Below are 144,179 nucleotides of genomic sequence, written 5' to 3' on the forward strand. Positions count from 1 at the left end.
CTTCCTTTGTTGAATTTTGATTGTACTGGAATCTGTTGAGACCTAGGGCTAATGATTGATGAAGCCCTAGTGAAGTTTATATTTAACTTGTGCTTTAGCCATACTGGCAACTTGGTATACAATGAGCAAATGAAATGGACTCGTGAAGATCGTTCTAGTCTTTTGAATTCAAGTATTTCTAAATCAAATCTTGTGAGAATATTTTGCCCTAACATTAAGTTATATATATTGAGTTGGGACTTTTAAAACCTTGCCGACTAATTATGCTTTTCTTTGCTTAAACCAGTTTTATTACCTTTAGGAAGTAATTGCAACAACTACTAAACTTTAAGTTTTTTTTTTTTTGTAAAATTACCCTTGACAAGTTGTTTCAAAGAAACTTTGTTAAAAACACTAGATTTGAATAATTAGAAAACTTGTTCGGCAAGAAAACTGGTTTAAACTAATTTGGTTCTAGCATGCCTTTAGAAAGGAAATATTTTTAAAGAAACCTCACGAAACATTTTATTCTTTTTCTAGCCTTAACTTTAAGAGAGTTACTGATTTGTTTCGAGGAATTAAACTAGTTTATACAAGATAATCTTTTATTTATAAACCTAGGGTTTGTTTAGTAAAACTTATAGTTTTTAAAACTTTAATTTTCTAGGGTTTAGCGAGGACGTGGAATTTTGAATTCCAGCTTGACTTCTGAGCTTCACTCCTAGGTGAGTGTCCCTGCTTGTTCTACGCCTACTTGATTAAAGTGCTTTCTTGACTTGAGTGCCTCTTATCCTATCTCAAGTGCTAAAACCTTGGAATACTTGCTAAGTACTGAGTAGGGGAATGTACCACACCTGAGGGTGGGAGGGCCTCTTATCCTATCTCAAGTGCTAAAACCTTGGAATACTTGCTAAGTACTGAGTAGGGGAATGTACCACACCTGAGGGTGGGAGGGCCTCTTATCCTATCTCAAGTACTAAATCACCAGGCAGGGGAATGTACCACACCTTAAGGGTGGGAGGGCCTCTTATCCTGACCTGGTAACCACGTGTTGGACATAACGTCGCTGGATGAATTCCTCGACCAGTCCCTAGGGTATACTCGACTATTACCACTCTCGTGTTTGGTGTTCGGGCCCGGTAAAAGGGTATGATTGGTGGCCGGAGTTAAGAAAAATAAGAAGATCTACATGGACCTTAGGTAGTGAAAGTTGACGGAGGGTTGGCTACGGAAAATTTTGATCAAGTTCGTGAAGAATGGCTCCTGAGAGCCCATGTATCCTATCTTGTGCTGTTATACGCTTTCCTAATTGTCCAATTTGTGAAATTGTTACTCGCTGTTTGATTTACGTGATTGCATGTTTTGGGGCACCACTGAGCTTTAGCTTACCCCACGTTCATTTGTTTTCCTTGACAGGTCCTGGCACTTGAGCAAGACTTGAAATCTAATTTCACTTTTATGCATGTAGTTTGAGTTAAACATTGTATCTTTTATTTTGGATTGCCGCTTGAAGCTGGAAAAGTGTAAACCCTGGAATTGTAATTTGGCTTGCACTAACGTATTTGAATTGTATGTTTTTGTTGCCTGGTTTGTAACGCGTAAGGTATTTAAGAGTCGACGATTGGCTATCTTAAAAATGCTGTTATCTCTGAAGTTAATGTAGTTTTAGTCTTCCACCTATTTGGAAGGAAACGGTGTTGTAATAGTTTAGGTTATTCTTCGGAAGGAGTTGGATAGTTTGCTTGTGTGAGTCCTAGCGAGAGCTAGGCAGACGGCCCGCCAACCCTCTGGTTCGCCTTAGGGGGAAGTGGGGTCGCCACAAAGGGTATCCGCGGGACGCCTGCCCAGCTCTCACCAGGACTCAAGCAATTCCATACAAGCTTGTTACCAGTCTACACGACACAAGTAAATAACTTAAATACAGTAAATGCGGAAGCATTCAAGCTTAACAATTGTCATCCATTATCCAACCCGCACGTCGGGTGGTCAAAGTACATCTTAAGTCCCAAATATACATCACGCCCCAAATGTTACATTTCAATTCCAAAAGTATAACCCAAAACCAAGGGCATAACCAAAATATAATAGAAACCCTAAACAAAAGTGCATCAGGAGGGTTTCTCCAATACATCTCCGAGTTCAATCCTGTTAAGGAAAACAAATCTACAGGGTGAGCAAAACGCTCGTGAGGCCAAGAACACACATGCAGGCACGTAGTCCAAATAACAGTCCCAAATAACAGTTCAAGAGATAATTACAAGTAATTAATAAAGCCAGTGAAAGTAAACGGAAACAATTCAAGGATATAGTAGCTCTCAGGAGCTAAGTTCCACCTGCTGTGTCGATGACATCCGTATACCTCCCCGCGATGACACTCCGTCAACCGGGTCGGTATTTCCAATCCGTAGAACTCCACTAACTTCCATCCATCCACCATACACCGCTCCGGGCCCGCACGACATTTATAAGGCGATACTCCACGAGTATGCCAAGCAAGATCTCTCAATAGATTCTCATGGCTCACCGAGGTTCCCGACCAAGCCCATGCCGACTCGAGTTCGAAGGTCGGCCTATGAGTTTGGGAGTCCCCCATGTACATGTAAATGTTGAGGAGATTCACTCCAACGACGTATGCACTCATAGCATACCAAGTCATGTACATAAGCATTTGATAGGTACAAGCATGTAATTCAGGATATGTAAGTCCAGCAAGCCAGGCCAAACATGAATCATTTGTTTCAAATGAGTACGAGTGCGATAAAGTACACACTCGACTCCATTTTATCAAAACCAGGTAGATTAGGCAAGACAAGCATGTATCAAGTTCACAGGAGTTCAAGTAAACATGCACTTGACACTCACCAAGTAACAAGTAGCCTCAACCGAAGTTTAAGCGTTCACCGTGGGATCCTCTTGAGGGTCCTTGTGTGCGCCTGAGCAAATAATAGTGAAGTATCACTCGTATATCCCCAATTATCAAGGAAGATTGTACACTAGTATGGTCTAGAAAATATCTAGAAAATCGAGATTGGGTCCCTCTTTAAGGTTGGGACTCAGAAGTGTTACGGAATTCAAGTAAAAATGGTTTATTATCCTTAAAATAATTGGACGAGAACAAGTACGTGCGAATAGATTTCCAAACGAACGACCGAAGTCGGAAGAGGGCTGGCCACGTCACAATCCGGCCGGGTTCTGGCCGGATTCGAGGCAGTGAGCAACCATAATTTTTTTCAAATTCCAACACCAATCCGGCCGACTATCTAGCCAAGAACTGGCCGGATTCAAGGCCGGATTCTGGTGAATAGTTTCCCGCGCGGATTTCTTTTCAAATGGTCACAATTTTTTATTTATGGTGCAATCTTTGAAAAATCATAACTTACTCCCTAGTTCTCCGAAATTGGAAAATTTGGTACCATTGGAAACGTCTTTCAAAGTACTAAAAATTCCTAGAATACACTTTTCTAAGATTCTGTGACAGTTCTCAGGGTCACATCACGGGGTACCTATCAGCTTGCCACCCGCACGCGGGCATCCCCTACGGAGAGTTTCGCTTCGTGACTCTTCACGAACGAGAGGCTCGGGGCTTTTCCAGACGAAGGACATAAAGTCCCAACTGTCGGCATATGGCTCTGATACCAACTGTGACAGCCCCACCTCACCCTAAGGCGAACCAAAGGGTTCAGCGGACCGCCTGCCCAGCTCTCGCCAGGACTACGGAGTCGAATCACACAAATCCGATATTACGCGAGAGGACCCAAAAGAAATGAGCGATTGAAGACCGCCAAGCTTAAACATGGGGAAAACGCTTTCATATATACATGTCACTAGGTTTACAATTCAAATGGAACCAGTGAAACGAAATACATTTAGGGTTTGCTCATTCTCGAGGAGGTATACAAAAGAACAAAAGATTTTCTAACTAGCTCAACTCGCTTCTCAAAATCATGATTTCCAAAAGAGGTTCCTGTAAGGAAAACAAAGATAACGAGGAGGGGGTGAGCTTACGCCCAATGAGGTACCAAACATGTAGCAGAAAAATCAGGTATTTCACGTTATACAAACCAGATACACATGCTCGCTATAAAGTAAGACAGGTAAACACAAGAACTCAAATAGGAAGGATACAGGTGGCTCTCAGGAGCCAGCTTTCCAGCGCAGTACTTGATCCAAGCCGGTTGACTCTCCGTCAACGTATATAGAACCAACACGTCCGTAGACCCCACTTTACACCAAATTTCGTCCACCAAACACCCCTTTACCGGGCCCGCTCACCTCAACAGAAACAGAAATGGTAATACTCGAGTATACCGGAATCAAGAGTCTCAATACCCAAAGATCCCAAAACAGACTACCGTGGTTCGTTATCTAATCGTCCAGGCCCTTGCCGACCCGACTCGAATAACTTAGCCACAGGATTTGAGCTCAAAAGTCACAGAAAGGTCGTTGGTTACAAGTTTCCAAACGACGTCCGAACAGATACAGATACAGATACAGATACAGATATCAGATACAGATACAGATTCAGATTGACACCAAAATTGGCATATGAACAGACAAGAGAACGAGTGTGATAAAGTACACCCTCGTCTCAAACAAATTAAACAGATTGCAGAGCAGAAATCAAGTTAAACAGCAATGGAGGGGAGTGGTACACTCACCGGTTCAAGTACAGATACCTCAAAAGTTTTCACTTCGGATTGGCTTTAATCGCCAAGAAACCCTAAAATAATCAAAGTAAACCAATTGAAGGTTTCACATCCAGAATCGAGTAAACAAAATACACATGTGAGGCTCGACTACTAGTCGTATGCCTCGCCAAATAATTACTAATGCAAGGGTACAAAACATGATTTTTGGGAATAAAAAAGTAACATGAAGACCTAGGTTCAACAACCCAAAAGCCCTTCATTTCTATCACAAGCCAATTCAAACTTAAAGGAACCAATTGGCCTAGAAAAATTGGACAGCACTTCCCCTAAATTTCTTACTTTTCCAGCCATCATGGCTTCATTATTTTCCTCAATCAACTCCCAAAGTCATACTCAATATACATTCATCACCACAGCCGTTCAATAGGCTCAAGGTTATCCAAGTACAAAAGTTAGCTAGGAAAATAACCGGAAATAAAAGTCAAGCCCTAGAATATTCCAATAAGCACAAGAAGACTCGATTACAAGTCATAAACCGATGCCAACACGATCACAATAGGGTTCCATAAGCATATATAAGCATTAGAGGAAACCAGAAATTTCGGAAATGTAACTAGCTTTGGCCCTGAAAAAACAGTTTTTGTCCTCATTTTGCGGTAATGGCACAAATTTCACTACGCTTATCGGATGAGGGTGCAAGACCCACCATCTCGAAGCTAAAATACAGGGATACAACATCACAGAAGGTTACTCAACCCATTTTTGAGTGAAAACAGGTCAAAAATGCAAGATACTACATCAACAACGTAAAACAGATTCACCAAAACGTATTCTAGCGGAAACATCATAACTCAGGCTCTACAAGTCCAAATCCAGAAATTCCAAAACCAGCTGAAAGCTAAGAAACAGGACTAAATTTCATCAGAAGGCCTCAACAACCAATTCGGAAGAAAGTCCAGGCAAAACAACCAATTACAGGCGCAGTTCTCAATTTCGGGTAAAACCAGAACAGCAATACTAATTTCGACTTATCTCATTCTACACTACTCCGATTGACCTGAAATTTTGTAGGCACCTCTAAAATGTTATTCCCTAGAACTTTCATGTTTTGAGGTAAGGCCAATTCGTCCTCTATCTAGGATCTAAAAATTCGGACAGAATGCTCCCTTAAGAACCCTAGGTTTTTCAATTTTCTTCCAAAACAGAAATTGGTTGCAATTAATCACTTTTCCCACCTCCTTAAGTCATTATAGACCATTTCCAATCATCATAGATAGCCACACAATCATACTTATATTAAAACAGAAAAATCCCCAAAAATAATAAAACTTCATCATTTCAACCACAAATCAAAAATTAATCCATAAACTTGCATCTTATACTACCACTAAGCATGATTTAAGCATCAATTAAAGGAGGAGAGGGGTTCATCCACTACTCACCTTAGTAAAACAAGAGGGAGAGCAACTTGTCACCTTAGCTTCCCAAACAACTCCACCAAACAACTTACAAACACTAAGTGAAGAGGTTTTATGGAAGGAATTCAAGATTAAACGGTTAGTTTGTGAGATTGGGCAAGATTGGAGCAAGAAACTTGGAAGCTTTTCTCTCTTTTCTTGGAGCAAGAGGTTCGGCCATATGAAGCTTGAAGATGAAGAGTTTTTGGTCAAATTTTGGGTTTATTTAGTAAAATGGTAAAAAGATGAATAGTAAGTCAAATGTAGGATTTAATCTCTAAGTGACACATGTCAAGACACTTGTCCCTCTCATTAATGTCATGCCTAACCTTTTTGTCTTTCTCACACCTATGCACTTGGCACCTCTAAATATCTAATAACACCCGGTAAATTAAACCCAGTATCCAAAACTTAACCGAACTGGCCGAATTTTTCCGAACTTTCCGCACTAGCGGTTCCCACGTCCGTTATACGTTCTTAATTCCTCAAAAACTAACCGATACTAGAAAAATCATTTAAAAGCTATATTTACTCATAAAATTTATTTGCACAATTTTTCGAATAAAGAAAAGGTGGAAAAACGTATAATTAAAAGAAATTAAAACCTAGAAATTAAGAAAATTACGGGTCCTCACAGATTCCAAATGGAAAACATTCAAAAATTAACTCAAAGACGCTGCTTTGGTTCATAAGACAGATTCAAGTTGGTTTTTGGCCAACTTTGGAAATTCGGCAAAATTCGCACGTTGCGAACTAGCCTCTGAAATTTGTAACTCAATTAGTGTTGTAATCCAAGTTTACAACAAAATAAACGGAATGAGAAATGAAGTTTTGAGCACCGAGATATGGTAGCTCAAAGTTACCCAATTTTCCTTGTTAAACAAGGGTTTTCCAAAATCAAGTCTTGAACTTTGGTAATTTAATCGGGCAGCGAAATGAACTTGGATTGGTACCAAATTTGGTAGTATAACACTCCTATATAAAGGGTATCCCTCTATCAAATTTCATGGAAAAATAACTTCGGGAAGGTAGTCAACTAACCAACTAAAGTTTCGAAAAATTCCTAAGGCAAAACTGCCTTGAGCTTTTTGTTCTTCATTTCCAAACATTTGTCCCAGAAAATCCATCAAACATGGTTCATTTGTATAGGCAAAGCCTAAGTAACATTCATGGTACATTTGGTAAGTGTTTAACTCCAAGAAATCCAATTGACATGTTCACATCAAGTCAATATTGAATCTGCCCAGAATTTTAGGGTTTCCAAGAACAGGGAAGGTTTCGTATTTTGATCATAAACCACTCAATTCAACTCAGAATTGAGAATAGTTGGTGGCGTTGGAAATCTCTTTCATAAGTTTAGAATTCCTCAGAAGAAACCATTTTCAAATTCCATTCACAAATAGCTCGTTTTTGAGCATCAAGATACAAGTTCTGTCCTGTCTCCTGGAGAGAAACGAAACAGGACAGTGATTTTCAATCGAATGGTGTGGCTCACTCAAGTGGAACCAGAACATGCATTTGGTACCAATGGAAATCTGAGAATGTCTAGTTTTAAACACCACCGACGGCACTTAATTTCGACGTCGGGGCACCGAGTTATGAAGCAAACAAGCATGCTGTCTGAGCATTACGGGAACAGTTTCCAGGTCTGCTAACTTCACGAAAATAATTCATTTGACCAACCAAACCTCAATATTTTTCAATGAAATTTTGAACACCATCTATACAACATATAAACATCATATACAAGCCATTAAACCCTCAAAATTCTGCAGAAAAGGGTATGTCCAAAGCAGGGGCAGAATCGGAACTTTTTACTCCATGCACTCCTCGATGTTTCTTCTAATTATACACCATTAATCTACCATTTTGAGCACTAAACCAAGATTAAATCCATCATCAAGCATGAGATCAGCCCTCAAGACAAAGGTGGGAGTTCATAGAGCCCACCCATTTCATTTTACACCATAAACAAGCTAACCAAAGGCATAAATGAACTTAACTAGGTAAGATAACCTCCAAATGACAAGATTCTATGAGTTGATCATCACTTACCTCTTTGGTGTGCAAAAACCAGAAATTTCGGTCTCCCCTTTGGCCAAGAAAAACCGTGAAAGCTTCCCCTTTTTATAGCTCAAGATGATCCTCTAGTGTAGAGCTAAGTGCTGTGAAAATTTGGTAGGATTTAGTTGAGGATTGTGCAAGAATTTGGAGATGGAAAAATTTGAGAAGCCTTGGTTGTTTTTGCTGCTTGGGTGCCGGCTGAAATGAGCATGAGAGAGGGTAAGTTTGGTTCAAATTTGGCTTCCTAAGGAAGCTTCATCTGTGTGGCTAGAAATGGTGCAAAAGTCAACTCTTCTACCGCGCACACTCGCGCGCGTTTCGTGCTCGATTCCTCTCGCGTTTGTTTCACTAGTGCACTAAACCTCTATTGCACTTATGTACATATAAATATTAGTCACTCTTAATTGTCCCAAAATAAGAGTCTAAAGTCCCTCAATTAAAATCGCGCGTGTGAAAACGCGTAACACCAATTTAAGCGCGATAACGCGAAACCTTCGAGAAATTCCTATAACGATTGTACTACTAACTATCACTTGAGTACTTAGACATAAAATTACCTATTTTAGGACTTATGTACAGTCTCCAATTTTCCAACCTCATTGTCCTCGATTCAATCATGTACTCCAATCGCGTATTTACTATTTTCACTTAACGAGCTTTCGAAAATTAAATTTTGAAACGAGTCATTTTAAGAATATAACAAAGCCATAGACCCCTTTAATTAGGTCTAAAAAGGTTAGAAAATAATAATCGGAGCAAATGGCCAAGTAAATAATTAAATGAGCTAAAATTTGGAGTTAAAATAGATAAATTTTTGTGAGTCTTTACATGAGTCGAGTATTAATTCCTCAATTAACCTTTCTTAATCTACCATTGATCATTCTTAACTCTCCAATATTAATACACTTCTGATTCAAGTATAGTCTCGAAAGACGTGCACTCGTTGTTCCGAACTAAACGAATTTTTGAAAAGTGAATTTTCCAACAAAACGCTTTAAAAATATAAAAGAGGCGTTGTTCCATATAAATGGATTTTAAATGGTCAAAATAAATAATTCGGAGAAAATGAGTAAATAAATATTTAAGTAAACTTGTAATATTCGATAAACAAGAAAATTTTCGGGTCCTCACAACACTAGATACTCATGGTTCGTTATCTAATCCTTGACTCGATTAACTAGCCAGTGGGGTTTGGGTTCCCAAGAATTCGATGAGATAACATCTCCAATCGACTGAATCAAGATAAAAGTATGGAGACAGGAATGAGAGGCACCTCCCACTCGGATTGAGTGTGGTACATGCTGCCGCTCCAGCACTTACAAATCAAGCACAAGTATATCAAGTCAATTGCACAAATAAACATGTACATATCACATTAGGGCAAGTGCGATAAAGTACACTCTTGCCCGACCATACTAATCAAATATCATTCGATCACATTAGTCAACTATTGAAAACAAGTGTCAAGTTTAATCAGGTATTTGGAAGCACTCACCAAAAGATGTAGTGCCTTTGCGGGGCACGTTCGGGTATTACTCCGTGTTTGGAGTCCAAATCTGCGATAAAACATTGTTTAAAAGCTTTTACAAGTAACTAAGGTTCGAAACTTGAATGTTTCATTTAACGAGAATCACATAATTGAAACTTATTTAGAGAATCTTTATAAACTCATGCTCGCTCTTAAAATGGTGAAACTTTAAAGTGATTAACCTTTGAAATTTCCATTTGAGTCGAAGTGACGAGAAAAATGTATTTCGAGTAGTCGTTACTTTCATGTTTTCCAAGGGTACAAGTTTTGGCCGAATTCTAACTTATATACCTCTATGAAAGAAAACTTGAATACGCTAGACGATTCAAGTAAGATTCGTTCCCGAATTCGTACTCAAGTCGTGAGTACCTCAACCTAACTCTCGAGTGTAAATTTGAGCAGCACAACCTTTGTGTTTACGTATTTTTCAGCCATTTATGGCTTCATTATTTTTCTCATTTCAGCCCCAAAACACGCACAAGTAATGTTACTAACACAGCCCTTCAATTAGTCTCCAAAATCATCCACTTACAACACAAGTGTAATAATACAATCGGAAATCAGTTTTGAAGACAAAAACTAAACAGCAGATTTGACATCCCTTAGCGTTTCGGTCACAAACAATGCTACACTTATCGGATTGGGGTGAATTTTATACCGCTTCGAAGCTAAGACAAAGGGTCACAACTTTCATGAAGACAACCTTACCCAGTTCACAATTGATCTAGGTCGAATTTGCAAAATACAGAACCAGAATGTCCTTGTCAGTATGGCTGTCTATACTGAATTCAAATGGCAATAACTCAAGCTACACAATTCCGTTTGAGGCGTTTTCAGATGCGTTGGAAATCTGAAATAGAGGGTTAAACTTTCATGTTTTAGCCAAATGCTGATTTGATACGAATCAAAGTGAAAAATGAAGCCAAACATGTGAAATCTCAAAACTGTCTGCAAAATGAGGCTTTTGGTAGTCAGGGGTATTTCGGTCATTTCACATGATACAGTGTTCGGATCGAGCTGAAATTATACATACAACTATAAAACACCATTTCCTACAACTTTCATGTTTTAACCTAAGCCTAATTCGGCCTCTAACATACACAAATAAAGCTGGTCAGAACAGGGCAGTTTCACTCCTTAAATCTGAAATTTAGTGCATTCAAGGTCTAACCGTCACATTTCTAGCTTGAACCACTACTACAACTTCCTATACAAGATTATAGACATCATATGTGTCGCGCCCCACTTTTTGATGGTGTGAGTAGTGTGTGGAATATGTATGTGAATGTGTGTGAAAATGAAAATAAAAGGCCGTGGGACTTGAAAATGCGACGATTTGGCCAAACAGAGTTCAAAAAGGGTTTTTTGCATGGAAAATGGAGTCGCCACTTGGTATAGAGTTAGGGTGTACCAAGTCACCCAAAAAATGATTTTTTGGAAAGAAAAGTAAACAAACCCTTTTTAAAGAACTTTTAGGTCTACGTAACCAAAGAAAGGGATCGGGGGTCACGTTTGATAAGGGAGAAGGCAAAGGCAAAGCCTAAGGCACTCCCTTACCCTAGCCAAAGATAGTTGCGTGACTTAGCCCTTCTTTTCCTAATTTTTCTACCCAAAGTATGTGTTGCATGTTGGATATGACTAATGGATATGAAAAGGAAAGAAAAATGCAATCCTAAATCTAAAATGTCTCTTATGAGGCTTTTTGGTCCCAATCACATGAGTTGTGGTGGCCAATAAGGAAAGTCCTCATAGAGGTCGCGAATGATGCAAATGAAGACTCAAATATGAGTGCAAGTGTGAAAATGTAAGAAAACGTGCATGTGTGCAAATGTAAGACAAGTGCATGTGTGCAAATTGAGAAAATAAAGGTGTTTGTGTGCAAATGGATGAAAATATGATAGTAGATACATATAAGTGCAATTGGGTGCGATTTGTGAGATAGAAAATAAATAAGTGATAGGAAAAAAAGAAGTGTGTGAACATGGCATGCGGGGTGAGAAAAATATAAGTAGTGAAAAAATGTAGATAAAAAATGAAAAAGTGATATGGTAAAATGGAGGTGCATGAACCTAGAGGAATGCATCAAGTCGGGTACGGGAATGACTCCTAATTTCACGACTTTAATTTTCCCTTTGACTAGAAGGAAGAACTAGCGTGCTAAGGCTATTTTTGTAGCCACACTCGCTCGTTTCCCTTATCGAAAGGGGACCCCTCAAGCAAATGTACCCTATAACTAGCATGAAGATGCAAAAGCCTAAAATGAAGGGGAAAGGGTTGGAGGGGCATGCCGAATGCTAGAAAACTAAGAAAAATGCATGAAATGTGGTGAAACATGCAAGTATGTACTAGCGAGAGAAATCCCTAAGGGTCTAGCGTTGGACTAGCCCATATCTATGAATTCCTACTAGCGTTGGACTAGTGGAAAACGGGACAAAGAGCCACAACTAGCGTTGGACTAGTGTGGTGACGTGGATTCATCCAATACATTCATTTATGCCTATAGAAAACAAGTAGACATGCCAATCACTTATAAACACGTAGCACATAACACTTAGCATGCTCGACTAAATGCAAGAGCCTAATAAAGCAAATTAACACGTAGCAACAAAAGCAAGCAATCAATCTAATGAACCTATTACACTTGCTAACTAAAACAAAAGGGGAAGGGGATAAATGGACAAAATGCTCTCCAAGCCCTATCTATTACAAGCCAAGAGGTGTACACATACCCCATAAAAGAATAACTTACTAAAAGCAAAAGGAAAATGAAATAAATGAAAGGAATTAAGGAAAGGCAAGGAAAGCAAAGTAGACATGCAATTGTCACTTAGCACGTTGGATCACATAGAGGAGAGACAAAAAAGAAAGCGAAATCATACCTCCCCATTCATGATGTTAGTAAAGTAAACAAGACTCAACTGGGGCTAGAGTCACCAAAGAAAGGGATAACTTGGGCTAAAACCATCAAAGCAAAGAATTAATGCACCAATTTAGTGGTGAAATATAAATAAGCCAATTTGAGTCCACCAAATCGTCGAATCCTTCTTCAATTGCAACTTAAAAATGATCAAATAATGCATAATTTCCAAGCAAAAGTGAAGCATTGATCAAATTTCTGAAGTAGAAAAATGACTAAGGACCCAATAGCAACCATTAATCAATCAATCAGGGCCAATTGAAACACTTCAGGAACTTCAAGGGTCAAAAAAATAATGAAAAGGTCAAGTAATAGCTCAGATTGCAAGAGATTGGAATGTAATTGGGCCTTAGTAACATGAGAAGGAACATGTGGGACTGATTTGCAACTTTTGAAACTCTTTTCATGCAAATTTCATGCAACAAGGAAACACGTAAACAAGTTTCTGCAATAAAAAACTTTCGGCAGCTTAATGAAACTTCCTTCGAAAAAACCAACTAATAACACTAACTCTCAAACACCCCTTGACAGTTAAACATTTTTATTAACACAACCCCTTCATAAACAATAAACCATTAAAATGAAATGAATGACCAAATGATAAGCAAATATTGCGGCAGAAAATAAAACTTGCTGGAAATTTCATTTCCAAACACAGATTCCCATCCAAATGCACAACTTTGATCTAAACTTTATCCACCAGACATCAAAATGAAAAACTAAGCAACCAAATCAAGAACTTTCGCATCTAAATAGGCTAAAAAACTTAGCAAGATATTATGCACAATTCTGGAAAAACATGCAAACATTTGATGTTCAAAAGCTGCTGCAACTGAAAGAGAGGTCTGCTGCATTTCCGTTTACAAATGGACTCTAGACAGCTTTGAGTATAGCCATTTCACCTGTCCAACTTTCAATTTAACCAGCAAAGCAAATAAACTCCTCACCCAACAAACCAAACATTGAAGGAAATCATGCAAATTCTGAACAAACTTTCAGGCAGACTTTATGTAAATGCTAGGAAAAAACTTTGCTGCCACAACCCGAGAGGACTTGTTTCTGGGTTATTCGAATGCAATCCCTTCCATCTAAACATTGCTAACAACTCAACCAACAACAGCTTGGGCCAAAATAACAAGCTCACCGAGCATTCTCTCTACTTTGTGACTCCAAAAACTGAAAATTTCATAGAAGGGAAAAAAGACATGCGAAATCTGGAAATTTCTGCAACTTTCAACCATGGCATTCTTCCATTTCATCACGCAAACAAGTCCAACGAATATCAAAATTTTTCGAGTCAAAGCGAACGAACAAAACAAGTCTCAATCATCATCTAAACCAAATAGTACGTTTTGTTGCAGGATTAAAGCAGAAAGTTTGAATTGACCGACAGGAAAAAAAAACGCAGCAAGGTTCCTCTGCAATTTTCTTATCCACCAAACCCCAAAGCCAAGACATTATTAACGCTGCCCATATGCAACAGCCTCTACCCAAAAGACCCAGACCGAAATCATATGAGTAAACAGGATGCCCAGGACGACACTTGCAACCTACGGGCCACCCTCATTCAGTTTTCACAGAAAAATACGAAAGCTAACAGCTTTTTGGTTGCAAAACTTCCAATCAAACACTTCAAAGCGCCACTACTGGAGTTGTAATCCACTCCCTAAGTTATGACCAAACAAACAGCAGATTCTAACTCACAAAACGAGAGGACAGATTCTTGATGAACATGGAAAAGGAGGGGGGAAAGATAAACAATGAAGAACAGTAAAATTTCCACAAGCAGAGTCACGGAATACATGCTTTGAAAGCTTAAAGGATCTACAGCTACAACGGAACTGGAACTTAAAGGAAAGAATAGCTTACAATGCTCGTGTTTTCTCTTGATGAAGACCCGCGACTGTTGACGGCGTGGAGGTTAGCAGTTTCAGGGGCTCTCTTCAAACTGCTGGCTTCCTTTTCCACTCTCAGCTCTCGGTTTTGCTCTGCTTCCTTTCGGCCCTTTTTCCCTCAAACTCAGCCGTCAGTCCTCAGCCCTCTCTTTCTGTTCCCAGACTTTTCCTTTCTCCCAGCTCTCCCCGATGAAATCCCGTAGCTTTCTGCTTTTCCTACGCCGTCCACCAAAAAATCCTCCTAGCCTTTTGTTTCTTTCTACAGCCGTCAACTGCCTTCCTCTAGATCCCTTCCGTCCTCCCTCAAAAACCTCACGGCTGAAACCCTTTCTTTCTACTCTCTCTTTTCCAGTTCTCCACACCGAAACCCCCAGCCTTTCTTTTCCCTTTGATGTTTTTCTATCTCCCCCCGATCCCCCCCCTCTTTTAGATTTTCAGCCGTCATATCTCTCCGTATGCTCCCCTCTGTTGCGGCTGCTATTCTTCTTGTATTTATACCAGACAAACCCTCACCTCAAGGGTGAGGATGGAAGAGGAGATTTCTCTCCAACCCAGGCCATCCGATGGCCATCAAAATGGTATCGTTTTCACGCTGCTGCATGCGGCTATATTTCCCCTTTTTTTTTTAAGTAATTTAACAAAATGATAATAAAATAAAAAAATAAGTAAAAAAAAACAACAATTTAAGTAAATCATTTAACAACAATTTAAATCATTTTTCATTTTCATCATTTTTCTTTTTTTTTTCAAGAAAACATTGAATTAAAAAAAAACGACTAAATCATATTTTTTGAATGCTTTTCCTTTTTTCTTTTTCTTTTTCCTCTTTTTTTTCCTTTTTCGAGAAATTCTATGCTAAAAACTTACAAATAAAAAACTAAAAAAAACTAAAAGTAAATAAAAACTAACACGACAAATAAAAATAAAAAATAAATAGTAAATGAAATTACTCTAAAAATTTGGTGTCTACAATATGCTCTCTAAACAACAAGGAATACAACTGAACCATGCAAACCCTAACTCAAAATCCACCAAAAATCATCAAAACTACTTAGATAACTATCATTAGCCAAGAATTTAAGTTGCTATACAAACTTAAACAAGCTTAAGGGAAAGCAAAATGGAAAAACCAGCCTTAGTACCTTGCCAAAGATGCTTTCAAGAGCAAAATCAATTAGAATGTTTCTCACATTTGCATGTTTCAAGGACTTCAAATTATTCCAAATGGATGTTAAAAGTGCTTTCTTAAATGGATTTATTGATCAAGAGGTTTATGTTGACCAACCTCCCGATTTTGAAAATGAGACATATCCAAATCATGCTTTTAAACTTTCAAAAGTTTTGTATGGGTTAAAGCAAGTTCCAAGAGTTTGGTATGAACGTTTAATTGGTTTTTTGGTTGAGAATGGTTTTAAAAAAGGTATTGTGGATACCACTCTTTTCACTAAACAAAGCTTCAATGATCTTCTAATTGTGCAAATATATGTGGATGATATTATTTTCGGTGCTACTAATGAGTGTATATGCAAGAATTTTTCCACTACTACGCAAAATGAGTTTGAGATGAGTATGATGGGAGAGTTAAATTTCTTCCTTGAGCTCCAAGTGGTTCAAACTCAAGAGTGTACATTCATTAATCAAGCAAAGTATAAAAAAGAATTTCTCAAAAGATTCGGAATGGAGGATTCGAAGCAAGTTGGAATGCATATGTGTACATCCACCAAACTTGACAAAGACAAATAAGGTATGAAGGTTGATGAGAAGAAATATAGAGGTATGATTGGAAGCTTACTTTATTTAACCGCAAGTATGTGACAGCCCCACCTTCCCCTAAGGCGAACCAAAGGGGTTAGCGGACTACCTGCCCAACTCTCGCCAGGACTAACGGTTCAGTTCAAAGCGATCTAATACGTTCCAGAACTTACAAACGCGCGTAAACAAATCAAAATCACAAAAATAAAAAAAATGAAACCGGAGTCGGCCATGAATAGTAACCGACACGTCAAAATCCAACCAAACATCAAACAAATATTTACATGTTGAAATTAAGCATATACAATCCCAAGTGGCATACAAAAGTTATTCAAAAGTGGATACATGTACGGTTTGCCAAATCAAAAGAGAAACGGACCCAAAAGTACATTTAGGGTTTCAATCAAGGAGCTATACAAAAGATATGTCCATCTAGCTCAATTCGGCAACCAACTATCAAATCCAGTCCAAAAGTATTTATTTTCCTGTAAGGAAAACAAAAGGGAATAGAGTGAGCTTACGCCCAGTGAGATAATACCACTCAAGCAGCAAAGTTCACATAAGCATCAAGCTTTTCATTTCAATTCATCAAAAGTAAGCAAAGGCACACATCAATAGTGGTGATAAAAGGATACGGGCGGCTCTCAAGACCCCTTTTCCTCGTTTGCATTCTTGATCGGATCTCATTGACCCTCCGTCAATGTTTAAGAGTAACCAACCGTAGGCTCCACTTTACTTCCATTCCTTCCACCCAACATACCCCTACCGGGCCCGAACTCCAAACAGTAGAAATTTGGTAATACTCGAGTATACCGGAATCAAGAGTCTCACTACTACAAGATTCCATATAACAGTCCCCACGGCTCATCAATTTTCACGACCAAGCCCTCGCCGGCTCGATCCAATCGACTACCAATGGGGTTGAGCTCAGTCGTATCAGTAATGGTCGTTGGATACTCGTCCAAGCGACACCAAATTCATGAACCAATTCAGTATTTCATGTATCATTCAATCATTGCAGTAAAACAGTAGACAGTCATATGAGGTACTGTGCCGGGCAGAATGTAGGACATGAAACCCTAGTTTTCCAATTTTCCTTCCAAAACAGAAATTTCCTGCAATTAACTACTTTTTCCGCCTTCTAGCTTCCTTAAATATCATTTCCAATCATCATACATGACCACATAATAATAATCATATGAAAACAGAAAAATCACCAATAATTATAAAACTTCACCAATTCAACCAATATCAAGATATAATCCATAAAATTACATCTTAAACTATCACCAATCATGAATTAAACATCATTAGATGGAGGAGAGGGGTTCCTTCGCAACTCACCTTAGCAACACAAGAGAGAGAGCAACTAGTCACCTTAGCTTTCCAAACAACTTCACCAATCACCTCACCAACACTAAGTGAAGAGGTTTTATGGAACAAAAGCAAGTTTAAGTGGTTGTTTTGATGGATTTGAGCTAAATGGAAGCAAGAACTTGGTGAGTTTTCTTTCTTTCTTTCTTGGAGAGGGCCGGCTTCAAGGAGCTAATTTTTGAGTGATTTTTTGTCAATTTTTGAGTTATTTTAACCAAATGGTAAAAGGGTGAATAGTGTTCAAAAAGTGAAAACTAATCATATGGTGACACTTGTCACCCTAGTTAATGCATCCATATCTCTTTGTTCCCTCTCACATCAATCCACTTGGTAACTTCTAATTATCTCTTAGCACCCGATAATTTAAACCCAGTATCCGAAACTTAACCTAGTTGGCCGAATTTTTCCGAACTTTTCGCCTTAGTGGGTCCCACGTCCGGTATACGCTCTTAATTTCTTAAAACCTAACTAATACTAGAAAACTCACCTAAAAACTATATTTACTCATAAAAATTATCTAGACTTTTTGAATAAAGAAAATGCAGAAAACATGCCAGTAACCCGAATAAAACCTAGAAACTGGGAAAAATTACGGGTTCTCACACTCTCTCCCCCTTAAAAGAATTTCGCCCTCGAAATTTCTCACCTTAACTCACGAAAAGTTCAGGGTATTTCTTTCGCATTTCTTCTTCCACTTCCCAGGTAGCTTCCTCTACCCCATGGTTTCTCCACAGTATCTTAACCAACGGAATCTGCTTGTTTCTTAGCTCTTTGACTTTTCGGTCAAGCACTTGGACAGGTTTCTCTTCGTAAGCTAGCGATTCGTCTACGTCGATCTCCTCTGGTTGTAAGATATGGGATGGGTCGGGATAGTACTTCTTGAACATCGAGACGTGGAAAACGTCGTGAATTCTCGAGAGACTTGACGGCAGCTCTAGCCTATATGCTACCGCACCTATCCTCTGCAGGATCTTGTAAGGTCTGACGAACCTCGGTTGCAGCTTCTTTCCTTTGCCTGCTGTGACACTCCGTAAGGGTGTGATCTTGAGAAACACATGGTCTCCAACTTCAAATTCCAAGTCTTTTCTTCGATTATCTGCGTAGCTCTTTTGTCGGCTTTGAGCTGTTTGGAGTCGTTGCCGTATCAACTTGACCTTTTCTCGAGCCTCTTCCATCCATGGAATAGTGGTTGGATCTAAGGCCTTTCTCTCACCAACTTCGTCCCAGTAGATTGGTGATCGGCATTTTCGTCCATATAGTGCCTCGTATGGAGCCATTTGAATCGGTGAATGGTAGCTGTTGTTGTACGCAAACTCTACTAAGGTCATGTGTTAACCCCAGTTGCCTCCAAAATCCAGAATGCAAGTTCGTAGCATGTCCTCGAGAGTTTGGATGGTTCGCTCTGATTGTCCATCCGTCTGAGGGTGATAGGTCGTGCTCAAGTTGAGTTTCGTCCATAGCGTTTCCTGGAATTTCTGCCAAAACCTAGATACGAAACGTGGATCTCGATCGGAGACGATACTGACTGGAATGCCGTGTAGCCTTACAATCTCGTCCATGTACAGTTGGGCCAACTTGTCCATGGAATACTTCATGTTTACCGGCAGGAAGTGAGCCGATTTGGTTAACCGGTCGACGATTACCCAAACGGCATCGTGTCCTCATTGCGTTCGTGGTAAACCTGAAACAAAGTCCATTGTGATGTTCTCCCACTTCCATTCGGGTATCTCAAGGGGTTGTAACAAGCCCGATGGTTTTTGATGCTCTGCTTTAACCTGTTGGCAAACGAGACATTTTTGCACGTACAGAGCGATTTTCTTCTTCATATTATCCCACCAATAGGTTCCTTTCAGGTCCTGATACATCTTACTACTACCCGGATGGATTGTATACTTGGATCGATGGGCTTCCTCTAGAATCTCCGTTTTCAACGCTTCATCCTTCGGCACCACTATTCGGTTTCGGTATTTTAAAATACCCTCAGGACTGAAATTGAAATCAGTCGTTTCCCCTTTTTCCACTTTCTCTCCCCACTTCCGTACCATAGCATCCTCTTTTTGCGCTTCTTTAATCCGCTCCAAGAGGGTAGAGGTTACCTTAATGTTACCAAAAATCACTTTATGACTCCCAAGGTAGGGTTTCCACTCGCAAACCGACTCGAGCAAATTCCACTCTTTAATCATTAACCCTGCTACTTGCGCCTTGCGACTCAAAGCATCGGCCACTACGTTCGCCTTTCCTGGATGGTAGTTGATGGTACAGTCGTAATCCTCCAAAAATTCCATCCACCGTCGCTGCCTCATGTTTAATTCCTTCTGTGAGAAGAGGTACCTAAGGCTTTTGTGATCGGAGTAAACCTCGAAGGTTACCCCATATAAGTAGTGTCTCCACTTTTTAAGAGCGAAAACTACAGCAGCTAGCTCCAGATCATGCGTTGGGTAATTCTGCTCGTGAAGTTTCAACTTCCTAGAGGCAAAGGAGATCACATTACGGTTCTGCATTAACACGCAACCCAGGCCTTCTCGTGACGCGTCAGTATACACAGCAAATCCGTCCACTCCGTTTGGCAAGACGAGCACTGGAGCCATGGTCAACCTTTTCTTTAGTTCTTGAAAACTCGTCTCACATCGGGCATTCCATACGAACCGACCATGTTTCTTCGTCAGGTCAGTTAAAGGTCCTGCTAGTTTGGAGAAGTCTTTAATAAAACGTCGGTAATACCCAGCCAGCCCTAGAAAGCTGCGGACCTCGGTGGGATTTTCTGGCCTCTTCCAATTAGTCACAGCCTCTACTTTCGCCGGGTCAACTGAAATACCCTCTCGAGAAATTACGTGTCCCAGAAAAGAAATTTTCTCCAGCCAAAATTCACACTTGCTGAACTTAGCGTACAGTTGATGGTCTCTTAGGGTTTGTAAGACAACCCTCAAGTGCTGCTCATGCTCTTCACGTGTCTTGGAATAGACCAGAATGTCGTCGATGAAGACTACGACAAATCGATCCAGGTAGGGCTTAAAAATCCTATGCATTAAATCCATGAAGGCGGCAGGAGCATTGGTTAATCCCAAGGGCATAACTGCGAACTCGTAATGCACATATCTCGAGTTGAAGGCGGTTTTCGGAATATCTTCCTTCCTGATTAATAACTGGTAATACCCTTGGCGGAGATCCAGTTTCGAGAAGACCACCGCTCCCTGCAACTGGTCAAACAACTCATCTATGTGGGGCAGTGGATACTTATTCTTAACCGTAATATTATTCAGGCCCCGATAATCGATACACATCCTCAAACCACCGTCATTTTTCTTCACAAACAGTACAGGAGCTCCCCAAGGAGACCCACTCTCTTGAATGAATCCCCGCTCCAGAAGGTCCTGTAATTGCAACTTTAGCTCCTTGAGCTCTGCAGGGGCCATTCGGTATGGTGTTTTTGAGATGGGTGAAGTTCCAGGTAGCAGGTCTATCTTGAATTCTATCTCTCTTTCCGGAGGTAGGGCTACTAACTCATCAGGAAATACATCCGAAAATTCCTTTACTATGGCCAGGTCCTCCACTTTTAACTTCTCCGAGGGGGTGTTAATCAGAAAGGCTAAAAATCCTTATTCCCCTCTATTTAGCAGTTTCCTAGCCCGAATGCCCGAAATCAAAGCAGATGAGGCTAACCTACCCCTTATATCCAACCTTAAGGTTGCCTCACCCGGAATACGGAATTCTACCACTTTCGTTTTACAATCCAGTTGGGCATTATACTTGGCTAGCCAGTCCATACCCAAAATCACATCATACCCCTTAATGACCAAGCTTATCAAGTCCCCTAACAATCTCTTCTCTCCTACCCACACTTCACAATCCCTATAAACCATACTAGTAACCAAACGTTGATTCCCCGTAGGTGTACTAACTTCTAGGTCGTATGGTAAACTAGCAGGTTTTATATCGATGCCACACATGAAATCAGGGTTAACAAAGGAATGAGTGGCACCAGAATCAATTAAAACTTTGGCAAAACGGTGAAAAATAGGGATCGTACCTTCTACGACCTCTGAGGAATCTGGGACCTGTTGGGGCTCTAACGAATACACTCTAGCTGGCACCTTAGGTTTGGACCCATCTCCCTTAGCTGGTCCAGCATTGGTCCTCGACGGTGGTTGACTCCCTTTTCCGTCTTGTTTTAGGACTGGGCAAGTAGCCAACTGGTGGTTTGCGCTTCCACATCGCAGACATTTGCCCTCCTTCCTCCAGCAGTTATCTTCCATGTGGTTTGGCTTCCCACAATACCCACAGGGACCGCGAGGTGCAGAAGCTGAGCCTCCCTGAAAATTTCCTCTTTGGCCTCGCCCAGCTTGGCCACCCCTAGACGGAGTCCCTCTGCCTGTACCCGACTGTCGTCCACCTCCCATTCCTCGTCCAAACTTGGAGGGGGTACTCTTCTCACCCTATCCTGAACTACTCCCAGGAAAACCCCGCTTCTTTGCCTGGAAGTTCCGGACTTGCAATCTAGCACTCTATACTCGTTGGGCCTTTTCCACGACCTCGCCAAAAGCATTGATTTGAGCCACTACGAGGTCCTTCTGGATTTCGTCATTCAAGCCTTGGATAAAGTGCCTGATCCGCCGTTGCTCGTTCATGATCAGCTCAGGCGCAAATTTGGACAGGCGGGTAAATTGACTCTCGTATTCCGCCACAGATTGAGTCCCTTGGCGGAGTCGGATGAACTCATCTTCCTTCCTCTCCTGAACTAGAGGAGGGAAAAATTTCGCGTTGAATTCTCTTATGAAATTCACCCAAGTCCTGGGCGTTTGTTCTCGTTCCCATTTTTGCCGTATTACGTTCCACCAGGAACGGGCCGCCCCTTCCAACTGGAAAACGGCAAAAGTCACCTGCCGTTCTTCGGTGTAGTGCAAGGCCGTAAAAATATCGACCATCTTCTCGAGCCACCTTTCGGCGACATCCGAAATCGGGCCCCCCAAGGAACTTGGGTGGAGCAAACTTTTGAAATCGTTCGAGAGCTCTGTCTTCGCTCACGACGTGGTTGCCAGGGTTTCCAGGATTAGGATTTGGGTTTTGGCCCTGTTGCTGCACCACTTGTGCCAGCAAATTGGTCATTTGCTGCATAGCGGCAGCGATTTGCACGTTGGGGTCAGGATTAGGTCCAGATGAGGGTTCCCTAATACCCCTGTCCGGTGTGGGTTGTCTATTTCCGCGCCCACGTCCCCGTCCACTCCGTATACCTTCCATGAAGTCTACTTGGTCTAGGCAAATGTACTAAACCAATATAATATCAATGCATGTAAGTAAAACCCAAAAACTTTTCCAATAACATATATTTTGAATCCATTCCTGCAAAATTAATAAACAACATCTTTAAGTTGGTTAGATAATTGTTTATTTTGATCTTTGTAATGTTGAAGAAATGCCTCATTTCTTCCTGCTCTTCGTAGGACTTGAATTCTAATAATATTTCTTTGAATCTATTTTTGGATAAGAAAAGCTCTCTCTTTTGGTGTAAGGGTTGCGTAATGGCTTTACTGAATATATACTGTATTGTGTTTGGAATTTGATAGGCTGGAATGCTTTGTCTTCCATTGCTGGTCTGAATAAAATATTGATATCCTCTGGATTGAAGAACCGCTTCTTTGTTTAAGAGTTTAGGAGAATCTCTTTGGGTTCTTAGATAATTTGTATATTCTCGATCATTTCTTTGAGCCATAAGGTCACGATCCATGTCCTTGTAAAATTTCTCTAGTAAGAAAATCTGCTTGGAACTCCTCTCTCTTTTTCAGCTTGATTCATGACATAAAATGCAGCACAACTCCAAGGTGATTTTGAAGGTGTTATTAATCCTTTATCTATTAATGTCTTTTTTTCTTTTTTACAAAATTCTAATAAATCAGAATTCATTTGTATTGGTCTTGCCTTAGTTGGAATGTTTTTTTCATTAAACCCTGTTTCGTAGGGTAATTCTATCATATGTTGTTTTCTATCCCAAAAAGCATTAGGAATATCTGCACAAATTTTTTTTTGTAATAGTTCTTCTAACTCTGAAATTCTTTTTTGCATTTTACTTTCCTTTAATTGTTCTTCAATTTTTAAATAAGATTTTTCTTCCTTTATATAATTTATTTGTTGTTGTACTTTAGTAATACTATTTATTGTTTTATATATAGAAGATGTTTGTAATGTTTGTAATTCTCTTTGTTTTACTGGGGTTAGAAATCTAAAGATAACCGTTTTTTCCCATTATATTTATTGAAATTCCTTCATGGCTTACATAAAATGGGTAAATTTGAATTTAAAAAGGTGTTCCTAATATTATATCATGATTTATATTTTTCACAATTATAAAATTATGTCTAATACAATATTCATTGTTACATATTGATTCTTTTGTAAATTTATACTTTACTTGTAAATTTTCTCCATTTGCTGCCATTAATGTTTCTTTTGTTCTTTCACAATATTTAGTAGGAATTATTCCTTCTTTAATACAACTTGAATCAGCTCCACTATCTATTAAAGCTACGTATGTTTCTTTAAAATCTTCTACTGTAATGGTTACTAAAGCATACCATTTTTGAAATATCATTTTTTCTATAATATTTATATATTGAATTTCTTCTGTTGGTTTTTCTGATATACTTATTTCGTCTGTTTTAGAATTGGAAGTTGAAGGTTGATTTTCTATTAATGTTATTTTTGCTTCTATTTCTAAATCTTTTGTTTTTAGTTCTATAATTTCTCGTTGTAATTGTTTTACTTGTATTTTGAGATTATTTATTTCTGTTTGAAGATCTTTGGTAGTTTCTTTCTTCATTATATTTATGTTTGGATATTTATCTATTAATTTCGAAATACTAAAAGGTTCTATTATTTTTGGCATTTTATCTTCTTGGATAATTAGACTTTTTAATCTTTCTAAATATTCTTTTTTAGCTATTGGATCTTCTATTTTTTCTATTATGTCTAAGAGGAACTCTTTATCTTCCTTCTTAGTTATAACATTTATATATTTTGAAGTGCTAGAACAATTACAATTTTCTTCACTTTCTGAACTAGGTATATCATTATAATAATCATCTTCAGAACTTTGATCTTTTTCATTTATTAATAAATTTATTAATTTATTTTTAATTTCTTCTTCGTTTGCACAGATTTCTGTAATTTTCTCTTTTAATTTACATTTGTTTGCTTTATGTCCTATTTTTCCACATTTATAACAAACAATTTTTCTTTTAATAAATTTTTTCTTTCTTTCTGGTTTATCTTCTTTAGGTCTTTTATATTTTATTTTCTTATTATAATTTTTAACTTTCTTTTTGTATGCAGAAGGTGATTTAATTCTTTTAATTCCAAATGCATCACAAAATGATCCTACTTCTTTTGTTTTAGAACCATATTTTATAATAATACAATATCTCACGTGCAAATAATAGCCTCACCTTTTAAAAAGGGTAGAGAAGCTGAATCAAGTGCAAATAATAATACAATAAATTTAGAAGATATAAAAAAGATTTATCAACAAAATAATTATACAAATCAAATTCTTCATACAATATCTCAACATATGGAAGTACTAAATACAAAAATAGATACCATAAAGAAACCCGAATTAAAATTTCCTAATGATATTTCAGCACCTCATTTTCAACCTAGAAGCTTGACAAGAGAAAAAGAAACAGATTTAGTTCAAAATATTAATAATCAAAAAATTAATAATACAGATAATATATTAAATAAGATATCTCAAGAATTACAAAATTTAACTACAGAAGTAAAACCTCCAACTCCTAGGATAAATACATTAGACCAAATAATAGAAGATAATTCATCTGAAGAATTAAATAATTCATCTGAAGAATCAATAAATTCAAAAATCGAAGAAGATATAATACTACCAATAAAAAACCAATTTGAAGAAAAAGAAGATAATAAATAAATAAAATAAAAAGAAGAAGGATTTATAATAACCATAATAAAGATTGGAAAATGGTAAGTACAAAGAATTATTATTCAAGACCTAGCCCTCCAGATATTCAATATGAAGAAAGATCAAAATTTCATACTACTAAATATGATGGAGACTCAATATATGAATGGAATATAGATGGCAAAGCAGAATATGAAGTATTAAATAATTTACAAGAAATGGGAATGGCTAGATTAGCTTATAAAATTAAAAATATTCAAGAAAGAAATATTGCAACATTACTAGTTTCATGATTTACTGGACAACTAAAAAATTGGTGGGATAATGCTTTAACATTATAAGATAAATTATCTATATTAGAAAATACACAAGAGATTGAAGACGAACAAGGAAATATTCAAATACAATCAGATGCTGCAGAATTTCTAATAGTAACAATAGTAATGTATTTTATAGGAAATTCAAAAGAAGAATTAAATTCTAATAAAACATTTTTAACAAATTTAAGATGTCCAACATTATCAGACTTTAGATGGTATAAAGATATGTTTTTAACTAATATATTAAGAAGACCAGATTGCAATGCTTCATTTTGGAAAGAAAAATTCATAACAGGATTACCAAGCTTATTTTCACAAAGAATAATGGATAGTTTACAAAAGGAAATGGGAACAGATGTAATTTCATTTGAAAATATTACTTTTGGACAATTATTTGCATTTGTGAAAAAAGAAGGATTAATGTTTGTTGACCTTGGTCCCTAGCTTTTGATGTTTACAAAATAATGGATAATTCTAATATCTCTTCAAGAAATATTTTCAGTTGCGAAGCAAATCAGAATCAAAGATCAAATGCAATTGAAAGGGACAAAGTATGCTGAAACTGTCGGACGCTCAAGAAGCTTGGATCGGACGTCCGATAATCATTGCACAACTTCGGACGCAAGTACTGGACGTCCGATAGGATCCTTCAAACTCGACGAACGCTGTCGGAAGCTCAAAAAGACTGCATCGGACGTCCGACAACCATTGAGTATTTTCGGACGCAGAAAACCAGCTCACCGGACGTCCTAAGGAATTGAAGAAAAATTTCCAGTTTTACATCATACATTCGGACGTAGAAAACCAGCCTACCGGACGTCCGATAGAATTGAAGAAAATTTCTCAAACTCTCTGCCTGCTGTCGGACGCAAAAAACAGGAGTACCGGACGTCCGACACTCCAATGGCTAGTTGACTCTTCAGCTACTTTCTATCCGTTGGAAGCTTTAATGAGGCACTTTCTTGATCACATATAAATAGTGGTTAGTCAGATACTTCAAACAACTTTTACACACTAAAGATACAAAAGATCTAGAGAGATTTTAGTGAGAAAATACTCCAAAAAGAAGATTTGTAGTCTTAGTGGTGTGAGGTTCATTATAAGCTTTTCATTTGTGAGTGAATACTTCATGAGTGTAGCTCTGTGAGGGTTGTCCTGAGGGATAGTAAAACGTCCTGGCTTGACCGAGTGGAGTTCGGGGCAAGGAGGAGGTGAACCTTCCTTTGTGCACAAGAGTGATTGTAATTCATCAACTTGAAGTAGCTTGTTTCAATTAATCTACAAGCTCAAGAGGAGTTGGGTAGTTAATTGGTTTGCAATTCTTTCCCTTTTATTTACTTATTGTTATATTGCGATCTTTTAATTGCTTATTGATTGGCTTTTCGATTGGTTGTTTTCGATCCTTACAATTGGTATCAGAGTTTGGTCTCCTAGAGATTAAGCTCAATCGGCTTGGGAGTAAAAATGACAACCAATAATGCCATATTTTTTGAAGGACATTCTGTCATTAGACCACCTATGTTTAATGGGTCAAATTATGTGAGTTGGAAAGAAAGAATGATTATCTTTTTGCAGTCTATTGATATTGAATTGTGGTTTATTATTAGTGAAGGTCCATATGATACCTCTCTTATAGATGAAAATACTCACAGATCTAGACAAAAAATGAGAAGTGAACTGACTGCTGCGGATAGAATTCATCTCACCTTAAATGCAAAAGCCATGAATGTATTATATTGTGCCTTAGATTCAAATGAATCTGCTAGAGTCAAAGGCTGCAAGTCAGCCAAGGAAATTTGGGATAAATTGAGAGAATTTCATGAAGGTAGTGAGAATGTTAGAGAACAAAAGAAATCCATTTTGGTTACCAAGTATGAATCGTTCAAGATGGAACCTCATTAAAACATTGATGAGATGTACTGTAGATTCAATGACTTCATTAAGGATTTAGAGGTGCTGGAAAAAGAATATTCTCTAGGTGAGAAAAATAAAAAAATCCTGAATGCATTGTCCAATGATTGAGAAAATAAAGTGACTGCTATTGAGGAGGCTAAAGATTTGAATACTATGCCTATTGAATCTCTTATTAATTCTCTAACCTCTTATGAGCTGAAATTTAAATCCAAAGTGCAAGAGGAGGGGGATGCGAAAGTAAGAAGGAGCATTGCTCTAAAGGCATCACTAGATGAAGATGATTCTGCCTCCCTAGATGAAGAAGATGTGGAAGTTAATGACAGTGATCTTGCTCTCATCACAAGAAATTTCAAGAAGATTCTCAACAAAAAAAGATTTAGAAGAGGAGGACCTAGCAATTCAGATTCTAATCAATTCAACAATGCAAGAAACAAAGGAAGATATGAAGCCAACAAAAAGCAAGGTGACAAGTGCTTTAAATGCGGCCAACCTGGATACTATGCAAGTGAGTGTCCAGTGAAGAAGAGAAAAGGTGAAAGAAAACCCAGATTCAATAATTTCCAGTTCACATGGAATGAGTGCAACTCCGATGGTGAAATTGAAGAGGAAGAAAAATCTGCACAACTGGCTTTTATGGCCATTGGAGATGATGAGGTAACATCTTCTAACTCTCAATTTGAAAGTGATGATGAAACTGATGATGATCTTGAATCTTTCATTATAAATTTGCATGATAGTTTGAAAGAATCTTATACTAGAAACAAGGAATTAAAACATAAAATTAGCTTTCTTCTTCAGGACAATGCACGTCTTTTTCAAGAAAATAAAAAACTGAAAACTGAAAGTGATTTCTTTAAAAAGAGTGAAACTGTTTTACACTTTGAGCTTGATAGAAAAATAAAACTTTGTGAAATGTTCAAAAATGAACAAAGTAACTTGAGAAGAAGAATGGATGATCTTAGTCAATTGATTCAAATCAAGAAACAGAACTGTCCTCAAATAAACGACACAAAAGCTCATTTTGGTACTCATCAGAGAAGGCTGAATTACAATGCAAATGAGTTCTCTGTTCATAGGAAAGGACAAGTCAGATTCATTAAACCTGTTGATGTGATTAATCCAATGACTATGTGTACCTTCTGCTGTCAATTTGGCCACACTACAGGAAACTGTTATGTTAAGAAAAACATGAGAAATGATATGAAATGCATGTGGATAGTTAGACATAATACTAACTCTAGCAAGTAGGAGATATCGGTAGATTGATGAGAATCTTGCTCATAATGCTTTTTTGTAATTCTCTTTTGATGTTTCTGATGTTTTGAACTGAGTTTTTCTTGATGTTTTTGAATATTACTGAATTTGTATGATGTTAAAATAGGGGAGAGAAAAGAACTATTCTGATCTAATGATGATTTGCTTTGTTAAACTCTCTGTCATATGATTGATACTTCTTTTGATATCAAATTTTCTGTGATATGTTGGTGATTGCTGTCATTTTTTTGTTCTTATACTCTGTTATTGTTGTTGGGTTATGATAGTTTTTTTTTTACTCTCATTTTATGATGACAAAAAGGGGGAGAAATGGATGCTATGTGTAAGGGGGAGTTATTATGAGATTATGAGTTTGGCACTTAAAAATTTTGGATGCATTGGTTGAGGGGAAGTTTTTGCTCATATGCAAAATCTTTTTCTTTCTCACATCCATTGTTTTGTTATCATCAAAAAGGGGGAGAATGTTGACCTTGATCCCTAACTTTTGATGTTTACAAAACAATGGATAATTCTAATATCTCTTCAAGAAATATTTTCAGTTGCGAAGCAAATCAGAATCAAAGATCAAATGTAATTGAAAGGGACAAAGTATCCTGAAACTGTCGGACGCTCAAGAAGCTTGGATCGGACGTCCGATAATCATTGCACAACTTCGGACGCAAGTACTGGACGTCCGATAGGATCCTTCAAACTCGACGAACGCTGTCGGAAGCTCAAAAAGACTGCATCGGACGTCCGACAACCATTGAGTATTTTCGGACGCAGAAAACCAGCTCACCGGACGTCCTAAGGAATTGAAGAAAAATTTCCAGTTTTACATCATACATTCGGACGTAGAAAACCAGCCTACCGGACGTCCGATAGAATTGAAGAAAATTTCTCAAACTCTCTGCCTGCTGTCGGACGCAAAAAACAGGAGTACCGGACGTCCGACACTCCAATGGCTAGTTGACTCTTCAGCTACTTTCTATCCGTTGGAAGCTTTAATGAGGCACTTTCTTGATCACATATAAATAGTGGTTAGTCAGATACTTCAAACAACTTTTACACACTGAAGATACAAAAGATCTAGAGAGATTTTAGTGAGAAAATACTCCAAAAAGAAGATTTGTAGTCTTAGTGGTGTGAGGTTCATTATAAGCTTTTCATTTGTGAGTGAATACTTCATGAGTGTAGCTCTGTGAGGGTTGTCCTGAGAGATAGTAAAACGTCCTGACTTGACCGAGTGGAGTTCGGAGCAAGGAGGAGGTGAACCTTCCTTTGTGCACAAGAGTGATTGTAATTCATCAACTTGAAGTAGCTTGTTTCAATTAATCTACAAGCTCAAGAGGAGTTGGGTAGTTAATTGGTTTGCAATTCTTTCCCTTTTATTTACTTATTGTTATATTGCGATCTTTTAATTGCTTATTGATTGGTTTTTTGATTGGTTGTCTTCGATCCTTACAATGTTATGTTCAGAATTAAGATTGCAAATAAAATATGGTTCTAAAACAAAAGAAGTAGGATCATTTTGTGATGCATTTGGAATTAAAAGAATTAAATCACCTTCTGCATACAAAAAGAAAGTTAAAAAATATAATAAGAAAATAAAATATAAAAGACCTAAAGAAGATAAACCAGAAAGAAAGAAAAAATTTATTAAAAGAAAAATTGTTTGTTATGAATGTGGAAAAATAGGACATAACGCAAACAAATGTAAATTAAAAGAGAAAATTACAGAAATCTGTGCAAACGAATAAGAAATTAAAAATAAATTAATAAATTTATTAATAAATGAAAAAGATCAAAGTTCTGAAGACGATTATTATAATGATATACCTAGTTCAGAAAGTGAAGAAAATTGTAATTGTTCTAGCACTTCAAAATATATAAATGTTATAACTAAGAAGGAAGATAAAGAGTTCCTCTTAGACATAATAGAAAAAATAGAAGATCCAATAGCTAAAAAAGAATATTTAGAAAGATTTAAAAGTCTAATTATCCAAGAAGATAAAATGCCAAAAATAATAGAACCTTTTAGTATTTCGAAATTAATAGATAAATATCCAAACATAAATATAATGAAAAAAGAAACTATTAAAGATCTTCAAACAGAAATAAATAATCTCAAAATACAAGTAAAACAATTACAACGAGAAATTATAGAACTAAAAACAAAAGATTTAGAAATAGAAGCAAAAATAACATTAATAGAAAATCAACCTTCAACTTCCAATTCTAAAACAGAAGAAATAAATATATCAGAAAGACCAACAGAAGAAATTCAATATATAAATATTATAGAAAAAATGATATTTCAAAAATGGTATGCTTTAGTAACCATTACAGTAGAAGATTTTAAAGAAACATACGTAGCTTTAATAGATAGTGGACCTGATTCAAGTTGTATTAAAGAAGGAATAATTCCTACTAAATATTGTGAAAGAACAAAAGAAACATTAATGGCAGCAAATGGAGAAAATTTACAAGTAAAGTATAAATTTACAAAATGATCAATATGTAACAATGAATATTGTATTAGACATAATTTTATAATTGTGAAAAATATAAATCATGATATAATATTAGGAACACCTTTTTTAATTCAAATTTACCCAGTTTATGTAAGCCATGAAGGAATTTCAATAAATATAATGGGAAAAAGAGTTATCTTTAGATTTCTAACCCCAGTAAAACAAAGAGAATTACAAACATTACAAACATCTTCTATATATAAAACAATAAATAGTATTACTAAAGTACAACAACAAATAAATTATATAAAGGAAGAAAAATTTTATTTAAAAATTGAAGAACAATTAAAGGAAAGTAAAATGCAAAAAAGAATTTCAGAGTTAGAAGAACTATTACAAAAAGAAATTTGTGCAGATATTCCGAATGCTTTTTGGGATAGAAAACAACATATGATAGAATTACCCTACGAAACAGGGTTTAATGAAAAAAACATTCCAACTAAGGCAAGACCAATACAAATGAATTCTGATTTATTAGAATTTTGTAAAAAAGAAAAAAAGACATTAATAGATAAAGGATTAATAACACCTTCAAAATCACCTTGGAGTTGTGCTGCATTTTATGTCATGAATCAAGCTGAAAAAGAGAGAGGAGTTCCAAGATTAGTTATAAATTATAAACCATTAAATAAAGTTTTACAATGGATTAGATATCCAATTCCTAATAAAAAAGATTTGCTCAATAGATTATTTAAGGCAAAAATATTTTCAAAATTTGATTTAAAATCAGGATATTGGCAAATATTAATAACACCAAAAGATAGATACAAAACAGCATTCACAACACCTTTTGGTCATTATGAATGGAACGTAATGCCATTTGGATTAAAAAACGCACCATCAGAATTTTAAAATATAATGAATGATATTTTTAATCCCTATAGCTCTTTTAGCATAGTTTATATAGATGATGTATTAATATTTTCTGAATCAATAGAACAACATTTTAAACATTTGAATATATTTTTGAAAGTAGTTAAGAAAAATGGATTAGTAGTTTCTGCTCCAAAAATGAAATTATTCCAAACAAAAATAAGATTTTTAGGAGATGACATATACCAAGGAACAATAAAACCAATCAATAGAGCTTTAGAATTTACTATTAAATTTCCAGATGAGATAAAAGATAAAAATCAATTACAAAGGTTTTTAGAATGTTTAAATTATATAGCAGAATTTTTCCCTAAATTAAGACAAGAATGCTCTATATTATTTAATAGATTAAAGAAAAATCCAAAACCTTGGACAGAAGAACATACTCAAAAAATAAAATATTTAAAAGAAAAATTAAATCATTACCATGTTTATGTTTACCACATCCTAAAGCATTCATGATAGTTGAAACATATGCATCAGAATTAGGATATGGGGGTATATTAAAACAAAGAATAGAAGAATCAAAAGAAGAATTAGTTAGATTTCATTCAAGAACATGGTCTGATCCTCAAAAGAATTATTCAACTATTAAAAAGGAAATTTTATCAATAGTTTTATGCATATCAAAATTTCAAGATGATTTATATAATAAAAATTTTTTGATTAGAATAGATTGTAAATCTGCAAAAGAGTTTTTACAAAAAGATGTTCAGAACATAGTTTCAAAACAAATATTTGCTAGATGGCAAGCTATTTTATCTGTTTTCGATTTTGAAATTGAATTTATTAAAGGAGAAAATAATTCATTACCAAATTTTCTTACTAGAGAATTTTTACAAGGACGTGGATCGTGACCTTATGGCTCAAAGAAATGATCGAGAATATACAAATTATCTAAGAACCCAAAGAGATTCTCCTAAACTCTTAAACAAAGAAGCGGTTCTTCAATCCAAAGGATATCAATATTTTATTCAGACCAGCAATGGAAGACAAAGCATTCCAGCCTATCAAATTTCCAAACACAATACAGTATATATTCAGCAAAGCCATTACGCAACCCTTACACCAAAAGAGAGAGCTTTTCTTATCCAAATAGAGATTCAAAGAAATATTATTAGAATTCAAGTACTACGAAGAGCAGGAAGAAATGAGGCATTTCTTCAACATTACAAAGATCAAAATAAACAATTATCTAACAAACTTAAAGATGTTGTTTATTAATTTTGCAGGAATGGATTCAAAAGCAGGAAATTCCAGACCAAAGACTCCTCAGGATTATGAGATGAGTCTTACTCCTGTAACTCAAAATAGATTTCAAATATTACAAGACTTTCCAGCATTGACATACAGTCAAGCTGCCCGTACTCCATCTTCTTCTCAAATAAGACCTCTTCAACAAATTCCAAAACCTATAGAAAAATCCAATGAAAATTCCTATTTCACAAAACCATTTACTCAACATATTACTTTAACCATATTTCAAGAAATACCATTATATTCTACACTCAACCAGCTTACTCAAAGAATCTTTTCTCAAAAATGTTATTGGCAACAAGATGATCCTTCAAAAAATTTGGATTATTATGAATTAATTCTTACAGATACTCAATCTGTAGAAATATTCCCTATTCCAGATAGAAAAAATCCAAATATAATTAGTCATTCAAAGTACATAATAAAGAAAGTTTGTTCCCCAAATGAATGGACTTCTCTTTATTCTAAAAAATCATTCTCAGTCAGATTTATTCCAGATGGATTTACATATCAAGATTACAAAATGGCCTGGTATCGTGCTTTCCTATACAGACCATTCAACCATTCATGGTTCTTTACTTTTAAAGAAAGTTGCAATAGAGAATTTCCAATTTGGTTTAGCCATTGGTGGCAATGGTTCGGCCCTCAAAAAGAAATCTTACCTCCAAATGTCTTAATGGGATTTCAAACCTATCTCAAAAAAGTCAGGGGGGAAGAGTATACAAAGCCAATATTATTCCATGTAGAATTCAAAATACCATGGATTTTTTGCTGGAGTTTCAAAATTCATCAAGACCTAGAAAAACCCCTTCCAATGTCATTAGTCAGAGAATTCAAGATCAAATGGTGGACCGGATTCAATCAAGAATATGGAGATCAAACAAATGTGATAAGATTCCTGACAACCGGAGACAAACTCAAGTGGACAAATCAATCAACCACTTCAACAACTATGCCAACCATTCCAACCACTATGACAACCACTCCAACCACTATGCCAACCACTCCAAAAAAGAAAGATAAAGAAAAAGGTGTCAGTATGGCAGCCGAGGCAATCTCAAACGACTTTTTGATGAAAAAGATGATGCAGAATCCCGAGATGCTTAAAGAATATTTGGACTATTTACAAAAGCAAGATAAGAAGGAAGAAACCGACAAAATTGAAGAGTCAGCTGAATCATCCGAATCTACTTTTGATCCTTTTGGAAGACCATGCGGACAAGACCCAAATGACTTTTAAAGAAAGGTGTCGGCCACAATTCAAAGAAAAGGCAAATGAAATTCAAATGAAGATGAAATGCAAAAGACGATGCTTCTATAAATAGAATCAAAATCAGAAGAGAAGGCATCGGTGAACAAGTGATCAAATCCTCCTCTTGTAAAATCCTTAGAAAAATCTCCCAAACCCTCTTTTATTCAACTACTCCTGTATTCAACCTCTCTTGTATCCATTTCTAAATAATTTAATAAGAAGATCGAGGATTACTTCATTCAACAAGCTTCCGTTATCAAAGGCCACTCTAAATTTTCAGTAAGTCCAATTTTATACTAAATTTCTATGAACATTTCAATAGAAAGAAGTAGCCTGGGTAGAAGTGGTATCAGAGCCACATACATTTACATGCAAATACATATTTAAGATTTTGAACTATTATTACTTTATTTGAATTACGTTTCTATTTTGACTTGGCTAATTCATGCATTTATGTTTACATATTTTATTAAACTTTTACTGAAATCATTGGTAAGACTTTGATGCCTTGTTAGACCGTTGGTAAGTCCAGGGTAGGATGTTCCCGGCATAGTGCTCAGTTGTTCCTGATTAGGTAAAACTTTAATCAAATATAAAACATGGCTGCATTTCTTAGACAATTAAAAATAGGATCTAATTCAAAGCAAGCTAATATAGTACAAAGTCATAAATATCATATGTCTATAAACAATTCAGATTGGACAATTCCAGAAGAAAAAATAGAACATATTTGCAGAATAGGCCCTTTAGATTTCAAAACATCCTTATCAGTTAAAACTCATGAAGAAACAATATCTATTCAAGAAGAATATCAAGTCATTCCATTATTAAATCACAGTACAATTCAAAGATATTTAAGTAAAGGATATAGATATATTCATATAGGTTTAATGCAAATTGCAGTAAAACCCTTATTCCATTTAGGAGTAGATGCTCCTATATATTTAGCATTAAAAGATACTAGACTCAAACGATATAAAACTTCTTTACTTTCTGTGATTCAGACAAATGTTTGCAATGGACCCATATATTTTAACTGTGCTCCAAATTTTTCAATAGATCTAACAGACCCACATATTCTGAATTCAGTCATATTAGATATTCACCTACAAGGAAATGAATTTGAAAAACATACAAAGAATTTTGTAGTAATATATAGAATATATTATAGACCCCTATCTTCACACTTAAATCCTAAATTTATAATGACTCCAACTCTTAAAGAAGAAACAACCTTACTACAAGTAGATGCAGATAGACCAACGACTTATATTCCAAAAAGATTAAAATGGAATGAAATAACTATACCTAGTGAATTTGAAATTAAAAATCCACAAATAGCAAGAAATATAGAACAAACTACTGCAGAAGATATTATAGAAAAACCTAATGGAAATACTCTAATAAGATTTTCATCATTAAGAGAAAAACCTGATTCAAATTATTCTTGGCTACCAGCAAGGCATTCTAATTATGAAGCAACTGAAATTAATTTTCCCTTAGAAAGTACCTCAAATTTTAAATATAAAACTCCTATTCCAGAAGTTATAAATCAGAATCAATCAGAATATTCTCCAACCCATTCACAAATGAAAGGAGAAATAAATGTAATAAACAAACCATATAAAATAAATCATAAATACTTACAAGAAGATTTTGAAGATGAAGAAAATACTGAAAAAAGAATTTGGTTTTTTCAATTGGAATCTGAATATAAAAGAAAATTAATCATAGAATGGAAAAACGAATTAGAAAAGCAAAAATTTGATTTTCCTTTCTTTACTTGGCTATCATTCTATACTTCAAAATTAGGAATAAATAATATATATAATACATCTCAAATAAATGTTCAAACTAATTTATATAAAAAATGGAAATTAAAAGATGATCAAATAATAACATCTATACATCCTCCATTACAAGAAGTAAAAATAAATATAGGTCAAGGAGACATAATAGCCTCACCTTTTAAAAAGGGTAGAGAAGCTGAATCAAGTGCAAATAATAATACAATAAATTTAGAAGATATCAAAAATATTTATCAACAAAATAATTATACAAATCAAATTCTTCATACAATATCTCAACGTGTGGAAGTACTAAATACAAAAATAGATACCATAAAGAAACCAGAATTAAAATTTCCTAATGATATTTCAGCACCTTATTTTCAACCTAGAAGCTTGACAAGAGAAAAAGAAACAGATTTAGTTCAAAATATTAATAACCAAAAAATTAATAATACAGATAATATATTAAATAAGATATCTCAAGAATTACAGAATTTAACTACAGAAGTAAAACCTCCAACTCCTAGGATAAATACATTAGATCAAATAATAGAAGATAATTCATCTGAAGAATCAATAAATTCAGAAATCGAAGAAGATATAATATTACCAATAAAAAACCAATTTGAAGAAAAAGAAGATAATCAATTAAATAAAATAAAAAGAAGAAGGATTTATAATAACAATAATAAAGACTGGAAAATGGTAAGTACAAAGAATTATTATCCAAGACCTAGCCCTCCAGATATTCAATATGAAGAAAGATCAAAATTTCGTACTACTAAATATGATGGAGACTCAATATATGATTGGAATATAGATGGGAAAGCAGAATATGAAGTATTAAATAATTTACAAGAAATGAGAATGGCTAGATTAGCTTATAAAATTAAAAATATTCAAGAAAGAAATATTGCAACATTACTAGTTTCAGGATTTACCGGACAACTAAAAAATTGGTGGGATAATGCTTTAACATTACAAGATAAATTATCTATATTAGAACATACACAAGAGATTGAAGACGAACAAGGAAATATTCAAATACAATCAGATGCTGCAGAATTTCTAATAGTAACAATAGTAATGTATTTTATAGGAAATCCAAAAGAAGAATTAAATTCTAATAAAACATTTTTAACAAATTTAAGATGTCCAACATTATCAGACTTTAGATGGTATAAAGATATGTTTTTAACTAATGTATTAAGAAGACCAGATTGCAATGCTTCATTTTGGAAAGAAAGATTCATAACAGGATTACCAAGCTTATTTTCACAAAGAATAATGGATAGTTTACAAAAGGAAATGGGAGCAGATGTAATTTCATTTGAAAATATTACTTTTGGACAATTATTTGCATTTGTGAAAAAAGAAGGATTAATGTTATGTTCAGAATTAAGATTGCAAATAAAATATGGTTCTAAAACAAAAGAAGTAGGATCATTTTGTGATGCATTTGGAATTAAAAGAATTAAATCACCTTCTGCATACAAAAAGAAAGTTAAAAAATATAATAAGAAAATAAAATATAAAAGTCCTAAAGAAGATAAACCAGAAAGAAAGAAAAAATTTATTAAAAGAAAAATTGTTTGTTATAAATGTGGAAAAATAGGACATAAAGCAAACAAATGTAAATTAAAAGAGAAAATTACAGAAATCTGTGCAAACGAAGAAGAAATTAAAAATAAATTAATAAATTTATTAATAAATGACAAAAATCAAAGTTCTGAAGACGATTATTATAATGATATACCTAGTTCAGAAAGTGAAGAAAATTGTAATTGTTCTAGCACTTAAATGTTATAACTAAGAAGGAAGATAAAGAGTTCCTCTTAGACATAATAGAAAAAATAGAAGATCCAATAGCTAAAAAAGAATATTTAGAAAGATTAAAAAGTCTAATTATCCAAGAAGATAAAATGCCAAAAATAATAAAACCTTTTAGTATTTCGAAATTAATAGATAAATATCCAAACATAAATATAATGAAAAAAGAAACTACCAAAGATCTTCAAAAAGAAATAAATAATCTCAAAATACAAGTAAAACAATTACAACGAGAAATTATAGAACTAAAAACAAAATATTTAGAAACAGAAGCAAAAATAACATTAATAGAAAATCAACCTTCAACTTCCAATTCTAAAACAGAAGAAATAAATATATCAGAAAGACCAACAGAAGAAATTCAATATATAAATATTATAGAAAAAATGATATTTCAAAAATGGTATGCTTTAGTAACCATTACAGTAGAAGATTTTAAAGAAACATACGTAGCTTTAATAGATAGTGGAGCTGATTCAAGTTGTATTAAAGAAGGAATAATTCCTACTAAATATTGTGAAAGAACAAAAGAAACATTAATGGCAGCAAATGGAGAAAATTTACAAGTAAAGTATAAATTTACAAAAGGATCAATATGTAACAATGAATATTGTATTAGACATAATTTTATAATTGTGAAAAATATAAATCATGATATAATATTAGGAACACCTTTTTTAATTCAAATTTACCCATTTTATGTAAGCCATGAAGGAATTTCAATAAATATAATGGGAAAAACGGTTATCTTTAGATTTCTAACCCCAGTAAAACAAAGAGAATTACAAACATTACAAACATCTTCTATATATAAAAAAATAAATAGTATTACTAAAGTACAACAACAAATAAATTATATAAAGGAAGAAAAATCTTATTTAAAAATTGAAGAACAATTAAAGGAAAGTAAAATGCGAAAAAGAATTTCAGAGTTAGAAGAACTATTACAAAAAGAAATTTGTGCAGATATTCCTAATGCTTTTTGGGATAGAAAACAACATATGATAGAATTACCCTACGAAATATTTAGAAAGATTAAAAAGTCTAATTATTCAAGAAGATAAAATGCCAAAAATAATAGAACCTTTTAGTATTTCGAAATTAATAGATAAATATCCAAACATAAATATAATGAAGAAAGAAACTACCAAAGATCTTCAAACAGAAATTAATAATCTCAAATTACAAGTAAAACAATTACAACGAGAAATTATAGAATTAAAAACAAAAGATTTAGAAATAGAAGCAAAAATAACATTAATAGAAAATCAACCTTCAACTTCCAATTCTAAAACAGACGAAATAAGTATATCAGAAAAACCAACAGATGAAATTCAATATATAAATACTATAGAAAGAATGATATTTCAAAAATGGTATGCTTTAGTAACAATTACAGTAGAAGATTTTAAAGAAACATACGTATATTTAATAGATAGTGGAGCTGATTCAAGTTGTATTAAAGAAGGAATAATTCTTACTAAATATTGTGAAAGAACAAAAGAAACATTAATGGCAGCAAATGGAGAAAACTTACAAGTAAAGTATAAATTTACAAAAGGATCAATATGTAACAATGAATATTGTATTAGACATAATTTTATAATTGTGAAGTAGCCTGGGTAGAAGTGGTATCAGAGCCACATACATTTACATGCAAATGCATATTTAAGATTTTGAACTATTATTACTTTATTTGAATTACGTTTCTATTTTGACTTGGCTAATTCATGCATTTATGTTTACATATTTTATTAAACATTTACTGAAATCATTGGTAAGACTTTGATGCCTTGTTAGACCGTTGGTAAGTCCAGGGTAGGATGTTCCCGGCATAGTGCTCAGTTGTTCCTGATTAGGTAAAACTTTAATCAAATATACAACATGGCTGCATTTCTTAGACAATTAAAAATAGGATCTAATTCAAAGCAAGCTAATATAGTACAAAGTCATGAATATCATATGCCTGTAAACAATTCAGATTGGACAATTCCAGAAGAAAAAATATAACATATTTACAGAATAGGCCCTTTAGATTTCAAATCAGCCTTATCAGTTAAAACTCATGAAGAAACAATATCTATTCAAGAAGAATATCAATCCATTCCATTATTAAATCATAGTACAATTCAAAGATATTTAAGTAAAGGATATAGATATATTCATATAGGTTTAATACAAATTGCAGTAAAACCCTTATTCCATTTAGGAGTAGATGCTCCTATATATTTAGCATTAAGAGATACTAGACTCAAAAGATATAAAACTTCTTTACTTTCTATGATTCAAACAAATGTATGTAATGGACCCATATATTTTAACAGTGCTCCAAATTTTTCAATAGATCTAACAGACCCACATATTCTGAATTCAGTCATATTAGATATTCATCTACAAGGAAATGAATTTGAAAAACATACAAAGAATTTTGCAGTAATATATAGAATATATTATAGACCGTTATCTTCACATTTAAATCCTAAATTTATAATGACCCCAACTCTTAAAGAAGAAAAAACCTTACTACAAGTAGATGCAGATAGACCAATGACTTATATTCCAAAAAGATTAAAATGGAATGAAATAACTATACCTAGTGAATTTGAATTTAAAAATCCACAAATAGCAAGAAATATAGAACAAACTATTGCAGAAGATATTATAGAAAAACCTAATGGAAATACTCTAATAAGATTTTCATCATTAAGAGAAAAACCTGATTCAAATTATTCTTGGCTACCAGCAAGGCATTCTAATTATGAAGCAACTGAAATTAATTTTCCCTTAGAAAGTACGTCAAACTTTAAATATAAAACTCCTATTCCAGAAGTCATAAATCAGAATCAATCAGAATATTCTCCAACCCATTCACAAATGAAAGGAGAATTAAATGTAATAAACAAACCATATAAAATAAATCATAAATACTTACAAGAAGATTTTGAAGATGAAGAAAATACTGAAAAAAGAATTTGGTTTTTTCAATTGGAATCTGAATATAAAAGAAAATTAATCATAGAATGGAAAAATGAATTAGAAAAGCAAAAATTTGATTTTCCTTTCTTTACTTGGCTATCATTCTATACTTCAAAATTAGGAATAAATAATATATATAATACATCTCAAATAAATGTTCAAACTAATTTATATAAAAAATGGAAATTAAAAGATGATCAAATAATAACATCTATACATCCTCCATTACAAGAAGTAAAAATAAATATAGGTCAAGGAGACATAATAGCCTCACCTTTTAAAAAGGGTAGAGAAGCTGAATCAAGTGCAGATAATAATACAATAAATTTAGAAGATATCAAAAAGATTTATCAACAAAATAATTATACAAATCAAATTCTTCATACAATATCTCAACCTATGGAAGTACTAAATGGATTTTTCAAAGTACCATGGATTTTTTGCTGGAGTTTCAAAATTCATCAAGACCTAGAAAAACCCCTTCCAATGTCATTAGTCAGAGAATTCAAGATCAAATGGTGGACCGGATTCAATCAAGAATATGGAGATCAAACAAATGTGATAAGATTCCTGACAACTGGAGACAAACTCAAGTGGACAAATCAATCAACCACTTCAACAACTATGCCAACCACTCCAACCACTATGCCAACCACTCCAAAAAAGAAAGATAAATAAAAAGGTGTCAGTATGGCATCCGAGGCAATCTCAAACGACTTTTTGATGAAAAAGATGATGCAGAATCCCGAGATGCTTAAAGAATATTTGGACTATTTACAAAAGCAAGATAAGAAGGAAGAAACCGACAAAATTGAAGAGTCAGCTGGATCATCCGAATCTACTTTTGATCCTTTTGGAGGACCATGCGGACAAGACCCAAATGACTTTTAAAGAAAGGTGTCGGCCACATTTCAACGAAAAGGCAAATGAAATTCAAATGAAGATGAAATGCAAAAGACGATGCTTCTATAAATAGAATCAAAATCAGAAGAGAAGGCATCGGTGAATAAGTGATCAAATCCTCCTCTTGTAAAATCCTTAGAAAAATCTCCCAAACCCTCTTTTATTCAACTACTCCTGTATTCAACCTCTCTTGTATCCATTTCTAAATAATTTAATAAGAAGATCAAGGATTACTTCATTCAACAAGCTTCCGTTATCAAAGGCCACTCTAATTTTTCAGTAAGTCCAATTTTATACTAAATTTCTATGAACATTTCAATAGAAAGAAGTAGCCTGGGTAGAATTTTCATTGGATTTTTCTATAGGTTTTGGAATTTGTTGAAGAGGTCTTATTTGAGAAGAAGATGGAGTACGAGCAGCTTGACTCTATGTCAATGCTGGAAAGTCTTGTAATATTTGAAATCTATTTTGAGTTACAGGAGTAAGACTCATCTCATAATCCTGAGGAGTCTTTGGTCTGAAATTTCCTGCTTTTGAATCCATTCCTGCAAAATTAATAAACAACATCTTTAAATTGGTTAGATAATTGTTTATTTTGATCTTTGTAATGTTGAAGAAATGCCTCATTTCTTCCTGCTCTTCGTAGGACTTGAATTCTAATAATATTTCTTTGAATCTCTCTTTGGATAAGAAAAGCTCTCTCTATTGGTGTAAGGGTTGCGTAATGGCTTTGCTGAATATATACTGTATTGTGTTTGGAAATTTGATAGGCTGGAATGCTTTGTCTTCCATTGCTGGTCTGAATAAAATATTGATATCCTCTGGATTGAAGAACCGCTTCTTTGTTTAAGAGTTTAGGAGAATCTCTTTGGGTTCTTAGATAATTTGTATATTCTCGATCATTTCTTTGAGCCATAAGGTCACGATCCATGTCCTTGTAAAAATTCTCTAGTAAGAAAATTTGGTAATGAATTATTTTCTCCTTTAATAAATTCAATTTCAAAATCGAAAATAGATAAAATAGCTTGCCATCTAGCAAATATTTGTTTTGAAACTATGTTTTGAACATCTTTTTGTAAAATCTCTTTTGCAGATTTACAATCTATTCTAATCAAAATTTTTTTATTATATAAATCATCTTGAAATTTTGATATGCATAAAACTATTGATAAAATTTCCTTTTTAATAGTTGAATAATTCTTTTGAGGATCAGACCATGTTCCTGAATGAAATCTAACTAATTCTTCTTTTGATTCTTCTATTCTTTGTTTTAATATACCCCCATATCCTAATTCTGATGCATCTGTTTCAACTATCATGAATGCTTTAGGATGTGGTAAACATAAACATGGTAATGATTTAATTTTTTCTTTTAAATATTTTATTTTTTGAGTATGTTCTTCTGTCCAAGGTTTTGGGTTTTTCTTTAATCTATTAAATAATATAGAGCATTCTTGTCTTAATTTAGGGAAAAAAACTGCTATATAATTTAAACATCCTAAAAACCTTTGTAATTGATTTTTATCTTTTATCTCATCTGGAAATTTAGTAGTAAATTCTAAAGCTCTATTGATTGGTTTTATTGTTCCTTGGTATATGTCATGTCCTAAAAATCTTATTTTTGTTTGGAATAATTTCATTTTTGGAGCAGAAACTACGAATCCATTTTTCTTAACTACTTTCAAAAATATATTCAAATGTTTAAAATGTTGTTCTATTGATTCAGAAAATATTAATACATCATCTATATAAACTATGCTAAAAGAGCTATAGGGATTAAAAATATCATTCATTATATTTTGAAATTCTGATGGTGCGTTTTTTAATCCAAATGGCATTACGTTCCATTCATAATGACCAAAAGGTGTTATGAATGCTGTTTTGTATCTATCTTTTGGTGTTTTTAATATTTGCCAATATCCTGATTTTAAATCAAATTTTGAAAATAATTTTGCCTTAAATAATCTATTGAGCAAATCTTTTTTATTAGGAATTGGATATCTAATCCATTGTAAAACTTTATTTAATGGTTTATAATTTATCACTAATCTTGGAACTCCTCTTTCTTTTTCAGCTTGATTCATAACATAAAATGCAGCACAACTCCAAGGTGATTTTGAAGGTGTTATTAACCCTTTATCTATTAATGTCTTTATTTCTTTTTTACAAAATTCTAATAAATCAGAATTCATTTGTATTGGTCTTGCCTTAGTTGGAATGTTTTTTTCATTAAACCCTGTTTCGTAGGGTAATTCTATCATATGTTGTTTTCTATCCCAAAAAGCATTAGGAATATCTACACAAATTTCTTTTTGTAATAGTTCTTCTAAACTCTGATATTCTTTTTTGTATTTTACTTTCCTTTAATTGTTCTTCAATTTTTAAATAAGATTTTTCTTCCTTTATATAATTTATTTGTTGTTGTACTTTAGTAATACTATTTATTGTTTTATATATAGAAGATGTTTGTAATGTTTGTAATTCTCTTTGTTTTACTGGGGTTAGAAATCTAAAGATAACCGTTTTTCCCATTATATTTATTGAAATTCCTTCATGGCTTAGATAAAATGGGTAAATTTGAATTAAAAAAGGTGTTCCTAATATTATATCATGATTTATATTTTTCACAATTATAAAATTATGTCTAATACAATTTTCATTGTTACATATTGATCCTTTTGTAAATTTATACTTTACTTGTAAATTTTCTCCATTTGCTGCCATTAATGTTTCTTTTGTTCTTTCACAATATTTAGTAGGAATTATTCCTTCTTTAATACAACTTGAATCAGCTCCACTATCTATTAAAGCTACGTATGTTTCTTTAAAATCTTCTACTGTAATGGTTACTAAAGCATACCATTTTTGAAATATCATTTTTTCTATAATATTTATATATTGAATTTCTTCTGTTGGTTTTTCTGATATACTTATTTCGTCTGTTTTAGAATTGGAAGTTGAAGGTTGATTTTCTATTAATGTTATTTTTGCTTCTTTTTCTAAATCTTTTGTTTTTAGTTCTATAATTTCTCGTTGTAATTGTTTTACTTGTATTTTGAGATTATTTATTTCTGTTTGAAGATCTTTGGTAGTTTCTTTCTTCATTATATTTATGTTTGGATATTTATCTATTAATTTCGAAATACTAAAAGGTTCTATTATTTTTGGCATTTTATCTTCTTGGATAATTAGACTTTTTAATCTTTCTAAATATTCTTTTTTAGCTATTGGATCATCTATTTTTTCTATTATGTCTAAGAGGAACTCTTTATCTTCCTTCTTAGTTATAACATTTATATATTTTGAAGTGCTAGAACAATTACAATTTTCTTCACTTTCTGAACTAGGTATATCATTATAATAATCGTCTTCAGAACTTTGATCTTTGTCATTTATTAATAAATTTATTAATTTGTTTTTAATTTCTTCTTCGTTTGCACAGATTTCTGTAATTTTCTCTTTTAATTTACATTTGTTTGCTTTATGTCCTATTTTTCCACATTTATAACAAACAATTTTTCTTTTAATAAATTTTTTCTTTCTTTCTGGTTTATCTTCTTTAGGACTTTTATATTTTATTTTCTTATTATATTTTTTAACTTTCTTTTTGTATGCAGAAGGTGATTTAATTCTTTTAATTCCAAATGCATCACAAAATGATCCTACTTCTTTTGTTTTAGAACCATATTTTATTTGCAATCTTAATTCTGAACATAACATTAATCCTTCTTTTTTCACAAATGCAAATAATTGTCCAAAAGTAATATTTTCAAATGAAATTACATCTGTTCCCATTTCCTTTTGTAAACTATCCATTATTCTTTGTGAAAATAAGTTTGGTAATCCTGTTATGAATCTTTCTTTCCAAAATGAAGCATTGCAATCTGGTCTTCTTAATACATTAGTTAAAAACATATCTTTATACCATCTAAAGTCTGATAATGTTGGACATCTTAAATTTGTTAAAAATGTTTTATTAGAATTTAATTCTTCTTTTGGATTTCCTATAAAATACATTACTATTGTTACTATTAGAAATTCTGCAGCATCTGATTGTATTTGAATATTTCCTTGTTCGTCTTCAATCTCTTGTGTATGTTCTAATATAGATAATTTATCTTGTAATGTTAAAGCATTATCCCACCAATTTTTTAGTTGTCCAGTAAATCCTGAAACTAGTAATGTTGCAATATTTCTTTCTTGAATATTTTTAATTTTAGAAGCTAATCTAGCCATTCCCATTTCTTGTAAATTATTTAATACTTCATATTCTGCTTTGCCATCTATATTCCATTCATATATTGAGTCTCCATCATATTTAGTAGTACGAAATTTTGATCTTTCTTCATATTGAATATCTGGAGGGTTAGGTCTTGGATAATAATTCTTTGTACTTACCATTTTCCCGTCTTTATTATTGTTATTATAAATCCTTCTTCTTTTTATTTTATTTATTTGATTATCTTCTTTTTCTTCAAATTGGTTTTTTATTGGTAATATTATATCTTCTTCGATTTCTGAATTTATTGATTCTTCAGATGAATTATTTAATTCTTCAGATGAATTATCTTCTATTATTTGATCTAATGTATTTATCCTAGGAGTTGGAGGTTTTACTTCTGTAGTTAAATTCTGTAATGCTTGAGATATCTTATTTAATATATTATCTGTATTATTAATTTTTTGATTATTAATATTTTGAACTAAATCTGTTTCTTTTTCTCTTGTCAAGCTTCTAGGTTGAAAATGAGGTGCTGAAATATCATTAGGAAATTTTAATTCTGGTTTCTTTATGGTATCTATTTTTGTATTTAGTACTTCCATATGTTGAGATATTGTATGAAGAATTTGATTTATATAATTATTTTGTTGATAAATCTTTTTGATATCTTCTAAATTTATTGTATTATTATTTGCACTTGATTCAGCTTCTCTACCCTTTTTAAAAGGTGAGGCTATTATGTCTCCTTGACCTATATTTATTTTTACTTCTTGTAATGGAGGATGTATAGATGTTATTATTTGATCATCTTTTAATTTCCATTTTTTATATAAATTAGTTTGAACATTTATTTGAGGTGTATTATATATATTATTTATTCCTAATTTTGAAGTATAGAATGATAGCCAAGTAAAGAAAGAAAAATCAAATTTTTGCTTTTCTAATTCATTTTTCCATTCTATGATTAATTTTCTTTTATATTCAGATTCCAATTGAAAAAACCAAATTCTTTTTTCAGTATTTTCTTCATCTTCAAAATCTTCTTGTAAGTATTTATGATTTATTTTATATGGTTTGTTTATTACATTTATTTCTCCTTTCATTTGTGAATGGGTTGGAGAATATTCTGACTGATTCTGATTTATTACTTCTGGAATAGGAGTTTTATATTTAAAATTTGAGGTACTTTCTAAGGGAAAATTAATTTCAGTTGCTTCATAATTAGAATGCCTTGCTGGTAGCCAAGAATAATTTGAATCAGGTTTTTCTCTTAATGATGAAAATCTTATTAGAGTATTTCCATTAGGTTTTTCTATAATATCTTCTGCAGTAGTTTGTTCTATATTTCTTGCTATTTGTGGATTTTTAATTTCAAATTCACTAGGTATAGTTATTTCATTCCATTTTAATCTTTTTGGAATATAAGTCGTTGGTCTATCTGCATCTACTTGTAGTAAGGTTGTTTCTTCTTTAAGAGTTGGGGTCATTATAAATTTAGGATTTAAATGTGAAGATAACGGTCTATAATATATTCTATATATTACTGCAAAATTCTTTGTATGTTTTTCAAATTCATTTCCTTGTAGATGAATATCTAATATGACTGAATTCAGAATATGTGGGTCTGTTTGATCTATTGAAAAATTTGGAGTACAGTTAAAATATATGGGTCCATTGCAAACATTTGTCTGAATCATAGAAAGTAAATAAGTTTTATATCGTTTGAGTCTAGTATCTCTTACTGCAAAATATATTGGAGCATCTACTCCTAAATGGAATAAGGGTTTTACTGCAATTTGTATTAAACCTATATGAATATATCTATATCCTTTACTTAAATATCTTTGAATTGTACTATGATTTAATAATGGAATGGATTGATATTCTTCTTGAATAGATATTGTTTCTTCATGAGTTTTAACTGATAAGGCTGTTTTGAAATCTAAAGGGCCTATTCTGTAAATATGTTCTATTTTTTCTTTTGGAATTGTCCAATCTGAATTGTTTATAGGCATATGATATTCATGACTTTGTACTATATTAGCTTGCTTTGAATTAGATCCTATTTTTAATTGTCTAAGAAATGCAGCCATGTTTTATATTTGATTAAAGTTTTACCTAATCAGGAACAACTGAGCACTATGCCGGGAACATCCTACCCTGGACTTACCAACGGTCTAACAACGCATCAAAGTCTTACCAATGATTTCAGTAAAAGTTTAATAAAATATGTAAACATAAATGCATGAATTAGCCAAGTCAAAATAGAAACGTAATTCAAATAAAGTAATAATAGTTCAAAATCTTAAATATGCATTTGCATGTAAATGTATGTGGCTCTGATACCACTTCTACCCAGGCTACTTCTTTCTATTGAAATGTTCATAGAAATTTAGTATAAAATTGGACTTACTGAAAATTTAGAGTGGCCTTTGATAACGGAAGCTTGTTGAATGAAGTAATCCTTGATCTTCTTATTAAATTATTTAGAAAAGGATACAAGAGAGGTTGAATACAGGAGTAGTTGAATAAAAGAGGGTTTGGGAGATTTTTCTAAGGATTTTACAAGAGGAGGATTTGATCACTTATTCACCGATGCCTTCTCTTCTGATTTTGATTCTATTTATAGAAGCATCGTCTTTTGCATTTCATCTTCATTTGAATTTCATTTGCCTTTTCTTTGAAACGTGGCCGACACCTTTCTTTAAAAGTCATTTGGGTCTTGTCCGCATGATCCTCCAAAAGGATCAAAAGTAGATTCGGATGATCCAGCTGACTCTTCAATTTTGTCGATTTCTTCCTTCTTATCTTGCTTTTGTAAATAGTCCAAATATTCTTTATGCATCTCGGGATTCTGCATCATCTTTTTCATCAAAAAGTCGTTTGAGATTGCCTCGGATGCTATACTGACACCTTTTTCTTTATCTTTCTTTTTTGGAGTGGTTGGCATAGTGGTTGGAGTGGTTGTCATAGTGGTTGGAGTGGTTGGCATAGTTGTTGAAGTGGTTGATTGATTTGTCCACTTGAGTTTGTCTCCGGTTGTCAGGAATCGTATCACATTTGTTTGATCTCCAAATTCTTGATTGAATCCGGTCCACCATTTGATCTTGAATTCTCTGACTAATGACATTGGAAGGGGTTTTTCTAGGTCTTGATGAATTTTGAAACTCCAGCAAAAAATCCATGGTACTTTGAATTCTACATGGAATAATATTGGCTTTGTATACTCTTCCCCCCTGGCTTTTTTGAGATAGGTTTGAAATCCCATTAAGACATTTGGAGGTAAGATTTCTTTTTGAGGGCCGAACCATTGCCACCAATGGCTAAACCAAATTGGAAATTCTCTATTGCAACTTTCTTTAAAAGTAAAGAACCATGAATGGTTGAATGGTCTGTATAGGAAAGCACGATACCAGGCCATTTTGTAATCTTGATATGTAAATCCATCTGGAATAAATCTGACTGAGAATGATTTTTTAGAATAAAGAGAAGTCCATTCATTTGGGGAACAAACTTTCTTTATTATGTACTTTGAATGACTAATTATATTTGGATTTTTTCTATCTGGAATAGGGAATATTTCTACAGATTGAGTATCTGTAAGAATTAATTCATAATAATCCAAATTTTTTGAAGGATCATCTGGTTGCCAATAACATTTTTGAGGAAAGATTCTTTGAGTAAGCTGGTTGAGTGTAGAATATAATGGTATTTCTTGGAATCTGGTTAAAGTAATATGTTGAGTAAATGGTTTTGTGAAATAGGAATTTTCATTGGATTTTTCTATAGGTTTTGGAATTTGTTGAAGAGGTCTTATTTGAGAAGAAGATGGAGTACGAGCAGCTTGACTGTATGTCAATGCTGGAAAGTCTTGTAATATTTGAAATCTATTTTGAGTTACAGGAGTAAGACTCATCTCATAATCCTGAGGAGTCTTTGGTCTGGAATTTCCTGCTTTTGAATCCATTCCTGCAAAATTAATAAACAACATTTTTAAGTTGGTTAGATAATTGTTTATTTTGATCTTTGTAATGTTGAAGAAATGCCTCATTTCTTCCTGCTCTTCGTAGGACTTGAATTCTAATAATATTTCTTTGAATCTCTCTTTGGATAAGAAAAGCTCTCTCTTTTGGTGTAAGGGTTGCGTAATGGCTTTGCTGAATATATACTGTATTGTGTTTGGAAATTTGATAGGCTGGAATGCTTTGTCTTCCATTGCTGGTCTGAATAAAATATTGATATCCTCTGGATTGAAGAACCGCTTCTTTGTTTAAGAGTTTAGGAGAATCTCTTTGGGTTCTTAGATAATTTGTATATTCTCGATCATTTCTTTGAGCCATAAGGTCACGATCCATGTCCTTGTAAAAATTCTCTAGTAAGAAAATTTGGTAATGAATTATTTTCTCCTTTAATAAATTCAATTTCAAAATCGAAAATAGATAAAATAGCTTGCCATCTAGCAAATATTTGTTTTGAAACTATGTTCTGAACATCTTTTTGTAAAATCTCTTTTGCAGATTTACAATCTATTCTAATAAAAAAATTTTTATTATATAAATCATCTTGAAATTTTGATATGCATAAAACTATTGATAAAATTTCCTTTTTAATAGTTGAATAATTCTTTTGAGGATCAGACCATGTTCCTGAATGAAATCTAACTAATTCTTCTTTTGATTCTTCTTTTCTTTGTTTTAATATACCCCCATATCCTAATTCTGATGCATCTGTTTCAACTATCATGAATGCTTTAGGATGTGGTAAACATAAACATGGTAATGATTTAATTTTTTCTTTTAAATATTTTATTTTTTGACTATGTTCTTCTGTCCAAGGTTTTGGGTTTTTCTTTAATCTATTAAATAATATAGAGCATTCTTGTCTTAATTTAGGGAAAAAATCTGCTATATAATTTAAACATCCTAAAAACCTTTGTAATTGATTTTTACCTTTTATCTCATCTGGAAATTTAGTAGTAAATTCTAAAGCTCTATTGATTGGTTTTATTGTTCCTTGGTATATGTCATGTCCTAAAAATCTTATTTTTGTTTGGAATAATTTCATTTTTGGAGCAGAAACTACTAATCCATTTTTCTTAACTACTTTCAAAAATATATTCAAATGTTTAAAATGTTGTTCTATTGATACATCATCTATATAAACTATGCTAAAAGAGCTATAGGGATTAAAAATATCATTCATTATATTTTGAAATTCTGATGGTGCGTTTTTTAATCCAAATGGCATTACGTTCCATTCATAATGACCAAAAGGTCATTTTTCAATCAAATTCCAAATTTAAGGAGCAACAAAAAACGCGCTACTCATCATAGTATGACAAATGTAATAGTGTTGCAATGAGTAGTTTAGGGGATAACTTGCGAGTTAGTAATTTTTGTAAGGGGTATATTGTAATTAAGCCTTTTCTATATATGTTTGTAGCTAAGTTGTCTTTTTTTTTTTTTTTTTGTCTACACAAGGGTGTCCGGGTCTATCCTTACGGGCCCGGACATATATAAAAAATCTTTTTTTTTTGTAGCTAAGTTGTCATATATACAAAATGTGGTTAGTTTGAAAGGATTGTCCAATCGGGTTCCATATCGTGACCTGACTTGACTCTAAAAACTGCTAGAGTGGCAGCATTGGCGATATACAGATTAATTCAACCTAATAAGATCAAAATTTTAGAACTATCTTTAACATATAAAGTTTGAGTTATAAGTCATTTTCATAATTGCCAAAAATTGCATAAGGTTTAGATTAAAATGATTTACTTAAGCAACTTCACTTTGATAAAATTTACAAAGTTTCTCTATCATCCATATATTACAAATTGATCAAATTGTCAATTATTTTCTGAGTAAACTGATTTTCAGATATTATGATTCATATATTGGTATAATAAGAAAAAATCAATACTATGTCTACATTATTTTCTTATATATCACTATTTTAGATACTTGTAAATGGACAAGTAAATAAAAGAAGAGGATTCAAATGCTATTTACCATAACTTTATTTCTAGAAAATTTATTTTTGATATCAATTATAGTAGTTTGTGCTAGATTAACTATTCTAAGCTGAAGAACTAATTATGTCAAAGGTTATTTGATGATAGATGGTACAATTAACTATTTATTACCATGAGAATTAGAAGACTAATTGCAAATGTTTTGGGTAATTCATATTAAAAGTACCAAACTATTTGGTCTTATGTAGTGAAAAAAGTTTGGTAATGTTTTTCTTGTTGCTAGTTGATGCTCTCTCTATTCTTACAGCTTTGTATACTTCTTTTGTTAAAACTACTTTGTAATTTTTACCTTCCATGTTATAAAATTCTAACCTATTGTCCTAGTAGTTTTACAATTGTACATTTTGCCTCTCTCTCTTTGTTATATTTTTACCTAAAAGGTGATTTTGTTTTTTATTTCTTTTTGAGGAATCTGAAAATGATCTAAGCTTTATGGTTCCATTTAGAATAATAAACTAGGCTTTAGAAGGACAATTAATTTTGAAACAAAATTCATCTTCTCCAAAAAAATGGTGAAAATGCTCGTATTTATTTATTTTTTGAGACAGCCACTCAAAATGGAATTTTTTATGAGCATTTAGTAAAATTAATTTTAAAATGTTAGAATGAAAATTTTCAAAGGAATTTGAATTCGACATTAGTGTTTATATATAAAAGCATGTCATATATGTGAACGTGCGTTTGTGTGTATTAAGTATTTTTGTGTGAGTTTATAAATATATATATTCATTGGAAGTACAGACGAACACGGCGGATGAGCTTGGAAAAGAAATTTTCTGTTAAAAGTGCTTAGCACCAAATCCGGCCGGGAATCCGGCCAGTTTTTGGCCGGATTGTTTGAGGGTTTTGAAAAAATTTTGGAGTCGTCACTGCCTCATATCCGGCCTGGAATCCGGACGGAAATCCGGCCAGATTCTGGCCGGATTCTGATGGGACAGCAGTTTGACCAACTGTTTTCTCTTCCTTCTTATCTTGTTTTGGTCCAAAAATATCTTCATTTCTTCCTTGCTCAACCGTGGCTTTTGAGAGAAAAGACCAAGCAAAGCTTTCTTTTCCTAACTTCAAAATTTGCTTCAATCTTGAGATTACACCGTTAGATTTTAAATTCATTCCGTACAAGTGCTAGCTAGGAAGGGTTTAAGGGATTGGTAGAGTGAGTTTTGGAGAAGGAGCTCTAAGCTATCATCTTTCCTTAAGTTTCAAGGTAAACTACCTAGAAATTTCCTTTTACTCCTAATACTTGTAAATAAGTGGATTGGAGAGGTTAAATGTGTAGTTTTGTGGCTAAGTTTATGGGTTTAAGTAGAGGTATAGTGAATTTCAGTTTTTATAGCAAAATTTCTATCCTCAAATGATGATTATGTTTGGGCATGATTTGGTAGTTGATATGAGCAATTTTGAGCTTGAGAATGTTAGTTTTGTTTGCCTTCAAAGAATTTCAGCTTTTGCAGCAAAATATCCAGTTTTAGGGCTTATATTTTGATCCTTTACTTGGTTGCATTTGACGGATATTGTGGTCTTAATTAAGGGTGCTTTATAGCTTGTGAATTGTGGGGGAAATTGTGGTGAAATTGAGGAGTGAATTGGTATTGAGGTTTGGTTGGAAAAGTAAGGAAAAACTAAAGGAAGTGCTGTCAAAATTTTCGTAAGAGCTCCTGCGCAGTCGTGGGAAAATTGCTATATCTTGATGCAGGAATATCGGAATTGAGTTCCGTTTGTTGCGTTTTAAACTAGACTCATAGGGCTATAAACCGTGCAAATTTTAGACCCTTTTTCTGTTTGTACAATTTATGGTGATTTTTCAAAGTTAACTGAAAAGTATATACCTGTTCTGTCTTGTGATGGTTTAAGTAGGAAATTGAGACTTAAATTCGATTGACTTGCGTTTTGAATCTTAAGATTGGTGTTTTCTGGAAAGTTATAGCCCTTTGAATGTATTTTCCAACGGTATAAATTTTATCAATTTTGGACTTACAAAACTTGAGATATGAATTTTCATATAGGGTTGCGCGAAACTGGAAAAAAATCCTGTTTTCCGAGTAATGATCGTACATTCATTTTCTACTTCAAATTTGGAGTTGGTCAATTATTATAGGTAGGGTATTGAGGTTGTTCATGCCTTTAAGACCGATTGTTACCCTTTTCACTCCGAAGTCGCATCGTCTTTGCATTAATGGTTCATTTGGATAGGCACATGACTTGTAACCGAGTTTTACTTGCAAATGCCATTTATACGATTTTAGCGTCAAGTCTTAAGTGTTTGCCTTGATTGTTCTAGGAGGTGCCGGCGAGTAAAACCACACTTGGCAAGGAAACTTTTGAAATTATTCTTGTTTGATCTAGTGAGTGTATCACTCCCTTGCATTGTTGCTATTGGAGTTATCTGTATTTGAAATCTGTACTTGAAATCTATGACCTGAATGACTATGAATCCTGTTTAGTTTGATTGAGACGAGGGTGTACTTTATCACACTCGTTCTCTTGCCTGTGTGGTACAAACTGCAATCTATTACTTGTACTTGTTATGAACTTGAGCCTGTTACCTGCACTTGTTATAATGTCGTTTGGAAGTGTGTCCAACGACCTCCTTGTTACCTGAGCTCAACCTCATGGGGAGTTAATTAAATCGAGCCATGCAAGGGCTTGGTCGAGGAAATTGACAAGCCGTCAGTGCCTGTTTTTATTGAATCTTTGAGTATTGAGACTCTTGATTCTGGTATACTCGAGTATTACCATTCCTGTTTCTATTTGGCGTTCGGGCCGGGTAAGGGGGTATGAATGGTGAACGGGATTTGGCGTTAAAGCGGTGTTCTACTGGACTGGTTATTCTTTATTTGAAAGTTGACGGAGGGTCAACGAAGTCGGATCAAGTACTGCAACGGGAAAATTGGCTCCTGAGAGCCATCTGTATCCTTTCTATCTAAGTTGTTTACTTATCTCCTTATTTGGTACACTTATGTGATTAATTGAGCATGAAGTGCCTTGGTTCTTGACCGTTATTATTTTGGTACCTCATTGAGCTTATAGCTCACCCCGTTGCGTTATCCTTGTTTTCCTTACAGGAAAATCTTTTGGGAACTATGATGTTTCGAAGCATGAGTTGAGCTAGTTAGATATTCTTTTGTATAGCTCCTCAATGGATGGAAACCTTGAATGTATTTTGATCAGACACACCCCCTTTTTATTCGTAATTTTGCGACCATGTATATACATATAGAAGTGTTTAATCATGTACATGTGTTACACTGCTCAAACGTGTTCATTCTTTAGCCCTACATGGAGTGGAGTTTGTTAATGTTACTGAGGTTTCGGACGGGTATAGTATTCAAGCGTGAAAGGAAAAGAAAAATGTGGCAGGGGTGTTCGACAATATTATGGTTTGGTAAGTTATTATTTAACTTGGTGGCTTCCGAATTGTTCGCTTCCTTTGGTTTCTATCACGCGTGCTTTAGAGCTGTGAGTGTTTTGACCCCGTAGTCCCGGTGAGAGCTGGGCAGGCAGTCCGCCGAACCCTTTGGTTCGCCTTAGGGGGAGGTGGGGCTGTCACAAAGTGATTGCAGGAAGTTGTGCAATAAATTATTAAACGGAACTAAGTACTATGGTTGGAAATAGACAAGAGCCACCTCTAGAGTCCGTATCAGTACCGTATCCTTTGATATTGATTATGCTATTTGTTAAGAACAGTTTCACGAATTATCCTGTTATTAATTGGTTTGTTATTCCTATTATATTATTGAAAGTGTGAAACTATGTGTTTATGGTTACCTATTTTCTTTAAACCTCACTAGGTGTAAGTTCATCCCTTTAGTTTGTTTTTCTTAATAGGGGTTGAAACGTGGAACCAGGGAATAGTGAGTTCGAGAGTTGAAGTCTATTTCAAGTAAATTGCCATCCTATTTGAACTTAGTGAATTCATTGAACAACTTATATTTTGATTTGTTAGGTTGTACTTGAGTATAGATGATTTGAAATGTTGGATGGCTTGTAGTATTTAATTGTGGTGTTTTAATGCTTACTTTGGAGTTAATGTTATTGATCGGAAGATTTGAGTGAGTCCTAGTGAGAGTTAAGCAGGCGGTCCGCTAAACCTTAAGGTATACCCTAGGAGGAGGTGGAGTCGTCACATCTTAAAATATTGCCATCTCCAACAAACTCAAGTCTGAAAGCTTCAATAGCTCTAGTTATCGTATTTGCTATTTCATTATCTATATTAAATATAGTATTTCTTGATGCTTCATCCAAATTTTTCCAAAATCTAAGAGTATGACAGCCCCACCTCCCTTTAAGGCGAACCAAAGGGGTCAGCGGACCGCCTGCCCAACTCTCGCCGGGATTCAGTCGTTCACTTCAATCCTCAATCGAAACCAGAATAAACCAAGAATAAACATAACAACGATCCAAAACTTAAAGCACAACTTATATACATTGCTATCTCAAAAGGGAGTACAACCATCGAATATACAAAGGTTCTCAATTCACCATACATCCAACCCGTGCCGAGCACTAGGGCGAGAACCATTACAAAATCAAAGAAACTAGTCTAGGCTAGTCTCTACCGAGCTCTCGTCCTTGCTCGCCTTCCCCTGTTAAGGAAAACAAAACTAAAGGGATGAGTTAAAAGTTTAGTGAGGTTCCGAACACATAATCAAATAATCAATCCAGTTCAAGAAACATTTACAAGGGAAAGCGATAACAACACATTCATTAAAAGGATACGGGCTCACAGGGAGCTATTCGTTCGTTCGTTCATTCACCTGTCATTCCCCTTATTCCTCCGATCATTTTAAAAATGCATTTTTGTAAGTAAAACCCTCGTTCGTTCATTCATTTCATTCACCCCCCTCCTGGACTTTGGCCAAGCTCCACCAGAATACAAGGTAATACTCGAGTATACAAATCATTCACCCAGGGTCACCAAATCACCCGACCGAGTCCGCTTCTGGCTCGAGTCGACCGGCAACGAAGGGCAAGGGCCTAGTTCAGCCAAACGGCTTACATTCATGCGCAACTAGCATTTAATTATTTAATCATTGAAAGATTTTACATTCATTTAGGTCGAGTGCAATGAAGTACACACTCGCCTAGAAAACTCATTTTAAACAATCATTGAAAACATATCATTCGTTCATAACAAGTCATATAATCAAGAACAAGCCACATAGTCAATGAAACTATAACAAACAAGAAATACTCACCTATTTACGCAAAATAACGTCCAAAATATCCTTCCGGATAACACCCTTAATCACCAAGGTATCCTAATATAATCAAACGAACACATTATGCTTCAACCATCAAAGATGTAAGTGAGTCAAAGAAAAGTCGAATACGTACTAGTACAAAGTATAAATATGATTTTGGTAGTGCAAAGAGTACATTGAAACCAAAGGATATAAGTAAAATATTTGTAAAACTTAGACTCACTTGTAAAACTTTAAAATCGCTATTTGAGTCGAAGTGGCAAAGAAAACGTAAATACCCTAGATGGTTCACGTGGTATTCGCTCTCAAGCCTTACTCAAGTTGCAAGTATATCGACCTAGTTCTCGAGCGTAAATTTGGGCAGCACGCCCTTTGTATTTACCTATTTTCCAGCCATTTATGGCTTCATTCTTTTCCTCAATCAAACCCAAAGTCATATACAAAATCATCTCATTTCAATAGCCATTCCATAGGCTCCAAGTCATACAAGTACAAAATCAAGCTAGGAGCATGTGCGGAAATGAAGGTTGAGTCAAGAAACAAAAGACAGATTTGACGTTGTTTTACGTAACAGACACAACCGAAGCTACGCTTATCGGATTGGGGTGAAATTTATACCGTTTCGAAGCTAAGACAAAGGTATACAACTTTGGTGAAGACCACTCAGTCCAGTTTGTAGTGTATCTAAGTCAAAATCTCAAATAACAGAACCAGAATCTCACATTCGGGCTTGTTAACTGCCTTATGTGTAAACGACAATAACTCAGGCTACCGAAGTCCAAACAAGGTGATTCCAGAGGAATTGGAAAGCTAAGACATAGCAATACAACTTTTGTGTTTTGGCCAAAGGCTAATTCAATACACATCAGGGTGAACAGACACGGTTAGTGTTGTGAAATATCAAAATTGTCCACTGGACTAAACCTATGAGAGTCAGGGGTATTTTTGTCTTTTCACAAGTTACGTTTCTCTGATTGAGCTGAAATTTTGTAGACAACTATAAAAAATCATTCTCTACAACTTTTATGTTTTAATTCGGCCTCTAACATCATGAACTGGAACCAGGCAGAACTAAAGCTTGAATTTCCAGAAAGCTGGACTTTTGTTATAGTCAAGCTATAATTCACATTTTTACCTTAAAATTACCACTACTTTCTCCTTTACAAGATTATATACCATATATATACACCATATAACACCTAACCCACAAGAAATATGAGTGAATAAATCAAAACCCTAACTTAATATTCCTCCCTCCAATCATCAAAACCATTTTAAACAAGCATCACAAGCACAACTCTAACATTAATACCCAACTTAATCATGATTAATGGAGAAAGAAAGAGTGATCAGCCATTATACTTCAAGACAAGACCTTGCAAGAGTGATCCTCCACTACTCCTTGAAATTTTTGGTTCCTTAAGCTTCCCAAGCTTCCAAATTAATGATTAATCGGTTTAGTTTTTCTTGTTCTCACTTACAAAGGTTGGATTCAAGGTTGGAAATGGAAAACTCTCTTCACTCTCCTCCCTTTCCTTGCTCTCGGCCAAACCAGAAAAAAATGATGAAGAATGAGCTCAAATGAAAGATAAGAAGGCAAGACAAAAGGGTTTGGTCAAAGGGCCATAGATGGCCAACAAGTGGCACCACCAAAATCCATCCAAAATTTTTTTCTTTTCCTTGCATTTTGAGTCAACATTTTCGGCTATAAGGGCTGAGGATAAGGGAGATATTTTGCAACAATATCAAGGGTATGTGGTGGTAGGGAAGTGGTAGTCAAGTGGTGTGTTCAATCGATAGTGAACGTTACCCGTCGGTTCTAGCCGTTTTTCCTTAAATCGCGTATACTAGGGTTTTATCTTCTAATTCACTAACTTATTATTATCACTTCTAATCACACACTTAATATCATCTAAAACTCACTCTTAATCACCACATTTATCGCACTAGCGGGCCCCACATCGATAATGCGTTTCAAATTTAACGTCCACTAACTCATACTAGAAAAATGAATTTAAAACTGTACTTGCTTGTAAAAATGCATAGAAATTTTAATATTTCCAAGGAAAGTATAAAATGTAGGCAAAGAAATAAAATAATCCTAGTTCAATTGCCGCGCTCAACCGTACTTCCAACACATACACGTATATACATATCGTTCACCCAAATACACGTAATATCAAAACCTTCCTTTGTTGAAAACAAATGGTTAACACATTTTCACTTAACAAGGGAAAGTGAGAATAAACAAAAGGCTAAGAAAATGTGAAAATTTTAGGGTTCTCACAAAGAGAGCTATTGACTAAAGTTTTTTCAATAAATGCTTTGGCCATTTCATAATCCATCTTATTTATGGTAATTGCAACTCTAACAGCAATTTCCCATTTATCTATAGCTTATTCAACATTTGACACACAATCTAAACTGAGATAAATTTGAAAAACATTTATTGCTTCGGTTCTCACTTATCCATTGGTGTATGCGCATCTTTATGTATATTTTTGGTAATTACTTGTAATCATGCATAACGTCTATTAGGTCCATTGAAATTTGATGTATTATATATTGGAGCATTATAACTAGGTGGATTATCACTAGTACTATAAGTATCATTAATATTTGGATTTTTTTGGAAATTCTTCTTTTATACCTGCTTTTACATTGACGAGGTTATCCAAATTTAGATATCTTATTTGTTCAACTAATTCATCTATATTTGAATCCTCTCCTTTTATTATGTTATCCATCTTTTGGTAATTTTATTGTAGTTATTTGTCCAAATATTCGTTGTTTCATCTTATTTTCATATCTTTTAGGCATATCAATAGGTTCAATTATTCTTTCATTTTATAGCTTACTTTCTATCCTTTGTAATTGATCCTAGATTCTCTTATTTTCTCTTTCTAATTTTTCTATCTTTCTTATGATTTCTTTTCCAAAAAGTACTATAGTTTTCTGTATCTCAACCAAATCTGATGTGAAACCCCCCGATCTAGACAACCAACTCACCATGGCTTAGACAGCGGAAATTTGACCCCACTAATCCCTAGAAGTCACGAACAATTTTTGATATTATCTCAACCCGCGACTACTCGAATTAACGAACCAAATTGGAGGTAGTAGAACGCCACAATCAAGGAGGTACTCGATTGATAAGTTCGGGTGAATCACTTGAGAAGATTCTCAAGTATTCAAGGGAAACTCTCGTGCTCAAGAGAAAGTGAAAACTCACTAACTTTATTTAATAGCCAAAAACTGATCCTTTAAACAAAGAGGAAGAGCGGCTATTTATAGCCCTTACAAGTATTAACCCTAATCCAAAAGTTGACCAAACTAACCCTTCATATTTAAGGAAGATTTTGGGCCTTACTTACTAATAAATGGGCCGCAACATGGCCATCCATCTCCTTGAAGTAATCCTCAACCGTCATACTACCTTGGGTGAGAGTTTGCAATTTATGGTGCAAATCCCTGTGGTAATATGCTGGTATGAAGCGCTTCCTCATGATCCTTTTGAGTTCTTCCCAAGTGCGAATGAGTGGTTCTTCCTGTCTCCTTTGTCTGGTGCGAATCTGATCCCACCAAACGGCTGCGTATTCAGTGAACTCAATGGTTGCCAACTTCATTTTTTGGGACTCTGAGTAGTGGTTACAGTCGAAGAGCATCTCAATCTTCCGCTCCCATTCCAAATATGCTTCAGGGTCCGACTTGCCTGGGAAGGTAGGAATTTTGAGCTTGATTCCCTTTAGTTCATCATCCCCTTGATTAGGGATGCGTTTATAATTCCGGAATCGGTTTCCATCTGCCATGTCCTTCTCATTATTCGAATCACCTAATTCCTCCACGTATGGTTGTCTCTTGGAGGCATTCTTGCCTAGGGTTGATTGCTCCACCTTATCCTCCAGTGCATCAATTCTCTGAGTCATGCGATTAATGGCGCCTGTTAATGCTTCAAGGACATGTTTCATGTCATAAGGGTCACTTGTCGCATGAGTTTGAGACATGTTTATAGGGTACCTTTGAAGAGGTTAGATCAGCTCAATAAGTGGTTCAATGGCCTATCAATGGTACGATCACTTGGCACGCGAGGTGAGTTTTTAGGGACTCGAAGCAGATTTTTTTGGAGCTTGACTCAACGGAAATGAATAATTGCGGATCAGATTTGGAACTTAACAAACGAGACAAATAATGGCTCACGAAAATAGATTTGGAAACGTATCTACTTGACTCAACCGACTCTATTAAACAAGAGATAAAATAACGGAAGTTGTGGAACCTAGAAAGACTTACCCGAATCTTGCACTTGGCTATCTAGAAGGAGTAAGATACGGCTTCTTGGACTCTTTTGGGGTAGGTGTTGCTGCTGATGGGTGGGTTTCTCACGGGTTTCAAGTTGCCTAATCAGAAATTGGGAATCCAAGTAGAACTAGGAATTGTTTTTACAACCCAAGTCAGCTTTGGTTTCCTAGTTCTAATAGGTCTTCTTGTAATGGTAGGACCGAATCTGGTTGCCTTTGTTTGCGTCTCCTTTTTTTTTTGTAGTATTGATACAAAACCAGATTGCTTTTTCTTCTTCTAATTCGGTCACAACCCAAGGTGAAGGTTCGGCTATGTCTTGTGATTAAGATCAGCCGCCAATACAAGGATCAAGAATTGGTTTCAAGAGTTTCAAGTTGCACTCACGGTCTCCAAGATTTTTGTCCAAGAACTTGTTGGCAATTTCAAGATTTCAATCAAGACTCTCAAGAATCAAGGTGAGTCAGCCGTATAGTAGTGCAAGTGTCATGATCATCATGACCATGCAGATCAATTCCATGCAGTAGCAGGCCAGCGGATCATTTCCATGCAAAAGCAAGATGAAGAACGTGAGTAGCTGCATGGCTGCATGGCTGACGTGGCAAATGGCTAAGCACGTGAGGAAGTTAGCTGTGATTCTGTTAGGCGTCTGTTGAACCACTGTTATGCGTAGGACAAAATAAGCATTGTTAGAATGATATTTCTGATCTAGAATCTTCTGACCGTAGCTATATATAGAAGATAATTTCTCAGATGTAGGCAGTTTTTGGATTGAATAAACTTTCCTCCTCATTTCTTATTCTTCTCTCTTTTTTCGTTTCTTTTCCCTTTTCTGTTCTGGTTCATAACAGCAAGTTACCAAAATATCCCAACCCCTTGTTCAAGAATCTGAGTTGCTTCTCAAGACTAGCGACCAGAATTTCTGTTTTGAGAAATCCGAATTGCTTTATCAAGATTAGCGTCCAGAATTTCTGTTTTGCTTTGTTTTGTTTTGTTTTGTTTTTTTTTTGATGCAGCAATTGAAGACCCTAAGACACGACAATCAAGGAATAAAGCTGGACGGAACAACAAATTTAATTCGGCAACAATAAGAGCAACTCGGCAGCAAGAAAACTAAGGAAAACTAGCGACACAACAAGGAATTTTTTTTTTCCTCGACACTTGAGACCCAATGGACAACACAAACAAGAACACAAATCTTGGACAGAAACAACAACTGAATTTGGAAACAATGAAAACAACAGCGGACAGCAACGGAACAAGAAAAACTAAAGAAAACTAGCAATACAATTTTTTTGTTTTTTTGTTTTTTTTTCCGTTTTTGACACAAGGCTGACTTAGACAACAAAATATGACTCAAACACAATAAGAAAAGGTAGGATATAACCTGGAAGTTGTCAACTAGCTCTGATACCAGATGATGTGAAACCCCCTGATCTAGACAACCAACTCACCATGGCTTAGACAGCGGAAATTTGACCCCACTAATCCCTAGAAGTCACGAACAATTTTTGATATTATCTCAACCCGCGACTACTTGAATTAACGAACCAAATTGGAGGTAGTAGAACACCACAATCAAGGAGGTACTCGATTGATAAGTTCGGGTGAATCACTTGAGAAGATTCTCAAGTATTCAAGGGAAACTCTCTTGCTCAAGAGAAAGTGAAAACTCACTAACTTTATTTAATAGCCAAAAACTGATCCTTTAAACAAAGAGGAAGAGCAGCTATTTATAGCCCTTACAAGTATTAACCCTAATCCAAAAGTTGACCAAACTAACCCTTCATACTTAAGGAAGATTTTGGGCCTTACTTACTAACAAATGGGCCGCAATTAAACTAGCTTAATTACCTAGGATAAGGCTACGAGTGTCAACCATTTGAAGACAGGTTGGCCGACTTTCTAAAGCGAGAAATAACCAAAATCAACGAGGAAAATCAAATAATCCTACTAAACTCAAGCATTCGTGCAATCAACTAGTCTTCACTTGAATCTACCAATTCCTCATGTGTTTGAATGGGCCTTGGGTCCTCATGTTCTCATCAAAATCAGTTTCTATTTTTAATCTTTTAGATTTTAGCTCTCTATATTCCTCTATGAAGATGATAATCTTTATAATGTCTAGTCAGTTCTATATGTATATCTATTTGCCTTTGTTTATTGAATTCATATTTCATCTCTATTTCATCTTTTAGTATCCTTATATCTCTTATAGTTTTCTAATGACATTTTGAGAATTTTTTTCGACTATACTTCAAGGTAGGAAACAAAACTAACCTATGCTGAATCTACTAACTATTGTTGAAGGGATGACAAGGGAAGTTACAAAATGAACTATTAAAGACTAGTTGGTAGGTCGGTGGTTAGTGAAGAAATGCGCATTAAAAATCTTGTCAGATACCCAGTGATAGTACGATCGAACCTCTAAATGATTCAGGTATAGAGCATGTTGGACCCATATATTTATAACCTTAAGAATTACTTTTTGAACATGGAATTTATTCTTCCCTAATTTACAATGATATACATAATATTAATAATCTTTTATCCAAACTTTCCACCGCTAATTATAGAAAATATAGATTTGAATTGGCAAAAAAAAAAGATTTGTAGCCCTAGCTCCCCCAGTGGTATCAATTATATAATATCGAACATTTCTTTTCTTAAAATATTTTTTATAATTTTTTTCTTGCTGATGCAAACATGAAGAACTGGCTCCCTTCCAAATCTATAAAGATTATTTAAAGCTGAATTAGTGGTGTTACTTTACTACAACTTGTTATCATTCATAAAGAGTAGAAACAAGTTAGTTTAGTTAGTTGTTTTGTTAGTAAGTGATGTCGTTTATTGGTAGTGTCAAGTGAGGGGTTTAATTATCAATTTAGTTGCTGTTTTAGTGGTTTAATTATGGAGTTAATATTCGGCTAGATTAGTCTTCAAAGAGGCCGAATATTAGTTGGATTTTTTGTCCAAATCACATTAGGGTTTTGAGTCAATGTAAGGTTATAAATAGCCTAGTCTTTCCAATGTTTATGATTACTGAGAATTTTCTAGAAATATATGAGTTATCACTTTTTCTTACTCCAAGAGAGCTTTTCTTGAATACTTGAGAGTTTTCTTAAGTTATTCAGTTGACTTATCAATCCAAGATCACATTGAATTGTGGCGTCATTCTACCCTTCTATTCAATCTCGAGCGGTCCTTGATTGTTTAGAATCCATCCAATTTATCCATAACCTGATCAAGATAAATCCTTTCGCTGCCTGATTGATTTGGTTCTTTAAGATAGGTTTTTCCTGGGTCGAGGTCGTATCATCTAGCTGATACGAACTCATCCAAAAGTATGAACTCGTATCCCACACAGCCCTGGATCTAGACGAATAAATCAAGTTGGAGTGCGGAATAACATTTGACCCTTCTAAACCCTAAGATTGCGAACCTTGAATTGAATCTCAACCCACAATCGAATGATTTAATGAACCAATGTTAAAAGTAGAAGAACATCACAACCAAAGTGTCTACTTGATTGATAAGTTCAAATTGAATAACTTAAGAAAACTCTCAAGTATTCAAGAAAAGCTCTCTAAGAGAAAAGTGATAACTCACATATTTCTAGAAATTCTCAGTAATCATAAACATTGGAAAGACTAGGCTATTTATAACCTTACATTGACTCAAAACCCTAATGTGATTTGGACTAAAAATCCAAACTAAGATTTGGCCTCTTTGAAGACTAATCTGGCCGAATATTAACTCTATAATTAAACCACTAAAACAGCAACTAAATTGACAATTAAACCCTTCATTTGACACTACCAATAAACGACATCACTTACTAAAAAAACAACTAACTAAACTAACTTACTTCTACTCTTTATGAATGATAATAAGTTGTAGTAAAGTAACACCACCAATTCAATTTTGAATAATCTTTATAGATTTGGAAGGAAGCCGATTCTTCATGTTTGCATCATTCCCCTCCTCTTGAAAGCGATTTGTCCACAAATCGACAGTGTGCTTAGAGAACAGCAACATTGGGAATATATGAAGGATCACGAGCCAAGCTATATGCAGTTTGGTCAGCCTCAGGTTGCTTTCAAACAAAGACATTCACCAAGACAGGAACCAGCTTGTGTATAACTTGTGGAAATTCCAGGTTGCACTCCAAAGTTCTCTTGTCAGCCTTTGGTCATGGATTTGCACATTGGGACTTTGATTGTGCAAAGGTATCAAATCCATCACTAGTTGACATTGATTTGGATCATCTCGCATGGATAAAACGGGAGCAACTTGTTGCATGGATAAGGCACTAAACAACTCGTGGAGGACAGCTTTGGGATTTTGCGTGACACACAAGTTCTCATCTTCCAACATATGAGGTAGCAAACAATTAAATTCCATTTCATGAAGGTTACTCGAACTAGCACAAGTTGAAGTTGACAAATTGAGCACTTGGCCACTAGCTTTTGGACGTATGAATAAGCATGAAAGATCACCACTTTTAGCTGGAATAAGCACGAAATCTAGTTGCAAGTCTTTAATCAAAGCTAGAAAATTTTGGACAGCTTTACAACCTACAAAAACAAAATAACCTTCAACTTGAAACAAATCAGAAATTGGATAAAGAAGCAATGGAACATCATTAGCTAAATGGTAAGAAGATATAGAACAAGATTTAAATGTGAAAACTCCCTTTGACACTTCATTATTCCTTTCACAAATTGATTCAACTTGAAAAAACATTGCTAGCTTTTTACACTTTTCTTCAAAATCTGCATAAGAAATACAAGTGTTAGGATGGAAATTATGCTCAAAAGAAGGTAAAGATGATGAATGAACCATAGGTAGCAAATGAAAATCAAAATTTGGAATTCTCCCTTCATGGTGGGTTTGAATTAATTCCCCATTGGTATGGACAGGTTTGAATTGCAATTGTTCCATGAAGTAATCCCAAATAGATTTAACTCCTACAAGACAAACTCCTTGGAAACTAGTGAATTGTACAAGTGACTTTGGAATGGAGCATGGCATGACTAACTTCACTTGACTTTCCTTAATCTGCACAAAAGAAGAAACACTAAACAAAGCAAAGATAAGTTCGTTAGAAAAATAATAAGCCCTCACATTTTTGCTCAAAATCAGCTCACTTTCTCTTTTTTCTTCCTTTTTACCACTCATCTCATCAGATTTTTCCATCTCTTTTTCTAGTTCAATGTCCTCGATTGTTTCCTCATTATCAACCTCCTCAACAAATGGTTCAATAGGATGAGATACTCCTTTGTTAGAAATAGGCTCGGCTACCTCCTCCTTAGAAAACTCACTTTGATGGCATCTATTTGACTCCATTTGTTTTTGGTGTAGAAGACATTGATATGTCTCCCAAAATGACTCCTCATGAGATGGTTCAACTCTAAGTTTAGGCCTAGAAGATGTTGAATGAACCTTCTTATCACCTATTGTATAAATTGACTTTAAAGAGATAGATTGCATGGAACCCCTCCTCTTGAGAGATTCATTCTCGCGCTTAGATTTATGGTTGTGTTCTCTCGGCCTTTGTTCTCAATCTTCAAGCTCGGTGTCCATATTTGAATCACTAGACTCATTCAAAGGTTGTTTCCCTTTAGATTTCTTAGAGGAACTCTTTGATGAATCCAAATGATCCAATCGTTCATGTATGGATTCGATCTTAAGATCGAACCTCCTTTGCAATTCTACCCACATGGCATCCATTTTTAGTGCAAGTTGGGCAATTCTACCCGATTGTACCCTTGGTTGGAATTTTGGAAGTTGAATCCAATTGGTTCTTGGATTTATTTTGGAAGATAAGCTGTTGATTTTTGGAGTAATTTTCGTGTGTAAGTAGCTGGCAAAATCTAAATTGGATTAGTTATGTGATGACTGGGATTTGTTTACAATCCTAAGTCAACTTGGTTTCCCAAATCAGATTTGCTTTCTTGTTTCAATCCAAGAATGATCCGACTTCTTGTTTTCTTTTTCGTTTTCACAACACCTCTTTCTTTCTTTTCTTTTCAACTTCGGATCAAACAGTCAAGGACAAGAATTCAAGCCGCAACAAGAAACAAGAATTAGCCGCTACTTTGTTCAAGAAATAGGAACTAGGGTTTTGTAAGAATTTCAAGATTTGGAAACTTTTGTTCAAGAATTCAAGAAACCCTAATATTTTCCCCAAGAACTTCAAGATTTGTCAAGAAAGTATCCAAGATAATTCCAGAAATTCAAGATTCTTATCAAGAAATTTCAAAAACTTCAAACACTTTCAAGAACAAGATTGATCAGCCACGGTTTGACACCAAAACATAAAGGCAGCCACGAATTAACTTCAAGAAACCAGTCACGGATTCAACAAGAGCAACTACTGACCAAAATTTTTTTTAGATGAACAGTAACGGTGAACAGTGCACTACAGTACCATGAACAGTGCCAATGAATAGTACCGTGAACAGTGATTTTTTTTTAAACTTTAAGCAACTTCAAGACTCAAGAAACGCGACAAGAAGACCAGAAAAACATGATGTAATCAACAAACACAAGCGGATAGCAACAAGAAACCAAAGAGAAATCCTAGCATATTACTACCAAGAACAATGACCAGATTTGAAACAAAGGAAACTTACTTTGACAAGAACAAGATATACTTGAATTCGTCAACTAACTTTGATTACCAAGCTGATACGAACCTGTCCGAAGGTATGAACTCGTATCCCACACGGCCCTAGATCTAAACGAAGAAATCAAGTTGGAGTGCGGAATAACATTTGACCCTTCTAAACCCTAAGATTGCAAACCTTGAATTGAATCTCAACTCACAATTGAATGATTTAGTGAATCAATGTTAAAAGTAGAAGAACGCCACAACCAAAGTGTCTACTTGATTGATAAGTTCAAATTGAATAACTTAAGAAAACTCTCAAATATTCAAGAAATGCTCTCTTGGAGCAAGATAAAAGTGATAACTCACATATTTCTAGAAAATTCTCAGTAATCATAAACATTGGAAAGACTAGGCTATTTATAACCTTACATTGACTCAAAATCCTAATGTGATTTGGACTAAAAATCCAACTAAGATTCGGCCTCTTTGAAGACTAATCTGGCCGAATATTAACTCTATAATTAAACCACTAAAACAGCAACTAAATTGACAATTAAACCCTTCACTTGACACTACCAATAAACGACATCACTTACTAAAAAAACAACTAACTAAACTAACGTGCTTCTACTCTTTATGAATGATAACAAGTTGTAGTAAAGTAACACCACCAATTCAGCTTTGAATAATTTTTATAGATTTGGAAGGGAGCCGGTTCTTCATGTTTGTATCACTTTCTATATCTCTGTTTTATTTTATTATAATAATATGGACTATGACATCCAATCAGAATTGGCATTTGAATATCCTGACAGTATATTGCATTTTTTCTTTTTAATCCTTTACTCTTTTTATAAAGTATAACATACATATGTTATCTTTCTTCCTAAGATATCTGCTTGTTCTATTCTTACTTGAAATGTAGTATTGAGCATTCATTTCCAAGGGTTAAAATTTTTGTTAAAAAACATTTTTAAGTAAGCACTAGTATTATCCATTTGATTGTGGATATGATAATAATATTCTTGAAATATATAAATATATCGTTTGATTGCGTACATACCACATAAATGTAATTTTATTAATGAAGTAGCATATTTATTAATATTATTCCTATCTCTTAAAATATTGCCATCTCCAACAAACTCAAGTCTGAAAGTTTCGATAGCTCTAGTTATCATATTTGCTATTTCATTATCTGTACTAAATAGAGCATTTCTTGATGTTTCCTCTAAAATTTTGCAAAATCTAAATGAGTTATTGACTGAAGTTTTTTCAATATATGTTTTGGCCATTTCATAATCCATCTTATTTATGGTAATTGCGACTCTAAGTGCAATTTCCCACTTATCTGTAGCTTCTTCAACATTAGACACGCAATCTAAATCGATATAAATTTCAAAAAGATTTATTGCTTCAGTTCTCATCTTATCCATCGGAGTATGTCCATCTTTATGCATACTATTAGTAATTACTTGTAATCCTGCATAACCTCGACCAGGTCTCTCGAAATTTGATGTATTATATCTAGGTGGATTATAACTAGTACTGTAAGGATACGAAAATTATTTTATATTTTCTCTTATTTTTGAAAAGTTATTGTATATTTTCTTTTATCTTAATTTACTTGTCTTAATTTCATGGTGGCTTTAATGGTTGAGTCAAGATTTTTATCTTTTCCCTTTTAGAATTTGATGCATGTTAAGTTTCGTAGTGCATTTTACTAGTGTGACCAACTAATGAGGTGTGTGTACTAAATTTGGTAGACAAGAAGGAGTGTTATGCAAGAGAAATTATGTGATGAGAAGTGTACTAAGAGTTAATTGGAGAAGCCCTAGATATCGTGGTGTTTGGAGACGAAAGAGAGACAAAGAGATAGACTTAAGTTGGATGGGTGCCACTTGTCCGTCATCCAAGAAGTCTTGCCAAGACTTTGACCAAGACTTTTCTTTGGTTTTTATCTTGCATTTTCACCAAAATTCCTTCATTTTCCCTTCATTTTGACTGAAAAAGAGAGAACAAAAGGAGGAAAACTCTTGTAATATTACCTTGAAATCTTGCTCGATTTTGTGGGAAATCCAACCTAAAACCCTAACCCAATTCATAGGAAGTTGCATCAAGGATGGAGGGAAGCTTGTATGGAGTGATTTGGGGGAAAAAAATAAGCTCTTGTTTGCATTTCTCCTTAGGGTTTGAAGGTATTCATGTCAAGAAACTACCTTTTCTCTTTTATCTTGCATTTGAATGGATTTATGACTTGATTATGGTAGGTTTCATGGAAAATTTCATAGTTTTGTGAAGTAGCTTGTAATTTCCAGCTTTGATTGAGAATTTCTAGCCTTGAAATGTTATTTCCAATTTTGCTATGTCCTTTTAGTCTTCCCATGAGGATTTTCCAGCTTTTACATGCATTTTTTGCTTCACTATAGGAATTTCTAGCTTTTGTTTGTAAATTTCAGCTTAAGGTTCAAATTTCCAGCTATGGTGTGGTTGTATATGAGTTAGGTATATGTCCAATTTGGTTAGCTTTGTGACCTAGAACAAGTATCCCTTATATCTTATGACTTGTGGTCTTGATTAAGGTTGGTTTGCCATGAAGTTAAGCTTTGAATTTGGAGGAAAAACACAAGAGAAAAGAGAGAGAGAGAGGGCCGAAACTTGAGGGAGGAAAGAGAAAGGAAAAGTTCATCCAAGGTAGCTTCCATTTTAATTAGGTTTTGTGGGAGAAAGGAGGAGAGAACTTGGGTTGTACATCAAATTTGGCTTGAGCTTGAAAGGGAAGAAGAGTTGGTGGATTGTGGATTGAGTTTCATCTTGGTTTGGAAAGCAAAAGAGGTAAAAATACTAGATCATCCTTCTTCCTATGTCTTAAGCGTAAGATAAGTGAATCTTGTGAATTTTGTGGTGAAACTTATGGTGAATCTTGAAGTTATCTCAAGTCAATGAACCTTGAACTTTATACTTGCATTCTTAGGGTTTGGGTGCACTTGTGATAGCTTTCTTGTTAAGATTTTGATTATAGATACCTAGGATTGTGTTGGTGATAAAATTTTATGGATGTGTTAGTTAGGTTTGCTTGAAATTTTAGGAAATTAGTTGAAGGAATATTTGGAAAAATAATTGAGAAATCATGAGCAAGCTGGTCGAGAACAGTGGTTTAATTTTTAGCTTTGAATTCCAAACTTTTATGATGATTTTAAGTTCAATTTTACTCAAAACACTCTATGAGACTTTATGCTACAAGTGTATGTTGAATCTAAGTCAAGAGAGTGAGGTTTTGTTAGTGAAAGTTGCATTTTCTTACATTTTTAGCATTCTGAAAATTTTCGCAGGAAACTCTACGTAGCTTTGGGGAATTGGCTATAACTTCGTATAGGAAAGTCGAAATTGAGTTCTGTTTGTTGTGTTTGAAACTAGACTTTCCAATAGTATAAAATTCAGGGTTTGGTTCAATTTCTATAAAGACCACCAAATCTGCAAAATTTCTTGAAAATCATGATTGTTCTGTTTCTGCGCTTGTGATAGCAGTGTTTTTTTTAAACTGAAATTTGACTAATCTATGAGCTGAATTTCCTGATGATGTCTTCTAAAGCCTATTAGTGTTTTGAGTCCATTTTCTAACGGCGTAAGATTTGTGATTTTTTGACCTACCAAACTCAAGTTATATCTTTTCAAAGAATTTCACCAAAGTTGGAAATTTTATCAAATAGATTGAGTGGGACTTGGAAAACCTTTCTTCTTTTTAAACCTAACTTTCTTGTGATATATTTGATGGCTGGAATCGACGTACATGTGTGTAATTATATTTGGTCTCAGGACTTGAGAATAGGCGAGAAGATGAGTCTGGGCGAAAGTGTAAAGTTCATGTTTGATTGGTGAGTGTTCCAACTCTATCTTAGGACTATGTGATGCTTCATGTGACTTGTTGCCTAAAATTGCTAGATATCTTAACTTGTTATTGCCAAGGTGAGTCTGTACTTTATCGCACTCGACCTAATTTGACTGAGCACGTGTTATATTGTTACAAGTGAATTGTTTACAAGTGAACTGGTATTCATGTGCATGACTTGAAATTAACAGCTTGGATCCTAAACCCCATCGGCTAGTTAGTCGAATCAAGCTAGCAAGGGCTTGGTCGAAGAGATTGACGAACCATGGGTACTGTTTACTGCTTATTCTATTGCTTAATCCATTCGATGCATCCTTTGGAATCGGTATACTCGAATATTACCACCCACTACTCTAATGTTTTTGGATTTCGGACCCGGTAGGGGGTTGATTGGTGGATGGAGATTGGAGTTAAGTGGCACTATACTGGACTTGTTATAAATCCATGGTTAACTGAGTGTCAATAGATCCTAGACAAATTGTTATGGAACTTGCTCTTGAGAGCAGACTGTATCCTTGAGTTGCAAGTGAAATACTGAACGGGACAAGTTGCTACGCCTTGAATCTGGCAAGAGCCACAATGTCAGCTGTATCAACGTTTGAATCCTAGGTGCTCTGCCGGAAATCCAACAGGAGCCACCATATCAACTGTATCAATGTTTGAATTCTGAGTGCTCTATTTAGAATGTAGCGGGAGCCATCATATCAGTATCGTATCCTTTTTCTACTGGTGTTAAATTGCTTATTTGAATATGTGAACTGTTCATGACATTGTTTGTAACTGTTTACTATCTTTGCTTTAAGATTTTGAGATATGCGAATGATATTTTGCCAATTTGACTGCATATTTTCTTGGAAACCTCACCGGGCTTCTAACTTATTCTTTTATTTGTTTTCCTTAACAAGGTGCGGGGATGAGAGAGACAAGAATAGTACTAGGTTGAAATAGGAAATTTTAAATTTGTATTTGGATGGCACTGTATTATGGTACTAGTTGTTCAAGTTCTTATCTTTTGGCTTGTATATTTGGACAATTTGTAGTATGTAAATGTTATATTGAAGAATTTTAGTGTTATTGATTTGGTATCCAAGGAATAGTGAGTTCGAAAGTTGTAGTTCTCACCTTAAGTAATTGCCATCCTATTTATACTTAGTGAATTGATTGAACTACTTATATTTTGATCCAAGAGTAAACCATAGGATTGCATTTCCAAAGAGTCCAAATATGTCTCATCTACAAAAGTACAAGTACAAGAGATCATATACACTAGCTCATGCCTACTTGCTCCGGCCTTCACTCCTGTAAGGAAAACAAACTAAAGAATGAGCTAAAAGTTCAGTGAGATTCCCAAACAAGCAATCAGGTAGAGAAACCATGGAAGTATGGCATTTAACAGTTGGAGCACTTTGCACAATAAAAAACAGCCATTCAAGAAATAAAAATTCATTCATTGGAAGGATACGTGCTCACTTGGAGCCATTCATTTAGTCATTCAGTCGCCGACCATTTCCCTTATTCCTCCGTCATTAGAAAATATTTAACAGTGAAAACTCCTTCAGTGTTCATTGTCATTTATTCAGTGATTTCATTGCATTGAATTCACTGGCCAGTTCTCCACCAGATTTCGTGGTAATACTCGAGTATACCAAACATTGTCCCAGGTCACCAGCCGCCCGACCGAGTCCGCTTCTGGGTCGAGTCGACTGGCAACGAAGGGCAAGGGTCCAATTCAGCCAAAAGGCTTACATTTATGCACAAGTAGCATTCAATCATTGAAAATTCACTTTTGCGTGGGTCGAGTGCGATAAAGTACACACTCGCCCATCGAAAATCCATTTAACAATCATTGGAAAACATTTAACATTTAGACACTATTCACAACATTCCACATAGTCATTTTGTGACGACCCCACTTCTCCTTAGGGCGATCCCTAGGGTTTCGACGGGCCGCCTGCCTAATTCTCGCTAGAACTCGATACAAGTCAAATATAAACTTAAAACTAATCAACCAACAAGAAAACTCTCGCTTGCCTAGGGTTCCTTCAATAATCATTCAATTCTACATCATAAATTTTTTCAAAGTTACATCAAACTTTTCAAAATATACAACCGTCCAAAGTTGACTAAATCATTTACATCCATATTCGGATCAAAATATAGTCAAGTCACTTTCTCCAAAATCTTTCCACTTCGAGTTCCTGTTAAGGAAAACAAGCTACGGGGGTGAGCTAATGCTCAATAAGGCACCCTATCGGATCCGGAACCAAACACGCACGAAATGGCAATACTACTCGAGTATGCCAAGTAAGATCTCAAAAGATAAAATTTTATAATTTTTCACAGTTCTCCAAACTTCTCGACCAAGCCCATGCCAGCTCAAGTTACAAGGTTAGCCAATGGGATTTGGGCGTCCCCACAAGTACAAGTCGATGAGATTTCTCTCAAATTGACACCAAGTCATGCACAAGCACGAGTATGATTATCGAGTACGAGCAAGTCAATTATCAAGTCAAGCAAGAGAGAACGAGAAAGTACACACTCATCTCGACAAGTCCAATTCACATATTCAACAAGAAGTAGTTCAAGTATTATGCAACAAGTGATGCATTTGACACTCACCAATTTCCAAAAGCAAGCAAGCAATTAAGTCCTTTAGTTATCCGCACCAGGATTCCTTTCAAAACCCTCTGGAACACCTAAAAAAATATCAACTAACCATCACTCACGGATACCCTATGTCACTTAGCATACAAGGAGAAAATTCGTTTGCTTAGAACTTAGGACAACGCCCCAAAAGAGTTTTAATCCATTAAAAATCGAGATTCAAAAATGAAGGTTTAAAGTCACAAGAGAACTTGTATCACCCATAAAATCAAGTTTGAAATGGACTATCAATCTCAAAAGATAGTTGGGAATTCTTAAAAGGTTCATTTTGTTGTAACCCAGAAATTTCCAACTTTACGCGACAACACGTGAAAAATCATATCTTGAGTTTGATAGGCCCAAAAATAGGAAACTTTATACCGTTGGAAACTATATTCAAAGTATTAAAACTTTCCAGAAGAACTTTTCCCAAATACCAAATCAAAAATCATTCAAATCTCAGCTCAAACTTGCTGTTTTATTGAAACAAGGCAGGAACAGTTTTGATTTTCGGTGGAGTTTGAAAATTTGAAAAAATTCACGAAAATTGAGTTAGCCTCTGAAATTCATAACAAAAAGAAATTCAAGTCAAGTTTTAAACGCAACAAGCAGAACTCAATTCGGATCTTTCAATACCAAGATACAACAATTTTAAGAAAACTAGTTTTTGTAACCTGTTCCGCGGATTTTCAGTCATATAGCTTCGATACAGTTTTGAAATTAGGCCATAACTAATGCTATACAGGTCCAAATTGGTAATGGTTTATGGAGTTGAAAACTAAATTCAAAATTCTATAAATCATCAGAAGAAATCGTGTTCAAATTCATTTCACAAGAGGGACGAAATTGAGCCACAAGATGCAGCTGCATAATTTTCTCGGATAAATAGGAGAAGCAGATCAGTCCACTTTGCCAGTTCGCTACCGCTCACACACAACGAATTAGCAGGAAAATTTTATACTGTTAGAAAGCCCTTGGTGTCTCATTTGAAATGCCGTAAATAGCACTTGATTTTGACCTTTGTACAAAGATTTATGTGCAGTCAAAGAGACCCTGGTCGGCTGACCTGGGCAGATTTTCCAGATTTCTTTCTTTTCTCAAAACTCAAGTTTTACACAACCAATTGAAACAATTTTTGAGAGATAATTTTTACACACACAATACAACATATAACAAGCATTTTTCAGCCATTTGAGCAACAAAATTCGAAATTAAAGCAAGGGAACAAGACAACAAAAATTTGGACAGCTCCTCCCCTTGACTTCTTCAAGTTTTCTCTCCCCTACCAAGCTAAATATCAAACCATAATTCACAAGATTACAACTAAACAAGCAAGAATCCTCAAGTCCTCTACCTATAAATTCACCTCAAGACCACTACCTAAGATATAAAGCAAGAAAACAAGGGTTTCCTCAAGTCCTCTAGTTTAGATTTTTTGTTAGGGTTTTCAAATCCATGCAAAACAACCACTAACCATTACTAACTCTTGTAAAAATTAAAGATCAAAAGAGGTGAACTTGTTACCTCTTCAAGCCTCTTGAACCCTAGTTGGAGACAAGTTATTCACCAACAATCCACCAAGAAACCACCACAAGTTATCTACTTTCTTCTAGCTTGATCAATTTTCAAAGGTCTTGAAGGTTGGGTGTGAATTTTTGAGCAAGATTAATGGCAAAAGTTGAAGCTTTTCTTCCTCCTCTTGAGCTCCCAAGGTTCGGCCACTTGCAGAGAGAGAATGAGGGAAGATGAAGTTTTGATTTGTGTTGAAAAGGTAAGAAGAAAAGCTAGCCTTTTGTTTGGTCAGAAAGTCACTTTGAATAGTGGTATAATAGTGCCATGCACTGCCAATTTCCTTCTTGTTTGCTACACTTGAATACTAATCCTCCAAGGTAGTTCCTCTTGCACCACTAATACTCCTTCTTATTAGTCTAAAATTAATTCTCCAAATCTCCAATTAGTCGTGTCGGTGCGACTTTTACAAAAATTTGACGCATAAACGATAAAAGTATAATTTAAGTAAAATTCATGCTAAAATAATAAAATTAAGTAACAACAATGCAAATAATTTTAAAATAGGCTAAATTAAGAATAAAAATATGAATCCTCACATCCTCTCCCCCTTAAACGAATTTCGTCCATGAAATTCATTCCTTGATTCGGAAATAGATCTGGATATTTGATACGAATCTCGTTGGTGAGAAGATTCGCGACCCAAGATCACTTGTTGGATTTGACTTCGAACGCAAGAAACGGTGGCAGCGGAAACCCTACGACCCCTCTAATCCCCGTGACTACGAACTTGTTGATATTATCTCAACCCGTAATCAAACGAATTAGCGAACCTCAGGCAAGTATAGAAGGCGCCACAATTCAAGTGTGGTTCTTGAATTGATAAGCCAAACAAGAACACTAGAGTAAAACTCTAAATTGTTCAAGGGTTGCTCGAAAGCTATGGAGAAAATTCTCACACTAGGTTTTTTTGATAAAAGTGTCTCCCCTTAAATTATCAAAGCTTGGCTATCTATAGCCTTACAAAGAAGCAAACCTAATCCAAGTTGGAAACAATGCAAGTTTCCTTATTCGATTTGACAACTAAACTAATAACTCACTAATCATAGTTAGGGCTAACTAATGGACAGCTTATAATCAACCTAATGAAGGCTTTAAGCTGGCCCAACATAACCCAATAAAAGCTAATTAACCAACTTAAGTAATAGTGAGCCTAGACTCTATAAATCGGATCCAACTCAACATGAGGTCTTGGACCGACCTTATTCCTACCAAATAAAATAGAAATCTGAAAAATAAACTACTAAACTATTACTAAAAGATTCATTCTCTTGCAGCCCGAAACATGGCCCATAAGCAGCCCATATTTCGTATCATTCCCCTCCTCTTGAAAAAGATTTGTCCTCAAATCGTGGTTGAAAATGAATGGTACTAACAAGAGTTGGTAGGATGAAACCTCAAAGCTCCACATATTGGCTCTCTTAGAATGAATGATACTTGCATACGTCATGATTATTATAATTTGGTGCACATGTCTCTTGGTCAGCTTGAAAATGCTCACAATTAGCCATGGAAAACTCAAGGCTTTACTCCAACGACTCCTCGAAGATAACGCATATAGCTTCTGTGACAGCCCCACCTCACCCTAAGGCGAACCAAAGGGTTCAGCGGACCGCCTGCCCAGCTCTCGCCAGGACTACCGAGTCGAATCACACAAATCCGATATTACGCGAGAGGACCCAAAAGAAATGAGCGATTGAAGACCGCCAAGCTTTAACATGGGGAAAACGCTTTAATATATACATGTCACTAGGTTTACAATTCAAATGGAACCAGTGAAACGAAATACATTTAGGGTTTGCTCATTCTCGAGGAGCTATACAAAAGAACAAAAGATTTTCTAACTAGCTCAACTCGCTTCTCAAAATCATGATTTCCAAAAGAGGTTCCTGTAAGGAAAACAAAGATAACGAGGAGGGGGTGAGCTTACGCCCAATGAAGTACCAAACATGTAGCAGAAAAATCAGGTATTTCACGTTATACAAACCAGATACACATGCTCGCTATAAAGTAAGACAGGTAAACACAAGAACTCAAATAGGAAGGATACAGGTGGCTCTCAGGAGCCAGCTTTCCAGCGCAGTACTTGATCCAAGCCGGTTGACTCTCCGTCAACGTATATAGAACCAACACGTCCGTAGACCCCACTTTACACCAAATTCCATCCACCAAACACCCCTTTACCGGGCCCGCTCACCTCAACAGAAACAGAAATGGTAATACTCGAGTATACCGGAATCAAGAGTCTCAATACCCAAAGATCCCAAAACAGACTACCGTGGTTCGTTATCTAATCGTCCAGGCCCTTGCCGGCCCGACTCGAATAACTTAGCCATAGGATTTGAGCTCATAAGTCACAGAAAGGTCGTTGGTTACAAGTTTCCAAACGATGTCCGAACGGATACAGATACAGATACAGATACAGATATCAGATACAGATACAGATTCAGATTGACACCAAAATTGGCATATGAACAGACAAGAGAACGAGTGTGATAAAGTACACCCTCGTCTCAAACAAATTAAACAGATTGCAGAGCAGAAATCAAGTTAAACAGCAATGGAGGGGAGTGGTACACTCACCGGTTCAAGTACAGATACCTCAAAAGTTTTCACTTCGGATTGGCTTTAATCGCCAAGAAACCCTAAAATAATCAAAGTAAACCAATTGAAGGTTTCACATCCAGAATCGAGTAAACAAAATGCACATGTGAGGCTCGACTACTAGTCGTATGCCTCGCCAAATAATTACTAATGCAAGGGTACAAAACATGATTTTTGGGAATAAAAAGGTAACATGAAGATCTAGGTTCAACAACCCAAAAGCCCTTCATTTCTATCACAAGCCAATTCAAACTTAAAGGAACCAATTGGCCTAGAAAAATTGGACAGCACTTCCCCTAAATTTCTTACTTTTCCAGCCATCACGGCTTCATTATTTTCTTCAATCAACTCCCAAAGTCATACTCAATATACATTCATCACCACAGCCGTTCAATAGGCTCAAGGTTATCCAAGTACAAAAGTTAGCTAGGAAAATAACCGGAAATAAAAGTCAAGCCCTAGAATATTCCAATAAGCACAAGAAGACTCGATTACAAGTCATAAACCGATGCCAACACGATCACAATAGGGTTCCATAAGCATATATAAGCATTAGAGGAAACCAGAAATTTCGGAAATGTAACTAGCTTTGGCCCTGAAAAACAGTTTTTGTCCTCATTTTGCGGTAATGGCACAAATTTCACTACGCTTATTGGATGAGGGTACAAGACCCACCATCTCGAAGCTAAAAGACAGGGATACAACATCACAGAAGGTCACTCAACCCATTTTTGAGTGCAAACAGGTCAAAAATGCAAGATACTACATCAACAACGTAAAACAGATTTACCAAAACGCATTCTAGCGGAAACATCATAACTCAGGCTCTACAAGTCCAAATCCAGAAATTCCAAAACCACCCAAAATCTAAGAAACAGGACTAAATTTTATCAGAAGGCCTCAACAACCAATTCGGAAGCAATTCCGGGCAAAACAACCAATTACAGGCGCAGTTCTCAATTTCGGGTAAAACCAGAACAGCAATAGTAATTTCGACTTATCTCATTCTACACTACTCCGATTGACCTGAAATTTTGTAGGCACCTCTAAAATATCATTTCCTACAACTTTCATGTTTTTAGCTAAGGCCAATTCGGCCTATATCTAGGACCTAAAAATTCGGACAGAATGCTCCCTTAAGAACCCTAGGTTTTTCAATTTTCTTCCAAAACAGAAATTGGTTGCAATTAATCACTTTTCCCACCTCCTTAAGTCATTATAGACCATTTCCAATCATCATAGATAGCCACACAATCATGCTTATATTAAAACAGAAAAATCCCCAAAAATAATAAAACTTCATCATTTCAACCACAAATCAAAAATTAATCCATAAACTTGCATCTTATACTACCACTAAGCATGATTTAAGCATCAATTAAAGGAGGAGGGTGGTTCTTCACAACTTACCTTAAGAACAAGAGAGAGAGAGAGCTATTGACCACCTTAACTTTCCAAACAACTCCACAAATCCACTCACTAACTCTAATTGAAGAGGTTTTATGGAGTAATTTCAAGGTTGGATGGTTAGTTTTGATGATTTGGAACAAGATTGAAGTGTTTTCTTCCTTGTGCTGGGAGTAAGAGAGAGAGAAAGAGAGCAAGAGAGAGCCGGCTTCAAGGAGGATTTTTTTGAGGATTTTTGGGTCATTTTTGGTTATTTAAGTCAATGGTAAGAAAGGTCTTAAGGTAAGCCCAATCAAATGGTGACACTTGTCACCTTTTATTAACTCTCTACCTAACTTGTCTCTCTCATATCAATCCAAATTGCACCCTCCACTTATCTCTTAACACCCGATAAATTCATTCCAGTATTCAAAACTTAATCTAGTTGGCCGAATTTTTCCGAACTTTTCGCACTAGTGGGTCCCACGTCCGGTATACGCTCTTAATTCCTCAAAAACTAACCGATACTAGAAAAATCATTTAAAAGCTATATTTACTCATAAAATTTATTTGCACAATTTTTCGAATAAAGAAAAGGTGGAAAAACGTATAATTAAAAGAAATTAAAACCTAGAAATTAAGAAAAGTACGGGTCCTCACAGCTTCGGTTCCATGATGCAAGGTTAAATGTATGGTACATTGGCAGCAAGCTCACATCTTCTTGGATCCTCCATAATGCAACTGACAAACTGAAGAACACTTTGAACATGATCGACTTCATGAGATGGATCATCACTTGGGACACTTGTTGCAAAATGGTAAGGAGGCAAAGGACAAAATTCAAGTGCAAGGACTCCCTTTGAAACTTCATTACTCCTCCCAACAAGCAAAGCAGGCTCATGGGTGAAGTTGAATATCAATGAATAGTAAAGGGATACAACACTTAAGATGCAAACTCCATGAAAATTCTGATATTCGCCAATGGATATAGGGATAGAACATGCCATGATCAACTCAATCTCTCCTTGCTTAACCTGTATAAAAGAAGAAAAGCTAAACATAAAAAAGGTAAGTTTGTTAGAAAAATAAGCCCTCGCATTGTTTCCCAAAGTCAGCGCACTTTTTCCCTTGTCTTCCTTCTCAACTAGCTCAAGACAACTACCTTGTGTAGATGGGACTTCAAGGTTTTCAATCTCAAGTTCATTGCTAGCATTCGTAGATATTTCTTCAATCAATGGCGGACTAGAAGGAACATCTTTACCACCATTGGTTGACACATGAGTAAGTTGCTCAAAATATGATTTCAGCACTTGGCTAATTTCTCCCATCATAGAGTCAAATAATTCTTTAGTCCGGCTTCGGAAATCAGTCTTCGATTCACGAGTCTTTGATTCAATTCGAGAATTCATGACTCGATTGTCACAACACTCCTTAGATGATGCTCGTTTGCTTGATGAAGACCTTGGCTTAGATGCTCGACGCAAACTCCTTTGCTCCTCCTCATACTCATTACAAGTACGCTTATATCTTTCATATACGCACAAGGCACGAAAATGATCCATTTCCTCCTGAAGTGGATGAAACTCATGTTGTAAATGCTCGGAGATTGAATGCGTGGAACTAGAGTACTTGGAAGTAGTTCGCTTGGAACCCCTCGTCTTGAGAGGCTCGTTCTCTAAGAATTCTTGATGATATGAATGAGATGCAACTCCACGAGGCATGGTTAAGTGACCTGCAAAATTGGTTAGCAGAGAAGAGAAATTTCTCACAACACACAAGCTCACGTGTATGCACTCGTCACTCGTGTTTTCACTCTAATTTGTCCCTCAAGTAGTCCTCACCAAAGATTTTCTCACAGCCCCTTGCAAACCTTGAAGAAAGTAGAATTCTCCAAGTGCTCAAGTGTAGCTCAAAAAACAAGTTCACGCTAGAATTTGAGGTTCGTAAGAGTAGAGATTTGCTTGGAAAATAAAATTAAGACACTAAGAATGGAGTGGTAGAATATATTCAAGAATAAAAACTGGAAAAAGAATGGGCACAAAAGCTACAAAAATTAAGAAGGACACTCAAAAGCTCTAGCCGACGAGGAGGATGGTCCTTTTGCTTTGCTTGATTTTCTTGGGATGTTTACCCCTGTCCTAACCGACTCAAAGCTGAAACTAGAACCTACTTGGACACTTGAAAACACAATAAAGCTGACTGGGACAAATTGAGCCTAGACTCTATAAATCGGATCCAACTCAACATGAGGTCTTGGACCGAACTTATTCCTACCAAATAAAATAGAAATCTGAAAAATAAACTACTAAACTATTACTAAAAGATTCATTCTCTTGCAGCCCGAAACATGGCCCATAAGCAGCCCATATTTCGTATCAATATTTCTCTCGAATCTCTTCTTCTACCTCCCAAGTTGCTTCCTCTATTCCGTGATTTCTCCATAGAACTTTTATCAAAGGGATTTGCTTATGTCTCAGTTCTTTTACTTTTCGGTCCAAAAATTTCACTGGTTTCTCCTCATATGTTAGTGTCTCGTCAATCTCAATATTTTCTGGTTGCAGTACATGGGAGGGATCTGGATGGTGTTTCTTGAGTATAGATACATGAAAAATATTATGGCTTCTGGACAAACTTGGTGGTAGTTCTAACTTATAGGCCACGTTTCTCACACGCTGGAGAATCTTATAGGATCTTACAAATCTTGGTTGCAACTTTTTCCTCTTCTCGCCATCAAACTTGCTTTTGGAGGAGTAATCTTGAGGAAAACTTGATCTCCAACCGCAAATTCCAAATCCTTCATTCGATTATCTGCATAACTCTTTTGGCGGCTTTGATCTGTTTGAATTTTTTGGAGTATTAATTTCACCTTTTCATACGCCTCCTCAATCCATGGTACTGTAGTTGGATCTAAAATCTTTCTTTCACCTATTTCATCCCAACAAATCGGAGATCTACACTTTCGGCCATTAAGAGACTCATAAGGAGCCATTTGAATGGATGAATGGAAGCTATTATTATAAGCAAACTACACCAATGTTAAGTGCTTACTCCAACTTTCTCCAAAATCTAAAATACACAATCTCAACATGTTCTCAAGAGTTTGAATTGTTCTATCTGACTGTCCATCCATTTGTGGGTGGTAGGTAGTACTAAAATTCAATTTAGTTTTTAGCATTTCTTGCATCTTCTGCAAGAATCGAGAAACAAACCGAGGGTCTCGATCGGACACAATACTTGCTGGTATCCCATGTAACCTTATAATTTCATTCAAATACAGCTTAGCTAGCTTCTCCATTGAGTACTTCATACTAATCAGTAGAAAATGAGCAGATTTGGTCAATCTATCCACTATCACCCAAATGGCGTCGTGATTTCTTTGTGTCCTTGGTAATCCAGATACAAAATCTAGGGTGATATTTTTCCATTTCCACTCGGATATCTCCAAAGGTTGTAATAGGCCAGAAGGTTTCTGATGCTCTGCTTTAACCTGCTGGCAAATCAAACAAGTCTGGACAAATCGAGCAATTTCCTTTTTCATATTCTCCCACCAATACTAACTTTTCAAATTTTGGTACATTTTATTTCCTCCAGAATGTACAGTATACTTAGAACGGTGAGTTTCTTCTAAGATTTCCTTTTTTAGCCCTTCATTCTTTGGTACTACTATGCGATTTCGAAACCTTAGTACACCATTTAATCTCAAATTAAAATTTGACTTTTTCCCCTTTTTAACTTTATCCAAACACTTTTGTACCTCTGAATTCTTCTCTTGTGCCTCCTTGATACGATCTAATAAAGTAGATTTCACAATAATGTTCTCAAGGATCACCTTTCTTGGTTCAAGACGAGGGTTCCAAATACTAATTTCTTCTAACAAGTGCAATTCTTTAATCATCAATCCAGTCACTTGCACTTTACGACTTAAAGCATCGGCTACCACATTAGCTTTTTCCGGGTGATAATTAATCGTACAACCATAATCTTTCAAAAACTCCACCCATCTACGCTGTATCAAGTTCAACTCTTTTTGGAAAAACAAGTACTTAAGACTCTTGTGATCTATAAAAAGCTCAAACGTCACCCCATATAGGTAATGTCTCCACTTCTTCAATGCAAACACTACTGCCGCTAACTCCAAATCATGAGTTGGGTAATTTCTCTCATGAGGTTTTAACTTTCTAGAGGCATACACAATCACCCTTTCATTTTGCATCAATACATACCCCAAGCCTTCTTTTGAAGCATCTGTGTAGACCACAAAACTATCATTTTCATTAGGCAAGGTTAAAACAGGTGCCCTTGTCAATCGTCTCTTTAACTTTTTAAAACTTTTTTCACACTTAGAACTCCACATAAACTTTCCACTCTTCTTAGTCAACTCGGTCAAGGGTCCCGTAATTTTAGAAAAATCTTTGATAAACCTTCGGTAATACCCTGCTAACCCTAAGAAATTTCGAACTTCAGTAACGTTTTCCGGTTGCTTCCACTTAGAAACTGTTTCAACTTTGGTTGGATCCACCTTAATTCCTTCCTTGGAGATTATGTGGCTCAAGAAAATCACTTCCTTCAACCATAATTCATATTTATTCAACTTAGCATACAGTTGATGTTCTCTCAAGGTTTGCAAGACAATCATCAAATATTTCTCATGATCCTCCAAAGTTTTAGAGTACACCAGTATATCGTCAATGAACACTATCACAAATTGATCTAAATAGGCTTTAAAGATTCGGTGCATTAGGTTTATGAAAGCTGCAGGAGCATTAGTTAACCCAAACGACATCACCGCAAATTTAAAGTGCCCGTATCTTGAATTAAAGGCAGTTTTAAGTATATCTTTTTTCAAAATTCTCAATTGATAATAACCCTACTTGAGATCCAACTTTGAGAATACTACCGCCCCTTACAATTGGTCAAACAATTCATCAATGTGGGGTAAAGGGTAATTGTTTTCAATGTTGACATCATTCAGGTCTCGGTAATCTATACACAATTTTAAGCTCCCATCCTTCTTTTTAACAAACAACACTGGAGTTCCCCACGGAGAATCACTTTCTCTTATAAAGTCTCGCTCTAGTAAATCCTGCCATTGATTGCAACTTTAGTTCTTTCAATTTAGTTGGAGCCATTCTATAAGCTGTCTTAGAAATAGGTGCTACTCTTAGAGTCACATCAATTTTAAATGCTATCTCTCTTTCCGGTGGTAATGACTCTAGTTCTTCAGGAAAAACATTTGGATATTTCTTTACCACTGGCATATCTTCTAATCTCACCTTATCACCAGGAGTATTTATAAGAAAGGCCAAATATCCTTGACCTCCCATACTCAACATTTTTCTAACTCAAATCCCTGAAATAAGGGCAAATGAGACTAGTCTACCCTTTATATCCAATTTTAGGATTGTCTCTCTCGGAATACATAACTTTATCATTTTTGTCTTACAATTCAACTGAGTATGGTAGCGAGCTAACCAATCCATACCTAGGATGACATCATACTCCTTAATAGCTAAACCCATCAAATCGGTCAATAATTTTCGCTCTCCAACCCAGATTTCACAATTTCTATACACCAATTCGTAATCAAATTTTAATCTCCAGTAGGCCTTTTAACTCCAAGTCATAGGGCAATTTAATCGACCTCACGTCTACCGCACTATGAATTTAAGGTTTACAAAAGAATGTGTCGCACCAGAGTCAATTAAAACCTTAGCTAAGCGGTGGAAGAAAGGAATTGTACCTTCAATAATTTCAGTGGAATCAGGAACCTGCTGATGGTCTAATGCATAAACCCTAGCCGGCACCTTAGGTCGACTTCCTCGAGCACTAGATTGTTTAGATGCCGACTTGTCTGGCCATTGACCATTTGTGAGAACCCGTGGATTTTCTTATTTTCTAGACTTTATTTTATTTAATTGCACTTTTTTTTGCATTTTCTTTATTAGAAAACTTTTCTAGATAATTTTTATGAGTAAATATAGTTTTTAGATGATTTTTCTAGTATCGGTTGGTTTTGAGAAATTAAGAGCGTATACCGGACGTGGGACCCGCTAGTGCGGTAAGTTTGATAAAATTCGGCCAATTAGGTTAAGTTGTGTATACCGAGTTTAATTTATCAGATGTTAAGAGATAATTAGAAGTTACCTAGATGGATTATTATTGGAGAGACAAAAGGATAGAGATGTATTAAATGGAGTGACAAGTGTCACTTGGAGGTTAATTCTTAACTTAGTCAATTTTGACCAACTTTCTTGCTTTACCAATTTAAGTAAAAATTTCCAAAAATCATCCTCATTTTAAAGCTTCCTTGGCCGAACCTCTTGCTCCAAAAAAGAAAGGAAAAGCTCTCCAATCTCTTGCTCCAAACTTGCTCAATCCAACAAACCAACCGTTTAATTTTGCATTTACTCCATAAAAACCCTTAAGTGAGTGGTTGTGAGGTGATTAGTGAAGTGGTTTGGAAGGCTAAGGTGCTAAGTGGTCTCTTTTCTTGAGTTGCTAAGGTGAGCATCTAAGGAACTCCTCTTTTGTTTTTGATGATGTATAATTAATGGCTTGTGGTAGCCTAAGAGGTGTTTTTGTGGGTTATTTCATGATTTTAGTGAGATTGATGACATTTTTCTATTTATTCATGATTTTTCTGTTTTAATATGATTACCATTGTGTGGCCATGTATGATGGTTGGAAATAATCTAGAATGGAGCTAGAATGCATAAATTGTGGTTGTTGCGGAAAATTTCAGAAGTTAGGGTTTCATGTAATCACATTCTGCCCGGTACTGTTCATCATAGTTAGAGGCCGAATTAGCCTTGGGTTAAAACATGAAAGTTGTATGGAATGATATTTTATAGTTGTCTGCAAAATTTCAGGCTAATCGGAGCAACGTAGCCTGTGAAAAGATTGAAATACCCCTGTTGCCCTGTTTCAATTCGAACATGCTAATCAGCCTCTGTAATTGGTTGTTTTGACCAGGAATACTACTGATTTGGTTGTTGATGTCTTCTTAAGACTTATAGCCCTCTGTCTTAGCTTCGAAACGGTATAACTTTCACTTCAATCCAATAAGCGTATTTTCGGTTAGGTCCGATACGCTAAGTAGCGGCGAATCTACCTTTTGTTTCGTAACTTAGATTTCATTTCCGGAAATGTTTCTAGCTTGATTTTTGTATTTATATGACTTTAAGCCTAGTGAACAGCTTTTGGAAATGAGATTATTTTGTATGAGATGTTGGGACTGATTTGAGGAAATAATGAAGCCATTAATGGCTGGAAAATAGGTAAACACAAGGGATATGCTGCCCGAAATTTTACTTGAAGGCTAGTTGGATTTACTTGTGATTTGAGCGAAGGGTTTTAGGGTTGTTCATGTCTTTTATACCAACCGCTACCTTTTACTCCAAAATCACATTGTTATTTCTTTGCACTGGTAACTAAATTGATCAGGCACACGACTTATAGTTGAGTCTTATTTATGCATTTCGTGTACTGGATTTGTGAAAGTGGGAACCATAATTGTTTCACCTTGGTTATTTTAGGGTTTCTTGGTGATTAAAGCTCTATTTTGGACAAAAACTTTTGAAGTATCTGTACTGAAACCGGTGAGTGTACCACTCCCCTTATTTGTTACTTAACTTGATTTCTGCACTTGCAATCTGTGATCTGAATGATTGTACTATCTGTTTATTCTGTTTGAGACGAGGGTGTACTTTATCACACTCGCTCTCTTGTCTGTCCATATGCCTATTTATTGTGAATAATCTGTTAACTGTATCTGAATATGTTCGGACGTCGTTTGGAGGCTGGTATCAAACGACCTTTCTGTGACCTTTGAGCTCAACACCTGTGGCTAGTGACTCAAGTCGGGTCGGCAAGGGCCTGGTCGATTAGATAACGAACCACAGTAGTCTGTTCCTGTGGCAAGGGACTATTCTGTTTCTCGACATTAGATTGACCTAGAGAATCCATAATGTTGTGTGTGATACTGTATTGTGTTTGGTGTAAGGCTACGGATGAAAGTACCAGGGTGGGGGTCTTTCCCTTGATTCTTAGAAACAAACTCTGAATCATATTGACAGTCGAGAAAGTGACTTTTCCATGTTTTTGCGGGAACAATAGCAGATTAATTAAAGTTAGTCCAAAGGCTTGCACTCGCTTCTCCTTCCATTGTTCTCTGCTAATGAAGAAGTCGTCGCGGTATTGGTCATAAGATTCTATTTCCCCAAATCGCTTGTACAGGAACTCCGATGGGCACGATTTCGCATCCGGATGTTGGTTCATGCTAGCTTGTCTTAACCTCAAAAACCTACAAAACTGTTCTTTAGTTCCACTAGTTGGGTATATCATAGGGTAACCCTTCCCAGGTACTTGCAATAGTCCTTCTATTTCCTCCAAGGTTGGTGTTAGCTCACATTCACCAAATCAGAATATAGAACCTTCTGGATCCCAGTACTCGAGCAAAGCTTGAATGATCGCTACATTTGGGGTTATGTTTAGGAGACTCGGTAAATGCCCTATATACTGGAATAGTCTGTTCACCTCATGTGTCATATTGTTTTTCCAGTCTGTCAGTTCCCGAGGTATCTGGTTTAACATTTTGCATGGAGCCATCTGAGGAGAAATTTCCTTTTTAGTACCTTACCTCGGGATATTATCCCTTAGGCAATACAAAATTATAAACATGCAAGTCTCATTGGATTACATATCCGAGACACGTGGTGGCTTATTCCTATCGTGGGATTCGCTATGCGGCATTCCCTTCTAAGGTTGATGCATGATGCTAGCTTATTAAAGCAATTTGAATATGCAATTTCAAATGAAAACATGACCTAAAGGGACACTTTGTATGCCAGGGTAAAGTTAAAAGCTTAGATGGATCCAAGTATACTAAATAAACTAGGTCCGATCATTTCGTACTATCCCACATATCTCTTACAAGATCGAGACTCCTAATTATCCACTAATTCAAACTTAGGTTCTAATTTTCATCCCTACAAGTGGTCACTTAACTTCCAAATCAGTTCCACAGTCCGGCATCCTAAACTTTTAAGCCTAAGATACACTACAAAGATCTGAAGCCTATAGTCCGATACCAACTGTGACGCTCCCACTTCTCCCAAGGGCAAATCCAAAGGTATTCGCGAGACGTTTGCCCAACTCTCATTAGGACTCGAGACAATTCCAATTCAAACTTAAAGTCTAACACTAACAATGAAAGTCGGAATAAAGGTACGAAATCATTTTCATACATAAATATTCAATCTTATATTACAAGATACCAAAAGTACATCTCATTCCCAAAATATACAACCTCCAAAAGTCGTCTAGACAAATACATTCAAAATTCCAAATTCAACAGTGTATCAAGTCCCAAAATACAACTGTTATAAGTCGACCAAACAATTACAACCAAGGTACTAATCAAAAGAGTAATCTAGTCTTCTTTTCTCCAAAATCTTCCCGTCCGGTCCTGCTAAGGAAAACAAATCTAACGGGGTAAACGAATGCTCGTGAAGCTAAGAAAAAAAAACATGCACATGCGAACACATAGTTCAAGTAACAAGTAACAATAACATATGTACAGGAATTAAAGTCAGAAAGTTCAAGTAATTCACAATTGATAATATAACACACTTGTTAAGGATACAGGAGCTCTCAGGAGCTAATTTCCACTTGCTTCGCCAAGGCTCGATCTGATACCTCCTCGTGATGACACTCCGTCATCCGAGTAGGTATTAAATCCGTAGAAACTTCACTTAATACTTCCTCCATCCACCATTCCACCCTCTCGGATCCGTAACCAAACACACACAAAAGGGCAATATATACGAATATGCCGAACAAGATCTCAAGAGATCAAGTTTTGTTTTAAGAACACGCACGAAAAGGGCGATACTCCACGAGTATGCCGAACAAGATCTCAAAAGATCAAGTTGTGTTTTGTAATAATCCCATGGTTTATCAAGCTTCTCGACCAAGCCCATGCCGGCTCGAGTCGCAAGATTGGCCAATGAGATTTGGGCGTCCCCATAAGTCGAGGTGGTTCACTCTACTCGACAACATGACAAGCACGACACCACGACATGCACACGTAAATGAGTATATTTTGCTGACGAGATTCACTCCAATCGACTTTGAAAATCAAGGTTAATGCAAGTAAAGTTTGAGTAAAGAAGTGCGAGTGCGATAAAGTACACACTCATCTCACCAAGTGATATTCATGTATATAAGCAGATAAATCAAGTAAACACAACAAGTCATGCACTTGACACTCACCAATTCAAACGTAATTGAGCGAGTAAAGTCTTTAGTTGTCCCCTCCGGCATTCTCTTCAAGATTCGTTTGAGCACCTGAAGAAATAGTGACCATACATCACTCACGTAAACCCACTACCACGTAACACACGAGAAAGAATATCCACTTGTTTAGATTAAACCAAAGTCTCAAAAGAGAACCTATTTTTCTTGAAAATTGAAGTTCAAAATTGATGGTTTAATAACACAAGATAAATTGATTTCCTTCATGAAATCGAGTTTAAAGCGATCAATTAGCATCAAGAAAGAATAACGAGTTCTCAAAATTTCATTTTCTAAGAAATCGGAAAATTTCAGCTTTACGCGTTGAATTTAAAAAAATCAGATCTTACACTCAGTAGGTCCAAAATTGGAAAACTTGGCACCGCTGGAAACTTGATTCAAAGTGCTAAAAATTCCTAGAAGACACTCTTCCAAGATTCTAAACGGAAGACATTCAAATTTTAGCTCAAAGTGGCTGACTATAGGCACACAGGACAGTTTTAGTCTTATTTTTCGGTAAATTTTGGAAATTCGGAAAAATTCACAGAAAGTGAACTAGCCTCCGAAATTTGTAAGTCAATTAGAATTCCAACCAAGGTTTAAAACACAGCAAGCGGAACTAGAGTCAGAGTTTTGAGCATCCATATATAGCAGCTCAAATTTAGCTAAAAATGAGGACTAATTGAACATTTTCTAGATTTGAAAGGCTATATTTCAAGTATTATTTGGCCATCGAATTGGCATTGAAAATACACCAAATTCGGTACACTAAATCCTCCGTATATGAACTATATCTCTACCAAATTGCACACAAAAACTCACATGGGAAGGCAGTTAACAAGACAATTGAAGTTTGTGAAATTTTCAAAACAAATCTGCCAACTCAAACTTCTCTTCCCTTTTTAAACACTTTGTATCATGAAATCAGTCCAATTTTTGGGTCATTTGTGAAACCAAGATCCAAGAAATATTTTATAAGCAATTGTTGGTTGGTTGACATCAAAATCTCAAAATAAAACCTCTCACAAACAACCAAACCAGTCGGTCAGCATGAAAAGAGGGTTTTCCAGATTTGCTGCAGTTTACAAATTGCGCCATATCTCACTCAATACAACTTAGAATTGAGAATGGATAGTGGCATTAAAAACTAGATTCAAAAGGCTACATTTCATATGAACAAATTGTTTTGAAATTCAGTTTGTAAAGACGAGAAAATGAAGCCACAAGTTGCAGTTTCTAACTTCCTCTCGTTTGGACTGACAGAACAGGGTAGCCGACTTTGATCAGTCACTACAGATGACTCACTTCAAATTAGAAGGTACATGTGCACTGTTAGAAAACTACGGATGTCTAGTTTTGAATGCCACTGACGGGACTGAATTCTGACATCTGGACAGAGAGATATATCCTTTCAAAGAACACTGCCAGAGGACCACTGTTACACGTTTTCCAGATTTTGTTCTTGCCAAAATTCAATTTTTATCCAACCAATCCAAATGATTTTTGGTAGAAACTTTATACATACCACACACAACATATATACATCACTTTCAAGGTCAATTGAGCATCAAAAATTTGAAATCAGACCACTGCAAAAATAGGACAGATTCGTTCATACCTAACATCAACTTCCATCGGTTTCCTTTTCACTTTCCTACCCAAATATCATCTTGTTTAACATATAATTACCTCAAACAACATTCATTATCACCATATCAGTCCAATATATCCATTGTGGGATTTCATAGAGCCCACTCCAACATTTAAACTCAAAACCACAATAATAACCATGAAGCTACAAGATTCCTAGCAAAAATAATCCCACTAAAGTTAAGATTAAGTGATCGGATGATTACCTCCTACACTTTGGAGTAAAATCACAAATTTTGCACCTCTAAAACCGTGAGATGATGCTTCCTTCCGAGCTCAAGTGAATCTCCAAGTGGTTTTGTGGTTAGTTGGAAAGTTGGAGATGATTTGGAGCAAGAATAATGCAAGATGATGGAGAGCTTTTCTTCCTTCTTTTCTTGCTGTAATGGCCGGCCAAGATGAGAGAGAAAAGAGAGGTTTTGTTTGCTAAAACTTGGAGTGGAAGAATGTAATAGTAGGTATAGATGTTGGGCCAAAAGTCAACTTTTAATAATGCGCGCACGCGCCCGTTTTGTGTCCATTTTCTCTCAGGTTTGTTTCATGTGTGTACTAAACCTCTAATTTATTTCCTTTAACATTATAATTATTCACTCTTAGTAGTCTAGAATAAATTTCTTAAAGTCCTCCTATGACGCCCCCACTTCTCCCTAAGGCGAACCAAAGGGTATCCGTGGGACGCCTGCCCAGCTCTCGCCAGGACTCGGTACAAAATCCAATCGAGCTTAGTACATTACTAGCCATTATCGCAACGTAAGGTTAGAAAATACGGAATGCTCGAACTTAACAAAATATAACAATCATTCAATCCTTACATCGGATTCTCAAAAGATACATCATTTCCCAAAATATACAACAACCAAGTGTCACGCCCCATTTTTTATAAGAAAAATAAATGGTTTAAAAAGTGAATTTTTGATTCAAAAAATGAATGAAAAACATGGGTCTAAATGGAATTTGAAAATGCGACGATTTGACCCAAAATATAGTTTAAAAAGGGTTTTTGAATGAAAAATGGAGTCGCCACTTGGTATAGAGTTAAGGCGTACCAAGTCACCTAAAAATGAATTTTAAAGAAAAAAAAGTAGAAAACCCTTTTTAAACGACTCCAAGTCTACGAAAATCAGAGAAAGATTCGGGAGTCTCATTTGAAGAAAGGGAAGGCAAGGATAAGAATCCAATGCACCCTCTCAACCTAGCCAAGGCTAGTTGCGCGATTTAGTCAAGGATTTTCTTATTTTAACCAAAAGATTTATCACATTTGGACGTGCTATATGAATGCAACCCTAGACCTAGGAGGGTATCGGGGGGCAAAATTTCTCTTCAAAGCTTGAATGGTGCCAATCACATTAATTGTGATGCCCAATGAAGACTCTTCGAAGAAATCACGAATAGTGCAAAAATATGAGACTCTAAGAAGAGGAATATGATAAAATAATTATAAAAATATACATGTCTTAAAGGAATGCATCATGTCGGGTACGGGGGACTAATGCTCGTGACTCAATTTTCCCTTTTAATAGAGGGAATACGAGCGTGCTAAGGCTAGAAAAGCCAAACTCGTCCATATCCCATATCCAAGGGGCTATCTCTAGTCTAATCCGGCAAAATGCACTAATCTCCCCCCTAATTTCCTAAATCAGACGCAAATCTAAATGTTATATATACATAGGGGTAAGGGATATTTTATTAGAGGAAATATTATGTGAAATTGATAAGATCCTAAAATGGAAAAATATGCATGAAGTGTATTGTAATCATGCAAACATGATCTAACGAGGGAGGTCCCTAAGGGTCTAGCATTGGACTAGCCCATGTCTATGAATCCTCATTAGCATTGGACTAGTGGGAAATCGGAACAAAGAGCCACAACTAGCGTTGGACTAGTGTGGTGACGGGAAAGGAATCACATCTAGCATTGGACTAGTGTGATGACATGCATTTATTATAGTCTAAGAAAATCAGATAAAGCAAAATAAAGCAAATAAACACATAAATCACATAAGACACATAGCACATAGGCATGATATCTAGATGCACGGCCTAAGAAAGCGGTAACACATAGCACATAGGCATGCAAATCACACACAGCAAAAATAAAACGAATAAATCCCTATCTATTACATTCGGGGGGAAGCCTACTACAATCTAAGCGGGGAAACAGAATAAAAATAAAATAACCTAGCTATTACAACTTTGGCATTCAAGTGCCTTTCAAATGATCGAAATTGAAAATGACTAAAACAAATAAAGTGGATAAATAAATAAATAAATAAAATGAAAACATTCAAAAGACATGCAATTGAGCACATAAATCACATAAACACATAGGGTCAAATAAAGTGAGAAATAAGGGATAGGATGTACCTCCCTTGATTTGGAGCCCTAATGGAGTGAAATCGCTTATTTATCCTCCAAAATAAAAGAAAAGGTCAAGGTACCAATTTATTTGGCAAATAATCACAAAGGATAAAAATAAACATGAATTTGAATCAATTAAATCATGTAGACAACCCACATTTAAGAAGTTAAAAGAAGAAAGGACTTGATTGCAAAGATTGACAAAATTTTGGGGCCAAAATTAAAGAAAAATAAAGTTCAAGGACTCATTTGCAATTAAAGTAAGGACCCAATTGAATGAAATTGAAAGTTTGTAGGGCCATAGTGAAAACATCCGAAAGTTAGGGGACTGGAATGAAATTTCGTCATCAGGCTTCTTAACTTAACAGGCCATTGGGCCCTTTTCTTTATTTGTTTGGGCTGAAACCCTCATAGCCCAACCGAAACCCAAGCAAAACAGATTGTTTAGCCCATCTTAAGTCCAAGCAAAAAGAGCGGGCCAATCTATTATTTTTTAACCCAAAATTTGCCAACGAAACTGATGGGCCTCTACCCCTTGGCCCAAACCAAAACTCCAAAATAATAAACCAAGAACCAAACTTAGTCTAATCCTCCAACTATTCTTACTAAACCCAACAATATAAAAATCTGCTAAAATTTATTAAAGACTGATTACACTCTAAATTCTAGGAATTATTTGCTCAAAAATGGCTTTGAAATATGAAAAACAAAATTAGATCTCAATAGGGGCAAAATGGTTGGATTGCAGAAGTATTCGGGCCATAGTGAAATCGTACAAAAGTTGAAGGACCAAAACGAAATTTAAAAAGATCATGCAAATCAGAATCGAAGCCCTCTTCTTCATTTTACTTTCTGCAACTTTCGAAACTCCAAGCTTCAGCAGGTTTACGCGGCAAAAACGCACTAAATCATCGCAAGATACAACAATAAAAATGGAAGAAATCAACTTCGGAAATAATGATTTTCTTTCCCTCTGCTCGACTAGCGAATTCTCAGGTTCTGGCCAGCTTTGCACTAGCCAGAACTCTTCTCGATTGCGTACAGAAAATTCATACAAATCTCTTTTTTTTGGTTCAAATTTCTGGTTCAGGCATTTCATCAAACAGGTAAGGGGCGTCAAAAATTTCACTAATCTTCTACTCAATTAAAGCTATATTCAGCCCCACAATTTACAGCAAACCCAAAAGAATACAGTTTAATCAACATACAGAAAAGGCCATGAACAATCGACGTAAAATTTGAAACAACATGCTAATGGCAGACATGGACGTTCATCAGCAAACATGCTCTGAAATCTTTCAAAGCTTATGTTCGAATGAAGACTGACCTGTAAAGGAGAAGATTAACTTACAGTGGTCTCTCACGGTGAAGGTTCGTGGATGACAGTGGCGGATTCCGACGGGATGGTGGTGGCGGCTGTTCGCGAGTGTGGCAGTTCCGGCTGCTCTGTTTTTCCGTAGCTAATTTCCTCCTTTTCCTTGTTTGCCTCACTCTCAGTCTGTTCGAAATTTCCCTTGCTTTTTCGCCGACGTCCCCCTTCCCCTCTTTTCTTACCCTCTGTTTGATTTTTCTTTTCCTTCCTAGACCTTTTTTTTACTCCGTCCGCCGCCCCTATTTTCCCCCTTGTGCTGTTTTTTTTTCCCGTTGCTTGGTTTCTTTTTCCTTTTTAGCCGTCTACCCTCTAGCTCTCTCTCGCTTTTGCCTCACAACGAAGAACTCCCCCCCCTAATTTTTCCAGATTTTTTTTCCTTTTCTTGGTCTGTTTTTGCCATGCGTTTTCTGATTCCTCCCCCCCTTTACTCTCGCTCTTCCTCTGTTTTTTCTTCTTCAGACTCCCAGCTGTCACCAGACCCTTTCTTTTTCCTCTCTAGCCTTCACCCTACCTTCCGCCGTCCCTCGAAGCTTCCTTCCAAAAATTTTCATATCATTCCCCTCTCTTTTTCGTTCGATTCGTTTTCTGGTTTTTTTTGCTCCCCTCAACCGAGAGCCTCTTTCTCTATTTTTCTTCTTTTTTTCTCTGGACGAAGCCCTCCTTTCATTTTTCTTTTTGTTCCCCTCTTGAGCCGAAACCTCTCCTGGCCTTTTTTTTAGCCGCTATCCGCCGTCCCCATTTCTTTTTCCATCCGACCCCATAGTTTTTCCTTGCTAATCCTTATCCTACAAGTGTCTAGACACCTTGCCACCTAGGTGATGTGTTGTTAAAAAATCAAAGGGACACTTGTCCCCATGCATGCCCCCTCCACTTGTCATTTTTTACTTCTTTTTTCCTTTTTCTTTTCCTGAAATTTAATATGGAGGAAAAAAACAAAAAAAAAAATAAATAATAAAATAAAATAAACTAGAACAAAATAAAATAAAAATAGGAATAGAAATAAAAACCCTAGAATTGAAACAAATAAAGCTAAAATTAAATTAATTAAACAAATAAAGTTAAAAAATCAAAAATTTGGTGTCTACACCAAGATGTCTAGTCAATTACATCGAAACCCTATTACAAAAGTATATTCAAAAGGGGTTCAGTCCCGATCCTTTTCTGTTAAGGAAAACAAATCTACAGGGTGAGCAAAATGCTCGTGAGGCCAAGAACATACATGCAGGCACGTTGTTCAAGTAACACTCCCAATTTTACAAGTAGAGCGATAATATTTCAATAAATGACAATTCAAGCTAGAAAAGTAACCAGAAACAATTCAAGGATATAGGAGCTCTCAAGAGCTATTTTCCACTTGCACGATCACGAACCTCCGTGAGTTGACACTCCGTCAATCGGGTAGGTTTAGTCCGTAAAACTTCACTTATACTTTCCCCTTCTCACCTTACATACCACACCGGACCCGCAATACATTTATAAGGTGATATAGCTCGAGTATGCCAAGCAAGACCTCTTAATAGGTCAAGCTTTTTTTTTTCTCATGGTTCGCCAAGGAGTCCGACCAAGCCCATGCCGGCTCGAGTCCAGGGTTAGCTAGTGAGATTTGGGCGTCCCCCACTTAACACTTAAGAGCCGAGGAGATTCACTCCTATCGACTTATGCAGCCATAACATAAAATCACTTAAACACTTCACTTAAATTCACTTAACAAGTCACTTCAATCAATTCAAGTATTTCATGTTACGAAATTCAAGTACAATCCACTTAAATGAGAACGAGTGTGATAAAGTACACACTCGACCCAGCATTTCTAAAATATTCACTTAACAAAACAATTAACACATCTTCACACACTTGACACTCATCGAGTGATTCAAGTAGCAAGTACAAACGAGGGGTTAGGCGTCTCCCATGAGATTCTCTTGAGGGTCCTCTTGAGTGCCTGAACATTTAATAATAAACTATCACTTAAAACCCCAATTATTAAGAAAGATTGCACACTTGTGCGATCTAAGAAAATTTCACGAAAATGAGCTTTAATTATTCGTAAATTGAGACTCAAAAGTGGGATTTTAAAACACAAGCGAAATCTGATTTTCATCTTTGAAATCAAGTGTAAAACGATCAAGTGATATCAAAGGAAAAGAGAGAGTTTGGAAAAACTCCATTTCCTTTAAGTTATGAATTTTTCAGATTTGTTACACTTATTTTGAAAAATCGTATCTCACTTTCTACAAGTCCAAAATTGAAAAATTTAGTACCATTGGAAACTACTTCCAAAATGCTAAAAGTTCCTAGAATACACTTTTCCATGATTCCCAACGGAGAGCATTGAAAAATTGGCTCAAAGTCACTGTTTTAGGCTTGCGAGACAGTTTTGCAGTTGGTTTTTCGCCAACTTTGGAAATTCGGTAGAATTCACACAATGTGAACCAGCCTTTGAAATTCGGAAATCAATTAGTTTTGCAAACAAGGTTTAAAACAAAATAAGCAGATCAAGAATCGGAGTTTTGAGCACGAAGATATGATAGCTCAAAGTTACTGAAAAATTGAACCTGTTTGACCGTTTTCCAGGTTTCAATAATTCGTTTTGGGACTTTGATTGAGTATCGAAATGGACTCGGAATGACACCAAATTTGGTATAAATACACTAACATATAAGGGCTATTCCTCTACCAAATTTTACAGAAAAATACGTACGGAAAGATGGTTAACCGAATCACTAAAGTTTCCAAATTTCCAAGGCGAATCTGCCTTGTACGTTCCGTTTTCCATTTTTTAAAATGTTTGGCCAACAAAACACTTCAAACATGGTCCATTTCAGTAGGTAATGTCTAAGAGATGTCCAGGATATATTCGGTATGTGATTAACACCAAGAATTTCAAAACAACAAGTCCCAATAAAGATTAAAGCTTTAAACTAACCAAAAGAGGGTTTGAATTCACCCAGTCAGTTTTGGATTTCGGCCACAACTCACTCAATTCAACTCGGAATTGAGCGTGGATGATGGTGTTGAAAACTAGATTCATAAGGCTTCAATTTCTTAGAAGAAATCGTTATCAATGTCCACAACCAACTCATATGTGAGCATCAATTCGCTGCTTACAACCGAGCTTCCAGTGAACAAATGAAACAGGTCAGTCAACTTCAAATGGGTGGTGTGGAGTACTCAGATGGAATCATGACATGCATTTTATACCGTTGAAAAACTGGGAATGTCTATTTTAAAATGCCACAAACAACACTCGATTTTGACATTGGAGTAAAAAGGTATGGCTTTTTGAAAAACACTGCCAGAGTAGTGACGGGAAAATTTCCAGTTTTGCCGAACTTCCGAAACACAACATTTGGCCAACCAAATCACATTATTTTTTGATGAAACTTTCTACACAACCCTCACAACATATATACATCATAAACAAGTCATTATAACCACGAAAAATCACCCTATGGGTCACGGACAACACAGGGGCAGAAATGGAAAATTTTCATCCTCACTCCCCTTTGAACTTTCATCCATAATATCACTCATTTCCACTAATTTAAGCACTAAACCAACATTAATATCTTCAAAACACAACAAATCAGTCCATCCAACTATAGTGGGAGTTCATAGAGCCCACACAACAACTTTCCAACATAAATAAAGCTACTCACATGCATGCATGAGCTTATGTGTGCAATAGAACTTCCATAAATCAAGATTTTCAAGGTTGATTATCACCTACTTGTTTAGATGAACCAAGGCAGAAATTTCAGTCCAAAAATGCTCAAGAAAACCGTGGAAAGCAGCCCTTTTTTGTAGCTTGAGTGGTTCACCAAGTGATTAGCTAAGTGTTGTCAAATTTTGGTGCGAAATGGTGAAGGATTGGTGCAAGAAATGAAGAAGAAATTGATGAATCAAGTTTGGTTCTTTGCTCTTGAGGGTGCACGACTCTTGAGGGTGCACGACTGTTTGGAGCTGGAGAGAGAGAATGTGCAATGCAAATAAAGCTTCCAAGAGAAGCTAAAAGGTGTGGCCACAATTTGTCCAAAAGTCAACCCTTTAATAGTGCGCGTTCGCCCGCGTTTCGTGCTCGATTCCTCTCGAGTTTATTTCACTAGTGCACTAAACCTCTAATGCACTTGTATTCATATTAATATTATTCAATTTTAATAGTCTAAAAATAATGGTCTATAGTCCCTCAATTAAATCGCGCGCGTAAAAATGCGTACTTCCGATTTAAGCGCGATAAAGTGAACCTTCCGAAAAATTCTTATAACGATAATATAACTAACTAACATTTGAACACTTAAACATAAAAATACCTATTTTAAGACTAATGTACATGTCTCCAATTTTTCAACCCCATAATATCCTCAAATCGGTTATTGCTTCCAAACGCGTATTCACTATTCTCACTTAACGAGGTTTCAAAAATTAAATTTTGAAACAAGTCACTTTAAAAATATAATTAAGTTATAGATCCATGTAATTAGATCCAAAGGGATTAGAAAATAATATTCGGGGCAATTGGCCAAATAAATATTTAAATAAGCCAGAGATAGGAAATTAAATATGTAAATTTTGTGAGTCCTCACATCCTCTCCCCCTTAAGAAAATTTCGTTTTCGAAATTTACCTTGATCTGCGAACAAGTTTGGATACTTTCCTCGGATTGCCTCTTCAACTTCCCAGGTCGCTTCCTCAAGCTCGTGGTTCCTCCAGAGAACTTTTACTAAAGGTGTCTGCTTATTTCTCAAATCTTTCACCTTTCTATCTAGAAGCTTTACCGGTTTCTCCTCGTAGGTCAAGGTGTCATCAATTTCAACACTTTCTGGTTGCAAAATATGAGAAGGGTCTGGATGGTACTTCTTAAGCATAGACACGTGGAACACGTTGTGAATCCGAGACAGACTCGGTGGCAATTCCAACTTATATGCTATATTTCCCACGCGTTGGATAACCTTATAAGGTCCCACAAATCTCGGTTGTAACTTCTTTCCCTTCCTAGACATTAAACTTGCTTTCAGAGGTGTAATCTTAAGAAATACTAGATCTCCAACCGCAAATTCTAAGTCCTTCCTCCGATTATCCGCATAACTCTTTTGACGACACTGTGCGGTTTGAATCCTCTGACGTACCAATTTTACTTTCTCATTAGCTTCTTCAATCCAAGGCACTGTAGTTGGGTCTAAGATCTTTCGTTCTCCTATTTCATCCCAACAAATCGGGGTTCTACACTTCCGACCATAAAGTGCTTCATACGGAGCCATTTGAATAGAAGAGTGAAAACTATTGTTATAGGCAAATTCCACCAAGGTTAAATATTTACTCCAACTCTCCCCAAAATCCAAAACACATGTCCTCAACATGTCCTCAAGAGTTTGAATCGTTCTCTCAGATTGCCCATCGGTCTGGGGATGGTAAGTGGTATTAAAATTCAATTTAGTCCCCAACACTTCCTACATCTTTTGCTAGAACCTTGAAATAAATCTTGGATCTCTATCGGACACGATACTTACAGGTATTCCATGTAACCTGATAATCTCATCCAGATACATCTTAGCCAACTTCTCCAATGGGTATTTCATATTGATCGGCAGAAAATGAGCCAATTTGGTCAGTCTATCCACTATCACCCAAATAGCATCGTGGCCTCTTTGTGTCCTTGGTAATCCGGATACAAAATCCATAGTGATATTTTTTCATTTCCACTCAGGTATTTCTAAAGGTTGCAAAAGTCTTGATGGTTTCTGATGTTCGGCTTTAACCTGTTGACAAACCAAACAGGTCTGGACAAATTGGGCAATCTCCTTCTTCATACTCTCCTACCAATACAAGTCCTTCAAGTCTTGGTACATTTTATTCCCTCCAGGGTGTATCATAAACTTCGATCAGTGTGCCTATTCTAAGATTTCCTTCTTAAGCCTTTCATTCTTTGGAACTACTATCCGATTCTGAAATTTTAAAATACCATTTGTTCCTAAATTGAAATCCAACTTTTCTCCCTTTCTGACTTTCTCCACCCACTTTTGCATTTCAGGGTCCTTTTCCCGAGTTTCTTTAATACGTTCCAACAAAGTGAAATTTACTTCAATATTTCCAAGAATTATTTTTCTCGGCTCTAATCGAGGATTCCAATAACTAATTTTTTCTAACAGGTGTAATTCCTTAATCATCAATCCGGCCACTTGCACTTGACGACTTAAAGTATCGGCCACTACGTTGGCTTTCCCTGGATGGTACTTTATCGTGCAATCATAATCTTCCAAAAAATTCCATCCATCTACGTTGCCTCAGATTCAGCTCTTTTTGAGAAAACAAATACTTAAGACTTTTGTGGTCAGTAAAAACCTCAAATGTCACTCCATACAGGTAATGTCTCCATTTCTTCAAAGCAAATACCACAGCCGCTAACTCCAAGTCATGAGTCGGGTAATTTTCATCATGCGGTTTCAATTTCCTAGAGGCATATGCTATCACTTTGTCATTTTGCATTAAAACACATCCCAAACCTTCCTTAGAAGCATCTGTGTAGACCACAAAACTATCTTTCTCATTTGGCAGGGCTAACACAGGCGCTTTTGTTAAACGTCTCTTTAACTCTTGGAAACTGTCCCCACACTTAGAACTCCATATAAACTTTCCACTTTTCTTGGTCAACTCAGTCATGGGTCCAGCAATTCTAGAAAAATCTTTAATGAATCTCCGATAATACCCTGCTAATCCAATAAAACTCCGAACCTCAGTAGGGTTTTTCGGTTGTTTCCATTTTGAAACAGTTTCAACTTTAACTGGATCCACTTTAATCCCATCCTTAGAAATTATGTGTCCCAAGAAAGTCACTTCCCTCAACCAAAATTCACACTTACTGAACTTAGCATATAATTGGTGTTCCCTCAAGGTTTGTAAACAATTCTCAAGTGCTTCTCATGATCCTCCACATTCTTAGAGTACACTAAAATATCATCAATAAAGACTACCACGAATTGGTCCAAATACGGCTTAAAAACCCTATGCATTAAATCCATGAAAGCAGCAGGTGCATTGGTCAATCCAAATGGCATTACCGCAAACTCAAAGTGCCCATACCTCTAGTTGAAAGCAGTTTTGGGTATATCCTTCTCCAAAATCCTCAATTGATAATAACCCTGTCTCAAATCCAACTTCGAAAATACTACCGCCCCTTGCAATTGGTCAAACAGTTCATCAATGTGGGGCAATGGGTACATATTCTTAATAGTAACTTCATTCAAGCCTCGATAATCTATACACAACCTTAAACTCCCATCTTTCTTCTTAACAAACAAGACCGGGGCTCCCCACGGCGAATCACTTTCCTTTATAAAACCCCGTTCCAACAAGTCTTGCAATTGCAGTTTTAATTCCTTCAATTCAGCCGGAGCCATTCTATATGGTGTCTTAGAGATAGGTGCTACTCCCGGAGTCACATCAATCTTAAAAGTTATGTCCCTTTCCGGGGGTAAAGACTCTAACTCTTCAGGAAAAACATCCGGATAATCCTTCACTATAGGCATGTCTTGCAATTTCACTTTATCAGTAGGAGTATTGATTAGAAAAGCCAAATAGCCCTGAGCTCCTTTACTTAACATTTTTCTAACCCGGATCCCTGAGATAAGTGCAGACGAGGCTAATCTACCCCTTACATCCAATTTCAAGGTTGCCTCTCCCGGAATGCACAATTCTACAATTTTCGTCTTACAATTCAATTGGGCATTGTAATGGACTAACCAGTCCATTCCTAGGATCACATCATATCCCTTGATCGCTAAACCTATCAGGTCTGCCAGTAATTTTCGCTCTCCAACCCAGATCTCACAATCTCTATACACCAAGTTAGCGATTAGACTTTGATCCCCAGTAGACGTTTTAACCTCCAAGTCGTAAGGTAACTTAATTGGTTTCAAGTCTATTCCACTCATAAAATTAGGGTTCACAAAAGAATGAGTCACGCCCGAATCAATTAAATCTTAGCTAAGCGGTGAAAAATAGGAATTGTGCCTTCAACCACCTCAGTCGCATCAGGTATCCGTTGGTGATCCAGTGCATAAACCCTAGCTGGTACCTTAGGTCGGCTCTCTCCAGCACTGGTCTGTCTAGAAGTTGACTTTTCGGGCCTCTAAGGGTTACCTCCCAATTTTCGTGCCTTGGGGCAACTTGCGAGCTGGTGTTCTGCACTCCCACAATACAGACATTTCCCTAACTTCATCCAGCAGTCATTCTCAGAGTGGTTAGATTTACCACAATATCCACAGGTAACTTGAGGGGTCACAGCTGAACCATTAGAAGGCGCTCCCCTAGCCTAAACTGGCCCACTACGACCTCCTCTGGATAAAGCTCCCCTAGAAGCTCCAGCGGTCCTTAATCCTCCCATTCCTCTTCCCATTTTGGAAGGCTGTGCGTTCTTACTAGCCTATCCAGAAGTGTGGCCAGAAAAGTTCATTTTTCTGTTGTGAAAGTCCCTCACTTGCAGTCTCGCGCTCTCAACCCTTTGCGCTTTCTCTAAAGCCTCAGTAAATGTAGAGATTTGGCCTGCAGCCAATCCCTCCTGGATTCCACATTAATTCCTTGTACAAACGGTCTAATCCTCCTCCGTTCATTGATCACCAATTCAGGGGCGTACTTAGAAAGTTTAGTGAACTTTCCCTCATAATCCGCTACACTAAGGGTCCCTTGTTTCAATTTGATAAACTCATCTTCCCTTTTCTCTTGAATCAAAGGCGGAAGGAATTTCTCATTAAACTCTCTCGTGAAATTCTCCCAAGTCCAAGGGGTTTGGACTCTCTCCCACTTTCCCTTTATTACATCCCACCAAGCACGGGCCACTCCCTCAAATTGAAAAACAGCAAAATTCACTCGCCTATCCTCAGTATAGTCTAGAGAGGTGAAGATGTTGGTCATTCTCTCCAACCAATTATCCGCTACTTCAGGGTCGGATTCACCAATGAACTTAGGCGGGTTAAACTTTAAGAACCGCTCTAAGGCTCTATCCTCTCCTCTATCCTGTCCCCCAACTTGATTAAGCGGTCCAGGACCTTGTCTATCCGCTAATCGTTCTAGGATAACAGTCATCCAATTAATGGCAGTAGCCACTTGATTTCCCTCTACATTTTCCTGTCCCTGGGTCAGTCCAGTTGCCGATCCCTGGTCATCCCCCTGAGATTGGGCCTATCTAGTCCCTCGCCCACGGTCTCGACCCTACGCGTGCCTAGTGGAAGAAATAAATTAATTAAGTGGAAATATACTTGAAACAAGAGCCAATCAAGAAAACATTGAAAATAACAATAATTTACATTCATTAACATTTCCAGTTCATACAATTAGCAAGTCATGGGGAAGATCACAAAAATATAGCACACAGGTGCCACAAGAGTACTTTTAGTCACAGAAAACTAAAGTAAAAGCAAGTGCCTAAAAATTAGGCCACACAGTCATGCAAAATACAATGGCCTCAGCACTTGTATCACCCCAGTTAATTCTATCTACACTAGTCAAAAGGGTCAAAAGAGTTGATCGCTAGGGACCTAGTCCACAGTAGGACTACCAGGCGGAATCTCCTCCTCAGGATCCTCCTCCTGATCAGGGCCCTGGACTACATCCATCACCTCATCTACCAGCCTAGTAGCATCATCCAGGATCACGGAAGTCCGATCACGGACCTCCTCACCTAACCTAGTGAGTCGAGCCCTAGTATTCTGGAGCTTCTCACGAGTGACTGCATCAGTAGCCACCTCGCCCTCTATAACCTCATCAAGCTCCACAATCCGGTCTCCCTGGGCACTAACCATCTGCCTCAACTCATCCACCTCCACCTGTAAGTCTAAGTTGGCATTCACCAACTGACGATGAACGTCGTCCAAGGCCAGTACAACGTGGTTCGGGTAGGCAAAAGTTAACCTACACGAATATCGAGGGTAGCTACTAGAGGGCGAGTAGCGCACTCGAGCCCCTCCACCAAGGGACCGGTAGTAAATTGATGTGAAACCCCGATCTAGACAACCAAAACTCCATGGCTTAGGCAGCGGAAATTTAACCCAACTAATCCCTAGAAGTCACGAACAATTTTGATATTATCTCAACCCGTAACTACTCGAATTAATGAACCAAATTGGAGGTAGTAGAACGCCACAATCAAGGAGATACTCGATTGATAAGTTCGGGTGAATAACTTGAGAACATTCTCAAGTATTCAAAGGCAACTCTCTTGCCAAAGAGAAAGTGAAAACTCACTAATTGTATTTAATAGTCAAAAACTGGTCCCAAACAAAGAGGAAGTGGGGCTATTTATAGCCCTTACAAGTATTAACCCTAATCCAAAGGTTGACCAAACTACCCTACATACTTAAGAAAGATTTGGGCCTTACTTACTAACAAATGGGCCGCAATTAAACTATCTTAATTACCTAGACTTTTTAAAACGACAAATAACCAAAATCAACGAGGAAAATCAAATAATCCTACTAAACTCAAGCATTCGTGCAATCAACTAGTCTTCACTTGAATCTTCCAATTCCCCATGTGCTTGAATGGGCGTTGGTCTTTATATTCTCATCATAAATAGGCCTAAGAGGCTCTACGTGACCATTAGCATGACCATTCCCATTAGCTTTCGGAGTCCCATTTCCATTATCCATCCCTGCAAAACAATCACATTTTTCGGGTTAGGAACTTAATCATTAACTCGCACGAATATCACTTACGGCATTCCTAACTGAGTCACTAACTTGCCCAAGTATCCCTTGAAGTATGACTCAGTCATTCTATCTCAAGTCCTAAAGATAAGGTGTGACGCCCCGAAAAAAAAGAGTTTGAGAACCCGGAAATTTTCTAATTTTCTAGGGTTTATTTTATTTAATCGCCCGCCTTTTCTACATTTTCTTGATTAGAAAATTCCCCAGATAAAGTTTATGAGCAAATATCGTTTTCAAATGATTTTTCTAGTATCGGTTAGTTTTTGAGAAATAAAGAGCGTATATCGGACGTGGGACCCGCTAGTGTGGAAATTCGGAAGAAATTCGGCCAATTAGGTTAAATTCCGGATACTGGTGGAAATTTATCGGATGTTAAGAGATAAGTAGAGGGTGAGATTTGATTGATGTGAGAGAAAAAAAAAGGATAGGATTGCATTAATGAAGGTGACAAGTGTCACCATTATATTGGATATGACTTATGACAACTATTCACCTTTTTGACTTTTTTTTCTATTGAGTTAAATATCTCAAAAAAATCAATAAAATTCACTATTTTCTTCTCCTCCATGGCCGGCTCTCTCTTGAGCAAAGAAGAAAGAAACTCTTCACCATTTTAGCTTCCATTTAGCTCAATCTTCCAAAAACAATTGCCTAAACTAGTTTCTACTCCATAAAATCCCTCTATTAGGTGCTAGTAAGTTGTTTGGTGAAGTTTTTAAGGAAGCTAAGGTGTTCTACTACTCCCTCTCTCTTGTTTACTTGGTAAGTGGTGATTGAATATCCTCCTACACTTAATGATGTTTAATTTGTGCCTAGTGGTGGCTAAAGTGTTGAAATTTGTGATTTATTTTTTGGTTTGAGATGAATTGGTGAAGTTTTTATTTTTTTGAGGAATTTTCTGGTTTAAAGTGATCTTGATGTTGTGGTTGTTTATGATGGTTGGTAATGTGGGGTAATGGCTCTAGTAGGTGAAAATTATAGGTAATTGCAACCAATTTTGAGTTTGGAAGGAATTTGAGAAAGTTAAGGTTTCATAACCCCCTTTTCTGTCCGGTTTTGGGTCATATGGTTAGAGGCCGAATTGGCCTTTGTTTAAAACATGAAAGTTGTATGTATTGATGTGTTTGAGATGCCTGTAAAATTTCAGGTCATTTGGAGTAGTGTAGAGTGAGATATGTCGTTTTTACTGTTGCTATTCTGGGTGATCAGAATGTGCGAACTGCGATTGTAATCGTCTGTTTTGACTGGAATTACTTTGGATTTGGATGTTGGTGTCTTCTGATGAAATGTAGCTTGATGTCTTATCTATCATATGCCTTTGGAATCAATGCATCTGGACCTGTATAGACTGAGTTAGACTGATTACAGTTTTGTGTGATTTGTAAACCTGCAATTACGGTTCTGGTTTGATATTTTGCATATTTGACCTAGTTATGCTGGGATTTGGACTGAGTGACCTTCTACATTGTTTTAGCCCTGGTTCTTAGCTTCGAAATGGTGGGTCTTACACCCTAATCCGACCATCGTAGCGCCTTTGGTACCATTACCGCAAAATGACGTCAAAACTGTTTTTTCTGGTTTTGAGCTTAACTTTCATTTCCGGACTTTTCCCTAGCTGGACTTGTACTAGTACTACTTGGAGCTTGCTGAATGGCTATTGGATGAACTTGTTGTTGTGTGTGTACCTTTGGGACTGATTTGAGGAAGTAATGAAGCCATGATGGCTGGAAAAGTTAACAAATTCAGGGGAAGTGCTGTCCGAACTTTGAAGGAACTCGTTTGCATTGAGTTTGTGATTTAAGACTTGGATTTGAGCAAGGCAACGATATTTGATGGATGATTACTGAGCCATGGCGGTGAGTGACCTTAAACTCTCTCCAACGTTACCTTTGAAATGTTTCTTGCATCATTTCTTTGATTGCATATCCTGTGTGCCGGCATATAAGTTCTTGACATGTTTTGGCTCAAATGAGTACTTGGAATTCGTGTGCTGGACCCCAACGTTTCCTCCACTGGTTAATGTTCCTGTAGAGCCAATGGGCTCTTTCTCACTGTTCAATGTTAAATGTTCAATGTTAAATGATTGTTTGGAGCGTTGGACGTCTAAGTACCATGATTTCACTGGCTCACGAGAGAAATGAAAGTGCACTGATTACTGAATCATGACATTATTGAAATGAACGATTGTGAAACTGATTTTATTGGTTACTCGCTGAGCTTCTAGCTCACCCCAAAAATGTTTTATACCCCTCCACAGGGCTCAAGGCGAAGGAGTGGCTTGTAGTGTTTAATCCTGGATTATCTCATGTATGGATTGAATTTGGATTTCCTTTTGTATAATCGTTCATATTGGGATTGTATTGAACGTTTGGAATTGATTGGATGTGTAATAGTCAAGATTTGGACTTCCTCCTGTATAATAATGGTGATCAAGGATCAGAGTGGCGCAGTGGAAGCGTGGACGCTTCGCTTGTGATATGTAAATGTTGGAATATTTGATTTATATTTGAGATTTTATCTTGTATTCAATTGAGGATTGTAGTGAACGACTGAGTCCCGGCGAGAGCTGGGCAGGCGGCCCGCCGAACCCTCTGGTTCGCCTTAGGGGGAGGTGGGGTCGTCACATAAGGTTTCTAGTATAACTCCCAAATAGATCCCTAATCTAGCACTCTGATACCAACTGTGACGTCCCCACTTCTCCCTAAGGTGAACCAAAGGGTATCCGTGGGACGCCTGTCCAACTCTCGCCAGGACTCGGTACAAAATCCAATCGAGCTTAGTACAATACTAGCCATTATCGCGACGTAAGGTTAGAAAATACGGAATGTTCGAACTTAACAAAATATAACAATCATTCAATCCTTACATCAGATTCTCAAAAGATACATCATTTCCCAAAATATACAACAACCACGTTGTCTAGTCAATTACATCGAAACCCTAATACAAAAGTACATTCAAAAGAGGTTCCTTCGAAGTTCACTCCCGATCATTTCCTGTTAAGGAAAACAAATCTACAGGGTGAGCAAAACGCTCGTGAAGCCAAGAACACACATGCAGGCACGTTGTTCAAGTAACACTCCCAATTTAACAAGTAGAGCGATAATATTTCAATAAATGACAATTCAAGCTAGAAAAGTAACCAGAAACAATATAAGGATACAGGAACTCTCAGGAGCTATTTTTCACTTACACGATCACGAACTTCTGCGAGTTGACACTCCGTCAATCGAGTAGGTTTAGTCCGTAGAATTTCACTTATACTTTCCCCTTCTCACCTTACATACCACACCGGGCCCGCAGTACATTTATAAGGCGATACTGCTCGAGTATGCCAAGCAAGATCTCTTAATAGGTCAAGTTTTTTTTTTTCATGGTTCGCCAAGGAGTCCGACCAATCCCATGCCGGCTCGAGTCCAGAGTTAGCCAGTGAGATTTGGGCGTCCCCCACTTAACACTTAAGAGTCGAGGAGATTCACTCCCATCGACTTATGCAGCCATAGCATAAAATCACTTAAACACTTCACTTAAATTCACTTAACAAGTCACTTCAATCAATTCAAGTATTTCATGTTACGAAATTCAAGTACAATCCACTTAAATGAGAACGAGTGTGATAAAGTACACACTTGACCCAGCACTTCTAAAATATTCACTTAACAAAACCATTAACACATCTTCACACACTTGACACTCACCGAGTGATTCAAATAGCAAGTACAAATGAGGGTTTAGGCGTCTCCCATGAGATCCTCTTGAGGGTCCACTTGAGTGCCTGAACATTTAATAATAAACTATAACTTAAAACCCTAATTATTAAGGAAGATTGCACACTTGTGCGATCTAAGAAAATTTCACGAAAATGAGTCTTAATTATTCGTAAATCGAGACTCAAAAGTGGGGTTTTCAAACACAAGCGAAATCTGATTTCCATCTTTGAAATTGAGTGTAAAATGATCAAGTGATATCAAAGGAAAAGAGAGAGTTTGGAAAAACTCCATTTCCTTTAAATTATGAATTTTTCAGATTTGTTATACTTATTTTGAAAAATCGTATCTCACTTTCTAGAATTCCAAAATTGGAAAATTTAGTACCATTGGAAACTACTTCCAAAGTACTAAAAGTTCCTAGAATACACTTTTCCATGATTCCCAACGGAGAGCATTCAAAAATTGGCTCAAAATCACTGTTTTAGGCTTGCGAGACAGTTTTGCGGTTGGTTTTTCGCTAAATTTGGAAATTTGGTAGAATTCACACAATGTGAACCAGCCTCTAAAATTCGGAAATCAATTAGTGTTGCAAACAAGATTTAAAACAGAATAAGCGGATCAAGAATCGGAGTTTTGAGCACCAAGATATGATAGCTCAAAGTTGCTGAAAATTTGAACCCGTTTGACCGTTTTCCAGGTTTAAATAATTCGTTTTGGGACTTTGATTGAGTATCAAAACGGACTCGGAATGACACCAAATTTGGTAGAAATACACTACCATATAAGGGCTATTCCTCTACCAAATTTCATAGAAAAATACGTACGAAAAGATGGTTAACCGAATCACTAAAGTTTCCAAATTTCCAAGGCAAATCTGCCTTGTACGTTCCGTTTTCCATTTTTTAAAACGTTTGGCCAACAAAACACTTCAAACATGGTCCATTTCAGTAGGTAATGTCTTAGATATGTCCAAGATACATTCGGTAGGTGATTAACACCAAGAATTTCAAAACAACAAGTCCCAATAAAGATTAAAGCTTTAAACAAACCAAAAGAGGGTTTGAATTCACCAAGTCAGTTTTGGATTTTGGCCACAACTCACTCAATTCAACTCGGAATTGAGCATGGTTGGTGGCGTGGAAAACTATATTCATAAGGCTTCAATTTCTTAGAAGAAATTGTTTTCAAAATCTGTCCACAACCAGCTCATATGTGAGCATCAATTCGCTGCTCACAACCGAGCTTCCAGTGAACTAACGAAACAGGTCAGTCAATTTCAAACGGGTGGTGTGGAGTACTCAGGTGGAATCAAGATGTACATTTTATACCGTTGAAAACTGGAAATGTCTATTTTCCAGTGCCACTAACAGCACTCGATTTTGACATTGGAGTAATAAGTTATGGCTGTTTGAAAAACACTGCCAGAGTAGTGAGGGGAAAATTTCCAGTTTTGCCGAACTTCCGAAATCACAACATTTGGCCAACAAAATCTTGTTATTTTTTGATGAAACATTCTACACAACCCTCACAACATATATACATCATAAAAAAGTCATTAGAACCACGAAAAATCACCCTATAGGTCACGGACAACATTGGGGCAGAAATGGAAAATTTTCATCCTCACTCCCCTTTGAACTTTCATCCATAATATCACTCATTTCCACTAATTTAAGCACTAAACCAACATTAATATCTTCAAAACACAACAAATCAGTCCATCCAACTATAGTGGGAGTTCATAGAGCCCACACAACAACTTTCCAACATAAATAAAGCTACCCACATGCATGCATGAGCTTATATGTGCAATAGAACTTCCATAAATCAAGATTTTCAAGGTTGATCATCACCTACTTGTTTAGATGAACCAAGGCAGAAATTTCAGTCCAAAAATGGTCAAGAAAACCGTGGAAAGCAGCCCCTTTTTGTAGCTTGAGTGGTTCACCAAGTGATTAGCTAAGTGTTGTCAAATTTTGGTGTGAAATGGTGAAGGATTGGTGCAAGAAATGAAGAAGAAATTGATGAAGCAAGTTTGGTTCTTTGCTCTTGAGGATGCATGACTGTTTGGAGCTGGAGAGAGAGAATGTCCAATGCAAATGAAGCTTCCAAGAGAAGCTAAAAGGTGTGGCCACAATTTGTCCAAAAGTCAACCCTTCAACAGTGCGCGTTCGCGCGCGTTTCGTGCTCGATTCCTCTCGAGTTTATTTCACTAGTGCACTAAACCTCTAATGCACTTGTATTCGTATTAATATTATTCAATCTTAATAGTCTAAAAATAATGGTCTAAAGTCCCTCAATTAAATCGCGCGTGTAAAAATGCGTACTTCTGATTTAAGCGCGATAAAGTGAACCTTCCGAGAAATTCTTATAACGATAATATAACTAACTAACATTTGAACACTTAAACATAAAAATTCCTATTTTAAGACTAATGTACATGTCTCCAATTTTTCAAGCCTATAATATCCTCAAATCGGTTATTGCTTCCAAACGCGCATTCACCATTCTAACTTAACGAGGTTCCAAATATTAAATTTTGAAACAAGTCACTTTAAAAATATAATTAAGTTATAGATTCAAGTAATTAGGTCCAAAGAGATTAGAAAATAATATTCGGGGCAATTGGTCAAATAAATATTTAAATAAGCTTGAAATAGGAAATTAAATAGGTAAATTTTGTGAGTCCTCACACCTCCAATTAGTCGCACGCGTGAAAAGGCGAACTTTCGACTCGCGGGCGATAAAGCGCAATTTCTAAGAAATTCTTGTAACGATAATATAACTAACTAATTCTAGGGTAATTAATCATAAAAATATCTATTTTAAAACTAATGCATGAGTCCTCAAATCTCCATGGTCACTGTACTCTCAGATCGAATAGTGCCTCCAAATGCATATTCGCTATTTCTTACTATACGAGCTTCCGAAAACTAAATTTATTAATGGGACATTTTAAAAATATATGCAAGTCATAGTTCCATGTAAATGGTTTCAAAATGGTTGAAATAAATTATTCGGGGAAAACGAGGGAATAAATATTTAAATAAGCCAGTAAATTACGATAAAAATAAGAGAATTTTCGGGTCCTCACATCCTTCCCTCCTTAAAAGAATTTCGTTCTCGAAATTCACACCTAGAATAATATCATACCTCTTAGTAGTCATGCTTAGCAGATTAGTCAATAATCTACACTTTCCAACTCGTATCTCATAATTTCTTTCCACCCAATTAGAAATCAAACTTTGATCTCCAATATGCATTTTAACTTCCAAGTCATAGGATAACTCAATCGACCTCATGTCTATCTTACTCATGAATTTAGGGTTTTCAAAAGAGTGTGTCATATCATAGTTACTTAGAACCTTAGCTAAACAAATTCCACCAATGTCAATTACTTTCTCCAAAATCCAAGATACATGATCCCAACATGTCCTCAAGGTTCTGAATTGCCATCTCTGACTATCCATCAGTTTGTGGGTGGTAGGAAATGCTAAAATTCAATTTAGTTCCTAGCATTTCTTGCATCTTCTGGTAGAACCGAGAAATAAACCGAGGTCTCGATCAAACACAATACTTACAGGTATCCCATGTAACCCTATAATTGCATCTAAAACCACACATGGAAGTATTTGTATGAATTTTAAAACCATCTCCTCTACTCGGTAAGGCTAACACAGGTGTCTCGGTTAAACACTCTTTCATTCTTGAAATCCTTCCTTAGATGTTGTATAACCTCGAAAGGGTACTTCTTTCAACTAAAACTCATATTTATTGCAATTAACAAAAGTTGGCGCTCTCTCAGGATTTGTAAAACTCACTTTCATGATTTCCTCGGATCTTAGAGTATACCAATATACTATCAATAAATGGCACCAAAAATTGATCCAACTATGGCTTAAAACCCTGATGCGTTAAGACCATAATTGCTGCTAGTGCATTAGTCAGCCCAAACGGCGTAACTGTGAATTCAAAATGTCATGTCTTAAATTGAAAGCGGTCTTAAGTACATCAGTTTCTAGGATCCTCAATTGGTAACAACTCTATTTTAAATCTAACTTGAATAATACTACGGTCCTTGCAATTGATCAACTTTTCATCCATATGAGGAAAAAGGGTATTTTTTCTTAATGGTCACATTATTCAAATTTTGAGAGTCTATGTATAGTCTCAAACTTCTATTCCAAATATTTTATCATGTCCCTTAATTGTTAGGCTCATTAAATCTTTCAAATATTTCCTTTGTATTTCTTTTCCAGTTCTACGTTCGTACGTAGCAACTCAATTTTCTCTGCATATTCTTGTTTCCACCGTTCTTCCCAGTAGTCAGCCAATTTCTTTTGAAACTCTACCTCCTTTCGAAGAAGGTCCACTTCCTTACACATTTCTCCCAAATTTGTCATCTTAACGGTTGGTTTAAGTCAAATGCTAGCCTGCCAAGCAAATCAAGGATCAAAATGAGTAACTATTCACATTGAAAATTTTGGCTATATTACTCTTTCATTCTTTTGCTTATAGGTTACCCAAGAATATAGTTCTTAACTATTGTCTTCTTAATATGGACGAGCTCTTGAGTTTCCACAACATTACTATCATCACTTATAAACATAACAAGATACGAAGATCTTATTTCTTAACATAAAAGTTTCAAACCCTAATTCACTCTCCAATACTCAGTTACAATATTACTCGAGAAGAAACCCTAATCTCTTGCTCTCACTAGTGCCTTATTTGATTCCCTCAAATCAATTCTATTATTTTGAGGTTAGGCCCTCCATGAGGCTTAGATGGGCGAACTTCAAGAATCGTTCAATCCTCACACCTCTCTCGATTCCTAGGTCAGTTGATTGGTTTAGGGCTTTGGTGCTCAACTAACCGTGCTAAGACATCAATCATATGGTCAACAATAGTAGCTACGTGATTGTTTTCCTTCATTTTCTAGGGTTTTGATCCAACCCAGTTGCCGTTTCCCAAACATCCCCTTGAGCTTGGGGTTGCTTAACCCCTCGCCCTCGGTCCCTTTTCACTTCTTTGGCCGTTCATAAATTTAACATTTATAAAGGCATGATTTAAAATGAGTGCACATAAACGAAGTTTGAAAAGTGACATTTTGATCATGCAAAACAAAAAGAAAAGGGAAGACACCGAAATAATCGCAAATGTGTACAACCCAATCATAGATTTGAAGTCATAAAGTGTGATACCCCGAATTTTAGGACAATGTTTTTCCCTCGTTCTTTTAAAATTTCTATTTATTTCTTTTGTTTTTATTTTAAAAACATTATTTTTTTAATTGGACACTTTAAATTTAAATTAAAACACTAGTTTTACTTGTGACTAAAAGGTTATTATGTAATTGAGTTTATGTATGACAATGCATAATTTATTATAGGTAATTATAATGGTTGGGTGGTTAGTAGATTAATGAGGTGTAATTAAGCTTGTGGATTTCATTAAGTTAGTGATCTATGGAGTTAATTGGAAAGATTAAAAGAAGTTGGGGTCATAGTGTGAGTATTAGCAAAGCAAGATTTTTAGTAACATCAAAGCTTCTAGGATCTTCCTAAGCTTAAATTTGATTGGTGGAGAAAAAGTCTAAGTTGACCATTGACTTAAATATCTTCTATTGTTAGTAAATGAAAAACAAAGCCAAAAATTAAGAGGAAAAAAGAGAGAGAGGGCCAAGAGCTCTATGGGAGGTTCAAGAGGAAAAGTTTCAACTTTGGTTTCTTGATTTCTTGCTCAATCTTGCAAACTAACCGATAGCTTCACCAAATAATCCATAGAAATTGCTTAGGAAGGTGGATTGCTATCTTGGAGTGGAGTGTTTTGGTGGTTCAAGCTTCCTAGGGGTTGTTGTGATTCTCCAATGCTAGGTAAGGTTGGTATTAGTTCATGTTTGTGTTCTTTATTGGTTTACAAGTGAAAGTTATAGCTTGTTTAGGTAGATTTCATGATTTTAGTTGTGGTTATAGTAAATTCCAGACTTCTAGTGTAATTTGCAGCTTTGGTTGTTGAAATGGATGGTTGTTCTTGGTGTTCATGTTGTGGTAATGCTTATGCTTAGTGTATGGAAGTGAATTCATGGTTAAAAATTGTTGGGTTTGTAAAAATTTCGGTCAGCAAGAAAGGTGATTTGTAAGAATTGATTTCCAGTTTTAATGCTGAAATTGTCCTGTTTCTAACCGTGTCTTTTACTCCATGTTAGAGGCTGAATCAGCCTTAGGTCAAAACATGAAAGTTGTAGGAAACGATATTTTATAATTGTCTACAAAATTTCAGCTCAATCCAAGCACTGTACCATGTGAAAGACAAAAATACCCTTGACTGCCATAGGTAGAGCTCTGTGGACGGTTTTGACATTTCACCATTCTGGCCGCATTTTTCACCTTGATTTGTATTGAATTAGCATTTGGCCAAAACACAAAAGTTGTAGTACTATGTTTTAGCTTTCCAACGCCTCTAAAAACGTCTCAATCAAACTTTTGTAGCCTGAGTTATTGTCAGTTGAACGTAATGCTGTTAACCAGCCTGACGGTGAAATTCTGGTTCTGTAAATGATGAATTTGACTTGGATACACTATGAACTGGATTGAGTGGTCTTCATCAAATTTGTATCCCTTTGTCTTAGATTCAAAATGGTATAAATTTCACCCCAATCCGATAAGCGTAGCTTCGGTTGTGACCGATACGCTAAGAGACGTCGAACCTGTTTTTTTACTTTTTGCCTTAAACCTTATTTCCGGTCATTTCTGTAGCATGGTTTGTAATTGTATGATGTTGAGCCTATTGAATGGCTATTGTAATGAGACTCTTTGTGTGTGACTTTGGGACTGATTAAGGAAAAGAATGAAGCCATATATGGCTGGAAAATAGGTAAATATAAAGGGCGTGCTGCCCAAATTTGCACTCGAGGACTAGGTAAGGATTTGAGGACGAATACCATTTGAACCATCTAGGATATTTGCGACGAATGCCATTTGAACCATCTAGGATATTTGCGTCTTCTTTTATCGAGGTATATAAGTAAGAATTTGGCAGAAACTTGTACCCTTGGAAAAATGAAATTTACGACTAATAGAAATACGTTTTCTTTGTCACTTCGACTCAAATGGAGATTTCAAAGGTTTACGAGCGAACATAAGTTTTACAAATATTTTACTCATGTCCTTTGGTTTAAATGTACTCTTTTCACTTCCAAAACCATATTTATACTTTGTACTAGTAGTTATTCGGATTTTCTTTGGTTCACCTAAATTTTGGATGGTTTAACCGTAATATTTTTCATTGGTTATTATTAGGGTTCCTTGGTGATTGAGGGTATTATCCGGAAGGATACTTTGGACGTTATTTTGCTTAAATAGGTGAGTGTTCTTTGTTTGTTATGTTTCCATTAACTATATGATTTGTTGTGGATATTTGATTAAATGATAAATGTTTGTGAAAAATGAATTTTGCTAGGCGAGTGTGTACTTTATCGTACTCGACCCAAATGAAATGTGAAATTTTCAATGTTTAAGCGATTAAATGTTAGTTGTGCATGAATATAAGCCTTTTGGCTGAACTGGGCCCTTGCCCTTCGTTGCCAGTCGATTCGAGCCAGAAGCGGACTCGGTCGGGCGATTTGGTGACCCTGGGTGAAAGTTTGGTATACTCGAGTATTACCATGTTGTCGGGTAGAGTCTAGCCAATGTCCAGAAGGGGGAAGAATGAAATGAATGAACGAGTGACAATGTCAATGGAGGGATTTTCACTTACAAAATGCATTTTAAAATGATTGGAGGAATAAGGAAATGAAAGGTGAATGAAAGAACGAAAGGCTCTATGTGAGCATGTATCCTTTTAATGAATGTGTTATCATTGATTCATATTGTAAATGTTTCCTGGATTACTTGTTATTACATGATTAATGTCCTTGTTTAAGTTGATTATGTGTCTGGAACCACATTGAACTTTTAACTCATTCCGTTAGCTTTGTTTTCCTTACAGGGGTTACGAGCGAGGGCGTGAGATCTGTGCAGACTAGTCTGGACTAGTTCTTTTCAATTTTATTTTGTTGATTTTCTCACGCTAGTGCTTGAATAGGGTTGGATGTATTAAGAACTGAGAACTTTCGTTTTCTTTGGGATTGTATATTATTTTGAAATGGAAATGAATGTAAGTATGCGTTTCAAGTTTGGAAATTGTTTTTTTCTTATCCTTGCGGTTATTTCTTATTTCTTTTGAAGAGTTTGAGTGAGTCCTGTCGAGAGTTGGGTAGGCGGTCCGCTGAACCCTTTGGTTCGCCTTAGGGGGAAGTGGGGTTGTCATAGGTGGTATCAGAGCTCCTATCGAGCTCATGCCATGAGAGGGTTCTCGGACTGTGGGGATTGGCTTGTTAAGTGTGGAACAAATGTCTATTGTTGGGGATCTTAGATATGTATGTTGGGTGTGAGGACCAGAATTTTTCTTATTTTTATTTTAGTTTATTGGCTTAATTAATTATTTACTCACCCGTTTTCTTTGAATATTTTATTTCAACCTTTTTAGACCCAAATACATAAAATTATGGCTTACATGTATTTTTAAAATGACTTGTTACAAATTTAATTTTTGAAAACTCGTTTAGTGAGAATAGTGAATTCGCGTTTGGAGGTAATAATTGATTCGAGGGTGCAATGAGCTTGGAAATTGAAGACTTATACATTAGTCTTAAAATAGGTATTTTTATGTTTAAGTACCCAAGTATTAGTTATTTATGCTATCGTTATAAGACATTCTTAGAAATTTTACTTTATCGCGCACAAATTGGAAGTTCGCGTTTTCGCGCGCGCAATTATTTAAGGGATATTAGACCTTTATTTTGAAACTATTAAGAGTGAATAATAATAGTGATAAAGGAAGTGCATTAGATGTTTAGTACACAAGTGAAACAAACCCGAGAGGAAACGGACATGAAACATGCGCGCGCGACACCTTTGAGAGTTGACTTTTTGGCCCAACACCTATGCCACTATTTCATTTTTTCTCTCCAAGCTTCCTTACCCAAACAAACCCTCATCTCTGTCTCCTCACTCCCTCATTTTCGGCTGGAACATCAAGAGGAAGAAGAAGAAAAGCTTCTTCCATTTCTACCTCAAATCCTACTCCAAATCATCTCAAATTTTACCTCCAACCTCAAAATTTCTTGGAGATCCACTTAAGCTAGAAGAAGAGGCTTCATCTCACGGTTTCTTGGAGCTTTTAAGTGGCCGAAATTCTGGTCTTCAACATCTAAGAAGGTAGTAAATCATCCAACCTTTAAATCTTAGTTCTAGAGAGTTAAATTACACTTAGAAGCTTATATATGCATGTGGGTAGCTCTATATTATTGGAAATCTTGTGAGTGGGCTCTATGAAATCCCACAATGGCTTGATGGACTGATTTGATGACATTTGGTGTCATTTATGTTGGATTAGTGCTTAATCTAGTGAAAATAAGTTGTGTTGTGAAAGAAAACTTAAAGGAAGTGAGTTGAGAAAAAGTGACGGTTCTGCCCCTGTTTTGTTCGTGCCCATTTAGTGCACTTTTTGTGGTCCAATTGACTTGTTTTTGATGTAGATGTGTAATATAGGTTGTGAGGGAAGTTTTCACAAAAAATTACGTGATTTGGATGAGCAAATGTTGAGATTTCGAAATTTTACCAAAACTCGAATTGTGTCCCGTATTACTCTGGCAGTGATTTTGTTTCGACCATAACTCTTTGCTCCGACGTCGAAATCGAGTGCCGTTTGCGGCAGTAGAAACTAGACATTTCCAGTTTCCCAATGGTACATGATTCATTCCCTGATTCCACTTGAGCGAGCCGTACGAACCTTGTACATTTGACTGTTCTATTTCTCGTCTGTACTGGAAGCCCTGTTTTAAGCTGCGACTTGATGCTCAAATATGAGCTAGTTCTGGACAGAATTTTAAAATGCTTCCTTCTAAGAAATTGTAGCCTTATGAATTTAGTTTTCAAATCCACCAACCACGCTCAATTCCGAGTTGAATTGAGTGAATTATGGCCAAATTACAGACCTACATCATTGCTTGAAAACCCTCATTTTGGACTGAGTTTGGGACTTGTTATTTTGAAAATTTTGGTGTCAATCACTTACCAAATGTATATTAGATGTTTCTCAGACTTTTGTTTCACAAATGGACCAGATTTGAATCGTTTTCATTGAGCAAAATGTTTGAAAGAGAAGAAGAAAGCAAAAGACAGATTGGTCTTGAGATTTTCTTGAATTTTGGAAGTTTAGTAAACTACCTTCCCATGTGAATTTTAAAGTGCAATTTGATAGAGGAGTATTCCTCATATGGAAGTAGAATTGTACCAATTTTGGTGTCCATCAAAGACCATTTCTATATACAAATGATGTGCCAAAGTTTGCTATTCAAATCTGGAAAACTCTTCCTTTCTCTCGGCCGAATGGTCCAACTTGTTTGGAATGTTTTGTTTCAAAAACTTTGATGTCAATTGCCTCTAAATTTCTTATTGGATGTTTATGGAACATTGGTTTCAACATTTGAGTTAATTAAGGTTGATTTGTGTGAGACAAAACTTTTAAAAGGAAAAAGAAACTTGAGTTGGCAGAATTGCTTTGAAAGTTTCACAAACTTTAGTAGTTTTTTTAACTGCCTTTCCACGTGAATTTTTGTGTGAAATTTGGTAGAGATATATTTCACATATGGAAGATTTAGTGTACCAAATTTGGTGTATTTTCAATGCCAACTCAATGACCAAATAATGCCCCAAATCTGTTCTTCAAATCTGGAAAATTGGCCAACGGTCTTCATTTTTAACCAACTTTGAGCTGCTATATCTTGATGCTCAAAACTCCGATTTTAGTTCTATTTCTTGTGTTTTAAACTTTGATTATAACTCTAATTGAGTTCCAAATTTCAGAGGCTAGTTCACATTCTGTGAATTTTGCCGGATTTTCAAAATTGGCTAAAAACCAACCCCAAAACTGTCTTAATGACTCAAAACAGCAACTTTGAGCCAAATTTTGAATGTCTTCCAATTGGAATCATGGAAAAGTGTCTTCTAGGAACTTTTAGTACATTGGAACTAGTTTCCAACGGTACAAGCTTTCCAATTTTGGACCTACGGAGTACAAGATATGATTTTTCTAAATTTGACACACAAAGCTGAAATTTGCCAATTTCTTAGAAAATGAAATTTTGGAAACTTGACTTCTTTTCTCGATATCGACTGAACGTTTTGAACTCGATTTCATGGAAATACTAGTCTCTCTCTTTGGACTTTAAAACTTCACTCGTGAACCTCAAGTTAAGGGAATTGAAGCTCTCTTTTAGGACTTTGATTTAGTCTAGATGAGTGTACATCCCTTCTTGATAAATGCATGATTGTGAGTGAAGTTGATTATTGTTTGCTCAGGCGCTCAAGGGGACCTTCAAGAGGAATTCGAAGCGGACGCCTAAACACTTGTTTGAGCACTTACTCACTTGTTTTGACTAGGTGAGTGTTCCATATAGGAGTACGTAATTTGAATAAGTCTATGACATGCTTATTCCATGATCATTAAGTGTTAAGTGCTACATGTTAAGTATTTACCACACTCATGCATATTTAAGTAAGGTATACTTGAATTACTCGACATGAAATACTTGAATTGCATATTTATGTGAAGTGTTTAAATGATTAATTATGCTATGGCTGCATAAGTCGGCTGGAGTGAATCTCCTCGACTCTTAAGTGGTAAAAGTGGGAAATGGCCAATGGCGGCCTATTAAAATGGCAAATATCTGCCAATTAACCGTAATTACTTACCGTTAACCGTTAACCGTTAATCGTAATTATTTACCGTTTACCAACCTATTTGATTACCTACCTACGTGATTACCTGCTTACTTGATTACCTTACTATTTGATTACCTGTTTACTTGATTACCGTAAATTACTTGTCCATATGAAATTACTGCATATTACTTACGTGTTTACGTGTTAAATGTTACTGATAATTGCTCATATGAAATTGTCCACCATTTTAAGGCGAGTGTGTATTTTATCTCACTCGACCTAATAAAATGACAAATTTTTACCGTTAACCGAGAACTATTACCGTTTACCATTTACCGTTTACCGTTTTACTTGATTACTTGTGCATGTTGTAAGCTCTAAGCTGAACTAGGCCCTGCCCTTGGTTACTGACCTACTCGAGCCAGGACTGGGCTCGGTCGAGTAGATTGGAACCCTGGGACACCGTTTCGGTATACTCGAGTACTGCCACTGGAGGGATAAGGTGATGGCCAGACAAACCGAGGGGTTCTGAAGTTGTAAGGTGCAGTTGACCGAAATGGTTCCACTGGAACACCGTATCCTTCAATGTGTGTTTATTTTGCATAATGATAACTGTCTCGTGTTAATGTACCAATGTACAATCGTGAACCATATATGTATCATGCCTAACTTGTTTGATTTATTAGAACTGCTAGAGTGTCTTGGAACCTCACTGGACTATGTAGCTCATTCCACATTTTTGTTTTCCTTAACAGGGTTCGAGACCAAGAGTGCTCGTGAATAGTATTATATTGTTTTCTTTTGAAGACTTTAAGTTGTATTATAGCTGATGGCTATAGTATATATTCTGTTGGATTGTATTTAAGCTTGAAAGCTAACTAATTGTAAGTGTGAGATATTTTGGAGTACTTTAATTATGTATTGAAGTTATTTGAAACATTCCGAACTTTTGAATTGTGGATTGTAGCGAGTCCTGGCGAGAGTTGGGCAGGCGTCCCGCGGATACCCTTTGGTTCGCCTTAAGGAGAAGTGGGGGCGTTACATTGGGCAGGAATCTCAAAGTGGTTGATTTCCTCTTGAACCTGGCCAGTTCGGGTGGTGAATTATCACATTTTTGGATTCTTGTACTCGAGTACCAAAGAGTGATACCTTTATGATAAATCGATATCTCGAGTACTATTAGGATAAGTTTGGACGGTGAAAACCAAGGCACGGGGAATACGAATAATTTGGACTTAGGATATATTGAAGATATTAGTGAGATTGGGGACCCTGATTATTCACGCGTACGTACTTGGTTGTACTTCGTCAAGTTTTGACTAAGTATAGTGCCTGAGCAATACCTAGGATTAATGTACCGTAGGATGTGTGAATTGCTATGATATGTATATAAAGAAAGTATGTTATTTTTAATGTGTTTTATTAATTTTTGTTTTGTGATTTGAAAATGCTTTTATTGAACCTTATAGCTATTTTATTTTGCTTATACTTATTTACGAATAAATATATGAATTTATGAATAAATGTATGAATTTCGAGGACGAAATTCTTTTAAGGAGGGGAGATTGTGATACCCCGAATTTTAGAACAATGTTTTTCCCTCGTTCTTTTAAAATTTTGATTTATTTCTTTTGTTTTATTTTAAAAACATTATTTATTTTAATTGGACACTTTAAATTTAAATGAAAACCCTAGTTTTACTTGTGACTAAAAGGTTATTATGTAATTGAGTTTATGTATGACAATGCATATTTTATTACAGGTAATTATAATGGTTGGGTGGTTAGTAAATTAATGAGGTGTAATTAAGCTTGTGGATTTCATTAAATTAGTGATCTATGGAGTTAATTGGAAATATTAAAAGAAGTTGGGGTCATAGTGTGAGTATTAGCAAAGCAAGATTTTTAGTAACATCAAAGCTTCTAGGATCTTCCTAAACTTAAATTTTATTGGTGGAGAAAAAGTCTAAGTTGACCATTGGCTTAAATATCTTCTATTGTTAGTAAATGAAAAACAAAGCCAAAAATTAAGAGGAAAAAAGAGAGAGAGGGCCGAGAGCTCTATGGGAGGTTCAAGAGGAAAAGTTTCAACTTTGGTTTCTTGATTTCTTGCTCAATCTTGCAAACTAACCGATAGCTTCACCAAATAATCCATAGAAATTGCTTAGGAAGGTGGATTGCTATCTTGGAGTGGAGTGTTTTGGTGGTTCAAGCTTCCTAGGGGTTGTTGTGCTTCTCCAATGCTAGGTAAGGTTGGTATTAGTTCATGTTTGTGTTCTTTATTGGTTTACAAGTGAAAGTTATAGCTTGTTTAGGTAGATTTCATGATTTTAGTTGTGGTTATAGCAAATTCCAGACTTCTAGTGCAATTTTTAGCTTTGGTTGTTGGAATGGATGGTTGTTCTTAGTGTTCATGTTGTGGTAATACTTATGCTTAGTCTATGGAAGTGAATTCATGGTTAAAAATTGTTGGGTTTGTAAAAATTTCTGTCAGCGAGAAAGGTGATTTGTAAGAATTGATTTCCAGTTTTAATGTTGAAATTGTCCTGTTTTTGACCGTGTCTTTTAGTCCATGCTAGAGGCTGAATCAGCCTTAGGTCAAAACATGAAAGTTGTAGGAAATGATGTTTTATAGCTGCCTACAAAATTTCAGCTCAATCCGAGCACTGTAGGATATGAAAGACAAAAATACCCTTGACTGCCATAGGTAGAGCTCTGTGGACGGTTTTGACATTTCACCATTCTGGCCGCGTTTTTCACCTTGATCTGTATTGAATTAGCATTTGACCAAAACATAAAAGTTGTAGTGCTATGTTTTAGCTTTCCAACGCCTCTAAAAACCCCTTAGTGCTGTTAACCAGCCTGACGTTGAAATTCTGGTTCTGTAAACGATGAATTTGACTTGGATACACTATGAACTGGATTGAGTGGTCTTCATCAAAGTTGTATCCCTTTGTCTTAGATTCAAAATGGTATAAATTGGACCCCAATCGTAGCTTCGGTTGTGACTGATACGCTAAGAGACGTCAAACCTATTTTTTTACTTTTTGCCTTAAACCTTATTTCCGGTCATTTCTGTAGCATGGTTTTGTAATTGTATGACGTTGAGTCTATTGAATGGCTATTGTAATGAGACTCTTTGTGTGTGACTTTGGGACTGATTGAGGAAAAGAATGAAGTCATAAATTGCTGGAAAATAGGTAAATATAAAGGGCGTGCTGCCCAAATTTGCACTCGAGGACTAGGTAAGGATTTGAGGACGAATACCATTTGAACCATCTAGGATATTTGCGTCTTCTTTTATCGAGGTATATAAGTTAGAATTCGGCCGAAACTTGTACCCTTGGAAAAATGAAATTTACGACTAATAGAAATACGTTTTCTTTGCTACTTCGACTCAAATGGAGATTTCAAAGGTTTATGAGCGAGCATAAGTTTTACAAATATTTTACTCATGTCCTTTGGTTTAAATGTACTCTTTTCACTTCCAAAACCATATTTATACTTTGTACTAGTAGTTATTCGGATTTTCTTTGGTTCATCTAAACTTTGGATGGTTTAACCGTAATATTTTCCCTTGGTTATTATTAAGGTTTCTTGGTGATTGAGGGTATTATCCGAAAGGATACTTTGGACGTTATTTTACTTAAATAGATGAGTGTTCTTTGTTTGTTATGTTTCCATTAACTATATGATTTGTTGTGGATATTTGATTAAATGATAAATGTTTGTGAAAAATGAATTTTGCTAGGCAAGTGTGTACTTTATCGCACTCGACCTAAATGAAATGTGAAATTTTCAATGTTTAAGTGATTAAATGTTAGTTGTGTATGAATGTAAGCCTTTTGGCTGAACTGGACCCTTGCCCTTCGTTGCCAGTCGACTCAAGCCAGAAGCGGATTCGGTCGGGCGATTTGGTGACCCTGGGTGAAAGTTTGATATACTCGAGTATTACCACGTTGTCGGGTGGAGTCTGGCCGTTGTCGGGTGGAGTCTGGCCAATATCCAGAAATGGGAAGAATGAAAAGAATGAACGAGTGACAATGTCAATGGAGGGTTTCACCTACAAAATGCATTTTAAAATGATTGGAGGAATAAGGAAATGAAAGGTGAATGAAAGAACGAAAGGCTCTATGTGAGCATGTATCCTTTTAATGAATGTGTTATCATTGTTTCAAATTGTAAATGTTTCCTGGATTACTTGTTATTACATGATTAATGTCCTTGTTTAAGTTGATTAGGTGTCTGGAACCTCACTGAGCTTTTGGCTAATTCCGTTAGCTTTGTTTTCCTTACAGGGGTTACGAGCGAGGGCTTGAGATCTGTGCAGACTAGTCTGGACTCGTTCTTTTGAATTTCATTTTGTTGATTTTCTCATGCTAGTGCTTGAATAGGGTTGGATGTATTAAGAACTGAGAACTTTCGTTTTCTTTGGGATTGTATATTATTTTGAGATAGAAATGAATGTAAGTATGCGTTTCAAGTTTGGAAATTGTTCTTTTCTTATTCTTACAGTTATTTCTTATTTCTTTTGAAGAGTTTGAGTGAGTCCTGGTGAGAGGTGGGCAGGCGGTCCGCCAAACCCTTTGGTTCGTCTTAGGGGGAAGTGGGGCTGTCACATAAAGCAATAAAGTCAAGTATCTCATAAGTAACGTTCAATTGCTTCAAAAGTTAGATAGTACGGTTAAACAAATACAATGGCCTTTGAACAAGCACCACCTCGACTATCCTTGGCAAAAGCTATTAAAATAGTTTAAATCACTAGTTTAGTGATTGGCGGAACCAGAAGTCTCTGCTACTTCCGTAAGATCATTTTCATTTCCAGCACTAGGAGTTTTCTTCTTCATTTTCCCTAATTAAGTATCTTGTCATCACCACTTGTTCGACCACGGTAACACACTTGGTCATCATTCCCTCAGTCCTCGATTATCCTCTCGAACTACCTTAGTTTCCTCGGATAGCCATCTCTAGTCATCGACCACCGTTAACACTCTGTTATTTGGGTACGAGCAAGTCCTCTGGCAATCACATGGAATCCTAGTTCAACGAGTTGGATTATATCTCCAATGAATTTCCCCTAGGCCTTTTTCGATAACGGATCACCGGAAGGCATCCCCAAGACGGCTCAATACCATCGTTACCTTCCATAAATTACAATTAAAGTTAAAAGCTTAGATGGATCCAAGTATACTAAATAAACTAGATCCGATCATTTCGTACTATTTCACATATCTCTTATAAGATCGAGACTCCTAATTATCCACTAATTCAAACCTAGGTTCTAATTTTCATCCCTACAAGTGGTCACTTAACTTCCAAATCAGTTCCACAGTCCCCCATCCTAAAATTTTAAGCGTAGGATACACTACGAAGATCTGAAGCCTAAGCTCTGATACCAACTGTGACGCCCCCACTTCTCCCAAGGGCGAACCCAAGGGTATCCGAGGGACGCTTGCCCAACTCTCGCCAGGACTCGAGACAATTGCAATCCAAACTTAAAGTCTAATACTAATAATGAAAGTCGGAATAAAGGTACGAATCCATTTTCATACATAAATATTCAATCTTATTTTACAAGATACCAAAAGTACATCTCATTCCCAAAATATACAACCTCCAAAAGTCATCTAGACAAATACATTCAAAATTCCAAATTCAACAGTGTATCAAGTCCCAAAATACAACCATTATAAGTCGACCAAACAATTACAACCAAGGTACTAATCAAAAGAGTAATCTAGTCTGCTTTTCTCCAAAATCTTTCCGTCTGGTCCTGCTAAGGAAAACAAATCTAACGGGGTAAGCGAATGCCCGTGAGGCCAAGAAAAAAAAACATGCACATGCAAACACATAGTTCAAGTAACAAGTAACAATAACATATGTACAGGAATTAAAGTCAGAAAGTTCAAGTAATTCACAATTGATAATATAACACACTTGTTAAGGATACAGGAGCTCTCAAGAGCTAATTTCCACTTGCTTCGCCAAGGTTCGATGCGATACCCCCTCGTGATGACACTCCGCCATCCGGGTAGGTATTAAGTCCGTAGAAACTTCACTTAATACTTCCTCCATCCACCATTCCACTCTCTCGGATCCGTAACCAAACACGCACAAAAAGGGCGATATATACGAGTATGCCGAACAAGATCTCAAGAGATCAAGTTTTATTTTTAAGAACACGCACGAAAAGGGTGATACTCCACGAGTATGCCGAATAAGATCTTAAAAGATCAAGTTGTGTTTTGTAATAATCCTATGGTTCATCAAGTTTCTCGACCAAGCCCATGTCGGCTCGAGTCGCAAGATTGGCCAATGAGATTTGGGCGTCCCCATAAGTCGAGGAGGTTCACTCCACTCGACAACACGACACGCACGACAACACGACATGCACACGTAAATGAGTATATTTTGCTGACGAGATTCACTCCAATCGACTTTGAAAATCAAGTTTAATGCAAGTAAAGTTTGAGTAAAGGAGAGTGAGTGCGATAAAGTACACACTCGTCTCACCAAGTGATATTCACGTATATAAGCAGATAAATCAAGTAAACACAACAAGTCATGCACTTGACGCTCACCAATTCAAAAGTAATTGAGCGAGTAAAGTCTTTAGTTGTCCCCTCCGGGATTCTCTTCAAGACTCGCTTGAGCACCTGAAGAAATAGTGATCATACATTACTCACGTAAACCCACTACCACGTAACACACGAGAAAGAATATCCACTTGTTTAGATTAAACCAAAGTCTCAAAAGAGAATCTATTTTTCTCGAAAATCGAAGTTCAAAAGTGATGGCTTAATAACACAAGAAAAACTGATTTCCTTCATGAAATCGAGTTTAAATCGATCAATTAACATCAAGAAAGAATAACGAGTTCTCAAAATTTCATTTTCTAAGAAATCGGCAAATTTCAGCTTTGCGTGTCAAACTTAGAAAAATCAGATTTGCACTCAATAGGTCCAAAATTGGAAAACTTGGCACCGTTGGAAACTTGATTCAAAGTACTAAAAGTTCCTAGAAGACACTCTTCCAAGATTCTAAACGGAAGGCATTCAAATTTTAGCTCAAAGTGGCTGACTATAGGCACACAGGACAGTTTTAGTCTTATTTTTCGGCAAACTTTGGAAATTCGGCAAAATTCACAGAAAGTGAGCTAGCCTCTAAAATTTGTAACTCAATTAGAATTCCAAGCAAGGTTTAAAACACAACAAGAGAAACTAGAATTGAAGTTTTGAGCATCCATATATAGCAGCTCAAATTTAGCTAAAAATGAGGACTAATTGAACATTTTCCAGATTTGAAAGGCTATCTTTGAAGTATTATTTGGCCATCGAATGGGCATTGAAAATACACCAAATTTGGTACACTAAATCTTCCCTATATGAACTATATCTCTACCAAATTGCACACAAAAACTCAAGTGGAAAGGCAGTTAACAAGACAAGTGAAGTTTGTGGAATTTTCAAAACAAATCTGTCTCTTCCCTTTATAAACACTTTGTATCATGAAATCAGTCCAATTTTTGGGTCATTTGTGAAACCAAGGTCCAAGAAATATTTCATAAGCAATTTTTAGTTGGTTGACATCAAAATCTCAAAATAAAACCTCTCACAAACAACCAAACCAGTCGGTCAGCATGAAAAGAGGGTTTTCCAGATTTGCTGCAGTTTACAAATTGCACCATATCTCACTCAATACAACTTGGAATTGAGAATGGACAATGGTGTTGAAAACTAGATTCAAAAGGCTACATTTCATCTGAACAAATCGTTTTGAAATTCAGTTTGTAAAGAAGAGAAAATGGAGCCACAAGTTGCAATTTCTAACTTCCTCTCGTTTGGACTGACAGAACAGGGTAGCCGATTTTGATCAGTCACTACAGATGAGTCACTTCGAATTAGAAGGTCCATGATGCATCGTTAGAAAAATACGGATGTCTAGTTTTGAATGCCACTGACGGTACTCAATTCCGACATCCGGACAGAGAGATATGTTTGTTCAAAGAACACTGCCAGAGGACCACTGTTACACGTTTTCCAGATTTTGTTCTTGCCAAAATTCAATTTTTATCCAACCAATCCAAATGATTTTTGGTAGAAACTTTATACACACCACACACAACATATATACATCAGTTTTAAGGTCAATTGAGCATAAAAAATTTGAAATCAAACCACTGCAAAAATAGGACAGATTCGTTCATACCTAACATCAACTTCCATCGGTTTCCTTTTCACTTTCCTACCCAAAATCATCTTGTTTAACATATAATTACCTCAAACAACATTCATTATCACCATATCAGTCCAATATATCCATTGTGGGATTTCATAGAGCCCACTCCAACATTTAAACTCAAACCACAACAATAACCATGAAGCTACAAGCTTCCTAGCAAAAATAATCCCACTAAAGTTAAGATTAAGTGATCAGATGATTATCTCCTACACTTTGGAGTAAAATCACAAATTTTGCACTTCTAAAGCCCAAGAAAAACTGTGAGATGATGCTTCCTTCCAAGCTCAAGTGAATCTCCAAGTGGTTTTGTGATTAGTTGCAAAGTTGGAGATGATTTGGAGCAAGAATAATGCAAGATGATGGAGAGCTTTTCTTCCTTCTTTTCTTCCTTCTTTTCTTGCTGTTATGGCCGGCCAAGATGAGAGAGAAAAGAGAGGTTTTGTGTGCTAAAACTTGGAGTGGAAGAATGTAATAATAGGTATAGGTGTTGGGCCAAAAGTCAACTCTTAATAGTGCGCGCACGCGCGCGTTTTGTGTCCGTTTTCTCTCAGGTTTGTTTCACGTGTGCACTATACCTCTAATGTACTTCCTTTAACATTATAATTATTCAGTCTTAGTAGTCTAGAATAAATTTCTTAAAGTCCTCCAATTAGTCGCATGCGTAAAAACGCGAACTTCCGACTCGCACGCGATAAAGCGCAATTTCTAAGAAATTCTTGTAACGATAATATAACTAACCAATACTAAGGTAATTAATCATAAAAATATCTATTTTAAGACTAACGCATGAGTTCTCAAATCTCCAAGGTCACTGTACTCTCAGATCGAATATTGCCTTCAAACGCGTATTCGGTATTTGAGTGAGTCCTGGTGAGAGGTGGGCAGGCGGTCCGCCAAACCCTTTGGTTCGTCTTAGGGGGAAGTGGGGCTGTCACATAAAACAATAAAGTCAAGTATCTCATAAGTAACGTTCAATTGCTTCAAAAGTTAGATAGTACGGTTAAACAAATACAATGGCCTTTGAACAAGCACCACCTCGACTATCCTTGGCAAAAGCTATTAAAATAGTTTAAATCACTAGTTTAGTGATTGGCGGAACCAGAAGTCTCTGCTACTTCCGTAAGATCATTTTCATTTCCAGCACTAGGAGTTTTCTTCTTCATTTTCCCTAATTAAGTATCTTGTCATCACCACTTGTTCGACCAAGGTAACACACTTGGTCATCATTCCCTCAGTCCTCGATTATCCTCTCGAACTACCTTAGTTTCCTCGGATAGCCATCTCTAGTCATCGACCACCGTTAACACTCTGTTATTTGGGTACGAGCAAGTCCTCTGGCAATCACATGGGATCCTAGTTCAACGAGTTGGATTATATCTCCAATGAATTTCCCCTAGGCCTTTGTCGATAACGGATCACCGGAAGGCATCCCCGAGACGTCTCAATACCATCGTTACATTTCATAAATTACAATTAAAGTTAAAAGCTTAGATGGATCCAAGTATACTAAATAAACTAGATCCGATCATTTCGTACTATTTCACATATCTCTTATAAGATCGAGACTTCTAATTATCCACTAATTCAAACCTAGGTTCTAATTTTCATCCCTACAAGCGGTCACTTAACTTCCAAATCAGTTCCACAGTCCCCCATCCTAAACTTTTAAGCGTAGGATACACTATGAAGATCTGAAGCCTAAGATCTGATACCAACTGTGACGCCCCCACTTCTCCCAAGGGCGAACCCAAGGGTATCCGAGGGACGCTTGCCCAACTCTCGCCAGGACTCGAGACAATTGCAATCCAAACTTAAAGTCTAATACTAATAATGAAAGTCGGAATAAAGGTACGAATCCATTTTCATACATAAATATTCAATCTTATTTTACAAGATACCAAAAGTACATCTCATTCCCAAATTATACAACCTCCAAAAGTCATCTAGACAAATACATTCAAAATTCCAAATTCAACAGTGTATCAAGTCCCAAAATACAACCGTTATAAGTCGACCAAACAATTACAACCAAGGTACTAATCAAAAGAGTAATCTAGTCTGCTTTTCTCCAAAATCTTTCCGTCTGGTCCTGCTAAGGAAAACAAATCTAACGGGGTAAGCGAATGCTCGTGAGGCCAAGAAAAAAAAAACATGCACATGCAAACACATAGTTCAAGTAACAAGTAACAATAACATATGTACAGGAATTAAAGTCAGAAAGTTCAAGTAATTCACAATTGATAATATAACACACTTGTTAAGGATACAGGAGCTCTCAAGAGCTAATTTCCACTTGCTTCACCAAGGTTCGATCCGATACCCCTTCGTGATGACACTCCGCCATCCGGGTAGGTATTAAGTCCGTAGAAACTTCACTTAATACTTCCTCCATCCACCATTCCACTATCTCGGATCCGTAACCAAACACGCACAAAAAGGGCGATATATACGAGTATGCCGAACAAGATCTCAAGAGATCAAGTTTTATTTTTAAGAACACGCACGAAAAGGGTGATACTCCACGAGTATGCCGAATAAGATCTTAAAAGATCAAGTTGTGTTTTGTAATAATCCTATGGTTCATCAAGTTTCTCGACCAAGCCCATGTCGGCTCGAGTCGCAAGATTGGCCAATGAGATTTGGGCGTCCCCATAAGTCGAGGAGGTTCACTCCACTCGACAACACGACACACACGACAACACGACATGCACACGTAAATGAGTATATTTTGCTGACGAGATTCACTCCAATCGACTTTGAAAATCAAGTTTAATGCAAGTAAAGTTTGAGTAAAGGAGAGTGAGTGCGATAAAGTACACACTCGTCTCACCAAGTGATATTCACGTATATAAGCAGATAAATCAAGTAAACACAACAAGTCATGCACTTGACGCTCACCAATTCAAAAGTAATTGAGCGAGTAAAGTCTTTAGTTGTCCCCTCCGGGATTCTCTTCAAGACTCGCTTGAGCACCTGAAGAAATAGTGATCATACATTACTCACGTAAACCCACTACCACGTAACACACGAGAAAGAATATCCACTTGTTTAGATTAAACCAAAGTCTCAAAAGAGAATCTATTTTTCTCGAAAATCGAAGTTCTAAAGTGATGGCTTAATAACACAAGAAAAACTGATTTCCTTCATGAAATCGAGTTTAAATCGATCAATTAACATCAAGAAAGAATAACGAGTTCTCAAAATTTCATTTTCTAAGAAATCGGCAAATTTCAGCTTTGCGTGTCAAACTTAGAAAAATCAGATTTGCACTCAATAGGTCCAAAATTGGAAAACTTGGCACCGTTGGAAACTTGATTCAAAGTACTAAAAGTTCCTAGAAGACACTCTTCCAAGATTCTAAACGGAAGGCATTCAAATTTTAGCTCAAAGTGGCTGACTATAGGCACACAGGACAGTTTTAGTCTTATTTTTCGGCAAACTTTGGAAATTCGGCAAAATTCACAGAAAGTGAGCTAGCCTCTAAAATTTGTAACTCAATTAGAATTCCAAGCAAGGTTTAAAACACAACAAGAGAAACTAGAATTGAAGTTTTGAGCATCCATATATAGCAGCTCAAATTTAGCTAAAAATGAGGACTAATTGAACATTTTCCAGATTTGAAAGGCTATCTTTGAAGTATTATTTGGCCATCGAATGGGCATTGAAAATACACCAAATTTGGTACACTAAATCTTCCCTATATGAACTATATCTCTACCAAATTGCACACAAAAACTCAAGTGGAAAGGCAGTTAACAAGACAAGTGAAGTTTGTGGAATTTTCAAAACAAATCTGCCAACTCAAGCTTCTCTTCCCTTTTTAAACACTTTGTATCATGAAATCAGTCCAATTTTTGGGTCATTTGTGAAACCAAGGTCCAAGAAATATTTCATAAGCAATTTTTAGTTGGTTGACATCAAAATCTCAAAATAAAACCTCTCACAAACAACCAAACCAGTCGGTCAGCATGAAAAGAGGGTTTTCCAGATTTGCTGCAGTTTACAAATTGCACCATATCTCACTCAATAAAACTTGGAATTGAGAATGGACAATGGCGTTGAAAACTAGATTCAAAAGGCTACATTTCTTCTGAACAAATCATTTTGAAATTCAGTTTGTAAAGAAGAGAAAATGGAGCCACAAGTTGCAATTTCTAACTTCCTCTCGTTTGGACTGACAGAACAGGGTAGCCGACTTTGATCAGTCACTACAGATGAGTCACTTCGAATTAGAAGGTCCATGATGCATCGTTAGAAAAATACGGATGTCTAGTTTTGAATTCCACTGACGGTACTCAATTCCGACATCCGGACAGAGAGATATGTTTGTTCAAAGAACACTGCCAGAGGACCACTGTTACACATTTTCCAGATTTTGTTCTTGCCAAAATTCAATTTTTATCCAACCAATCCAAATGATTTTTGGTAGAAACTTTATACACACCACACACAACATATATACATCAGTTTTAAGGTCAATTGAGCATAAAAAATTCGAAATCAAACCACTGCAAAAATAGGACAGATTCGTTCATACCTAACATCAACTTCCATCGGTTTCCTTTTCACTTTCCTACCCAAAAATCATCTTGTTTAACATATAATTACCTCAAACAACATTCATTATCACCATATCAGTCCAATATATCCATTGTGGGATTTCATAGAGCCCACTCCAACATTTAAACTCAAACCACAACAATAACCATGAAGCTACAAGCTTCCTAGCAAAAATAATCCCACTAAAGTTAAGATTAAGTGATCAGATGATTATCTCCTACACTTTGGAGTAAAATCACAAATTTTGCACTTCTAAAGCCCAAGAAAAACTGTGAGATGATGCTTCCTTCCAAGCTCAAGTGAATCTCCAAGTGGTTTTGTGATTAGTTGCAAAGTTGGAGATGATTTGGAGCAAGAATAATGCAAGATGATGGAGAGCTTTTCTTCCTTCTTTTCTTCCTTCTTTTCTTGCTGTTATGGCCGGCCAAGATGAGAGAGAAAAGAGAGGTTTTGTGTGCTAAAACTTGGAGTGGAAGAATGTAATAATAGGTATAGGTGTTGGGCCAAAAGTCAACTCTTAATAGTGCGCGCACGCGCGCGTTTTGTGTCCGTTTTCTCTCAGGTTTGTTTCACGTGTGCACTATACCTCTAATGTACTTCCTTTAACATTATAATTATTCAGTCTTAGTAGTCTAGAATAAATTTCTTAAAGTCCTCCAATTAGTCGCACGCGTAAAAACGCGAACTTCCGACTCGCACGCGATAAAGCGCAATTTCTAAGAAATTCTTGTAACGATAATATAACTAACCAATACTAAGGTAATTAATCATAAAAATATCTATTTTAAGACTAACGCATGAGTTCTCAAATCTCCAAGGTCACTGTACTCTCAGATCGAATATTGCCTTCAAACGCGTATTCGGTATTTGAGTGAGTCCTGGTGAGAGGTGGGCAGGCGGTCCGCCAAACCCTTTGGTTCGTCTTAGGGGGAAGTGGGGCTGTCACATAAAACAATAAAGTCAAGTATCTCATAAGTAACGTTCAATTGCTTCAAAAGTTAGATAGTACGGTTAAACAAATACAATGGCCTTTGAACAAGCACCACCTCGACTATCCTTGGCAAAAGCTATTAAAATAGTTTAAAGAGCGAATTGCGTGAAATGTCACTAAACTATTTCAAAGTGCCGGTTCTGGTCACTAAACTTTTTTATTAGCGCGAAATGTCACTAAACTAATAAATCTATACCGTTTTGGTCACTCCGTCTATTTGTGCCGTTAGGAGAGACGGAAATCAACTTTTTGAGGGGTAATTTCGTCTACACAATAGTTAAAAAATTTATGCCCTCATTCTTCTTCACCCACAACCATCCATCACCTACATTGCCACCCACCGCCATCACCTCCACCTCCACTCTCCTTCCTTTCCCTTTTTCTTTCTTCTTCCTCCTCCTCCCTCTTTCACCATTTGTAACAAAGAACACCCTTTATCATTACTTACCTTTCCCAACCGTAAATAAAGGATGAGATGGAAAGCCAGTCTTCATGGTGGGGACCTTGGCATAATCTGGAAAATGACTGCCTGGGCACTTCCATACGAGTAAACTGTGCTTCCACTAACAAAGGTCTCCTTCTCGTCTTTCCCGTGTTGACCAATGCAATAAATAAGTCCAGTTAGCATTTCACCTAACAGATTCAGGATTGACACAATTGCTGTAGAAGGTACTCCATATTCTAACAGATGCATATTTCATGTTCAAAGTTGAACTTTCCATTAGACTCTTGTGATTTTGTGCCCAAATCTGAGATGGGTTTACCAACTATTTTGGAATCTCTGAGTCTCCAAGGGTGATTATTGTCAGGATAAGCAACGGTGGCTATAATTCCAAGGGTCGTTTATGCGTCTCTCCATAGCCAATTTTTGTTATTTTTAAGATGAACCAAGATCAAGAAAAAGAAAACACATTTCCACAAGGTAAAAATGCATAAAAATAGCAGGGCGGTCAGAAGATATGTGGATAATAGAGGAAGTTTCGCTTCTGTCCACCCCCTTGTCTCGGAGTTCTAAATAGAAACCCGAAGCCAATCAAAAGGCCGGGACAAGGGGGAAAACATTAAAAATGAAGGTCAAAAAATGGCGGCGAGATCGGTGTGGCGCGCCAGAGTGAAACTGTTGCTGGCGGCCACAGCCGCGGGAGGCGGAGCCGGTGCGGCTTTGATTTTGAGCTCCGATGATCCAGCGAGCGCATTCAAGCTCTCCACCGCCGTCCCCATCCGCCTCATTCTTCAAGATCTGAGCAAATGCATCTAGGGAGCTTTTGTACTTCCGCATAGAAGCAGATTCCAAAGTTAAACTTCAAACCCACCATGTTAAACCCTTAAATAAGAAAAAGGGTTTTCTTCTTTTCTGCATAATGGGATAAAAATTATTTCCCAAGAAGCAATTAGGTTGAATAAGTTCTGGTGTATGACAAAAGGGAAAATAAAGACAAGAGGAAGGCAATCCCCTTCTCAAACGTTAAAAAGGGGAAAAAAAGGAAATGGGTCACAGCCGGTGGTGGGGATGAGAGGGACGGGGAGGATGATGTTTGGATTTGGGTTTGAGTTTGTGTTCGGGCTTGGGAGGTGTAGCCCCCTTAGCAGGCGGATAGGCTTTAGTATTAGCAGGCGTGTGCTGCGACTTCTCATCGTGCTTAGCTGCTGGGACTACCCCAGTTACGTCCAAGGGGAAATCATGGACATTGTGGTGGTGCTGAGGGTGGAAATGGGTCTTCGTCGGAAGCTGAACGCGGAGCCAATTTGAAAAATCCAGGCTCAAAGGAACCATTGATTATGTAAAAGCTTCAAGGAAAAGGCTGTGCAGACAAATTTGCCCCTCAAAAAGTTGATTTCCATCTCTCCTAACGGCACAAATAGACGGAGTGACCAAAACGGTATAGATTTACTAGTTCAGTGACATTTCGCGCTAATAAAAAAGTTTAGTGATCAGAACCGGCACTTTGAAATAGTTTAGTGACATTTCGCGCAATTCGCTCTAGTTTAAATCACTAGTTTAGTGATTGGCGGAACCAGAAGTCTCTGCTACTTCCGTAAGATCATTTTCATTTCCAGCACTAGGAGTTTTCTTCTTCATTTTCCCTAATTAAGTATCTTGTCATCACCACTTGTTCGACCAAGGTAACACACTTGGTCATCATTCCCTCAGTCCTCGATTATCCTCTCGAACTACCTTAGTTTCCTCGGATAGCCATCTCTAGTCATCGACCACCGTTAACACTCTGTTATTTGGGTACGAGCAAGTCCTCTGGCAATCACATGGGATCCTAGTTCAACGAGTTGGATTATATCTCCAATGAATTTCCCCTAGGCCTTTCTCGATAACGGATCACCGGAAGGCATCCCCGAGACGTCTCAATACCATCGTTACATTTCATAAATTACAATTAAAGTTAAAAGCTTAGATGGATCCAAGTATACTAAATAAACTAGATCCGATCATTTCGTACTATTTCACATATCTCTTATAAGATCGAGACTTCTAATTATCCACTAATTCAAACCTAGGTTCTAATTTTCATCCCTACAAGCGGTCACTTAACTTCCAAATCAGTTCCACAGTCCCCCATCCTAAACTTTTAAGCGTAGGATACACTATGAAGATCTGAAGCCTAAGATCTGATACCAACTGTGACGCCCCCACTTCTCCCAAGGGCGAACCCAAGGGTATCCGAGGGACGCTTGCCCAACTCTCGCCAGGACTCGAGACAATTGCAATCCAAACTTAAAGTCTAATACTAATAATGAAAGTCGGAATAAAGGTACGAATCCATTTTCATACATAAATATTCAATCTTATTTTACAAGATACCAAAAGTACATCTCATTCCCAAAATATACAACCTCCAAAAGTCATCTAGACAAATACATTCAAAATTCCAAATTCAACAGTGTATCAAGTCCCAAAATACAACCGTTATAAGTCGACCAAACAATTACAACCAAGGTACTAATCAAAAGAGTAATCTAGTCTGCTTTTCTCCAAAATCTTTCCGTCTGGTCCTGCTAAGGAAAACAAATCTAACGGGGTAAGCGAATGCTCGTGAGGCCAAGAAAAAAAAACCATGCACATGCAAACACATAGTTCAAGTAACAAGTAACAATAACATATGTACAGGAATTAAAGTCAGAAAGTTCAAGTAATTCACAATTGATAATATAACACACTTGTTAAGGATACAGGAGCTCTCAAGAGCTAATTTCCACTTGCTTCACCAAGGTTCGATCCGATACCCCTTCGTGATGACACTCCGCCATCCGGGTAGGTATTAAGTCCGTAGAAACTTCACTTAATACTTCCTCCATCCACCATTCCACTATCTCGGATCCGTAACCAAACACGCACAAAAAGGGCGATATATACGAGTATGCCGAACAAGATCTCAAGAGATCAAGTTTTATTTTTAAGAACACGCACGAAAAGGGTGATACTCCACGAGTATGCCGAATAAGATCTTAAAAGATCAAGTTGTGTTTTGTAATAATCCTATGGTTCATCAAGTTTCTCGACCAAGCCCATGTCGGCTCGAGTCGCAAGATTGGCCAATGAGATTTGGGCGTCCCCATAAGTCGAGGAGGTTCACTCCACTCGACAACACGACACGCACGACAACACGACATGCACACGTAAATGAGTATATTTTGCTGACGAGATTCACTCCAATCGACTTTGAAAATCAAGTTTAATGCAAGTAAAGTTTGAGTAAAGGAGAGTGAGTGCGATAAAGTACACACTCGTCTCACCAAGTGATATTCACGTATATAAGCAGATAAATCAAGTAAACACAACAAGTCATGCACTTGACGCTCACCAATTCAAAAGTAATTGAGCGAGTAAAGTCTTTAGTTGTCCCCTCCGGGATTCTCTTCAAGACTCGCTTGAGCACCTGAAGAAATAGTGATCATACATTACTCACGTAAACCCACTACCACGTAACACACGAGAAAGAATATCCACTTGTTTAGATTAAACCAAAGTCTCAAAAGAGAATCTATTTTTCTCGAAAATCGAAGTTCAAAAGTGATGGCTTAATAACACAAGAAAAACTGATTTCCTTCATGAAATCGAGTTTAAATCGATCAATTAACATCAAGAAAGAATAACGAGTTCTCAAAATTTCATTTTCTAAGAAATCGGCAAATTTCAGCTTTGCGTGTCAAACTTAGAAAAATCAGATTTGCACTCAATAGGTCCAAAATTGGAAAACTTGGCACCGTTGGAAACTTGATTCAAAGTACTAAAAGTTCCTAGAAGACACTCTTCCAAGATTCTAAACGGAAGGCATTCAAATTTTAGCTCAAAGTGGCTGACTATAGGCACACAGGACAGTTTTAGTCTTATTTTTCGGCAAACTTTGGAAATTCGGCAAAATTCACAGAAAGTGAGCTAGCCTCTAAAATTTGTAACTCAATTAGAATTCCAAGCAAGGTTTAAAACACAACAAGAGAAACTAGAATTGAAGTTTTGAGCATCCATATATAGCAGCTCAAATTTAGCTAAAAATGAGGACTAATTGAACATTTTCCAGATTTGAAAGGCTATCTTTGAAGTATTATTTGGCCATCGAATGGGCATTGAAAATACACCAAATTTGGTACACTAAATCTTCCCTATATGAACTATATCTCTACCAAATTGGACACAAAAACTCAAGTGGAAAGGCAGTTAACAAGACAAGTGAAGTTTGTGGAATTTTCAAAACAAATCTGCCAACTCAAGCTTCTCTTCCCTTTTTAAACACTTTGTATCATGAAATCAGTCCAATTTTTGGGTCATTTGTGAAACCAAGGTCCAAGAAATATTTCATAAGCAATTTTTAGTTGGTTGACATCAAAATCTCAAAATAAAAGCTCTCACAAACAACCAAACCAGTCGGTCAGCATGAAAAGAGGGTTTTCCAGATTTGCTGCAGTTTACAAATTGCACCATATCTCACTCAATAAAACTTGGAATTGAGAATGGACAATGGCGTTGAAAACTAGATTCAAAAGGCTACATTTCTTCTGAACAAATCATTTTGAAATTCAGTTTGTAAAGAAGAGAAAATGGAGCCACAAGTTGCAATTTCTAACTTCCTCTCGTTTGGACTGACAGAACAGGGTAGCCGACTTTGATCAGTCACTACAGATGAGTCACTTCGAATTAGAAGGTCCATGATGCATCGTTAGAAAAATACGGATGTCTAGTTTTGAATGCCACTGACGGTACTCAATTCCGACATCCGGACAGAGAGATATGTTTGTTCAAAGAACACTGCCAGAGGACCACTGTTACACGTTTTCCAGATTTTGTTCTTGCCAAAATTCAATTTTTATCCAACCAATCCAAATGATTTTTGGTAGAAACTTTATACACACCACACACAACATATATACATCAGTTTTAAGGTCAATTGAGCATAAAAAATTCGAAATCAAACCACTGCAAAAATAGGACAGATTCGTTCATACCTAACATCAACTTCCATCGGTTTCCTTTTCACTTTCCTACCCAAAAATCATCTTGTTTAACATATAATTACCTCAAACAACATTCATTATCACCATATCAGTCCAATATATCCATTGTGGGATTTCATAGAGCCCACTCCAACATTTAAACTCAAACCACAACAATAACCATGAAGCTACAAGCTTCCTAGCAAAAATAATCCCACTAAAGTTAAGATTAAGTGATCAGATGATTATCTCCTACACTTTGGAGTAAAATCACAAATTTTGCACTTCTAAAGCCCAAGAAAAACTGTGAGATGATGCTTCCTTCCAAGCTCAAGTGAATCTCCAAGTGGTTTTGTGATTAGTTGCAAAGTTGGAGATGATTTGGAGCAAGAATAATGCAAGATGATGGAGAGCTTTTCTTCCTTCTTTTCTTGCTGTTATGGCCGGCCAAGATGAGAGAGAAAAGAGAGGTTTTGTGTGCTAAAACTTGGAGTGGAAGAATGTAATAATAGGTATAGGTGTTGGGCCAAAAGTCAACTCTTAATAGTGCGCGCACGCGCGCGTTTTGTGTCCGTTTTCTCTCAGGTTTGTTTCACGTGTGCACTATACCTCTAATGTACTTCCTTTAACATTATAATTATTCAGTCTTAGTAGTCTAGAATAAATTTCTTAAAGTCCTCCAATTAGTCGCACGCGTAAAAACGCGAACTTCCGACTCGCACGCGATAAAGCGCAATTTCTAAGAAATTCTTGTAACGATAATATAACTAACCAATACTAAGGTAATTAATCATAAAAATATCTATTTTAAGACTAACGCATGAGTTCTCAAATCTCCAAGGTCACTGTACTCTCAGATCGAATATTGCCTTCAAACGCGTATTCGCTATTTCTTACTAAACGTGCTTCCAAAAATTAAATTTATTAACGGGATATTTTAAAAATATATGCAAGTCATAGTTCCATGTAAATGGTTTTTAAATGGTTGAAATAAATTATTCGGAGAAAATGAGGGAATAAATATTTAAATAAGCTAGTAAATTACGATAAAAATAAGAGAATTTTTGGGTCCTGACACCCGAGGTCTCCCACCGACAGAGAAGGACCCACTCGGCTAGCACCAACAGCAGAGCCATGCTCTACAGGCTCACATGACCTCCAATGCGTGACAACTTTGGGAGCAGGTTCAGTCTCCTTGGCGTCCCTGTTGCTGCAATCCTGCAGGTGAGCCCTACCACCCATGTTTTGTTGCGACTGGTGCACTGCTACCATGTTCTTGCACTCACCATTGGAATGAGGATTACACGCCATGGCGTCCTTTTTGCTGCCCTCCTGTGGGTAACCACCGTCCCCCCTGTTTTGTTGAGGTTGATACACTGCTGGCATGGTACCCTTATTGCACTCACCATTTGAATGACCGAGCCGCCAACTTGCAGAGCAATATGACGGCAAATTCTCCACCTCAATGGACTGCCAAAATCTCCCTTCCCCTTCGACCGCCACCCACACCCGCCAGCAGAGCGGCTTCAGCAAATCGATCCCGACACAAGCACAAGCTACGCTGGGACGTGTTCCAGATGCAGTGGCCGAATCCAAGAAGAGAGGGGTGCTAAAGAGGGAGAGGATGGAGAAGAGCGAGTGTTTGTCGTAATAATGTATCAGTAACGTCGGCAACGAGACCCACACCGGTACCAGCGACGATTCACGGTGAACATGAAAGTCCCTTGTCCACCGGAATACCCTCATTGGATGCTTCCCTAAGTGCCACAAACCCCTTGTCCAAATTCTGTTGAAATCCGCCTCAGCTGCATACCTCAACAGAACGTGCCGATAATCCAACAAGCCAATGGAAACGTGATCCTTCAATTTGAACGACGAGAAAAACTTCCGCACAGCCTCTAGTGAAGGACGGCCATGTGAGAACTTACCCACGAGAGCCCAACGAAAAGGAGCAGCCAGCTTGTCTGCCTCCTCCTTTGAGAAGACAACTTCCGCCTCTCCTTTGAATGTTGTGACTGGTCGCAGATGAATTGGGGAGTTGGCTGGCTCCGAAAAAAGTTGGGAGAAAGACTTCTTGGTGGTCGGAGTGACCGCCTGGCTCTCCACAGCCAGCCAAAGGGCGGCCACAGACCAAGCAGCCGCTAGTGAAACCCTACCGCACGCCTTGCTCGTTCCTAAGATTTCGGAGCAGCCGCACGCC

Source organism: Coffea arabica, chromosome 8e (assembly GCF_036785885.1).
Source record: "Coffea arabica cultivar ET-39 chromosome 8e, Coffea Arabica ET-39 HiFi, whole genome shotgun sequence".
Classification (NCBI taxonomy): Eukaryota; Viridiplantae; Streptophyta; class Magnoliopsida; order Gentianales; family Rubiaceae; genus Coffea; species Coffea arabica.